The following is a 144179-nucleotide window of genomic DNA, read 5'->3' on the forward strand; positions in this document are numbered from 1 at the left end:
CCACACCTGAAGTATTTATTCTAATACCCAGCAACAGTTAGCCTTCACAGAAGGTATAACATCAATAGAAATATTGCCACCAATAATAATAGTTGTCAATAATAGCTGACAATGTCACTTGGTCTACTTGGTATTTCCGGTTTCTTATCTAATTGATAAAGTTAATTTCCTTATTAAATGAATTACTTCTGTTTCCTACGTTTCGCTACTGTTAGGTCTGTGTAGTTATTCTTTGTAAAACTGATGATACTGAATACAGATTTGTCGACCACACTGCACCAAAACATTGTTATTTCTGAAAGAAGAACAGAACAAGTTGCATGATTTTCAAATATTTAAAATATAAAAACATTTTAAACAAACTTGTGTTTTTTTTTTTTTGTTGGGGGGGGGGGTGTAAGCCAGCCAAGTCCTCATACCTCAGTGACTATAATAATGCTGAGATTAGGTAAGAAGGTTTGCCTCCTTATCTTCTTCAAACTGCCTGTAAAAAGTATGCATTACACTGTTTATTGCTGTCTGAAGTATGAGTTTTGTGCAGCCTGTGTCAAACTACTGCAGTGATCTGCAACTGCAGTATGGTCGACAAAATGACATTAAGTATAGCCACTTTTGTCAAGGTCAAGTAGATTTGTAGAAATAAGTTATGTGTTTTATAAGTTTAGTACAATTCTACAACTGTTTTTTTTCAAGTCTGCAGCTTCAAGAGAAGGCTATTCTATATCTTTATATCCATCAGTATGAAGCATCACATTATCTCATAACCTATACTCTCTATACACTCCTGTAGAACAGCTTTCTATTTTGTATCACTTCCTCTGAAAGAGGCCCCTCTCTTGGACTTCATTAGCTTCCTTAAAATAGTTGACTGCTTCTTTCATGTCCTTTCAATCCTTCCCTTCTTCCTCATTTGCATATTAAAGTACTTTATTAGCCCTTTGGATCATGCAACCACACCATTTTGTTGCATTTTTTGTGCAGTCTTCACTCTACTAATATGCCTGCAGATCCAGGGCTGTATAATAGAATGCAGTGTGCCTACTCTTCGCACGTATGTCGACAACAAATAACCAACGTCTTTCCAATGGCCATACTGAGCTTTACTTATCTGAGAGTTGGCCTTCCTCTCACATAGACTGCTCTTCTCTAAAGTATATGGTTTGATTATACAAAGGTCTCTTTATATTTTAGTACTGTTTGTATCTCATTTCTCATGATGTAGTCTACCCTTGTATTTTGATTTTTTTTTTATCTTGAATTTCTTTGCACTGAATATCAATAGTCACATATATGTTTAATGATGTAATGCTCCTTTTCATCCTATCCAGCCTACCTTCTAGAGTATTTTGTTTCAGGGTTTTGTGTCATCAGCAATGATATTTACTTTCCCTTAATGTTTTACAGTGAAACTTATATACAGCTATCTCTCTCTCTCTCTCTATATATATATATATATGTATATCTATATATACATATATATATATATATATATATATATATATATATATATATATATATATATATATATATATATACACACACACACACACACATATACATATATATATATATATATATATATATATATATTTTATATATATATATATATATATATATATATAATACATATATATATATATATATATATATATATATATATATATATATATATATATATATATATATATATATATATATATATATATATATATATATATATATATATATATATATATATATATATATATATATATATATATATATTATATATATATAATATATATATATATCTATATATATATATATATATATATATGGGATCCAGACACATGCTCGACTAGCATATGTCCGAATCACAAAACACTGAACTCACATACATGAAAGCACTTAACACTGACAAGCGTTTCCGTGTATATGTGCCTGTTTCGTAGATCAGACTACAGTGCAGGTAAGGGAAAATTCCCTTTTCCCCACTGTAGTGTGATCTCAGAGTGAGAATAATAAAGTAGGGGGACGTGGGGAGGTGCATGGGGGTGAAGCCCCCCTGCAGAAACGTAGATTTTTTTTTTTTGAACTACACATACACAGAAGTGCTTTTCGATGTTAAGCGCTTTCGTGAATGTGTGTTCAATGATTTGTGATTCGGACATATGCTAGTCAAGCATGTGTCCTTGACCCTTCTATATATATATATATATATATATATATATATATATATATATATATATGTATGTATGCATGGGTCTACTTTAATTCACTGAAAACTCATTTCACTGAATTTCAATTCACTCTCAAAAAATCGTTGAAAGCTGAAATCACTGAAAACTCATTTTACTGACTGTAAGTACTGTTGGGCAAATAAAATGTATATGCCCTTTTCCCCACTGTAGTGTGATCCTGGAGTTAGTATATATAGTTGTAGGGGGGCACAGCCCCCACATTGAGGGGGTGGGGGTATAGCCCCCCACCTACTTAGCTTTTATATTTATGAATCTCATTTCACTGAAAGCTAGCAATATAAAAACAAAAGTAGGTGGGGCTATGCCCCCCCCATGTGGAAGGCTGTGGCCCCCACCCCCCAACTATATATACTAACTCCAGGATTGCACTACAGTGGGGAAAAGGGCATATATGTTGTATTTGCCCAACAGTACTTACATTCAGTGAAATGTGATTCAGTGAAATAAGTTTTCAGTGATTTGAGCTTTCAGCGATTTGGTGTGAGTGTTTTGAAATTCAGTGAAGTCAGTTTTCAGTAAATCAAGGTAGACCCATATATATATATATATATATATATATATATATATATATATATATATATATATATATATGTGTGTGTGTGTGTGTGTGTGCACATGCATACATATAAGGTATATCTATATCTAATTTATATATATATATATATATATATATATATATATATATATATATATATATATATATGTATAGAGAGAGAGAGAGAGAGTCAAATATATATCTATATCTATCTATCATCACTTTTCGGTCACAAAACCAAAACCGAAACACTAAAGGTGGAGGAGTGTCCATATTCACCAAGGATATTCACACCTCCAGGCTAGTTGCCCAACACAATGCATTTGAAATTCTCCAGGTGCAACTGACACTAGACTAGATAAGACTGCAATCCAAATTGTAGCTTGCTACAGATCCCCCACCATACCCCTAGATTCTCACTACACCTTCCTAAACATACTGGAAAATATTAAGATACAACCAAACACCCTAATACTAGGTGATTTCAACTACCCTGTCATTAATTGAGAAAACTACTTGTGTAACAACTCCTTTTCCCAACGGTTCTTGGAATTCATAAATTCCAACACCCTGGATCAACTAATCCATTGTCCCACCAGGGGCTCCAATATCCTAGACCTGGTCATTACCAACATGGGAGATAGATGCTCCACCACCAGTGGTCACCCCCTCATTGGTCAGGTCTGACCAGAAGCAAATCACCCTTGACATCCACATCCCACCCCCACCCCCCAGTAAGGAAACCTCCTTAAAAAACTTCTCCAAAGCCAACTTCATGCTACTGAAGTCAGAAGTGACAAACGTCACAACACCCACGCAGACTGGATCTGGAAGTTCAACTGCAGAATCCTACACTAAGGCACTGTACGAGCACATCCACTCATGCATGAATTGTGCCATCCCAAATAGAACCAAGATGCTCTTCTCCTAAAAAAGGAAGCCAATATGGTGGTCCCCTGCTATAAACAAATTATACAACAGAAGTAAGAAACTGTTGCAGAAAAGAGGAAAATCCCAGGATGCAAAGAACTCCCTCCCCAGCCTCAGTAAGAAGCTGAGATCCCTCATAAAATCCTCAAAAGCTAGTTACGAAAATAAAATTGCCAAAGATTCCAAAGACAACCACAAGGCATTCTATAGTTATGTCAAGAATCTAAATGGCAATGCTCAGATCTGCTCTGAGCTACAACAGAATGGCATTAAATATACTGATCCCAAGGATATTGCCAATATCCTGGAAGATCGATTTAGTGCCAACTTCACTCCCCTCTCACCCCCTAAAGGGCCCATTTCAATACCAAAAGATTGCCAAATTCCGATAATCACAGCCACACAGGTAGAAACAGCACTCTCCAAAACTAAGAATACAGCATCCATGGGACCAGATGACATCCCAGGCTGTGTACTACATGAACTACAAAATGAACTGGCACCCAACCTAAGTGTCATGTTTCATCATAGCCTCACCTCAGGCTTCGTGACCACTGAGTGGTGCACAGCTACAGTTATCCCGCTCCACAAGGGAGGATCCACCTTGGATCCCGGGAACTACCATCCCATCAGTCTGACAAGCCTGATCTGCAAGGGCATGGAACACATTATCATGGAACTTATAAACAAAGACATTGGCAACCTCCAGACACTGGACCCCACCCAGTTTGGGTTTGTGAAGGGCTGATCTTGTCTCCTGAATCTGATTGACTTCTTCGAATCGGTCTCCAGAGCTGTGGACAAGGGTAAGGAGGTCCACACAGCCTATCTGGACTTCGCCAAGGCCTTCAACACCATCCCCCACTCTGGAATCATAGATAAACTTATTAAGCTGGGCATAAATCCCTACATCACTCGATGGGTTGCCAACTGGCTTACTGACAGAATCCAGACTGTAAAAGTAGCCTACTCCAAATCCAGCTCCAGACAAGTGACAAGTAGAGTACCTCAGGGATAAGTCCTGGGACCACTCATGTTTGGCATCTACTTCTCTGAAGTACAGGCCAACACTAAGGGACTCTGGCTAACAAAGTTTGCAGATGACTGCAAACTGGGAGCCATTACTGAATCCCCAAATGATGTGGATATTCTACAAAAGGGCCTTACAGAAACAGATGCCTGGTGCCAGAGCCATGGGCTCAAGCTTAATGCCAAGAAATGTATAGTCATCCCCTTTGGAAAAAACATGTACCCATGAACTACCACATAGGTGGCAGGACACTAAACATCGAAAGTGTGATGAGAGACTTAGGGACACAAGTGGACAGTGGTCTCACTTTCGATAACCACATCGCCACAACAGTCAGGAAATCCTTCTACGTGGCACACCTCATCACTAAGGGCTTTTCATCCAGAAAAAAGGAGGTCATTGTCCCACTGTACTCATCCCTCATTAGCCCCATTATAGAGTATAATGCCCCATTTGGTATGTACCTCACAAGACATCTGCAACAGCTGGAAAGGCCACAGAAATACCTCACTAAAAGAATCACAGGCCTAAAGCAGATGCCATATGCTGACCATCTAAAAAAACTCCAGCTATACTCTGTGGCATATCGTCTACTCAGAGGTGATCTCTGCTTAACATACAAGGCCATGTCAAACCCTGAGCTGTTGGACATGCTCCACTTAAAGAAATCCCAATCCCTCAGAGCCACACGCTCCAGGGATCTAAACCTTATCACAATGAACAAAACATGCTGGAGGGATAGGTTCCTGACCCAGAGACTCCCCATACTCTGGAATAGACTGCCCATACATATCAAGCAGAGCACCTCATTGGCCCTCTTCAAAAGGAACCTTGATGATTGGATGGGAGATAGGAAATTCACCCCAGGGATCATGTCAGTCGCCCTGCTAGGCAGGGGCCCAGAGAAGTAAATATTGTGGGAAAAAATTTCCAGGGAATTGTTATGGCTAGGCTTGCATAGGCCTTAGGGCTGATAGCCTAGTACCAACCTATGAACCTATGAACCTATAATCTATCTATCTTTCTATCTATGAATGGTCAAAGAGGATATATCATCTTGTTTGCCTGCATCTTTTGATCCTTTACAGTTCACTTACAGACTGGGGACACTATATCCCTGTCCTTAAACCATCTTGAAGACAAAAATTGCTGCATACGTGTGCTGTTGATAGACTTCAGCTCAGCCTTCAGCACTGTAATACCACAGCAGCTGTTGTCTAAACTAAGTCAACCAGACACAGAAAATACACTCTATATCTGGATCCTCAACTTTCTGGCCCCATAACATTTGAGTTGATAAGAACCAGCCATGACGCATCATCCTGAACACAGGGGTCCCACAAGGTTGCGTACTAAGTCCACTTCTCTTCACAATATTGACCCATGACTGCTGTTTCCAGTCATGAGACAAATCACATCATCAAGTTTGCCGATGATACCACCGTGATCAACCCCATCAGTAATGATGATGACGGGGACATATAGAGAGGAAGTGAACTAACTCACCAGATGGTGCTCTGACAACAATCTATCATTAAATATTGACAAAACAAAAGAAATCATTGTTGACTTCAGGAGGAAGCAAGGGTCTCACACACCCATCACCATCAGTGGTATGGCAGTGAAAAGGGTAAAAAGCACCAGATTTCTAGAGGTACATATCTCAGATGACCTAAGCTGGGTAACAAACACCTCCTACCTTGTAAATAGAGCCCAACAATGTCTCCATTTCCTCTGGAGACTACACAGAGTAAATCTCGACTGCCATATCCTCATGACCTTCTGCAGGGCCACGATTGAAATCATACTGACTAACTACCTCACAGTCTGGTATTGAAACTGCTCATACTCAGATCACAAGGCATTAGAAACGGTTGTAAAGCTGGCCAGGAAATCACAGGATCAAACCTCCAGTCCTTACAGGACCTTCACTCTTGCAGATGCTATTGCAGGATTGTGAAGCAGATAAGGGACAAGTATCATCCTGCACATGGACTGTTCCACCTCCTGTCTTCAGGGAAATAATACAGAAGCATCAGGTGTAGGACATCAAGCTTCAGGAATATAGTTTCTTTCCACAAGCAGTCAGACAGTTAAACAACTAACCTTAGCAATGTCAACACTCCCTCAGCTAGTGAGAACATCATAAGTGAAATATGTTTGTCTTTACTGTAATAGAATGAATCTGTTTATCTAAGTTATGCAATCTGAACTAATTATTGCTTACACAAGTACGTTAACTGTGAATTATGCTGTGCTGCTATCCTGTCTTAAAAATCATGGTGGGTAAGTTATCTATGTGTATATTTATATCTGTGCTGTCTAGTATTTCTTCCTTTACATACTTCCTTCACCCTCTTGTGAAAACTGTTTTCAATGTAAATGAGCCTGAAGTAAGGAAATTGCATCCATTGATGCACTGCATTTGTTGATCTGAATAACAATAAAGTTTACTTTGACTTTTATATATGTGTGCGTGCGTGTGTGTGCATGTGTGTGTATATACATGCGCCACACACATGCACACACGCACGTCCGTGCACACACACACACACACACACACACACACACACACACACACACACACACACACACACACACACACACACACACACACACACACACACACACACACACAAGCGCGCACACACGCACACACGCGCACACACACACACACACACACACACACACAGTCCCTGAAATGAGCCAGACTGTACACTAGTATTATAATTTTTCCTTCCTCACTATAAATTTAATATTTACTTCTTATTTCCTGATCTTCAGTAGTTTTTAAGAAAAGACACTTCCCTGAGGCCTAATCCAAGATTGTTTAACTTGTATATTTTTTTCAGATGCTATCAAATACCTTGTTAAAGTTAAGTTGTCACTAATATGTTGTTTAATATTTTGCTGCCCCCCCCCAAAAAAAAAATCTATTACATTTCTTTTTTTTATTTATTGGTTTGCTTGTATTTTTAAACCTGGGTGGACCCGTGATCCACAAGCCTTGTTTTCAGACACAGCCTGGAAGTACTGTCTGGTTAAGTGATTTGTTTAGTCGCACAGTAGGCAAACAGAGGCTGAGGAAATCAAATCCTGGACTTGAGGAAGCACCTGCTTGATATACCACTTCTGCTTTGTATCCTTGGTCTCTACTAACCTTAAAATAAAAATAAAATATTTAAAAATGATTTCATCTTGTTTTTTTTGTTTTCAAGAAGTGGATGTCACACTAATACAGCATAAATGGAGAGTTATGCCTTTCATTGAACATGAGCACGGAGCCTCTGCGATGTTGATTTGTGATGTCAACACATCCCAGTACATTACTGGAGCACCTCAGTGAATTTGTCCATTCTCCCTGCGGTGACGCAAACTCAGCAATCACCATACATGGTGGGGGGGTACAGAAAATAAAGCTCCAATGCAGGTAGTGTAGAGGCTTGTATGGACATTTTACCCAAAAAAGTATTTATTTTGCAATAATGAAATTCTCTGGTGTCCCTTTGATGAAACAGGACTTGATCACATCTACTATAACATCTGGAACACATTACCCTCTGGAATATAAAACTACACTTCCTATCAGAAGATCAAATATTCCTTGAAATGCTTTATTGTGGGCAATCCAGATTAATTTACAGCTGGTAGGCTGAGTTAGCAAGTGGATGAAGAAACCCACTCTCACCAAATACTGAATAGTTAATCAGCAGACTATCCTGAAGCCACACTCTTTTCATCTCCATACTATATCTCCACCCCAAACAAGTCCCTCTTTCTGATTACTTCTTCTGCTAGCAGTTCTTTTACTTTATGCTCAATGTTTAAATCCACAGGAAATGTTTATATTAATTATTTTCTAAATTTATTTTATTTATTTATTACTTTTGTTAACCTGGTAGTGTCCGACTGGGCCAAGGGCCCATTTTCAGCAGAGACCCAGGTGATTTATATATCAAAAAACAGAGTCAAATAGCAATTGTAGGTACAGTTATGAGCACTGTACATTTGAAAAAACATGTATTAGTAGCCAAAGATATATATATATATATATATATATATATATATATATATATATATATATATATATATATATATATATATATATATATATATATATATATATATATATATATATAAAATTCAACAAATAACTGAGTGGTACAGAGATGAAAAATTCTGCAAAGGGAAGATAAATAAGAATTTCAGGTAGAATGAAGAGGGGACTGGGGTTGTCAGAAGTAATAGGAGTTGTGGAATGGTTGGTGGAGCAAAAGTATGGTAAAAGTAATGGAAGTGGGAAAGGATTGGGCTGGAGAATGGTAAGAGCACAGCCAATGATTAGCAAGGTGTTCTTTTAGGAGTAGTTTGAACTGATGGTGGTTAGGGTTTTTTGCTATGGTCTCAGGAAGAGTGTTCCAGAGTTTGGCTATTTTGTGAGAATAGAGGGAGTCACCATGAAAGTTGTGGGAGTTGGAAACCTCTAGCAAAAGTTTGTTAAAAGAGCTGAGAGATCTGAGATTAGTACTAGGTTGGATTAAGTTGGAAATAGCAGGGCAATTGCTAATTTGATTGACTATTTTGTGGGCAAAGGTTAGTTGATTTAGTGCTAAAAGGTTGGGGAGCTCTAGCCAGTTTTACTGTGAGAGAGCTGAGCAGTGGTGAGATTGGTGTGGATGATTAGTGGCATATTTGGCAATCTTATTGTAACATAATTCTAGGTTGTTAAGGTGTGTCTATCGAAGGTTTGTGTATATGAGAAAACCATGCAGGAGGGAGGATAGCAGGTGTGAGCAAGCAGTGGCTAGCCTGACATTTGGAGTTAGGTATGGTTTGGCCCTGTATAGGGTGCCAAGTTTGATGTGGACTTTTTTGATTGTCAAAACAATATGTTTACCAAATTTTAGATTATGATCTATAGTAACACCTAAAAGTTTAGTGTGGTTAATCGGGACTATCTCAGTTCCATTTGAGGAGAAGATTGAAAGAGGGGACTGGGAAGGTTTGGGGTTTTTTTGTTACTGAAAACTATAATCTTAGTTTTGTTGGGGTTTAGAATGAGATGGTGTTGAGAGAGGCATTTTTCAATGTCCTGAAAAGATGTTTGCATTTTTAGTTGAAGTTCCTGGGGTGAGGCTGCAGGGCAGATAAGCATAGTATCATCGGTTTACTGTACTATAGAGGCTAGTTGAGTTGCAGAACTACGGTTGTTTGTGAATATGATAATGAGAAGATGACCAAGTATAGAACCTTGGAGTACATCCATGGAGATGGGAAGTAGAGGGGAAAGAGATTTTTTACCATTTTGTAGCCTGTTGTTGATTGGAAAGACAGCTATGGAACCAAGTTAGTGATGATGGACTGAGGCCAAAGGAAGACAGTTGGGATACGGTGTCAAAGGCTTTGGACATATCAAGAAAGATGGATGAAACAAGCTGGCCTTCATTCATGAGATGATGAATGGTGTTAGTGAAGGTTAGTATGGCAGTGCTGGTTCTATGTTTAGGTGTAAAGCCGTGTTGAGAACTGGAAAGTATATTATTACTAGGGAAATAGCTAATGAGTTGGTTGTGGATTCATTTTTCTAAGATTTTTGCAAGGGGGAGGTGGCTATGGGTCAAAAGTTAGCTAGTTTTTGGAGGGTCTGCCTTTGTGGAGGGGTATGATGTGAGATATTTTCCATAGATGTGGAACATATTGTTCTGTAATAGAGTGATTAATCAAAATAGATATGGGGTATGTAAATGAAAGAGTGGCAAGTTTTAGAAATTCATTTAGAAGTTTGTCTGCCGCAATGCAGCAGGGTTTAAGTTTAGTTAAGAGAGTCTTTATGTAATTAGTTTGTATGGGTGTAAAGGTGACAGGGTTGTGATTTTCTGGGGTAGGGGTGGGGACTGTAAGTGGCTGAGTTGGTTGACTGTCTAGTAGGGAAGTAATGGTATTAATGAAGTGGGAGTTGAATTGAGTTGAAATAGGGCCTGAGTTGTTTGAGTTGACTGGGGGTGGGGTTGGGGTATGACTTGGGTTGAGGAGATGTTTGATGGATTGTCAGAATTTTTGGGGGTTATTTTGGTGTTTCTGTTGACAGGATTGGAAGTGCAAAGCAGCAAATCCACTGTGTTGAACAAAGGGACACCACACGAGAGTTTAAATGCTTTATCTACGCAAATGCATACAGTTTAGCACTTTCGACCAAAAACAAAGGTCTTCATCAGAACACCTATTACAAGGAAAAAATACCAATATATAGTGAAATACCCAAACAATTATCCAATAAAAATTATTCAGTTAACATAATAATCCTTACCAGAATACAAGAATTAAAGTAGTATTGTTGTTGTTGTTTGTCTTTCGGCTTTTTCCTGGTAAGGGGTCTCCACAGCGGAACTCCGGTCCGCTAATGATTGGCAGTAGATGTTTACGAAATGCTGAGGTGCCAGCTAAATGCCCAACCTTCAATGAAGGCATCCCATTTACACACACATATCTTTCGAACGCTACCCAACCATGGGGAGGACATACAGACTCCACACAGAAGGCACTCCCAAGCCAAGCCGAGAATCGAACGGGAGAACTTTTTGCTGTGATGTAACAATGCTACTGCTGTACCACCGCGGAATCCACAAGAATCACACTGAAGTCATCTCTGGTAAAAAAAGCCTATACACAATAAAAATATTTGTTCATTTACATTTGTCTTGATTATACCTTCTATTTAATACAACTTTATAACTGACATTGTTCAACGCAGGGGTGTTGCAGGCATTAAAAAGTATTTGCCACTTGAATTCTTTCAAATTCAACTCACTCCCCCCAGTCCTCATTGAAGTCATTAGGTCCAAAATCAATAACTGTAAAAAAATACTTCTTGTAGTTTTTACATAATGTAGCATGTTTTGCTAAAACATTGTCCATATTTCCCATTTTTATGGCATGTAAATGTTCGTACATCCTCCTTTTTAATTGCCTACTAGTTTTTCCTATATAAAATGCAAAACAGGATGAACACTTGGCTAAATATACAACGTAAACAGATTCACAAGTAAACTTCCTCAGTACCTGCCATACCTTATTGCTTGTGTTTACTTCAAAAAAGGACCCTCTCCTATGTCCCTGCAAAAATTGCAATTGTAACATTTAAAAGTTCCCCTCATCCCCCTTCCCTATTACTGTGTTCTCTCTCTGGGACAATTTAAGTCTAAAATTCTCCAGTTGTTTCTGATAATACTTTTTTATCCCACCACTATCCACTGTGAAAGCCAAGGGCATGGAGATAGACCAATCTTGTGGGTTCTGATTACTGACATTGTGACTACATTGTACAATACCCCCTTCTGTTATACCTTTGGTAATGGCCATGGGATAACCTCTTTTTTTAAATCTCTCATTTAGCTCACCCACGTAACTGTCTAAAATGCTAAATCTGTTGTCATTCTTTTTAGCCTATTTGTCCTTTCACAATATTATGTTTAACATAAGTGGGGTGCATGCTTGAATAATGAAGTAATGTGTTGCTGGCCACATTTTTGTAACTAATCACAGAACACAAAATGTAATCCTTCTAATTTTTAAGGACTTCCAAATCCAAAAAAAGAAATACTGAGCCTATCCCAAACATGAGAACATTTTAAAAAGGAAGTACTGCTGTTCATACTATTCAGAAACCGATCCAACCCTCTTTCATCTCCCTTCCAAACAAAAAATAAATCATAAATAAAATGATAATAAAAAAAAATAATTGGTCCCTGTCTTCCAAAGTAGAGAAAATGTACCTCTCCTAGTAATGCATCACTAGGTTTCTGTAATTAGGGGCCATCTTGACTCCCATGGCCACATCTCTTTTTTTCAAAAAATATTCTCCCTCAAAGCCAAAAAATTGTTAGTTAAAGCCTGTTCAATACTCTCTAACAAAAAATTACACTCCTCTACCTCAAATTCCTTACTGTTAATTAACACATGTCCCACCCACTCCATTCCCACATTCTTCCCTTAGCCTACACCTCCTAGCATGATGTTCCTATCCTCCACCAGAGATTGTTAGAGAAGACACCAAAAGAACCTCCGACCCAGCAGGGGTGGAAACACCCAACTCTGCCTTGTCGCCATCCTATTCTCCCCTTTGCATGCATCTCCTGGTATGACGTCCATAGCCCCCACCAGAGATTATCACAAAAGTCGCCTACAGAACCACCCACTCTATAGGGATGATAACACCTATCCCATCCTGTCAGTCCGCCAGATGCCTGAGCCACTAAATGAACCCAAGTCACCTGAGACATATTCAGAGCTTTATCCCTCTGTGCCACCAGAGCATGTTTTATTTATTTTGTTTAGGTTACAGGTAGATATAGTATAATAGAAAGGCCCTTTTCAGCCACAATCATGTTATCAAATAACATAAATAATAACAATAAAAATATAAGGCAAAACCATAACATAGTATTAACCTTGTGCAGGAGTGCAATGATTTAGTACTTAATAGCTAAAGTCCAACAGTTGAATATGAAATGTGAAAGAATTATTTATTCTGCTATAGCTATTATAGATATTATCTGGACCACTGACCCTGCTTACTTTGAAAACAGAAAACATTAGAGAAAGACCTCTACTAAAGCATGTGAGACCTGTGTTATGTGATAATTTCTCTACATTTGCATTCAGACTTCTTAAGTGTCCATACTTTGAAATGATCTGAAATTATTCACAAATATAAGAATGATATTCCACAGGTTAGCACTAAGAACTAGAAGAGGCCTTGCTGCAACTTTACAATGCATATTGAAAAATTTCTGGAAAACCTACTGTAGAGGAGTTGGACTGTGGTGCCATAATGAGAGATACAAATTTTAAGATTGTCAAGCTGCCAACAGTGTCCTAAATTAAGCAGTCTGTAAATCAGGATTTCATTTAGAAATTTATTGCTGAGTTTAACGGGGAGCAAAGCAACTTTCTGTAAGGTGAGGTGATGATATTCTGTGCGGTATGAGTTAGTAATGAACTACACACTATGCTGAGTGTACTCCAAAGAATCTGCAAGTTGGTGTCAGAAGTGATTGAAACTTACACAGTACATAATTACTTGTTGGTGTAAGGACTCACTTACCCAAAACATCTTTTCAATTATTTGTTTAAGGCCTGTGCCACTTTGCAGCGAGTGCTAATTAAAGACTCTGTGCCTTGTGAATAGTATTTGTCTTTGCAGTTTGCAAAGTTCAGCACTTGCCTGAACCAAACTCCAACTACTTAAATGGCACTTCACTCTTTCAGTAAAGCTCACTGCAGTAAAGATATGGTGCTGTTACATTCCAAACAGCACTGTCTTAGTTGTGACTAAACTAGCACAAAGGACAAGCTGCAGCAATTTACTGCATAACATCAAGTCGTTTTGCATACTATAGCTGAGTACTATTTTATGACATCACTGAATGATCATGTCACCTGCATAGATAAATTTATTTATGTTCAGAGACAGAAAGAGATTGTATATATGAAAAGAGGAAACAGTAGGAGGCCAAGGACTGAACCTTGTGATACCCCTGTCTTTTTTATATAAAGGTGCAAGTAATACCATTGTACGAGTAATCTGATGTACTGACGTATACATTTTGAAGAGTTTTTGGTCCTGTGAATGCCATGCAGGCTCATTCTTTTCTCTAGAAGCAGAAACTATATGGCCCATTTATTAATCATAAGGTGAGAGCAGAATGGGAAATCGCCCTTCATTTTCCTCTTGCGTACCCGTACATGCTGAAGAGCTGGAGGAATATAACTCATCAGAAAAGGATGTGTGCAGTTGCTACTACTGCTCCTCCAACAATACCATGGAGGGGATGGTAAATTCAAATGCCACCATTGCAGTGGACTACCTCTGAATGGGAACTAAACAAAGGAAAGCTATCATGCTGTGTGCCATGGATAGGAAAGGACATAAGGGTTTAGCTTTCTGAGGTGCATGTGCTGGGAGATGTCTGCAGCATGCATCTGCATACTGAACAGAAGAGTGTTGCATTTTGGCATGATGATTTTTACTAGGATTATGTGCACACACCTCTTTTATAGAGCTAGTGTGGTCACATACCACCTGACTATGTATAGAATAACATCCACATCAGTTTGCATGTGCAGGTGCATCACTGATGGCAGGTTTCTATATCACAGTATGTATGACGCCCATTGTGACAGGTGTACCTTGCAACTACACACATCACTGGTATCTGCTCAACCTGAATCTGTGGCATCCAATGTAAGCACCTGCATGGGCGAAGGAGATAACTGAAAAACTGCTATAGATTTTGGTTCAAGGAGGCCTGCAACATCTTAAGAGTATACCTGTTGGGCATCTGGACATGTTCAGTGGCCAGTATTATCACTGCATTATTATTCCTGTTTTCTGGAGTATTCCCTGGCCCCTTATCCCATATACCTCTGTAACAATTATACAGAATAACCAGTATTGCGTCATTCATTCAGAAATGACTAACTACACCTACTGGAAGAGAGATGTGTATAGCATTCAGGGCTTAATGCACAGCCTAGCACAGGATTGACATTTGGCCAGGTCCACTGCAACTACTGCAATGCTTTCTGCAATCATATGATCTAATGTATGAGGTGGCATCTATAACTTTTTTGTGATAGCATAAGTATGCCATCTAAGACATACTGGCAGACTTTATGAATTGTAACACATAAAGTGTGCACATTGTGACCACGATAAATTAACCTTTGGAACAGGCTTCTATGTGTTTATGTGTTACACTTTCAGCTGCGTGTCACCCATATACGTTGCAAGCAGCCTACTCACAAGTGATTGATAATACCTTTTTCGGCTCATCATTTACCAAAAATAAAATTTTGAAAACTGTGAGTAAAAAAAAAAACTATAAAAACAAACAACCAAAAAAAGTATCTTGTTTTGCAGGGGGAAAGCCCTCCACATCCCCCAAAATTATATATACCAATTCACTCCACAATCATACCATAGTGGAGAAAAGGGAAAAAATCCTACTGCTGGGTCACACAGTACAATGTACAGCAATGAAACTCACCAAAGCATAACATTTTCACAATGAAGATGGCAGTCAGCAATGACTCAAGTGGCATAGCCTCAGTTTTGTAGTAGGAGAAGCTGAAATATAAATGATAAATGTGTTTACATGTATGTGTGTGTGTGTGTGTGTGTGTGTGTGTGTGTGTGTGTGTGTGTGTGTGTGTGTGTGTGTGTGTGTGAGTGTGTGCGTGTGTGCGTGTGTGTGTGTGTGTGTGTGTGTGTGTGTGTGTGTGTGTGTGTGTTTTGTTTGTGCATGCATGCATGATGTATTAGTGTGTATGTGTGATTGATCAAAGTACCTTAAACATAGTCAGTGATTTATATGGTGTAAAGCCATTATTTTCCATTCAGTTATGCATCATGTCTTTAAATAATGAAAGCCTCTGATTACTATTGAAATACTTATTAAGAAAAATATATATATATATATTTCATTTGTAGGTATTATGGCACTGTCTCTACTTACCTATAAGGTGACCAATCATGTGTATGAACCATAATCAATAATGAACTGTATTATTTATTTATTTTTATATTTGTTAACCAGGTTACTCCGACTGGGCCCAGAGTGCCCTTTTTCAGTGGAGACCCATGGAGAAAAGCTCCAGGAAAGTAATTAGTAAAAATAAGAAAAAAAAACTAACAATTCAAGTTGTAAGATACTTAACAGTAGAAAAACAGAGAAAGAGAAATATACAACAGGAATATTTAAAAGGCAAAAATGCAGTAGCAATATGTTTGACAAAGTTGGTTAGCATTAAGTTATATACAAAGAAATATATAACAATGCCTTTAAATAAAAAATATTTTCTAATATGTACTATGCAATTCAGAGTAACATCATGACATAGACATAAAAGATGTATTTAATAGCATTGGTACTAACTGCAGGAAGAGTAAAATGTGTAGACAGTTTATATAGGAAATACCAGGTAGATATGTTAATTGAGAGAATAAGAAAAATTCATTAGGTTATTTCCTGAAAAGTGCAGAGCCATTACATTGCTAAACCCAAGAAAAAATCCAAACAAACAGCTTATACACAGCCAGAGCAAGCCAGACATCATTTGCTGTAACAATGTCTCACACAGGCAAGCCAGCTGCTGATTTACAATACTGCAGCCATACTCCAATTCATCATTACCTCATACTCAAATTATATCAGCAGGTAAAAGGTAAACTGTGCTAGCAAGCAATGACTAAATTTTTAACTTGAAAAAGCACCGGTGACGCTAGCATATGTAAAAACATTCAGTGGTACCCAAATGCCTACCCATATGGTAAAATATGATGCCAGGCAGAATTATAAGGCAATATACATTGTCAAGCCTTCACAGTGTCATAGTGGTAAGTCATGTTGAGCAGTGATATCATTATGCAAATCATGTCTTTCAGCATAACTATGAAAAGGTGGAGAAATTTTGTTAAACATGGCTCCCTATCACAAAAGAAACCTGCTCAAGGCATAAACAATAAGGGAACAGCTAATACACAAATAAGGGGCATTACCCATTCGCATACCAGGAAGATTCATAGAGATGAATCTAACAGGAGCTCATTTGCATACTGAACATGTAAATAACCTTGAACTTATGCCAATAAGCAGCAAGTCACCACAAGAATAAAGAGCTGTGAGGGGAAGGGGAATTGGAATATGCAGTGCCATACATTTTAAAAGGAGGTACAATTACTAACTTCAATTAAAGAAATATTTTTAGTGTGTTTCAGTACTTCTTCTTACACAAACTACTGAAGGAGTCATTGGGGAAATTATTAATTTTGATGTGAGGGAAGTGCTTGTGTAGATGTGGATGGCATGCAAAAACTACTAAAGGGGTAATTAGGGGGAATGTTTCATTTTAGTGTCAATGAAGTGCTTATGCAGATATGGAAAAACTACAGAATGGGTCAGTGGGAGAGATGTTTCATTGTGGTTCTTGTGCATCCCACATTTTGGACAAGTTCTGGTACCCTTGATACTTGGTCAAACTACTGAAGGGATCACTGGGGGGAAATGCTTCATTATGCAGTTAATGTATACTTGGTGAAACTACTGAAAGGATTGTTTGTGGAAATGTTCCATTTTGGTGCTTGTGAATACTTGGAAAACCTACTGAAGGGATCGCTGGGAGAAATGTTTCATTTTGGTGCTTGTACGTACTTGGTCAAACTGCTGAAGCAATCACTGTGGGAAATGTTTCATTATGGACCCAACACAATTTGGTTTCATCAAGGGTGGGTCATGCCTACTCAACCTGGTGGACTACTTTGAGAAGGTCACTAAAGCAATGGAAGAGGGCAAAATGGCTCACACTGCTTACTTTGACCTGGCCAAATCATTTGACATAACACCCCATTTGGGCATTGTTGACAAACTCAAGAGCTTAGGTATAAGCCCTTATGTCACCCAGTCGATAGCCAGATGGCTCACAAACAGGACCCAGGAAATTAAAACTGAGGAGTCTACCTCTTCAAAGAAGCCAGTTACAAGTGGAGTCCCTCAGGGAAAAGTGCAGATGATTGCAAATTAGGGACAGTTATACAATTCCCAACTGGCACAAATATTTTCAAGGAAGGGCTGAACCATAGAAATAACTGGTGTCAGAGGCATGGACTAAAATTAAATGCAAAGAAATGCATGATTGTGTCCTTTGGGAAGTCATCCACCCCTGGTAACTATCATATTGACAACAACCCCCATAGAATTGACTCAGTAGTTAGGGACTGGGGGAAACACTTAGACAGTAATCTAGTCTTTGACGATCACATGTCTACACTAGTGAGGGAATCATTCTATTTTGTGCAACTTATAAATAAACATATGGCATCTGGGTCCACGAAGGTCAATGTTCCACTATATTCAGCATTCATCAGGCCTATCATTGAATACAGTGCCCCCTTTGGTATGTACCTAACCAGGCATGTTCAAGAATTGCAACCAGCAAAGAAATGTAAAAGGTTAGGCAAAGTTTGACAAATGTAAGGTTATAAGTAATGAAGAATAAAACAAAAAATTGTCAGATCCCACCTTGGTACACCTTCTGCATATCTGCAAAACAAACAGCTTCAGAATTAGTCAATCTAAAGTCTTAAACCTTGCCTGTGATATAAATAGGACCTGCTGGAGAGACAGGCATTTATCTCAGAGGCTACCCCTTATCTGAAACAGGCTCCCCATTAATTTGAAGCAGAGTTACTCCACAACTCAATTCAAGTGTAACTTGGTAACTGGATGGGTAACAGGAAATTCATCCCTGGTTTGGCAATTATGTCTCTATTGGACACAGGCAGCCTGTAAATGGTTTACCTTCCAGGCCTCTGTTTGTAAATGTTTCATCTCCCAAGCACCTGCTTGCACTTAGCAAAGGTACCAGAACTTGTCAGAAATTTGGGATGTATGGCTGGGCTTAAAATGACCCTTATGTTCATTAGCCTAGTCAACACCTAGGAACCTATGGTGTCACCGCAGTGCGTGTGCATACCTGGTCAAAGTACTGAAAGGATCGCCAGGTAAATGTTTTATTTTGTTACCTGTGTATACTTGGACATACTAGTGAACAGACTGGTGGGGCAATGTTTCATTTTAGTGCATACTTGGTGGAACTACTGAAGGAATCGCTTTGGCAAATGTTTCATTTTGGCATTTCTGCATACTTGAAGAAACTCCTGAAGGGACTGCTTAGGAAAATGTACATTTTCCCCATTCAAAGCTTTCAAGTTCCACCCCCATCCATACTCTATACTAGATTACAGACCTTGGTTTGTAAGCATTCCAACTAAACTATGTGGAAGCTTCTTTTAGAGGATATATTAATTTACAGTGTGAAATTTCAACATGTTTGTGTGTGTGTGTGTGTGTGTGTGTGTGTGTGTGTGTGTGTGTGTGTGTGTGTGTGTGTGTGTGTGTGTGTGTGTGTGTAGGGGGGGTAGGTAAGCCTTTGGCTGGTACCACAAACTGTTTTCAGCTCTGTTTATGTTATTTCCGCAGTTCAGACATATGCTAGCTTTCCCTGCTATGGACTTCTGGCAACATTCTGTGGGCACGTGCAGTAAAAGAAAATAAAGCCTGTAAGAGACACTGTTCAAAGTCAGCATTTCCTGTCTGGCGTGCTTCGCTTTACCTAAACAAAGATAATACTGTCTTTCAAAGAAAGCATTATATTATATTTGTTTAAGCAGTGTTTTTGGAAAAGATGTTAAATGAGCAAGACTGTTTTCCTTTAGTGTAGGGAATGTTAAGAGTACCAGCAACCTGCTCAACTAAAAATGATAACTGCCCTTGGCAGCAATTTGCCTTTGCTTTTTCCCAGCCCATTCTACATAGCGCTAAGAATCCCTTGTTGAACTTAATACATTTTTCATTGTTTTTTTTTTCTTGTATTAAAACTATAGCAAAACAACAAGATGTTCTTAAAGTAGAAGAAACTGTTATGCAATGAAACACTTGCATACAAATCTACAAAAAAGATCACTTGTCATTTTACAAAGACAGCATTTACATACATAGAAATATTTCAAGCATGGGAGTTAATGCCCTTCTAGCCTGCCAATATACCAAAACACTTGTTCCCATAATAAGTATCCAGGCTGTTCTTAAAAATATCTAAACTAGTACTTGCTTTAATGTAATTTGGTTGTCTGTTCCAAGCATCAGCTACTCGGTCAGAGAACCAATTAGTACATTTCTCATTCCTATAGAATCTTCTACATAGGTTGTCTGATGACTCTCTACTACTTTTTGATAACTCCAAATATTCACAGATATAGTAGTCTCTAAATGTCCTATATACCTGAATAAAATCTCCTCTTAGATATCTATGAGAGACATTGTAAAAGTTCAGATATTTTAGTCTTTCATGATAACTTAAATGTTCATATCCATGGATGTCCTTGTTATATTTCTGCTGTGCTCTTTCCAGTTTACTCATGCTTGTTTTCTTACAAGGTTTCCATATTCTTATTCAGTATTCGTGTTTCGGTCTAATGTAACTAACAAACAATAAATTCATCATTTCTGATTTCCTAGACCTTATTCATCTTTTTATATAACCTATAGTTCTATAGCTATCATTAATCAATTGGTTGATATGATCTGAAAAACTCAAAGCTGAATCTACCCATATACCCGGGTCCTTAAATGACTCTACAGTTTCAATTACTGTGTGCTGTATTTTTATTTATTTATTTATTTACATTTGTTTACCGGGAAATTCTGACTGGACACAGGTCCTTTTTCAGCTGATGCCCAGGGAGAAAAGCTTCACATCATGTACATAATAATTAGAGATACAAAGTTGCAGCAATAGTAAACAACATTACAGGTTGTTGGCTTTAATGCAATATTAATAGTCACCTTTCAATTTATGTCTCCCAAATCTCTTATGCTTTGTTTTTGAGGTATTTATCAGCATATTATTCTCATGTGGCCAATTTAGTCAAGTTATTTTGCAGAAATGCCTTATCTGTAACACATGTAATCAGTTCATCCAATTTCAGGTTGTCTACATATGGACTCTAGAACACCTCAGATGAAAAAGTTAGGTCTGAAAGATACAATCTAAACAAGTAAGGCCTAAGACAGAGCCCTGTGAGACACCCTAACTGTAACTAAGAATTTCACCTGTCCAGTGGCTCTATGATACTTGCCATTCCGATTTTGTAAGCCATGCAGCTATCAATCTTATCAAGAGTACATCGATACCTAGTTGTTCTAGTTTATTGTTCAGCATTGTGTGTATTATCCTGTCAAATGCAGACATTAAATCTATATAATTTACATCACAACACAATTTTTTATTCATAGCTGTTAATATATTGTTGTAGAGCATCATGTTTCAGGCCATAATAGATCTATTCGCAACATATGCATGCTGATATATGGTATCAAGTCCCAGCCTATTCAATTCTGACAGTAACTTTTCCAGTATTACCTTCTCAATTATTATTCCACAATATGAAAGTAGACTTAGGGGTCAATATAACTCTGGATTTGTTCTACTCCCCTTTCCCTTAAAGACAGGTTTAATAAGTGCATGTCTCTAATCTTGAGGGATCTCCCCATATTTATATGGCCTAGTAAATAATAACTACAATGGTATTGCAAGTTCTTGCTGAAGTGTTCTCAGGTCATTATTACTAACTCCATCTCCTCCCTGTGCTTTGTTTGGATCCAGTTTGCACAGTTCTTTTTCAATATAATCTAATTTGATTCCAGTATCTGGGGTTACCTGGATGTCATCAGGGCAACTTATCACTCCCTTTGTGGAGCTAAACTGTTTTGCATAAGATTTTGTAAATATATCTATAATCTGTTGTGTCTGAGAATGAATTTTAGCATCTACACACAGTTTATCAACTTGTATGTCTTTACTCCTTCCACATCTATAAAAAGGTTTCTTATTATGCTTAATATCTTTATATAAATTTTCTTCAAATTTTTCTTGAACTTGTCTCACACTATGCTTAATTTCTTTGTCCACCTTGTTTATTTCAGTTTTCAAAGTTGTAGTTTGGCCTCTCTAAAAATGTCTTATATTTTTTGTGTCTCACCTTAATTCTGTATCTTGTTCTTATGGAATATATCCCCCTAACATTGTATGCTTGGATCCTGATGTTAAACATTTTTTTTTTAATTTTTTTTGCACTCAAACAATTTCTCTTTCAAAACTTTACAGATTCCATCTGCAGTATTTTCAACACATCACTCCAGTTAGTTGTACATAGTGATTGTTCTGCCATCATATAATCTGTAATTAATATTCTGTGCATTGGTTTTGATTTCAGTTGGCTGGGTAATAGCTCCAAAACAACATTTAACTTTCTCTTAATTTGTTCTTATAGCATTATCTAATTTTTATTCTGTAATCAATGTAACCTATGACCCCAATGTGAATTTTATATCAAGCCTTTTTATACCTATTCTCTATAATCCTGGTTACTAGAAAGTATTATAAACATATTATATTTTTACTGCCTTTTTTTCTAAATACCTTTTATTTTTCCAAGTTTTTTTTTAGTTTTTATAGTCCCAGGCCATACTGCACTTCTGTATCCTGCAGCAGCACGTGTTACATCTACATAATAACTTATCTTGCTTTCTCAGGCGCGCTCTCTCTCTCTCTCTGTATATATATATATATATATATATATATATATATATATATATATATGTGTATGTGTGTGTGTGTGTGTGTATACGTATATGTAGTGCACTGCTGTGGACAAGCACCATGAACACTACACAGAGTATCCTATTGTAAACTGCTGTTATTCATAGACATGGATCATGGTAGTCAGTACCATTAAACAACAGGCACACCAGTTCATTGAATTGTATCCAGGAGGACATAATACAACAAGGTGTATTATTTATGCAGCATGAAAATAATACACACTGTAGTGGAGAAAGGTGGTTTAAAAAAGTGTGCAGCTCCCTACTATTCAGCTACACATAGTTATGTTGTCAGCAACATTATACATATGTAAGTCACCTTTCCTCAATGCATTATGCTACTCTGTTTTGCCTGAGATTGATTAATAAAGACTTTTTGATCCTAAGGCATGAGTGCAAAGCTAGAGTCATTACCATAATATGGTACTGATAGCATCTATGCTGTGGGAGCCCACAGGCACAACAAATATGGATATAGACAGAGGATAGATCTGCTTGCACCATAGGAAACTACATTTCTGGTGGGGTTATTCCTACTGTTCAAACAGAGCTTGTTGTTTTTTTTTTTCCTTTAAACGATGACAATATGTTGCCCAGATGAGTAGCATACTCACTTTACTGACTAGTGCAGCTCCATCAGAGTGTAAATGGACTCCCATAGGTTATCCCATTCTGACCAACTGGGATATCTGTGATATTGATGATGTAAAGAACATATGATCAGGGAGGGGGGATCATTTGTATTTATACTCAATATGTGGACTGCTAAAGCTACACAGTGGAGCAATATTACCTACAAAGTCTTACCCAAAGAGTGTATCAGTATTTATGAATCCCAAAGGACTTTATTGTGCCATTTTGTGACATACCAGCCCTGCTACTTGGTGCACAATGTTTATGAATAGTGTAGTAAATTACAATTTAATAGTTACATCAGCTCATTACATCATTGCCAGTTACGACTACTAACCACTTCTTCCATGTTAGTTATCTTACATTCAACTTTTCTCACCCATAATTTACACCTTTTAGTTTTCCCATTATTCACTAACTTTTAATCTCTTCTCCCACATTCTTCTCTGAGTCACTACATATTTTTATTCCTCTCATTAGTCTCAAAAAAGTTCTTCTGTCCTCCATTATACATAAATATTGTACTTAAATATGTATAAAATTCAGCATACGGTACTTTGTATACAATAGTTATCATTAGTTTTCAAAAAAATATATTATAACTTTTCACATAAAGAAATGTATATGATGTTGAACAATATAATAAATCTGAAATTATAATTATCTGGATACTAAAGTAATCATTTGTTTTTAGCTATTTTACCATTTCTGAATGTATACACCTGGGATCTGTCTGGAAATGGTCCTCTGAGATCAGTGCCTTAGGGTCTATATTAGATCACCGAATGCTTAAAAAAGTGAACGGTGATTAATTGACCCTATGTAAGCGAAAGCTTAAAATATTAAAGCAACAGAAACCCGACTTTTTTCCTAGGGAAAGAATTTGGTTGTCCGTTTCTGTCGCTTCGATATTTTCAGTGCTGTGGTGGAAAGTTACGGGTCGGGTTCAGGTAAGTGTGTGATTGTGTGGATGTGAGTGTTAGGGCAGGTTAGGTGAGTTAGGGTTAGTGCGTGGGTTAGGTATGTGTGCGATTGAGTGGACGTGAGAGTTAGGGCGGGTTAGGTGAGTTAGGGAGCGGGTGAGGTGAGTGTGCGATAGTAACAGACCTTAGGGTTAGGGTTTGGGTTAAGGTAAGTGGGTAGTTATTGGTGTGTGTATGGTTTAGTGTAGGGTTAGGTGTCAGATTTTAGGTGTATATGTGTGGATTGCTGTTTGTTTGGTGTGCTTGCGTTGTGTGTATGTGTTTTGGAACATCGCTGTTCTGACAGTTCGAGATTGTATGCTTTTGCTTACATAGGGTCGATTAATCACCATTCACTTTTTTAAGCATTCAGCGATCTAATATAGACCCATGCCTTATGTTTGCAAACAAATTCAAAATAAAATTAAAAAAAAATGCATAACTTAACAAGGCCAGAAACGTTTTTAATTTCATATAAACAGTAAGTCATTCTCCCTGTTGAGTTTGTTTCTGAAAATGCTTTCCTCATTTATTACAATTAATCTGAACCAAGTCAAGATTTGATTGTGACATCCAATATTACAACTTATTCTGCATATTACGGTAACCTCCATATTCACAAGTATATACCATAGGAGCATTATGTGGATATTTAAAATATGTACCCACAGGATATAATTAATTTGTTAAAACTTAAAAGGCTAAAGTTTTGATTTGTTGGGGAATCCCACTTTAAACATCAGCCTTCCTGAAACATAATGCCCATTTTAATCCAGTGTTTGCTAATTTAGAGAAAATCGTGCACTGGACACAATACTTTTTGGTAAATGTAATCTATTTTACTTTTTTCTATGACATTATACACTTCGTTTGATCAATAGCTTTACCATAGTGAGTATGTACAGTATTTTTCAAGTTTACCATTTACCCCACAAAAAGGCAGCTGTAATTACTTCCCATAGCTTTAATACAGTGTTAGGAGATTAATGTTTTTATACTGCCTCACTACAAATACAACCAATTAAAGCATTTACTCAGCCTTCATTCATATGCAAACTAGTCTTACATTATGAAATCACAGTGGTAAGAGAAATTCATCCAAAATGTGTTGCTGTAATATTTTGTAAAAGATGTAGGATATTTTTTTTCATTTTCACTAATTTCCATCTGCCCAGTATCTTCTTAAAGAAACAGAGCAAACATAATAAATGAATACTTCAGTACAATACTGAATTAATACTTAAAATACCCTTCTCTATACCTAACAGTAGGGAAATTCTGCCATGTTCAACTGCCGAACACTTTTTTTTTTTTTTTTTCACAAAAACTTCACATTTCATAGGTTCATAGGTTCATAGGTAGGTACTAGGCTATCAGCCTACGTAAGCCTAGCCAACAAGGTTCCCTGGCTTACGCCACCCAAGAAAGTTATTTTCCTGTGCCACTGTCGAGCAGAGACACAGAAGTGATCCCTGGGGTTTATTTCCTATTTCCCATCCACTCATCAAGATTTTTCTGGAAGAGTGCTAATGAAGAACTTTGCTTGACATAGATAGGTAGCCTGTTCCAATCATCAGCTGATAGTAGCATTTTAGCTTTTGTTTTAAGTGCTGCAGTATTCTTGCTAATACATGCAGAAGTACAATTTAAAACTGTTAAACATCTTTCAGGTAGCAAGTGTTTATCATGCCCACAAACTTCCATACATTTATCCAAACTGGTTTCCCAATAGGTGATTGAGGACCAGTTGTTTGAGTTGCAAGAAAACTAGTCAAAATCATCTTTTACATAAGCTAAAGACTTTATTTAGCTAAAGAAGATTCACTGTATGAGAGCGCTGTGCACTTTTAACACATACACACACAAACACACACACACACACACACACACACACACACACACACACACACACACACACACACTCACAATAAACAAAACTGTTCAAGATATGAATTGTCTAAAAGATTTACTAAGTTTAATGCTATTGACTGCCAGAAAAGCAATTGTTAGAAAATGGAAATCATATTCTAAACCAACTGTAACTTCATATTGTAAAGGAAAGGCAAGGAAAAATATACAAAATTACATGGATTTTATGGGAGACAATACATGCAGAAAAATGTTTAGGAGCAGGAGTGAAGTTAAAGGGAAGGTAGGAATTGAAGAATTTATGTAATGCCGGTACAAATTATGTTGTTTGTCTTTTCGGCTTTTCCCAGTTAGGGGTCGCCACAGCGGAACTCTGGTCCGCTAATGATTGGCAGTCGATTTTTATGGTGCCGAGTTGCGAGCCCGACGCCCAACCTTCAGCGAAGGCACGCCCATTCACGCATGTCTTTCTGAGACCACTTGACCACGGAGAGGACATGTAAACTTCACACAGAAGGCAGTCCAGCCGAGAATTGAACAGGAGAACCTCTTGCTATGAGGTAACAATGAAAATTGTTAAAAAGAAAAAAATATATATATATAATTAATAATGCATTAAAATAAAAAAAATATCAGTATCATTTGTTTTCTTTTCTGTGATAGTTTTATAAACAATTTAGGTGGTGGTTTATACCGCCTTTCCCCTATATTTCACATTTGGGGACATAATGTGTGATGGCTTTTTCTGATAGAATTTCAAGTCATGGATCATGTATATTACACAAAATAGCCTCATATTTCACTTCAAAACATATACATACATACATATATATATATATATATATATATATATATATATATATATATATATATATATATATATATATATATATATATATATATATATATTCTTACTTTTGAGCATCACGCCTCTGATGCATGTACTACCTTGATAGACTGATTTTGCTATATATTTTGACATTTCTAGGCACAGTAATATTTTCAAAATTATTTTTTCCCTTCTTCCCATGACTTTTAAGTATTATTACCAGCTGCCTCACTCATTCTTCTTGACTCCTGTATAATGGAAGATTCCAGAAGGAAGAGACAAGAGCTAAAAACTAAAATGTTAGTATTATCCAGAAGGCGAGTAGGTGATTTTTTTCTGGTTTTTATATTACCATTAGTCTGCACTATGATATAATATCTTCCTTGTGGTTGCCAATTAGGAGAAAAAGTAAATCCTCTCTAACTTTCTCCCAGAAACAGAGCAAAGGAACTATCTTTCATCTGTGTGCCCACCACCTAATGATATTGTGCTTAGATCCAAGCAAGTGCAACTGAGCCTAGCTGGTGCCCTAACCAACAATCCAAGCTTATGTACTCATGCCTCTCTCTCACTACCCAATCAGACAGGATGCTCTCCCTGCCTGTAGTGAAACAGCTGTACATACATAGTGGTAACAGGACTGCAGTCTTTACCTTCCTCATTCCTCCTGATTATCCAGTCACACTTTATGTTCAGATATGGTGTTCTAACAGTGTGCCACAGCTGGCAACAATTACACTAAGAACCCTCTAGTTATTTTTATGTGATAACCTTTGCAAACACAACCTAGTCATACAGTGTTTTGCTGTCACTCTCTCATCCCTTTCGGCAATGATATACATCAATGCCCTAAATCTTTTACTAAAACTTTTAGAAGTCTGTAGATTACCATAGAACAAAAACAGTATGATCTATGTGACTATGTAGAAATTCTCAGCTGGGACACTTTTATTGGAAGCTTCACTTTTCAACTTTATCAAATAATTGCATTTTTCATCTTTCAAATTTATTGGGTATCTTAGATACTGAATATAGAATATAAAATAGACACTTTTTCTGTTAAATTTACAGCACAATTGATTATATAGTAATGATCTTCTTTTAAATAGCTTTCCAAACTAGCCCTCTACATCAGCTTTCAGATGGGCCTCTTACAGAGTAGACACCTCTTTCCATACAGCAATACAAAACGTTGACTATCTATTGTTGAATAGGCACACAGCAGGCACAGTTTCAACTCCCCTCCTTATGATAGGCTTCCCTTCACTATTCCTTTGAACAGTAGATGCCCTCCACTCAGTATTTCTTAGTTAGGGGTGGAACATTTCCTACCCTTAAAACAGGCTCCTTTTACCTGCCTAATAGCAGGCTGATTTTCTTAATTTTCTCTCTTATTACAGAAGACTTTCTCCAGAGACCAAAAGCCTTTGTGTCTCTCATCCCCTACACACTCCCTCTGTTGCATTCCTTTTGGATACAGGCTGCCCCTTGCCCTTTGTAAGTGCCTTCTATCTCACACAGTGGGCTCCCACTCTCATGTTTGTTTTACATACAGGCTGCCCCTTACCCTGTGTATCTGCCTTCTCTTTCAAACAGTGGGCTCCCTCCCTCATGCTGCCTTTACATACAGGCTGCTCCTTTTCCTGTGTATGTGCCTCCCATCTCACACATTGGACTCCCTATCTCATGTTCTATCTCCATATAAGCTGCTTCTTTCCCTGTGTATTTGCCTCCCATCTCACACATTGGATTCCCTATTTCATGTTCTCTTTACATACAGGTTGCCCCTTTCCCTGTGTATGTGCCGCCCATCTCACTCACTGGACTCCCTGTCTCATGCTCTATTTACATACAAGCTGCCCCTTTCTCTATGTACACAATGGACTCCCTATCACATATTCTCTTTACATACAAGCATCCTCTTTCTCTATGTATGCACTTCCCATCATACACATTGGACTCCCTATTTCATGTTCTCTTTAAATACAAGCTGCCCCTTTCCCTGTGTATGTGCCTCCCATCAAACACATTAGACTCCCTATCTCATGTTCTATTTGCATACAAGCACCCCCTTTCTCTGCGTATGTGTCTACCATCATACACATTGAACTCCCTATCTCATGTTCTCTTGACATACAAGTTGCTCCTTTCCCTGTGTATGCACCTCCTGTCATATACACTGGACTTCTTCTCTCATGTTTCCTTTAAATACAGGCTCCTCCTTGCATCCCCTTTTGATGCAGGCTGCTCCTTCCCTTCATCTTGAGTCTGCCCTCCCTCTAGTCTCATAAAGTGCCCCACCATCCTCTGCCTTCTCTCTGATGCTGCCTGCTCCTCTTCTCACACCCAGCTAAGTCTCTTCCCCATTCCTTGTACAGATACCTTTCTATTTCTTATCATCATGCAGAGCTTGCAACTCCTGTTCCATTCTTTATTGTCTGCTTTGCTATGCTTGCATCTCATACACTGACTTTCTTCTGATGCATTCTCCTCTGACGTAGCTTGGTCCCACCTTTCCACTTACATACTTTACATCTGCACCTCTTGTGTAAATTACAGTATACCTTATTCACTACATACACTATACCAGGCTTCCTTGCTTCTACTCACATCTCACACACTTTACTTCTGATTTCATTTTCATACAGTAGCACTTCCTCTCCCACGTCACAATCTAGGCTTTCTCCAAAGTATCCTGTGCCCTTATAGCTGATCCAATCTGCAACTTCTCTTCAACAGCCATTCCACAACAGGCTGTTTTTGTCCTCTTCCCTTGCTCCCCACATAGCAGCATATCTTCCATCTAAGGCAGCAGTTGCCTTCTGTTCTCCATTGGACAGTAACATTTGTTCTACACTGTACTGTACCGTAACATTTGTTCTACACTGTACCATAACATTCAGCACCATAACATTCCACTCTAGTCCCATCCAGCTCACAGGGACTTGGTATACCTCTTAAGCTACATTTCCATTCAGTGAATTTGTTCCATCCCATGAAATGGCTTTCCCTCTGTTTTTCCTATGGAATGATCTGTGTCTTCCCAGATATTACTGTACCCACCTCTCTTATATAGAAGGCATTTCCCATCTACTTTATCTTTCACAGCATGGCCACTCCCTCCCTTTTTAAGTATATAGAATATCTCATTAAAAATTGGTGCCTTAGCCCACAGCATTCAGAATGGAATCTCATTCATATGGTAGAGATTTTCTGTTCTCTGGTGCATTTTGAAATACAAGTTTGACCCTACCAAGTTTGGATTCATCAAGGGCAGGTCCTCCTACTTAATCTGGTTGGCCTCTTTGAAAAAGTTACTAAGGCAATGGATGAGGGCAAATCAGTGCATATTACCTATCTGGACCTAGCAAAAGCAGTCAACACCATTACACACTCAGGCATTATTGATAAACTTCCAGCAAATGTTAACCCATTATAATTCACTTGATAGCAGTGGGCTCACAAATAAAACAAAGGAAGTAAGGGTGGGTGGCTTTACCTTTTCAAAAAGATTTGTCACTAGTGGAAAAGCTCAAGGTTCAGTCCTTGGACCACTTCCCTTTGGCATTTTCTCTTTGAAGGTTAAAGCTAATATTAAGGTATTGTAGCAGACCAAATCTGCAGGCGATTGCAATAATTTTGGCATCATCATAAACTCTCCAGAGGACACCATGATCCTAAAAGACAGCCTGTCCCAAACAAATAGTCACTGCCAAAACCATATACTGAAACTAAATGCCAAGAAATGTATAATCACATCCTTCAGCAGGCATGATTCCCTTTGTAACTACAGCATTGACAACACCCCCGTGAAAATTGTTCCCGTAGTTAGAACTCTGGGAACCTGTGCTGACTGCAAACTGTCCATTGATAACCATGTATCCACAATTACAAGGAAGTCCTTCTTCATTGCACAACTTACATCAAACGGTATGGTGTCCAGATCCAGTGATGTAATTGCTCCTTTCTACTGGGAACTCATTAGATTGGTTATTGAGCATAATAATAATCATCTCTCTTCTCGTTTTCATACAGAAAAGTGATAGGCAACCTCAGTTTCTTGTATAGAACCTCAACAAACCATGTATTGTTAGACTTCTTACACATTTAGTCCAATGTTATTAATAATACCAACTCAAGGGACCTCAATTTCTTTGGCAAGATTAACAGAACATGCTGTAGGGGTAGATATTTATCACAGAGAATATCACCTCTGTGGAGCAGGCTTCCAGTCCACATAAGCCAGAGGACTTCTCTTACTCTGTTCAAGTGTAACTTGGATGAATGGATGGGTAACCACAACTACACCCCTGGTTTAGCACCAATGAACCTCATGTGTAGAGGAAACATGTAAAGTACCCAACGTATACTTGTACAGCCTATCTTTGCAGATTCATTTTGCAAAATATAAAGTCTAATAATTATGACAGGAATGCAAAGCGAAACTTTTTAAGATCCTTACAGATCGATATTCTAGAACGTACCTATGAACTTATGGACTTATGAAGACGTCAACAGCAAAAACAAAATCTTTATGTCATTATTCACCATTGAGATATACCTAGATGTATCTCTGTGCCAGAAGTCAAGCACCTTCTGTGTGCTAATGGAGGGGACAATGCACCGAAGTAAGGAAACAGTGTTTTCATCTACCGGAACAAATACATGCTTTCAGAGTTAATCATTAATAAGCTCTTTCATTTAATAATTGTTTCGACTGAAGCCGCAGGTTTCTCTGCAGGGTAGTTTTCCTTAGAAATGGAAAATCTACATCCTGGAAACTGATTTACTTCTGACTGCCAGGACAATACTGGAGAAGAAGACTAAAAGGGTACAGTGTATTACATTTCTGCATGTCTCTTTCAAGGAACTCCTGAGTGTTTAAAAGCATTTGAGATTAATAATAATATGTGTAACATTATAGTCCAGTTGGTCGAGATTGTGAATGCTCCATCTCTTCTGGACTGTTTGATTTGTGATTGCAGAGTTAATATGTGGATCACAGTATGTTCAGTATCATGATCTGCTTCAAAACATGTCAATAAAACTAAATAAAAATGCTATTTTCATCATATCTTGATTTTCTATGTGCTATTACTGCAACAGAAGCACTCTGTTTCTTATTATATTTTATTTTTATACCCAAAATGGTCATCATGGGAACTGCCATACAAACATGAATTTGTTTTTCAGTCTGTTTATCCTTCTCAAAAAATGGGGATTGGTTAATTCTAATCTGACATGGCCTAGACACCATCAATGAATGCTTTTGTTTTTCCCAATTTAGTTACAGTGATAGTACTGTGAGACACTGCCTTTTCAGGCAGTCTGTGAAAGATTAGTTAATGATTCAGTTTAGATGAGTTACTCTGACTTTTATTCATTTGTACTAACTTTAAGCTTATAAAAGCCTTTCTTGGCCCACTTACAGTATTTTTCCTACAAAAGATGTGAAAAAGCTAGTATCTGTTGGCTAAATGTTCAAAGCTGTAGTTATTTTATCTTGCCATGAAGGTCTACACAAACCTGTCTGTACCATAAGAAACTTTAATTTTAATTTTTTTTCTAGACATGAACACCCTAATGAGGGTAAACATCTTGTCACGATGTTTTCTTGGAAACCTAATTTTCCCCACATTGCACCATGAGGACACATGTGCTGATTTTAATTCACCTTAGTCTTTTCAGAATACAATTTAAATCATTTTAGAATGGCAGTAGTGAGGAATAGTAAATTTCAGAATTTAGTGATCGGCTTGTTGTGACTTTTACATACTGGGTTTTTACACATTTTTTACACAAGCTGTAGTAAATCAAGTTTCTTCACATTCAGAATAAATAATTCAATACCGTTATAGTCCCAGGAGTAGGGAATGATGTAGCTATAAATGACAGTACACAATAAGAAACTGTGGATTTTTTCTTGAACAGCTTTATGTCTCTAGTACATGTGAAATAAAAGATTCATAGATATCTTGCTAAGCATGTTTTCTTTGGCAAAACCACTTAAATATGCTAGGTGAACTGATGCAAGAGCAAGGAGATAAATTGTTAAAGGAAATATCATGAGATTCCATTCGGCCCCACCACGGTATGCACTAAGTAAGCCAGCTAGATTGAAATGCCACACAGAGGGGGGGAAATGTTAACTCATTCTTTTTATTTTATTAAAACTGAGATGATCATTCCTTAAGGAGAAAAATGCACTCCAGGGAAAGAAAATATGGTGTTTAGGGCAGAGCTTCCCTTTAAAAATTCTAGTCTCTCCCTCTCATATACTCATCTTAGGGTATAGTTGTCCTTTAAAAATTCCAGACCTTCCTTCTTACGCACTTGCAAGGGCATAAAGTTGTTATCGTTACTCTGTCACTTGAACAGATAATGACAAAGAACAGCTACCTGCAGCTGCCTGTTGGTTTGATACTTTGCTTAATTTTCTAGTTGAATAAATTAAAACAGCATTCATTGAACAAAAATAAGAGTAATTGACAGTCTGTTTATTTAGTCATGCAGTGTAACTCATTTATGTTCCTTTTATAAATGTTTCTCAGCTACTAACTTTTTAGAAAACAGTATATCTTTAGCTGTTTTAACACTTTAAGCACATTACTCATCTCAGCATGACAGTTTCAGGATAAAAACATGAGAGGGACCAACAATAAAAAATATAACATTTTCATTGTCTAGCCTACGTCACGTAGTTTGAGACTGATTCCTTTATGAAAGAATGTGAGATTTATAAAGGGAATGAAAATACCTCCATTTTCTGTGGCAGTGAAACAGGTAGAAAGAATAGGTCAGCATAATGTTAATAACATTAGAGTGTGGAGTATTCCTTTAAAGAGTTCAAAGACATATTTACTGCCTTGGGCTATTTATGTGAAATTTATTATAGTCAAGCAGATCCTTGAGTGCAAACTGTAGGTCAGGCTTCAAGGAAAGATTTTGTAAATTGTAGGCTAGAACTGATGAAGAGTAGAAGTGCATGGAGAAAACTAGTGTGATTCAGAAAACAAAGACAGCATGTGGAATGGGCCAACAGTATTGTTACTGCATAAACTAAAAGAGAACTATAAAAATTGGTATAAAAATAGTGCTATCCATTTTATACAACTGAAATATTAGTGTATTTCATGCCAGGAGCAAGGTATGTTTCTAAGCTTGATAAAAAAATAAAGAGATTTCAGCAAATATAACCTGATAAGGAAAATTCCAAGATAAATACCTTTAATTCATCTTTGAGACTATATAGACCTCTACAGGCTTCCATTTAGTAATCTGTCAACACATTAAGTTTGCACATATAACTGCATAGCCTGATGATTTTTGTATTCAAAACATGAAACTTATAGCACTAGCAAAATCTCAAGAAATAGTAATAACATATTACAGTAAAAAGTCTTATAACAGTAACACTGGTGACATGACAGTAGATTACTATAGATAAATTATGTATAATCTATCCCAATTGAAACAATAGATAACCATGGTAAAAACTATAAAAATTGTGAGTTTATCCTAGTGCCATAACCATGATGATGAACTCATAACCAGTTTAAGATAAATCAGTCAGTCTGTTTCCATAGTCGAGTCATCCCAGCAAGTGTACTTAAAGCTGATGGGTCTGCCTTAACAAGTAGGGGAGCTACTGGGAAACAGTAGAGAAGGCCAATAATGATAGTCTGTTAGTGTAACAGGTCATACAATTATGCCATCTCCTCAAAAATATGTGCAGGGTATACCTTCAAACAGTAACACTATATAGTCTTCATACTGAAGCTACTTGTGCTGACCATTGTCTCTGACCTCCCAGTACTGACACAAAAATCTGAGTTAAAAACCAAAGCCAGCCCTTTGTTTCAGTCAGATGTATACCACTTAATTTCTCATACAATACTGGCACTTCTTTCCACACTACTGCAGCTCTGGGACATTGAATAAACTTAGGCTGAATCCCTGAGTTAGGATCACTGCAGTCTTTGCACTTACTTCCCCTGGATGGGGTTAGTGTCCTTAGTACATTCTTGAATCCAATAACCTCCATGCAAGGTCTTAACCTAGTGCTCGTACAAAGGTGTGTAAGGTTGTATAGATTTTCGCCATTTTACTTGTTGCATCACTGAGGAGGGGAAGGTTTGGCAGCCCATTTTAATCAGGTTTACTTTAAGAAGGTGCCATGTTTTGTCAACGTCAGAAATGAGAGAGATAGCATTCCTAAATATGTTTTGCTTTAGGTTCTGAACTGGTCTTAATCTTCTACTGATGTGATAAAAAATTGCCTAACGGCAGAATTTTCCTTTTAATTTCATCTCCTATATGTGAAGAAAAAAATCAAATATGTAAGTTGAAAATATTTTCAAATTTCTCTGGATTCTAATTTAAAGATATCCTTCAGGTAGTCCAATTTGGTAAGGTAGGGGAAGGGTCTACAATTTGGGTTAATTGCTGCAGGGTTGATATGCCCTTACTGAACCAATCTGGCCACCAAATCATAGAACCTCCTACATCTAATGCTGGATAACAGACCAGAGTGTGTAAACTCCCTAATAAATTATTACTATTGCTCCTGCTGAGATATAATAAGGCCTGGAATGTTGCAGTTAAGCAATACCATTGTTGTAGGGGTTTCAGGAGAGCAGATTTAAAACCTAGTATGGCTTGTGGGGAGTGGCTACCCAGAAGTTTGGCTTGTAGTCTTAACCAAGTGGCGGGTTAATAGCAATTACCATGAGAATGTTGTGTAGCTAGTACACCACAGTGAATTTACTAGAATTTACTATTATTGTGGAGGCCTATGCCACTGTGTGATGGTTTGCTATAAAGAACATGGTCTTCGGTTTTCTTTCTTTTAATATCCCAGATATACTTAAACATTTGCCTAGATGTTTTGTTCAATCATTGCTTTGATTGAGGATTGTCAAGTAGCTGATTATGTAATACACTTTAGGGAAGAACAACATCTTAAGTGGATGTATCCTACCTATCCATGCAAGCCACAGCCTTGTCCAGGTGTGGACCAATTTCAAGGAGGTCATCTCAGATTAGCTTCAGGTTGTAATTAATCATGTAAGCTACTGAAAAGGTGAAATGGATGCTAAGATAGCAAGGTAGGGTCTTACACTACCAAAAAGTGGGGGCAGTGAAATGAGTGAATAGTTTCTTGCAACCAGATTAGCAGGATTTTTTTCCATTTTAGCTGGATTAGCCTGCAGCCCAGAAATCTTAGTAAAGAGGTGAAACCGTGTATAAATGAATATCAAGTTATATTCAATATTCCTAGTAAGGACTAGACAGTCATCTGGAAACATCATTTTCCATGCCCCTTCCCTCAGCACTTTCCACCCATGAAATTCAGGGGCCTATGGCTAATAAGAATGGAAAGGGGATGGGGGCATCCTTATCTAGTTCCTCTTTCTAGTAAGAAGGGGGAGGTAGGGAATTACCTGCTCGAACTCTGTCCCTAGGAGTATGGAGTATGTCAGTAATAAATTCTCCTGGAAATCCCATCCAGGCCATGACTTTCCACAAAAGGTCCCAATATATTGAATAAGATGCTTTTTCAAAGTCTACTAGAATGAGATAATCCAGGATGGCTCCCATACATTGTTCTTGTAACATAGTCACTAATGCCCTGAAATGATTTGTGCTAGATCATTCCTTAATAAACCTACTTGAGGGTTGTTAACTATTTTTTAAATAATTTGCTGGATTTCTACTGCTAAACTTTTTGCATTTATTTTTACATCTAGGCTGAGAAGTGAATTGGTCTATAGCAGTTTAGGGATAATAATAATCTTTGATTTTTACATTGAAAAGAGAAGTTTGCCCTCAGTGTAATTTTATCATTGTACATGTGTGTCAAAGCATTAATTAAAGATTATTTAAGGGATTTACATACTGTTGCTGTTAAACCATCAGGGCCAGGGATTTACCTGCTGGCATAGATTTTATTACCATAAACATCACTGCTAGAGTGATGCTTTCTTTACCTTAGTTATATCTTCGGGGGACATGGTTTAAATGGATTGTGGATAACCAAATCTCAATTAGGGTCACTCTGTCTACCAATTAGGCAGGCATGGAGTAGAGTGTAGATGTTGCCAAACCTGTCAGCTATCTCCTTCAGGTCAGTAAACAACTGTTCACCTTTCTTTATAGCTAAAACTTGTTTTGCTAACAGCTTATCAGTTTTATTGTCCATGGTCCAAGATTGTAATGATGCTCTTTTCAAATATACTTCTGCTTTCACTCTTTCTACTTTTGTCAGTTGTAGTGTGGCTTCTTTTTATGTTTTTAATAGATCCTTGTTTCGAAACTTATCCTTCCTGTATGCCTCCTACTGTCTCTATATTTGACCTTCTAAGGTACACCACCTTACATTCAGTTCTGCTTGTAAAGCTGCCTTAGCTGCTGAACATAAAGCTTTTAATTTCCCTTTGCAAGCCTCTCACCAAGTGAATTAAGTCATATTAGAAAAGGGGTATAGCTGTGGTAACTCACCATTTTGTTTTGGTTTCATTTTCCTAGTGGTGTAGTGGTGTTGTAGATTGACAGGCAGACTAACTAATCAGAAGCCTGCATTTGTTTAAAAAGCATCTGCTTATGAGTAGATGAGAGTTAGAGCAGTTGGTATTATCAGCAAGGAATAGGACTGCTTGTAACATTGGTAAGACCACTTTTTATGATATAGCTACTACTGTAACTCTGAACATACACTTTAGTATTTCCCTTAAAACAGGAAGTCACAACAATTTACTTGCTGTTACTGGGTTACACTAGCTATTGTATAAGTTTTTAATGCTATCTTCTGAGCTTTGCTATTTTTACTATTAAACTCTGTGTTGGTCTTAATACTTAAGACATAAATAAAATATGCCCTAATTGGTGTTAAAGTATTGGTGTTCTTTGACTTGTGATATATTTTGTGTCTTTCGGCTTTTCTCGGTTAGGGGTCGCCACAACGGAACTCTGGTCCGCTAATGATTGGTAGTTGATTTTTACGTGCCGAGTTACCAGCCCTGATGCACAACCTTCAACAAAGGTACGCCCATTCACGCATGTCTCCACGCAGAAGATGCTGTAGCTGAGAATCGAACTGGACAGTGTAAACCATAATGGATTCACATAATTTTTGCATGTGGGAAGACCTATTTAAAAACAAATACCTCACTGAATGATGTTACTGTGGGGTCTATACCAAGTACATATCACTTGACATTATTCTCTATAGTAACTATTAAATTAAAGGATCTCTTTCATAATTTGGAGAGTCAGAAATAAAGCAATCAGCCTTAATGTAATTGTAATTATTTTTCAGTGGTAAGGACTGTTAAATGAATTTGTTAGTTTGTGCTATACTGACAGTTGTGGTGGTGCAAATTTACCTTAAAAACCCTCATCCCTAAAATCAACTAAGTCTAATAGTTCTAAAAAGGGATAAATAACATAACATGCATTATAGCCCACTCAAAAGTCTCTAAAAAGGGAAAATGATAGGAAAGAATTTGAATCCCAGCAAAAAAAACACAAATATAATAAAGCTATTAATGATGTAATATTACTTCAAACAACTATAAATACGAATACCCAAATTAGACCATTTGGATGCTGAGTCTCTTTTTAAGCACACATTCAGATACATGTGAAACTTGCAGTTCCCAGCTTTTGGATCCATCATAACAGGTTGTCTCAGATTGCAAACAGACTTTATGCGACAACCTATTCTAAGAAATAATAGAACTAAAACCTACAGTTTTGTCCAGTTTTGATTATAAAAAGTGCTGGACCCTTCCAGCTCAGGTGACATTAAGAAAACGATCAGGCTGGATGCCCTGATGGTATTACAACCTGAGATAAAGAGGCAGTAGTTAGGCTGACCAATGTAAGCATTGTCAAATCACTAGATGATGCATTGGGGATGATATACTGTTTGCACAAGTCACAACTGATTCTTACCCTGGGCAAACTTGCATTTCTTGTGCTCATATTGCCACAATGCACACAAATGATAAGAAAAATAGAAATTTTAGTAATACTGCTAATGCTGATTTGATATTTATTTCACAAAGCAGAAAATACAAAAAATGTATGGGGGCAGTACTCTAAATATACAAATATTATGCTTTCAGCTGCTTCTAACTAATCTTTTCCCAAAGAAGTGTTAGTCCTGAGTGATTCTATGGTTAGGCCTGCAAACAGAATGAGTAGCCTAAACTAGAACCGTATTACTGTGATATCAAAAACTGCTTCAAGAAGAGATGTGTACACTTTGATCTAAGTCCATGCAAAAAACAATGATCTGAGGTCAGCACCACTTAATCATATGAAGAACGCCATTCTGAAAATAATCAAAATGCTTGAAGATGTTTCTGTTAACTGTATACTAATAATACCATCTCCAAACTGGAATTCAAACTTCTAAAGCCTACATTTTCAAGTTAGTTAAAGCAACTATGCATAGTATACAACATCAAAATTATCCACTATTGGGATGACTGTAGATATGATAATTGCATATTTCCAAAGATAAACTTCAAAAAGGGATGTTTTTTGTATAAGAGAAATTTAAGGAATATTGGAAAACTTTTTTAGAAACTCCAACCCATTGTATAGAAGAACTGATACAGCTTTGAAATATTTTATTGCAATATAGAAAGTCTGGACAACAAGTTTGCTAAATTGGTCAGTATAGTTACTGAACATAACTATACAGTAACAGCGATTTTGCAATCTTGGAACCACTAGTTACCACTACAGATTCCAAATAACACAAAATATGAATGCTTCAGAGAAAACATCTGGGAGAGTAACATTATGGATTCATAACAATATTCATCTTCACATATAAATTCAATTAATGAGATAGAATGGATAATTATTCCGTTTTTTATCCTTTATCAAGTAAGTCCTTTACAACTATTCTTTGCTATGTATGCACTTAGACATTGAGATTACCTCACCTGTTTAAATCATAATTTACCAATGAAAGACATTATAGTTATGGGCAACTTCAATTAGCCTAGTATTTCTTGGGCAAATACTACTTATAAAAGAGAATTTGTCAATATCATATTACAGTGAGGACGGGACCAACTGGTCCCTAAAGGTACTAGAAGGACTAATATTCTTGATCTGGTTCTTAAACAACAATCCTTATATTACTGACACTCCTTGGACTTTCAGATCACAACTCACTGAAGTTTCAGTTAAAAATACAGATTCCTGCTATAAGAGTTCCTAAAAAAATACAATTACAAAATAATCAATTATAGGGCTTTAATAAAATCAGTGCACTCAACAGAGTGTTTATTAAATTACAAAGTAAATTGTAGATACAACATTTTGCATGATTTACTTCTTAGCAGCCTTGAATCCACAGTTACTTATAATCATAGATTACATAGTTTATATAAAAACATATTTTGTCCCTGATGGAATTGGGATCTTTGTAAAACTATACAAAGAAAAATCAAAAGATATACAAGATTTTCAAGAAACACCCAACAATAGTAAACAAGAACATTTTTAATAACATCAGCAGATCACTTAAGATGACAATTAGAATAGAGAAATAAGTTTTGAAAAAAACTTGCTAGGGATACTAATAAGAAGAAAATATTTTATAAATATAATAACAGTATCAACAAATATCCTTTAAATTGTATAACATCTTAGGGCAGTATAATATATGACCCTTTGAAGATAGCAGACCTGTTTAATCAACACTGCAGCACTGATCACTGCTAGATCTAGTTTTGACAGATTATTAGCTAATATTGTAATTCCTGACAGTTCATCTTGCCCTGTTATATCTCAGGTGATGATAGAAAGAGCTTTTAGTAAATAAAGATTGCAACTTCTAGAGGCCCCTGATGCAGTCCCCTTCATATAGTTACTAACAATGAAAAATTACTAACTACTAATATTATACCTAATATTTACCAAACTATTACAAACAGGTATTGTTCCCAGCTCATGGAAAACGTGTAACACTAATACACAAAACAGGGAATATAAGTGATGTTAACAATTATAAACCTATTAGCCTCTCTTCCACTCTGGGCAAATGTTTTGATGAATGCATTATTAAAATACTGGGGAACAATGACACAGATATTGCCATTCTGAACTCAAATAAATAATGTTTTTCAAAGAGTAGAGCTACATTGACAAGTTCATTAAGTTTTGATGACCAGATTAGTAAAGCCCCAGATTTTGGTCTCTCATGTGCAATAATTTTCTTGGAGTTAGCCAAGGCCTTTTACTCAGGCCTTATCAAGGCTATGGTCACTATATTCCTGGTAAAATGGATTATGTCTTTGTTAACTGATAGATTCCAATACTTAACAATACAGTCACAAGCTCCATCCCCCTTCTTATTCATCTTGGAGTTCCACACGGATTTGTTCTTTAGACCAACATTATTTAATATTATATTTGCCTCCATTCCTACATCTAAGACATGTTAGATAAATAAGTATCCGGAAGTAAGAGGGATTTCATAGCACAAAATGTATCAGATATCGATATTTTTTCTTATATGGGACAAACTGGTGATTGGACATACAATACAGGTACACATTTTAGCTATGACAAATGTAACATAATGGAAACGTTGCAGTTCATTCACCTACATACCTACTAGAACATTCACTAATGGAGCTTTTCCAATAGAAAGACCTGGGAATAACCATAACCACTGATCCTTCCTTTGACATGCATTCTCAACTGATAACTAATACTGCTATGTGCCAAATGGAGTACATGTTTACAATTCTTGGCACAAGAATGAGATGTGTCTTGTATTATTATATAAGACCTATATTAGGCCAGCCACAGTGTATAATAAAATACAGGTAAGTTGAATTACCTTGAAAGAGTACAAAGAGAATTCACCAAATTGATTTTAGTTCACAAAGATCACAGTTACAATAACAGATGCAAATATTATGATTTAATTACTATTCATTATTGATACATCTGTGGTAAATTAATATGTGTCTACAAAGGTATTATGACTCTAATTTACAAGCTATCTTTGACATAAAAAATACAACTGTAGTTTAACACAAAGACATCAGACTACGAAGTTTGATTTAGGTACTATGATGACAGAATCATGTCACTCTTACTTATCTCAAACATTGGTGGTGTCATGGAACAAATTATCACTTCATATTAGGGAAAGTAAGAACTTAGAATCCTTTAAGAAATGACTGGATTTGTGTGCTGGGGACCAAGTGTTTTATCCAGAAATCTTGCAGTCATCTTTACTAAATGGCCATATGGCCTTAACACTGATATACAACTTATGAATTTATAAATACCACTGTAATCTTCAACTTGCCATAACATCAAACCCTTTCTCTTCACTCAGAATCTACTGGCCACTAACCAGTCTTTACCAATATCTGAATAGTTTTACTAACCTCTCTCATCCATATATGTAGTCTTGCAACTGCTCACCACCTAACCTCTATATGTCTAATACAAACCGGTCGACAGACCACGATGCTTTGCCACAGATGGCTTGCACCTGTTGCCCCTAGGATTCCGGATACTGGCTAAGGCTCTTGCTGCCCCTATAGTGCCTTTTGTAGGCAGGGTTCAAGTAACAAATTCACCACCATAACAGGAACAGGTAAGCAAAAACTGAGGGTAATGCTACTCAATGCTAGAAGTCTAAATTTCAAAATGCACTCACTCGAGGCACTCCTTAAAATGGAGAACATCGATATCTGTGCAGTGACTGTGACCTGGTTCAAGGCTCCAGAGAGCACCCCTGCACTACCAGGCTATAACTCATACCACACTTTTCGGCCATCTAACCTGGACTGAAACACCAAAGGTGGGGGTGTGTCCATATTCATTAAGGATATCCACACCTCCAAGCTAGTTGCTCAGCATAATGCATCCGAGGTTATCCAAGTGCAACTAATTCTTGGCAAAACTGCAATCCAAATTGTAGCTTGCTACAGATCCCCCACCATGCCCCAGGATTCCCACTCCTCTTTTTTTGATGTACTGGAAAATGTTAGGGTTCAACCAAACACCCTAATAATGGGCAACTTCAACTACCCCACCATTAACTAGGAAAACTACTCATGTACTAACTCCTAAGCGTAACGCTTTCTGGAATTCATAAACTCCAATGCCCTAGATCAACTTATCCACACCCCAGGGGCAACAATATCCTAGACCTAGTCATTACTAACATGAGTGACCAGTGTTCCACACCTGAAGTAAACTCCTCTTTGGTCCGATCCGACCATAAGCTAATCACCCTTGATATCCACATCCCACCCCCCATTAAGGAAACCACAGTAAGAAATTTCTCCAAAGCCAGCTTCATGCTTCTTAAGACAGAAGTAGTGAACTTCATGACACCCATGCAGATGGACAATGCAGTTACAACTGCTGAATCCTACACAAATGCGCTCTATAAGCACCTACATGAGTGCATGGATCGTGCTATCCCAAACAGAACCAAGATGCTATCCTCCAAAAAAAGGAAGCCAATCTGGTGGTCCCCTGCCATAAACAAACTGTACAACAGAAGGAAGAAACTGTTGCAAAAGAGAGTAAAATCCCATGAGTGGAGGAGCTCCCTGGTCAGCCTCAGTAAGAAGCTGAGATCCCTTATAAGATCCTCCAAAGCTAGCTATGAAAATAAAATTGCCACTAATTCCAAGGCAACCACAAAGCATTATATAGCTATGTCAAGAATGTCAATGGCAACACCCAGATCTGCTCTGAGTTACAGCACAAAGGCATGAAAATTACAGAACCAACTGATATTGCCAACATCCTGGCAGATAGGTTCAGTGCTAACTTTACCCCCCCCCCTAAAAGGCCCATATCTATACAGGAAGAATGCAGAGTCCCTGTAATCACAACTACGCAGGTGAAAGCTGCACTCTCTAAAGCCAAAAACACAGCATCCATGGGACCGGACAACATCCCAGGCTGTGTTTTACACGAACTTCAGAATGAACTGGCTCCCCACTTAAGCACCATGTTCAATAATAGCCTTGCATCAGGCTTTGTGCCCACTGAATGGTGCACAGCAACAGTTATCCCACTCCACAAAGGGGGAGCCACCACAGATCCCAGGAACTATAGACCTATTAGCCTGATGAGCCTGTTCTGCAAAGCCATGGAACGTATCATCATGGAACTCATAAACAAAGACATTGGTAACCTCCAAACTCTGGATCCCACCCAGTTCAGGTTTGTGAAAGGCAGATCATGCCTCCTGAACCTGATTGACTTCTTTGAGGCAGTCACCAAAGCTGTAGATGAGGGTAAAGTGGTTCACACAGCATATCTTGACCTCGCCAAGGCTTTCAACACCATCCCCCATTCTGGAATTACAGCTAAACTCAATAAACTAGGCATAAATCCCTACGTCACAAGATGGGTTGCCAACTGGCTCACTGACAGAACCCACACTGTAAAAGTTGCAGACTCCAAATCTGACCTCAAACCAGTGACAAGTGGAGTACTACAGGGTTCCGTCCTGGGACCGCTCCTGTTTGGTATCTACTTCTCTGAAGTACAGGCTAACACAGAAGGCCTCTGGCTAATGAAGTTCACAGATGACTGCAAACTAGGAGCCATAGTCAAGTCCCCAAATGATGTAAACATCCTACAGAAGGGCCTCGCTGAGACAGATGCCTGGTGTCAGAGCCATGGCCTCAAGCTCAATGCCAAAAAGTGCAGTGTCATCCCCTTTGGTAAAAACTCTGTACCCATACACTACCACATAGGCAGCAATCTACTTAACACCGAATGCGTGATAAGAGACCTTGGGACCCAGGTGGACAGTAGTCTCTCCTTTGATATAGTCACATCGTCACAGTAGTCAGGAAGTCCTTCTACATGGCACACCTCATCATAAAAGGGTTCTCGTCCAGGACAAAAGAGGTCATCGTTACCCTCTACTCATCACTCATTAGACCCATTATAGAGTACAACGCCCCTTTTGGAATGTACCTCACATGACATCTACAGCAGCTGGAAAGGCCACAGAAGTACCTCACAAAGAGGATTACTGGACTCAAACAAATGCCCTACACTGACCACCTCAAAAAACTCCAGCGTTACTCCGTAGCATATCGCCTACTCAGAGGTGATCTCTGCCTAACATATAAAGCTATAACAAAACTTAAATAAGGCGTAACTCATAAACCATACAAAATAAAAAGCCAGGCCACAAACGCAGGTGCAAAATCCTTTATAAATCCACAATTAATCCACAAATGAGTACTTTCGTCTGATCACAAGACTTCTTCAGATGAAAGCACCGGTGCTACATACAACCTTATATAGCTAAACTTAATTAACACCAATAAAACATTTAAAATTTAAAAGAACATCACAATGAAATAGACTGTCTTAAAATGTGATGTAGTAAAAAAACTCATATATGAATGTATGAACATTATATAAATTGACTATAAAATGCAATAGAATACTAAATTCAGATACTTTCAGCTTTTGTCAGTAATACAGATTTTATACTTATATAATCATTAAGACCAGGTGGAATGTTTGATTTTAACCTAAGCTGCCATATAAGTTCCTTGTACAGCAAAGCATTTTTCAGGTCTCCCCCTCCCCTATCTTGGTATTTCTTAACAATATCAATAATGCCAAACTTATAACCTCCAAAGGAAGAACACAATAAGCTATGCTTAAATAAAGCACTAGTCTCTTTGTATGTCCTAATGTCATACAGATGTTCATAAATGCGGTCTTTAAATGGTCTTTCTGTTTTTCCTATAAAGAATGCACAACAATTTGTGCATACAGCCATATAGACCACCATTTTTGTTTTACAATTTCCTTTACAAAATCTAACTGTGCTTTTCAGACCGTTGTTCAACGTTATCCTTTCCTCACAATAAATGAAGGAACAAACAGTGCAACTACCACAGGTTGCAGTGCTTTTATACTGAAAGACTTCTCTATCATTCTGTTCGAACATTCTCTTAAAGATCCTTCCAACTTTATATGTGAACAAGGGTTGTTCCCCCCACTAAGTTGTATACATTCTTATTAATTTTGAATAAATTCCAATTTGATCTCAGTGTATGTGTGAATAAATCAGAAAACATATTGTATTGTGTAACACAAGCTCCATGAAAGTTTTTTTCTTTCTTTGTTGTTATCCTGTACAGTATATAAGGGATGTCCCAACAAAGCCTTATATTTGATACCCCATCCGTTACAGATCTCATCCAGAACTTCCCTAACCATGTCAGTAGGATATTCTCTTTCCATAAGACATTTGCCTAAAAATATAAATTCCCCTTTTAAGTCGTAATGGTCAGATGTCATCCTTGCAATCCTCACTGCTTGGCCCTTGATGAGACTTTTATTTTGTGTTGTAGGATGGTAACTACTATAATGGAGATAGCTGTTACACCATGTGTCCTTCCTATAAATATTGGACTTAAATCCATTACTAGTTTTAGAAATTGTAACATCCAAGCAATTAATACTTGTATCATTATGTGTATATGTAAAAGAAAGGAAGGGAGTACTAGAATTTAAATATTCCATAAACTTCTGTAGTGTATCTTGTGTTCCATTCCACAACACAAAGATATCATCTAAAAATCTCAAATATAGGCTGATGTTCTTGAAAAAATAAGAAGAGAAAACAACCTGTTTTCCCATTCTAGTAACACTAAATTTGCATACACTGGAGCACAGGCTGCACCCATTGCAATACCACAAACTTGTTGATAGTACTCCCCTTGAAAATAAATATAGTTAGAATCGAGTATAAACTCCATAAGCTCTAAAATAAGAGAAATTCTATCCTTCGATAAAGTGGAAAACTTATTTAAACTGTCACCAAAATATTTGTGACACTCATTTCTAGGAATACAGGTGAAAAGATCTTTCACGTCAATGGTAAGAAAGGTGCAGTCTGTGCTCCATAGGTTGTTGGTAATTTTACTCAAAAACTCCCATGAGTCTTTAATAAGATGTGGGGTTTGATTGACTATGTCCTTAATGTGGTGGTCTACAAACACAGCTAACAGATGAGTTTTGGAAATTTTAGCTGACACTATCGGTCTGAAGGGGGGTTCACTTACTGATTTATGCACTTTAGGCACTCCAAAAATATTAGGAATACATGGGTGTAATTGTCTCAAAAAATTATATGTTTTGTTGTCAATTCTACTCTCTAATAAGTATTCTTCCAATAAAGAATCAATTCTTCCATATGCTATATTGATTTGTTTTTTTGACACGGGGGTGTATGTAGAGCTGTCTAGTAAAATATTAGTAATGATGTTATTATACTCCTCAGTATTAAATATAACCACTCCTCCACCCTTGTCGGGTTTCATAATATGAAAATTCTTTTGCATCTGCAGTTCATATAATAAATTCCTTTCCTCTAATGTCAAATTTAAATGCCCTTTTTGCCATCTATGTTTGGCGTATGCTTCATATAGCTCTTCAGTAACTGTCTTCTCGAACAGTAAAAGAACAGGATGGAGCGGTGGATTGTATGTACTTTTCCTAGCAAGTTCTAAATGCCCATCGGTGATATTGTCTTTGTTATCTTTGTTGTAATTGTACATAATTTTTAAATTTAATTTTCTTAAATATAATTTCAAATGTATCAAAAGATTTGCAATATCACCATACTGGGATTTAACAAATTTGAAACCTTTAGAAAAAAGGCTAAAGTGTAATTTAGATAAACTACAAGATGTATAGTTAAAAATCTCGAATCCCCTGTATTCACTAAGGATGCCATAACTGCCCTCAATAGAAACTATTTCCCCTTCATCCCTGTTTTTTTCCATCCGTAGTTGGTCCCATGTGAGTTGATCAACTGTCCTGGATTTGATGGAAACCTTATTTTGCTTGCTATTGGCTCTGACCTCCTTGGCACTAAAAACTGTTCACCTTCTGCACTAAAAGAATTCAATTCATCCAAAGGTCTGTGTACAACATTTTCATCTACACTCTGTTCCTCAAAAATAGGAACCCTATCATGGACATGATTAGTATCCCGGTTATCACCCTCATGATGGGACCTATGTGAATACCCATACGTTCTATAATTAATTTTCTTGAAAGGACCTGAATATGCTTTTCCCACTTCATATTGCCTTTTATCCCTCGAAAACTTTTTTTGTTTTGTAACAAAAATACTGTGAGTCCTTTTATCTATCTTTACCAACACATTACTATACAACTGTTCATATTCAAAAAACATTAAATCATTTATAATATCTGAATTTAGTTTATTAGTGTTGGCCACCAAGGTTGCCAACAATGCTTCGTTGTATTTAACTATTCGTTCAATAAGACCTTTGCTACACTCATCAAAATAACTGTGAAAATCTTTAATAACTGCTTCTGTATACAAAATACCAAATTGATATTTATAAATCCTCAGACCCTGTGGTACAATATTGTGAACTAAATAACTTTTCAAATAAAGCTATGTCAAACCCAGAGCTGTTGGACATGCTACACTTAAAGAAATCCCAATCCCTCCGAGCTACATGCTCTAGGGACCTAAACCTTGTCACCACAATAAACAGGACATGCTGGAGGGATAGATTCCTGTCCCAGAGACTTTCTATACTCTGGAACAGGCTACCCATCTATGTCAAGCAAAGTTCTTCATTAGCACTTTTCAAGAAAAATCTTGATGACTGGATGGGAAATAGGAAATACACCCCGGGGATCACTTCTGTGTCTCTGCTCGTCAGTGGCACAGGAAAATAACTTTCTTGGGTGGTGTAAGCCAGGGAACCTTGTTGGCTAGGCTTGCATAGGCCCTTGGGCCGATAGCCTAGTACCTACCTATGAATCTATGATAGCCATATAGAATTGTCCCTGAATCTGCTTAATACCCCACCTCTAAACTACAATACAAACAATTTCTGCCCTACCGAGTTCCTTTTGTTATTTCCATTTCTCTGAATTTCTATTCACTACATACCCCACCTCTTAACTACAATGTTAACATTTCTTCCCTACCAGGATCCTTCTCTCACTTCCAATTCTTTGAATTTCTAATCAATAATCACTCTACTATCTAACTGACAAACCCACTAATATACCAAAAATACACCTCTTCAATTAACTAAATGTTCAACATCCATTAAATGCATAAATATCTTTTATACTGTAATTGTTTCCATTATTTCACAGGAGTGTAATCTAATTAGCAAATGTATGTGTGATTATTAACATAATCTACTTAATGTGTGTTCATGTACATTACTGAATGTCTGTTTAAAAATGTTTGTAATATGTTGGAGCTTTTGTCCCAAAGCCTATTCTGAAAAGAATTTCTTGAATAAAGCCAGTTAACAAACCTCGTAAACAAAATCACAATAAAATAAAAGTGCAGATTTATAATGCTTAAACAATTACAAATTATGTGATCCCTGCAAAGTAGTATATGGATACACAATGCTTCATCATCTATATAATTATAGAAAAGCTTTGTTCATGGAAACAGACTAAAAACTATTGTGGAGTATATTTAAAAAGTAATTTTACAAAATAACATTGAGATTTTACAAAGAATGTTAATGATCCAGACAATGAAATAAGTCTAGCAGGTACATCAAGTTAATTGTATGTACCATTTCAAAAAGGAGATTTGATTAGGTAAGAACTACAAGTAAATTGGTTTATTCCACAGTTGCCCATAAATAAAGAAAAACTGAAATATTTTGAAAAATGTTCTCAAAGTTATCCAGTACTGAAAATGTTTTAAGACATAACAACAAAAAGCTAGCTAGAACAAACATCTGCTGTAAAGAATAAAATACGACCTCTCTAAGTTTAATTTATTCAAATATTTTGGGTTTCTAATAGCACAATGTGAATAGACCCCGTTCCTAATTCAGGGTATAATTACATTTCATGAAATTTGTATTATTTTAGTATTTGATGTTAGATAAAAGAGCTCTTTGAAGCACCTACAGTGGGACTAGAACTGACTCCTGCAATTCATATGGAGTTACAGATATCTGTAACATATCTAAATAAAACTGTAGATTACTTTTTATTAGACCCATTGCTCCTACTACTATTGGAATTGTCTGAGTATCTTTCTTCCATATTGTTCTCATTTCTGCCTGCAAATCCTGTTACTTTATTTAATGCCCATCCTTACATGACACACTGCAATCACTAGATGCTACTTTCTCTATTTCACATGGTCTGCTATACCTTTTTTCTCGCAACTGTTTTTTGAATTGTTGGTAATGGATGATCCCATGTGATATACACTTAATCATTCTCTGTAATGCTTTGTGATTCATATTTCCCTACCCTCTGCCTTTGAGTGCATCACACCCAGCAACAGGGTGTGTGACTGATTCAAATTCTTTTTTACAGAACCTACATTTGTCTGTTTCTTCCACAATGGACTTTGTAAACCAACGTGTATGTAGTCCACTATCCTGGGCTGCCATTATTGACCTTTCAACCTTTGGTTCCAACTCAGTACATAGAAATAAGCTGTATGTAAATCTAATGTTTAGTGAAGATAATGTAATGGTGCCAAATCAGTTAAGGAAAAAAATATCGACAAGAATACATTGGTCACAGTTGGGAATTTGGAACTATTAAAAAATCACATGCAATGTGCTGTACTGGGTAGGCACATCAATGAAAACTGAGCAAAAAATAAGACCTTGTCCTGTGAGCATGTCAATATTACCCTTAATAAATACCAAGAAAACCATGGTGTAAAGTTGTAACAAATTAATTTTAGATTAGAGACTGTGTGCAAAATATATGTTAACTATTATGTAACGTTGCCAGAGACCATGAAGCTATGGATCACAACTACTAGTGTCACTAATATAAGTAAGGTTTCATTTACAAGACAAGGACAACCTGATGTAGCTGCCACAGAATGCAAATGTAGAAGTAAATATATTTTCAGACGAATAGAAATTTTAACATACGACCTCTAGTCCGCACTATTCACAGTATAACAGTCCAATCAAGCAGACTGCTCAAACAATGAAAAACCTGATGAAGAAAACTCAAAGCAGTAATAGTTACTCTTACAGAATTTATTGTAATATGCTTTTTCATGGTGTGTATCTATCAATTAATAATGTACGGATTATTCAAAGATGAAAGAGCAGATGATCTCCATCTACTTCCATATAACTGGTAAAGGTGTTTGTTCAGTACAACAGAGATGAAAAGTAACTAGTCTATACAAAATGTCTACTAAAGAACAAATTACCTGTCTTTTTAAAAAATAAATTAATAGTGTAAGAACACTGCAAAGTTTCACACAAAATCTTCCAGAAGGAGTGGTTGTAAAGAATTGCCAGCAAACAAGATGTCATGCTGTTTGAACTGAGGATAAAAAGTTACTTAGGGAAAAAACAGACATTTGATCAGGATGACTGAGTTCCAAAGAGACGGTAAGAAATATAAATATTGTATTAAAGAAGCCACTAGCCTAGAGATAGATGTGTTGAGCAGTGTCAACAAAGACCGCAAAAGACGTCTACAGAAGCATGTCCACAATGAGCAGACAATCCAGAACATTCTATTAGACAGCCTGAAGAAAATATTCCTGATACTATACCTAATATGTTAATAGAAGAAATACAGATCATGGACTTTCTTAAATATATGAAATATCATTGATTGTTGAGAAAGCCAGCAAGATAATACAGAAAACTACAATAACTGAAAAGTACTGAGATTTGCTTTGATAAAAATGTTGCTAAATATTGCACTAATAAAGTCTTCTGGCTTTGTAAATAACATAGTCTATTAAAATACAAAAGCAGGTGAATGATGAAAATATCCTTGCATATTGAAACAAAGTTGTGTTTTAATTGATATACTGAAATGCAGAGTCATAATACTTCAGTGCTATGAAGTATAGTGACATATAATGCATGCTACCAGTGTGATTGATTGAACATACTACATTACAAAGTTGGTGTGAAATTTATTAAACATTGACATTTAATATATAGAATATGTTATTAAGTAATTGATAATTTAGCCTAAAATATTTAATATGGAATGTGAACCATGTGATCTGATTTTCAGTTCTGTGGTGCATATTGGTTTTGACTACATCTCCTTAACTCATCCAAGTTTAGGTCATTAAAGCAACAAGAACATTTCTCAACTTATCCTCGTTCTGCTCACCTCTGGGTTACTCACATGGAAAACAGAAGGGCTAAATTCTGCCAAGGGAATGTAAGGCTAGGCTTCCTAAGATCCTCACAGATCTGTAACCTAATAAGTACCTATGAACCTATGTGCAGCAAAACTTTATTTATGAGCTTTGGTACACATGCATTCTTATCAGAAGTTCATGGGTTCATAGGTGTTTACTAGTGTAACAACCACAAGGGCCTTTTTAAAGGAAAACTCCATCCTAAAACTAAAAAAATCTTTTTTTTTTCATTCTGTCTTTGTTTCCTGACCTATTTTAACACCTCAAAATCACTGTATGTACTTTATATGTGATTTTAACCCGTTTTCCACAACATGACTACCAATGGGGCTTGATGTATCAATGTAATCTTGTTCTCCCTCAACACTTTCTCTTTTCATTAATGCTTTGTATGATTTATGCCAGACATAAGGAAGTAACTGTGAATTCCCATGCCACTCACATATAATGGGATTTGTGTGAGCCACTGTTATCTTTTTTTACTTTCTGTAAAAGGACTGCTTCTTTTCTGTCTCTAATCACCCTCATTTATGTTTGGCTCAGAGCTTGTTTTACACTGTACTTAGAAGTTATCCAGCTACAGCCAGAAAAGTAGCTAAACTGCTGGGCTTTGTTCAGTGTTTTCTTTTGCACTCCAAGAGGAATTGACAGTCCCCTTACCCACACTACTGCGGGTCTATATTATATGTTTGAAGTTTGAAAACTTTGAACGTTAAATAGTCAAATTTAAATGTTCAAGGTTTCAAACATTGAACATATAATAAATAAAAAATATATATACCAACTCCAAGACTACACTACAGTGCAGTAAGGAAAATTTTCCCTTTACCTGACTATAGTGCGGTCTCGGAGTTGGTATATTTAAAGAGCGGGGGGTATGGGGGTGCAGGGGGGCTTGTCCCCTTGCCTACACTTGTCAGGTAAGTTCCGTTTTTTTTTATTATATGTTCAGTGTTTGAAACTTCAAACATTTAAATCTGATTATTTAACGTTTCGAAGTTTTCAAACTTCGAACATGTAATATAGATCCCACTACTGCAGAGGTGTTAAAACTGTCACTGCACTGAGAGACCCTTGCAGAATCAATTTCTCTTTGACTATAAAAGAAAACCCTGAACAAAGGCCAGCAATTTAGCTACTTATCTGGCTGTAGCTTTCACAGCAAGTACTTCCTCAGCTATCTAAACACTGCACTAAATGCCAGACAAGAATAATTCAATTACGTGAATGAAATATTTCTTACTATCTCATTCCTCAGCTATTTAACTCCACTAACATACATTTGTGCATGGTTATTTCCTGCTGCCCTCCCTCCTTCCCATTACCAGTCTTGTAAGTGCAAATATTGTAACTACTGTGAATACAGGCATGCATTGACTGACAATTATACCTCTAATGTGGGTTTTACCATTTAATTGCACATTTAAGGTTTTTAGCTATTACTATGTTAGGAATTGACAATACATAGGGCCAGATTCATAAAGGTACTGTGATGTATACATGGCCTTGTACACATTGCAGTACATTTTTTGTATTCATGAAGCATCCTTACATAGTGCTACATGGTCCTCCAATGTGAGATGTGAAATTCCTTGAAGTGTTGGCCCTGTAGCCATGTAGAATGCTAATGAGGCATTCTGTGACAGGGGATAGGCATTTGTTAATTAACCATGTGCTTTCTCTCCAGAACCACCACCAGGAAGCCATTGAAATGTCTGAGTGATTCAAGAAAATGCTCTGCCATGAAGATCAGCATGACTATTTCCACCTATCACAGGGCTTACTGTAGAAGTGCCATAATGGCATTATCATCAAAATGGGGTTTAGGGAGTAGGGGGCCCACTGAACACCAGGGAGAATAATGTTTCAAAGTGCCATACCAGCGCCACCATTACTATTGGCACCGGGGAGGTGGGGGGTGCACACTGTACTGCGCCAGCACCAATGCTTCTACAGGGGCTGGATGAATATACTAGACATTAGGCACAGAACAGCATGACAGAGATGTGAGGGAGGCACAAGGAAGAACTGTTAAGGGCCATAACATCATCAACTGCAGTATTAGGATCAGGAGGAGGGGGAACAGGTAAACCACCAGGCAATGCATTGCTGTAATGAAATCAACATTATTAATGGAATTGAGGGATAGGAGAAGCCAATGAAAACCAGGAATGAGTCTCTAAAATATTGTAATTGCAACAACGTTATTATGGGAATGGGATGGGGGGATACACTAGACCACCTTGGAATGCACTTAAAATTCACTAAGGCATGTACAGCATGACAGGGTTGGAGGCTAAACCACCAGACACCAGAGCTTACAGTTTTAAGTGCTGTAAAGCACCAACAGTAGCACTGGGGAGGGGGCACCATTATATCACCTTTTAAATTGCTGTAATGGCACCAGCATTATAATGGGAGATTAGAGGGTGGAAGGATACAGTACACCACCATGGCCTAAGTCATATGTGCTGTAATGGTACTAAAGTTTTACAAGAATGGTGGGGACCATGTGAGAGTTGGGACAGGTACAGGGACTGTAGTGTGTGTGTGTGTGTGTGTGTGTGTGTGTGTGTGTGTGTGTGTGTGTGTGTGTGTGTGTGTGTGTGTGTCTATACTTGCTTGTGCTTGTGTACATGTGTGTGAGACAGTGATCTGAGGGGGATTCCACTGATTACATGAGCAGCAGGGTACTACTGCGACATACAGATCAGCGATGATATGCTTTGTGGTAGTACCTGAGATTCAGGAAACATGAAGATTAGCCAATAATGAGGTTTTACACTATCATGGCTAATATGCTCCAGAATCGCAAATGGACACATTGTGCTGGAATGGTCTTTCTAACATGAGCTATACGTGTTGTTCAGCTTTAATGAATTGCTGGGTCATTTTTTTTAAACATCTTTATTAAAAACTACATATTTTTTAAAACGTGGCAAGAGTGCACATAAAGTAATAAAAAAGAAAACAAGCCAAATACACTTTCATTGCTAGTTACGTGCAGTATACATGTTGTCTTTTTTAACAAATTTCATTCATTCCAACATTACATAAATTGCTCAATTCCTGCCTTTCCTTAAATGTCACTCCTTCTCCTCCTCCTCCTGAACTTTATCCAACTTTTCTAAAGATCCCACCTTCAATATACTTACTTTACAATATTTAATACTTTATTTTATGGTTCGTTTAGATTTTGATTTTTTTATTTTCTTGGCAGCCAATAGCATTAAACTCAGTAAAGCTTTACAATGTCTAGGCTATTCATACTCCATGTCCCAGCTCAGACAAATCTATTATTGAAATACCCATTATTTGGCAGGAACTGCAGTTTACTGAAAATTATGCTAATGTCAGTTAGTATGGCATACACCTGTAAAAGCTGATCAAGTCTCATGTGCTGGACTCCATTTTTCTTTTTTGTTTTTCATTAACATTTTTACACAAAATTTTGATCCATTGTGCAATCTTGAAATTTTCCTCTCCTCTCTGTGAACTGTACTTTACTGCATTGCTTTTTTGCAATAACTGAACTATACAAGATATATTTTAGTGTAAATTGTTACTTGCTCAATTGGTGATTTGTATATTTATTGGTTTGTGTTTTACTCTCCATTGTTACTCCCCCTATTACTGGCCTGAAACCACTTGGCTGTGCCTGGAAAATGGTTTACATGGATCAGTGCTGTACCTAAGTAAACAACTATAAATAAATACAATATCACCAATACCTATATCCGCTAGAATATATTTATGATGCACAAATTCCTTCCAACCTACAGTGTATTGTGGCATATAATGTATTTGGGAACTAGGCAATCTAACCACCTATTATACAATGAAACCCCATTAATATTCCAAAACATGCACGCTGATTGGCCAGCATGCCCAATGTAAATCCCACAATATACCAATGGAAAAAGGTCTGGTCGCCTGGACTTTTTTTCCGTTGGTATAAAGTGTCCAAAACATTTCTTTTTTTTAATAAGTAAAAAAAAAAAAAGAAAAAAGCGGAGCAAGGGAGACTTTCTTTTCTCCGTTGCTTCCATTTCAAAACATTGATGTACTGGATATGCACGGGAATGCAAGTCCCATATGCATGCGCAGTACATCAACACAAGGAAGCAGTATACCACCACCGGTGGAAGAACAGTAATGCGCTGTTATACAAAGACATTATTTAAGAAAAGTACGTTTTTTTTCTTAAATAATGTCATTGTATAATAGCAATAACCAACTCTGTGGTTGTGGTATATTGAAATTTACCCATGGTTGGCTTTATTTAATCCCTCAGGCTTCAACCTCATGATTAAACCACACCAACTATGGGTAAATCTTCAATATACCACACCACATCGTCAGTTATTGCTTAATTATCTACTGATAATAAGCTGCTGTCTGTATTCCAAGGTTTGATTCCCTCGTGTTTAATTTCCTGTCTGTAGGACAGTGAGCAGGTCACATACCCAGCAGGTATTCTTAGGCAGAGTTTGGAAAAGATTCATCTGTGAACCAGATGAAGAGTCAAAGGAGATGCAGTGATGAGTATCAACAGTGTAACTATATATAATTCATACTATAACATTGAATGATGTTACTCCAAAGGAACATTTAAGCAATAAACAACAAGGATCTCCAGCACAGGTTCATGCTTAGCTCCGATGGGCAGAACACATTTTTTAAAAGGAGTTACAATAAGTAATCTCAAAATCATATAGGAGAAATCCAATAAAGAACCTGGTCTTGCAGTCTACAAAATACCAAAAAATAGTGAGGAAACGCAATCAAGATTCAAGAGTCAGCTGCGCCAGAGACAGACAGAGAACAATAAAGACAAGCTCACCACTAGTACATGCCTTCTTTCCAATATCACTATATTTTCTCCATGCATTGTGCCCTACACAAAAGAAATTTCTTTTGCTACCTTGAATTATTTCAAGAAACACCTATTATTTTGCATTAAAATTTGATGATCAGTATATTCCTGCTATCCCAGATTCCACAATCCAGCCGTTTTATATTTTAACCAGCACTGATTTTACCGTATTTGTCAAATAATCCTGTATACATGAGCATCTCTAGAAATATATATATGTATATATATATATATATATATATATATATATATATATATATATATATATATATATATATATATATATCTTGCTAGAATCTCCAATTTCTTGCTTAAATTCAAATCAGATGAAGACTATACTTTTCATGGAACTTTGTGCCTCAGTGCTTCAGACCCTCAGAGAATATTGTCATAACCTTCTCAAGTCTGCAGGCAGACATCATAAACAGTTTCCACAGCAAAATGGACTATGGCACACTTGTGTAAAACCTCCAGAAATGCTTTAGAGATTCCTTAAATTCTTAGTTGTCCATGGTTGTTCTCATCTCTTAACAAGTATCAAAAATCTGCTGGGCACTGTCTGTACTCATACCTTGTTGCTAAGGCCTGGAACTCCTTACCTGTATCCATCAGGTCAATAGCCTCCCTCCCACCCTTCAAAACCATTCTGAAAGACTTCCTAGCCAAAAGCTGGCTGTGTTGGTGCTCAACGCCAGGATAACCTGTATCCCTAAATGTAAACAAATACATATTCATACCTTACATGTCTTTACTCTCCCTTATTCACTCACTTTCTTATTTCTGTCAATTTCTCCCCCTTCCCTTTCTCACGAAATATACTATAATCCTGCTTTTCTCTCACTTTGTATTTTAATTTCTGCTTTGTTTATTATTATTGTATTTATTATTATTAAATTTTTAATATTATTATTTAATTTTTATTATTATATTATATATATATATATATATATATATATATATATATATATATATATATATATATAACTGTATACAATATTTATTAGTTATTATTATTTAATTTGTATTACTATTTATGTATTATTATTATATTTATATGTATATTTCTAAACTAAGTTATACTAACTTACCTTTAATTTCTCTATAAACTGGCTAAAATTTCTCTAACTATTAAATTATTGTCATGTATCTATTCTTAACCAGTGTTGTCATATTATCTCTAATTTGGTATAATTATTTAAATTGCATTTGTTTTTGTTTTATTTTTGAAGACTATAAAATTACTGTTCTTAAAGTGTTTTGTAATATTCTGGAGCGTTTTCCCCGGTCTCTGCTGAAAATGGTCTCCTACTCAGCTGGACTTTCTCGGTAATCAAATGTCAATAAATAAGTAAAAGTAAATATTATCGGAGCCCATTGATGCAGTGTTCTTGGCCTTAGAGAGTATATTGAGGACCTGTTCCCTAGAGATATAGTTAGGTCTTTAGTCTGTTAAAGCCTTTAAAACAGTAGTAGAGGCGTGGCCAAGGATGAACACAGGATAGCAGCAGATTTCTTCAGCTCCACCAATTTCATTACACTGACAGGAATTAATTACTTAAAAAATTAATTTTTGAAGTAATTTTCTTTCTAAATACGTTTGTTTTATATAGTTCTTGAACTATATCTAAAAAAGAAAGGAAATCTTAACAATATTCCTGTCAGAAATCACTGTGGAAATTTTCCTGTCAGTTTATCAGTCTGAAATGAGTTCCAGTAAGACAAATTCTCAAGACTCCAGCATCAAGAAAGAACTTCAGTCTCTGATAATTATAGTCCAGCAACTTACTGCTAAGATGGATAAAATGGATACTAAAATAGACACCTTCATAGAAAAACTACAAAACAAATAGACCTGTTACATACAGACCTGCAACAACAGAAGAACCAGATGACAGGCATAGAAGAAGCTGTGAATGACATGGAAAATAGAATCCAAGAAGAGGAAATCAACATTGAGTTTCTGCTGAAACAAAATACACATTTACAAACAAAGCTGGATGACCTGGAAAATAGATCTAGGCGCAATAACATTAGGATTTTTGGACTGCCAGAAAATATTGAAGGTAACAATATTACTTCTTTTTAACAACTTGGCTCCCTAAAACTTTAGACTTACCAGAAGCATTCTCTTTTGGTATCGAAAGAGCACATAGATCTATAGCTAATACTAACTCTAACAAAAATATCCTAGATCAGTTATAGTTAGATTTCTATCATCTTTTGATAAAGAGATGGTTCTTAAATCTGCTTGGGCTAAAGCTCCTGTTAAGATTAATGAGACAACTGTGCGTTTTGACAATGACTATTCTTCCATGGTAATAGCTAAAAGAAAAGTTTTTCTGCTACTAATAAGGGAGCTTAAAAAGCACAGTTTAAAACATACCTTCTGTTTCCTGCCAAGCTTAAAATCTTCCTTCCTGATGGTCCTAAGGTTTTCGATGATTTAGACTCTGCTTTACTGTTTGTCAAAGAAAAAGGATTTTGGATAAAATAGAAGAAATGGAATGGGCTAGTTCTTCATTAAAGAGATTGGCAACTGAAGCTTCGTGGAAGACTTCAGAGAAGAAGAAGAGACTAAAAAACAAATGATTTGTTATATGTTTTTTTTCTCTCTCATCATTTTAGTTCATTATTAATCTTTTTGAATATAGTTCCTGCATTTCCAGAAAGCCACAAATATTTTGGAAAAGATTTAATCAAAGTTATTCTCTATGTGCAAAGAAATGTTTTGTTTCATAACCAGTCAAAATACCTGAAGATTTAATGGCAAGCTGTGATTCAATTTGTTTCTCTTTCTGAAAAGAAGTAAGGTTAGTAATTTGATACATTTTTTTATCTTTACCTTTTTTTCCTTCTCCTTTTATTATTTTCTTTGTTTAAACAATGACATTCTATTTAGATTATGTAGTGGGTAAAGGGTGGGGAGGGCAGGGAGAGAACAGTAATGAAAATATCATTAATAGAATAATAACATATTTATTCCTTGTAAAAGTTTTTATAAGTTCTTCAAATGCTATTTCTAATTATACTTTCTTGATTATACTGCTTATGCCTGTTTATAAATAATCTGTTATGCTTTAACTAATAATAATCAGAACTAAATAAGAGTAAATAATATGTTTTATTTTTAACTCTATTAATATAAACAGTAAGTAACATTCCATTGTATATACTTCTTACAGCTTTCTCTTACATTTTTTATTTCTGCCTCACTCCCTTTTATTTTCTACTCTTTTTCTTTTCTTTATTAATATATAGAAATGCTTTTGATTGTGTGGGCACAGTGAATAATAGGATTTGTATGAAAATTGAGTTGGGAGAAGAATGTTGAGTTTTATTGCTTGTTGGTAATTTTGGGCTTAATTTCACTTACATAGAGGCTGTAATGATCTGTGGAATACATTGTGAAGGTTTTGTCATGTTTAGATGCATTTACACTGCTAAATGAATGTTTGTCACTAGTTTTTAATAAGTTTCCCGCCAAAATGTTAAGAGAGACAATCTGAGATGTGGGCTGACTCATGCACAGTGTTCATGAGTTACTTCAGAAGCTTCAGCTCACAGAATTCTCACAGAGAAACTGAAAGCAGTTAGTATAACCTTTGACATAGTTATCACACTGACACACCACAGATTCAGGAAAATACTCTATTCATAAAATATGTCAGTTATAATGTTTTGTTTCATAACCAGTCAAAATATCTGAAGATTTAATGGCAAGCTGTGATTCAATTTGTTTCTCTTTCTGAAAAGAAGTAAGAGGCTGTAATGGTCTGTGGAATACATTGTGAAGGTTTTGTCATGTTTACATGCATTTACACTACTAAATGAATGTTTGGCACTAGTTTTTAATAAGTTTCCCGTCAAAATGTTAAGAGAGACAATCTGAGATGTGGGCTGTCTCATGCACAGTGTCCATGAACTACTTCAAAAGCTTCAACTCACAGAATTCTCACAGAGAAACTGAAAGCAGTTAGTATAACCTTTGACATAGTTATCACACTGACACACCACAGATTCAGGAAAAATACTCTATTCATAAAATATGCCAGTTATAATGAGTCTAAATGATGTAGTTTCTTGTAGTAAGTAAATGTCGTATTTTAGAAGGCATAGAAAATGAAACATTTATTTAAATGTTTTTGAAAATCTACTTAACAGCAGCATAATAATCTGTGTTAAAATTTGTGTTCCAAACATATACTTTACTATAACTCATTTAATTCATCTGATTGACAAGCATAAATAATCTTATAACTCTATTCTGGAAGAAATGTCATGTGATATATTTTAAAGCAGTAGGTTAGCATGATTGTAAAATCTGGTTACTAAAATGTGTTTGCTGTGCATTATTTTGTATAAAGCAGACAGATTTATTCTAGGGACAGCAAGTAGGATAGTGCTCAACAAAGACACAACTCAGTGAGATCAGATATATATATATATGTGTGTGTGTGTGTGTGTGTGTGTGTGTGTGTGTGTGTGTGTGTGTGTGTGTGTGTATGTATGTGTATGTGTGTGTGTGAGTGTGATGGCTTTTTTATATAATAATGCAAGTGTTTCTGAGAATCTGCATAACTATCCAATATGATTTATAATAATTTCTATGAATACAATATTTTACTCTATTGACAAAATGAATGTTTGCCACAAGTTTTAATAAGTTTCCCAAAATGTTAAGGGAGACAATCTGGGATGTGGGCTGTCTCATGCACAGTGTCCATGAACTACTTCAAAAGCTTCAACTCACAGAATTCTCACAGAGAAACTGAAAGCAGTTAGTATAACCTCTGACCTAGTTATCATACTGACACACCACAGATTCAGGAAAAATACTCTATTCATAAAATGTCAGTTATAATGAGTTTAAATGATGTAGTTTCTTGTAGTAAGTAAATGTCTTATTTTAGAAGGCATAGAAAATGAAACATTTATTTAAATGTTTTTGAAAATCTACTTAACAGCAGCATAATAATCTGTGTTAAAAACTTCTGTTCCAAACATATACTTTATTATAATTCATTTAATTCATCTGATTGACAAGCATAAACAATTTTATAATTCTATTCTGGAAGAAATGTCATGTGATATATTTTAAAGCAGTAGGTTAGCATGATTGTAAAATCTGGTTACTAAAATGTGTTTGCTGTGCATTATTTTCTATAAAGCAGACAGATTTATTCTAGGGACAGCAAGTAGGATAGTGCTCAACAAGGACATAACTCAGTGAGATCAGATATATATATATATATATATATATATATATATATATATATATATATATATGTGTGTGTGTGTGTGTGTGTGTGTGTGTGTATGTGTATGTGTGTGTGTATGTATGTGTGTGTGTGTCTGTGTGTATGTGTGTGATGGCTTTATTTTAATAATGCAAGTATTTCTGACAATTTCCATAACTATGCAATATGATTTATAATAATTTTATGAATACAATATTTTACTCTATTGACAATAATGAGTTTAAGTAAATGCTCATATACAAACAATTCAAGATTTTTTTTTGAAGCTGTTAATAGTATTCACATGACAGAAAATAGATGCATCTTAATATATGTAATGTCTGAATCATATTAGCCAAAGTTTTTGATTTAAATGAATGTTAGAACCTAATTTTCTCTCCTCTTGATTTCTAACATCAAGATTATTTGAATGCTATTTGAATACAAGTGTTATATATTACATAGATCTATATAGTAGTATGAACAGTTTTAAAAAAAAAAATAAAAAGTTTATTTTAGTTTATATGATGCTGTTTTACCAAATGTGTAGTTTTGTCTTGATAGATAATTGAATTGAAAACTGTTAACCTCAGTTAAATATAATTAGTATTAAATTGATAAGGTGGTAGCTGAGGTACTGCTGCTTAGGGTAGGGGGTTAACTTGAGTAGTAAATACTACTCTAAGTTGGAGTTTTCAACTCCAGGCTGGATGCAAGGTTTAATCCTTACATTATTTTAACTTGTTCATTGTTATATGTATATAGTTTTGACATCCACAATATATTTTGTACACTCATTGTCACTACAAACAAAATTGAATCCTATACAAAATCCCATAAGAGATTTAATAAATACAGCTATATTTAAAGGTACACCTAAAAGAGGAGATGTAACATTATTTATCTTGTTATTTGTTATTTCGATCATAAGATTCTTGAGTTTTAAAAATGCCAAATGACATCTTTAAAAGGAATTTCTTTAAACATTAATGGATTGAATAATCCGTGTAAAATAAGATACATTAATTTACACAAGGCCAATCTAGTCTTCCTGCAAGAAACCCATCTCTTGAATAAAGATATTGATAAACTAGCCACTAATAAGTATACAGTATTGGTTAGTTCAGAGCACACTCAGAAAAAAAGAGGAGTGGCTATTTTATGGAATAAAAGTATGCCCATTCCTAAAACCATTAAATCTTTTCAGGATGACAAAGGAATGTTTTGTATGGTTACAATACAAATTAATGGGAAGACTTACACTTTAATTAATGTATATTGGATACCTGGAATTGGTATTAATACAGTGAAACATCATATTGATAAGATCATATCATTCCCTATAGGGGATATTATTTTAGCTGGTGATTTTAATTGTATACTACATGAAAGTGATACTACCACTATAAGGAAAAGAAGAATTACATCTAATGCAAAACATTTAAATGATTTTGCTAATTCTTATCATTTGAATGATATTAATAATCAGATAGATTCAAAATCATTACCATACACATTTTTTCTAACAGATACAAAACTTATTCAAAATAGATAGGGTCTTTATTTCTAACCAGATGGTAACAGATTTAATTAATTCCAAAATCATTTCATGTCCTATATCTGATCATAACTCAATTGTTTTGAATTCATGATAAAAATACTCATAATGTTCAGATCAAAAGGATACCAGCATACTTAACTCAGCTAAAAGACTATAAAGAATATATACTTTCAGAAGTAAAACATTTTTAGACATAAATAATACTCCTGAAGTCTCCATTGTCTATGTTTGGGATGCCTTAAAATCATATCTATATGGACAAAGTATCAGATGGTATAATAATAAAAGGAAATCTTGGGATAAGGAATTGTTAGATATTCAAAGTAAATTAGACTCTTATAAACATAATAATAAAGAAAATATTATGGACAAGAAAGTTATTGAAGAAATAAACAAACTAAATGAGAAATACAAAGAAATTTTAACTCATAAAGTTAAAATAACTTTAGAGAAATATAAGTTTTGTCTTATTCAATAAGCCCCAAATACTTACATAGACTTAAAAATAAAACAAAAAGATTGAATAAACAAAACCATATCAAAGAAATCTTTTCTCTAAGGAAACAGTTGAATTTTTCTAGTATACCAGAAAAACTGGATGAATTTAGAAATCACTTTCACAAGATTAACCATAACAACATTAACATGGAACCTAAAGATAAAATAAAGGAGTTTATAACCACAAACATGAATAAAAGCTTAATAAACAACAGATTAAACTATTGGACAAGAGTATTTCATATACAGAAGTTATTACACAAATAAATAAGCTTAAATCAAACAAAGCACCGGGTAATGATGGTATTATACCAGAGATATATAAAATCCTTTCTAAAACTACATATTCATTAATACATAAGGTTTTATTTTGGCCCAAACTGAGTTAATAACCCCCCATCTTGGCAATATACATTTATTTCACCAATTTTAAAACCTAATAAAGATCCAACTAGATGTTCTTCATATCGACCCATCTCATTACTTAATGTTGATTATAAAATGTTTATGAGTATTTTTGCTGATAGATTGAAGACAATCATCCCGGCATTATAGATATAGATCAGACGGCTTCATTGTAAATAGAAATACTTTTGATAATATAAGAAGAACTTTAACATTAATTGATTTTGCAAATAGGAAAAGAAAGATTTAACACTTATTAGTCTTGATATAGGTTCAGCATTTGATTCAGTAAGTTGGGACTATCTGTTTACCTTACTGAAATGCACAAACTTCTCTGATGCATTTGTAAATTTAATTGAGCATTTATACAAAGGAACGCTGGCTTATATTAAGGTAGGAACATATGTTTCACAAAAATACCCATTCTTAAAGGTACAAAGCAAGGATGTCCACTTTCTCCACTATTATTCACTTTAGTAATGGAGCCTTTGGCTAATTTGATTAGAAACAGTACTGACATAGAGGGTTTTGAAATAGACGAAAATACAACATCAAAATTCAACTTTTGCAGATGATGTTCTAATTACATCAGCAGGATCTAATTCTTCTATGCAGTCTTTATTTGATAAAATGATGAATTTTAAAAGTATTTCTGGTTTAATATTCAATGAAGAAAAACTAAAATACTACCTATATATACACGAAAAATATTCTCATTAGTGATTTTACTAAATATGTACCCAATTCAGGTCAGATAACTTATTTAGGTATAATACTATCTAAAGATATTAAATCTATTATATATAATAACTATCATACCTGTTTTCTTAATATACAAAATCTTTTTAATACCTGGAATAATATGTTTTTTACTATGGAGGAGAGACTTACAATTATTAAAATGATAATATTCCCCAAGATTTTATACTTAATACAATCAATAATACTTTCACCTACAAAATAATTATCAAGAAACTGAACACACTAATGTTAAATTTCTTATGGGCACCTAATAGACCTAGGATTGCATTAAAGAAACATACTAATAGCTGGTCTCAAGGGGTATTTCTTTTCCAGACTTTAATTTATATATTATCTCTTCTATTATAAAAGTTATTACTTTATTAATAGATCAGTCATATATCATAAAATGGAAAGATTATTGGGAGCTAATTAGTATGCACTTCATGAAAATCTCCTTAACACATAAAAATATGATTGTAAATAACTCCATGTTGTGGTTGCTAAAGGAATTTTGTACTTCACCTATTACACCTAAACATATGGTTTGTTACCCATTAAATATTATTATTAGTTATCGTAACTTTATATTCATGCACCCTAAGTATAGGGAATGGAATTTTATTGTATTCCCTATAATGTATACTCAGGGTATGCTTATGTCATCTACTTCTGAAGGAGCTCATTTAGCTATAGATAATGATCTAAAGTACTGGTATCAGCTGATATCTGATAATAAAGTTAAAAATCTAGATTTCTTAAAACAAGAATTTGATCTAAGAGAAACTTGCTGGTTAGAGGTTCAGATCTTTAGACAACATCTCATTGATAGAATAGATCTAATGTCTATAACAGTTAAAGAATCTATTCCAAAACTGATTGATTACTTGATATTAAATTTACAGCATAAAGTTTCTGATAAAGGTAAACTTTCATATATACATAAAATTATCAGACAAGAAACTTTTACAGTGTAGATTCATACTGGAATTATTTCACCTCTATTAATGGGGACCCACCAACTCAACAAGATAAACAATATATATTGGAATCTGCTTATAGAACTACATCTTCCATTGTCTGGAGACTTTATACATGGAAATTTTTACATAGATCTTTTATACACCTTTGATGATGAATAAAATAAATAATAAAGATAATCTATGTAAGAGATGTAATGTAGAAATTAATGCTGACTGGGCTCATATGTTTTATGACTGTATGAAGTTGAAAGAATACTGGAAGTCAATTAATGAATTTTTGCAGGCTCTTTTACAGATAATGTCATTATTTCTAAGTCTCTTATATTATTCAACACACCTGTACCTCAATGTGTTAAAAGATTAAGCTTCCCTTGTTATGGTCTATCCTAGCAGTGGCCAGGAAAATAATAACTAGAAATTGGATTTCAGATACACCTCCTTCGTTCAATGAATTTAAAATGTTATGAATATAATGTGCCATATGGAAATAAGCACAATTAGAATGAGAACAACTAGAAAAACATCATATTATATTGTATGGGATAATTTACAAAATTTGTTAAAAAAATTCTAATTTCAATAGCACGGTATTTTAGTTTAATTAATTGATCTAATTGTAGTGGATGTCTTTGTAAATACTTTAGTTGTTTTGTTGAATATTATAATAATACCTATTTTTAATTACTTGTATAAAATTGTTATGATATTTCTCTTATATGTTAAAACAATAAACCTGTTTTGAAAAAAAAAAACAGTAGTAGAAAGCCTAGCTATGGAGAATGAACACAAATAACTGGCTCTGGAGGATTTGAGACAGGTAATATAAGTGAAGGAACAACACTAATCCTATACTCTGCTATCTCACTCAAATGCTATTACCACCATGCTCCTGTGCAATACTAATATCTCCTCTCCTATATAACTTTATAACTTACTTCATTATATCTCTTGTACTCTTGTAGCTTTCTGTACCGAAATGAAAGAACACTAAACTTTTTTACAGTGTTTTCCCTTCTACAGTATAAATCCATTTACTTTCTGCAAGTTTTCAGAGCTACCAGACTTATAATTGTTGATGTAAGTACTTTCCTGTATATACCTGTCTTATAATTTATTTTATTTTTTTTTTATTTTTATTTTATTTTTTTTGTGTGTGTGAAAAAGAAATGCAATTGCTGTTTTTCTGGGATCTGTCTGAAATTCTGCAGTCAACAAAGACAAATAAATAAACAGAATTGCAGTAGATACCACTATCACTTTAATGAAACTTTTGCCTTCTTTATGCAGCTTAGTAAACTGCAAGCAGTCTGAGATGCATTTTCTTTACCATGTGATTGTTTCCTATTATTATCAGATTGTTTTTTGTTTTCTTTTGACCCCTTGACCAGAATGACCATCACTTATCATTGCTATTTTTCTTACCCAGTAATCTGCAAAAAATAGAGTCCTAACAGAAACTCTCACATGGAAAAACCAAGATGGGCCCTCTTTTTTTGGGAGGGTTATTTTTCCTTACTCCCAGTGCCAGTCTAGACTGGTTGGCTTACCTCACCTTACCAGCCAGAGGCTGCAGAAGTAAGGCATTTATCCATCATCGTTATCAGGAGAGGAGATTGCATTGTCTCGAGTCAGTGTGATCCACTTCTAGAATCAGGGATTTTTTTTAAATGGCCTAGCAATTTGCCCTGAGGGAAGGGGTGAGTGATGATGCAAGTATCTGTGCATTAATATTAATGCCTATGATGCATTTAGGGCTTCCCTTTTTCAGTGCACACATGCCTCCATGACACTAATGTTACTCTCCAGCCTCTGGTAGAAAGCAAAAGCTCTTCAGTAATACCGTGAGGTATATGAGCTGAACATCGGTTGCTCAAGTTTATTGCCCCTCCTGACCCTCCAGTTTCCAAGATCATTACTTGATCCCAGTTTTTCAGTGTCTCAGACAGATGCTCTCCCTTTCTGATAATGGGCCAGCTGTTACTGGCACATTCTGTTTCATATACCATGCCTTGCACAGGTCAAATTGTAAGAAATTCAAACTATAGATCCACTTCAGAGACCAAATTAGATTTACTTCCAGGCATATTCACTCCACATATTTCCACTTTAACATCCATTTCAACTATAATGGGACTTAACCACATCTTCCCAGACTTCCTCACTATTATCCATGTAAAAAATGATATTAATGCTCATCTGTAATATCTTGGTTATGGATAAACCTCCATCATCTGATTTAGCAATCATAACCTGAGTGTCTCATTTATTACTAGTGACTTTGATCATCATCAGCTCACTGCCTCCCACCATTGACCTGCCTGAAACAGCTCTACCACAGATTCCCTTAGAAGAAATTAGGGCAATTTTTCCAATCTCTTTACCAAACTATACCTAATCAGTATGAATTCCACCTTGACTTTTCCCAGATACAGGCTATGCAGAAAGGGATTTACAAAGTCACAGAAACTACATAAACAAACAGACAAACAAACAAGCAAATAACTAAATAAATATCAGGTCCTTAGACCATGTATCTAGTACCAGCAGTTTTATTTTATCCAAGGACCTCCTGAAAGTACATCCACAAGGCATTGTTGAATCTAATGCTCAAAGAAAGGGAAGCAAAATTCTTCAAAACAACCAGAAGGCTGAGTTATATATTGGGTATATCCTATGAAATTATACAGTAGCATCTCTAGTTGGCTCCCTGTAAACATGTAAATAATTCAGTGTCAAGTGCTTGTAGGTGGACTCCACTCACCTGTTGTGTTGACAGGGTACTAAGAAAAGTGATACTCACCGATGACTTGTTATAAAGTCTGTTATTTTCTGATCAGGTAAGCAGTGTTTGCACTCAGCAATGACATAGTGACATACTTATCAACTTAGAATATGACACACCAGTTTATGCCAACCCTCAACTTGCTATTGAAGCACAAGCCATTCTCAAATTCATTGCAGCCATTTGTCATCACCCACTTGTCTTGGTATGACCACAATACTCCTACGAGAGATGTTCCAGGGCCTTCCCAATCTTTTATCCTAAAATTTGAAACACATCCTCAGTCACTGAGAAAAGACAGACTCCATGTAGTTTTTCCAAAGCTGGCTTAGGGGCTCATTGTACAATGGCGGCCTTATGCAGTTGGGTTCAACATGTCCTCTCACAATCACATCGTGACCCTCTCTGTTATAGTAACATGGGTAGCAGATGATCTTTAAAGGTTCAGTGTCATGGTTAATGTTTATTTTGGTGTTAATGTCAATGTTATTATTATTTTCTGCACAATCTTATAAACTTCTGAACTTTTATCAAAAAAAAGTTAGACTTTGCATCGTATCTGTTATTTGTGTACTATTTATTATGTAAGAGTTTATTTTAGAAAATAGGCATATGCATGCCTTATTTATATGCATGCATATGTGCAAGCATTTATACATACATGTACAAATAAACAAATAAATATTTGACCTTGTGATATGGGGATAGTCCCCACAACCTTCTAACCTTCTCCGAGACATCAAAAGGACCAGTAAGAAAAAGAATAATGCTTCATATATTCTGTGGATGACATTAATTCTTCCCACTTTCCCAATTATTTGCCTTTTTGCCTATTCATTTATTGATATTTTCATATATGTAAATTACTGGTCATTCATATGAGACAGTCATATGAGATACTAGAATGTGTAGAGAGAACGGGACCTCAGTTATCATTTATTTCATGCACCAGATCTACTCGGTGGTGCAGCGGTAGCGTTGTTGCCTCACAGCAAGAGGTTCTCCCGTTCAATTCTCGGCTGGAGTGCAGGGAGTGCCTTCTGTGAGGAGTCTACATGTCCTCCCCGTGGTTGGGTGGGCTTTCGAAAGACATGCGTAAATGGGTGTGCCTTCGTTGAAGGTTGAACGTCGAGCTGGCACCTCGGCGTTCATCAAAATCTACAGCCAATCATTAGCGGACCGGAGTTCCGCTGTGGCGACCCCTAACCAGGAAAAGCCGAAAGACAACAACAACCAGATCTACTTCTTCTATTTATTAATGTAGTCTGTTTTATTCCCCTTAGAAAAGGTGATATACAAGAGATTTAGATAAAATGCATGTTTACACTTTCCTTTCAGCTTCCTGTAAGGCATTAGATACTTAATACTCTGAGTTCCAAAATTATGAAATTTTAAGTGTGATTTAACACAAGTAACAGTGAACTTTGAAAATTGATATTACACTTTTAAGGCATTTTTCAAAGGGAGGCAAACTACTCTTACCCTTAATGTGCTGAGCTGTACCCTCTACACCCCTGCAAGTTTCAAATATATACAAACACTCACTAGTTACAGACAGAATACAAACTACATATTGGATGAATGGAAAAAAGGCATACTAGTCACAAACCTGGTGGATAGCCAGCTGGTTTACAGACAGGATCCTCAAAGTTAGAATTGGGGAGGTCCACCTCTGCAAGGAGACCAGTCACACAGGGAGTCCTTCATAGATTGGTTATGGGACAATTCCTTTGCGGTATTTACTTCTCTGAAGTCAAGGCCAATGTCAAGGGCATTTGGCTGACTAAATTTGCAGATGATTGCAAATTAGAAGCAGTCCTGGAATCCCCCCACTGACAGAAATGTTCTTCTAGAAGGGTTGATGCTTTCAAATAACTTGTGCCACAACCATGGACTATAACTAAAACCAAGAAATGCATAATAATATCCTTTGGGAAGTCATCGACCCCTGTTAGCTATCATATTGACAACATACCCCTAACAGATAACCTGGCAGTCAGGGAACTAGGGAAACACACGGACAGTAATCTAGCCTTTGACCATCATGTGTCTACATTAGTGAGGAGATCATTCTATGTTATGCAACTTATAAATGAAAGTATGATATTTAGGTCCAAGGAGATCGCTGTTCTACTGTATTTGGAATTCATGAGGCCTGTCATTGACTACAGTCCTCCCTTTGGTATGTACCTAACCAGGAACATCCAACAATTAGAACGTCCACAATGATTCTTCACTAAAAAAATGCAGGGCATAAGTAACATGTCATATGAAGACCGCTTCAAGGCCTATCTCTTTATTCTGTCTCCTACATGCTGTTGAGGGGAGATATATGCTTGGCATTCAAGGCATTGTCAGTCCCCACCCTGATGGACCTCCTGCATATCTGCAAAACAAACAGCACCAGAAATACCCATTCTGAAAACTTAAACCTTGCCTGTGATATAAATAGGACCTGCTGGAGAGATGGGTATGTTTCCCAGAGACTACCCCCTTCTCTGGCAATATGGTCCCTATCCATGTGAAGCAGAGTTTCTCGCTAACCCAATTCAAGTGTAACTTGGACAATTGGATGGGGAACCGGAAATTCATCCCTGGTTTGGCACATATGTCTCTAATGGACACAAGCAGCCTGTAAATGGTTCTTCTCCAAGGCCCCTGCTTACACTTATCAAGGGTCCCAGAACTTGTCAGAAACTTGGGATGCATGGTTAGGCTTAAAATGGCCTTTGGGGTCATTAGCATAGTACAGAACTATGAACCTATGAACAGCCAGCACACCAGTACAGCAAACTTTTTATCCTCACTATAGTGGTTTAGATAAACTAGTTTTGCTTATGCAAGCTTTATCAGATTATCTGCAGTCAGAACAAATGTGTTTTGGTGTTCCATGTGTGGCATTATGACATAAATTGCAGCAGCTGCTCAGTGATGAGGAACACAGACTATGAAGAATGGACCTGGTTAGCTAAGAAGCACCACCTATGCAAATGGACCTTTGTACTATTTTTTTGCTTTTTTGCCCCTCAACGTAACTTTGAGGGGCGGAGCATGCAAAATTGGAGAATAGCACTGGATGGCCGAATAGCCAGGTGTGGTCCTCAAAGATACATCAACTCCTGCTTTACACATTAATATACTTTAGATCTTATTCAAGCAACTGCCAAACATAGAGGATTATGATTGAATTTCTGATCATAACCAGGTAGTTATGTTTTCAAGATATGTGTGTCAAGAAATTCACCTGGAGAACAGAGCTCAAGAGTTTAATCTTGACATCCATGTTGAGAACACATAACGACCTGGGTTATGATCAGAAAGATCTGATCATAATTCATTGTTGAGCACAGAACTTTACCTTTCCCCACATACTACAAAAAATGGAGAAATAAAGGCATGGTAGACATAAATGTTTTTCTCACAGTTGCAGCATAGATATCAGCCACCTCAGAAGAGTGGTAAAAGTGTTAAACACTTCATGTTTCATTCAGGAATTTTCAAAAGCAAAACAAATGCTGAAATAAAGTCTTTAATGACTTCCCACCACTCTTGGTAGCTGCTGACAACTATTAATGGACTAGCACAAGATTAAAACCTAACAATAGTGAGGGGCGTTTACTATAGCTATTTTTTCCCCATTTTCTGAGCCTGACCATGCTACTTTCTACTGTGCAGTTTTATTATTTACAAGATGATCTATTTAGCAAATTGTTATTAACCAGTATTAATCTAATATAAATGTTATATTTTATATATTTGCCAATCTGGCCCAGGTCATGACTGAAAAAAGATCTTGGACCATTTCACTTAGCCAGATGTCAGATGTTACATATATTCAGTTCTTTCCCTATTTCTTCATTATCATAAGCAATGCACATGTTTGCCAGGGAAGAGCATTAAAACACAACTTATTTTTAAAACTGCCAACATAAAAGGAGTTATATCACAGATATCACTAAAAATGCAGCATGCATAAATTAGACTGAAATTATACCACAGAATTAAAGAAAATCAATAAACAATAGAAGCATACAGACATAAGCATCTTTGTAAAGGAACAAGCAATAAACTGACGCAAGGCTCTCAATTGTTATTCAAACTGCATATAAATGCATACAAATACTAGAGCTTTTTAACATTCCATTTCAAAGCAAGTTTTTACTTGAAAATCTAGCCCTGATCTGATAAAGTTATTTAATAATACAGAACTGTAATGCACTAATGAACATTCAGCTTTTTCAGTATTTGTCTGATATTTTGTGACAATATTTTAATTAAACTCTGGCCAAAATTGTGTACCCTTTGGTCTGAATATATTAGATAAAGCACAGAGCAGATTTCTGCTTATAATTCTGTAATGGGAGTTTTTCTTTTTTTTTAGCTATGATGTGTCACAATAGCAGTGATACAAAGTTATTTTTCTTGGTGGCATATCTGGCCATGTTAACAATATTAACAAAAGCAAACTCAAATAATGTCTAAAATTAGAATAAGTAAGTAGCTCTTGGATATTTTTCTGGCATATGATTTTTTTAAATATGTTTATTTATTTTTATCGTGTGTGTAAGTAGCTGGATTCACTTTGAATCTATATAGCAAAGCTGATATTTTCCTCTCATTTTGTGTAAGTAACTGGATTCACTTCTAATCAGTGTATTAAAAGCAATACTGTTTTCTTAACCTTTCTTTGTCTTTTGAATTTCCATCTTTGTGTTTATGTGGACATCTTTCTAATAAAAAAAATATCCTGCATCTCTACTTCTCTTACAAAGCCATGAAAACCTCTAAAAGATTCACCTGACAAAATTTTAAGCTGAGACAAGTGCCACTGCATACAATCTAGTAAGAGTTGCTGCTTAGCTATAAGAAGATTCCACCATGAAGCAAAGCTATTTAACTAGTAAAGCTATATTTACAGTTTACCAGGTTACTTGTCCACGCTACTTGTCCTATAATACTTTCAAACCCCAAACAGAGGGCTACAAAGCCAAAGGAAGGGGAATTTCAATATTTATCAAAGACATACACACCTTGAGGCTGGTCAAACAGTATGACACACAGGATACACTCCAGGTGCAGTTAACTATTGACAAGACACCTATTTAAATCATAGCTAGCTACAGACCCCCATCTATGATTCAGGAGGTCCACTCCACCTATCTGGACTTACTTGATTTCATCAAGATTCAACCCTCTACCCTGATCCTGGGCGACTTCAACTACCCAGCCATAGAGTGGAAGACCTATTCTAGCTCAAACACGAATGCCCAGATATTCCTCGACTTCATCAATGCCAGTGCATTGAATCAGCTAAATGACACCTCCACAAGAGGTGACAATATCCTGGACCTGGTACTAACCAACAAGAGTAGCCACTGTAGCACCCCTACAGTATCATTCTCCTTGGCAAGATCTGACCATAAAGCAATCAATTTTGAAGTCACCATCTCCCTTGCCCCCCCCCCCCTCCAGCGTTGAACAAAAAAACTTTTTCAAAGTTGAGTACAACCCGTTGCGAGCAGGTATAAGAAGCTTCACAGCCACCATCCCTTCAGTTTAATCAAGTACTAATGTCCAAGGCTACATCAAAAAACTATATGACCTACCTCCAACATAAAAAAACTCTTAACTAAACTTAAACCCACCAAATTAGCAGCAGACAACCTCCCAAGTGAATACCTACAAATCGCAGCTGATGCTGTGGCCTACCCAGTATCCATCTTGATTAACCGATCTCTGTCAGAAAGTTACGTTCCCACATTGTGGAAAGTCTCACATATAATTCCACTCCACAAAGGCGGACCCTCTGCAGAACTAACCAATTACCGCCCCATAGCTATTCTCTCTCCACTCTCCAAAATACTAGAGATGCATACACTCTCAGGTCTCACACTACCTCCTTACTAACAACCTCCTTTCCAGTACTCAGCATGGTTTCCGACCAAACCATAGCACCACCACTGCCTTACTCTCCTTTACTAACACTATCCTTCAGCATAAAAACAATGGCTATCTCTCCTCTGCTACTTTCCTAGACCTATCTAAAGCATTTGACATGGTCCCACACAAACAACTTATCTCTGTCCTCAATAACCTATCCTTCTCACAATCAGTCACCAACTGGTTTCAGAGTTACCTGTCTGACCGCCAACAATCCATTGTATGGCAGAATGACATATCTCCCCAACTACCTGTCTCCATAGGGGTTCCCCAAGGATCCATCCTTGGACCCCTACTTTTCTCTGTTTACACCAATAATCTAGCCTCTGCCACCAAACATGGCACACTCATCCAATACGCAGATGACTCAACCATCATCTGCTCAGCCCAGTCCCTACCCAAACTGCAAAAAAGTCACACAGGAAGCCTTTTCCTCTGTTGAAACATGGTTATCCGATGCCCAATTAATACTCAACCCAAACAAAACTAAACTACTCATCTTCCAACCCACCAAACATACTCAAAACAACTCTCACTTTAACATCACAGCAAAAGACAACACCACTATATACCCAACTGAACACACCAAATTGCTAGGAGTAGAAATAGACAATAAACTAAAATTTGACATTCACATATCCATGACCATAAAAAAGTCCACAAAAAACTAGGAGCATTATACAGAAATAAACAATTTCTCACCAAAGCAGCAAAGATTTCAATAACAAATTCCCACCTTATCTCCACCCTACTTTATGCCTCTCCAGTATATACCAACCTAAGACAATGTGATCTAAACAAGCTAGAGACCTGCTACAACAAAATTGCCAAATTCGCCACAGGGGCATCCTACCGTAGTCACCACTGTCTCTCACTTGCTGAACTGGGCTGGCTTGAACTCCCTCACCTCCTTCAGTGGTATCAACTCTCACTCGCCCACAAACTAGTAAACCATCCACTAAATGTCCCATCCCTCCAGAATGTACTCCAACCCTATCGCACCACCACACCACTAAGATCCAGCAACAAAAATCACTTGCAGATCACTAAAGCCAATAACTCTGCTGGTGAAGCACTATTCTCTTGCGCCATAGCCAAATTATGGAACTCACTCCCACCCACAATTACCTCCATTACCATCATGCACCAACTTCAAAACTTTATTAAAAGTGCACCTAAAAACATGCTGGCTATGCCCTTGCAACTCCCACTCTAATACCATCCACCCCATCCAACTACTACCTTTCTTTCACCTCCACTAACTACCTTGATGATAGCAAGCTCAGATGCTCATAAGCCTAGTACTTATTATACAGCAGAAACTTCTCATTGTTACATTTGTTAATGCCTGTTATGTACTTCACAGATAAAGATTCTAGTTGTCTACTGATGTACTATGTTCTTCATCTGTAAATATGTTGTAAGTAATTTCTATGTTAAATTGTTAATCGCTATGTAATCCAATGTAACTACTGTCTGTTTATTTTACTGTGGAGCTTTTCTCCCCAGGCCTCCGCTGAAAATGGACCCACGTCCAGTCGGACACTCCCGGTCAACAAATTTAAATAAATAAAAATAAATAAATAAATATGAGCACCTATATAGCTGCATGGACACAGCAATACCTGACAGGACAAAATCATCTTCCTCAAGGAAGAGTAAACTTGTCTGGTGGACAGCAGCAATAAGCAGACTCTATAATAAAAGGGAAAAAAAAAATTGCTGTCCAGGACCAAGAAGGAGCAGGTGCCAAGTTGGAAGCAATCTCTCCTTTGTCTGAACAAGCAAATAAGGTCACTAGTGAAATCCACTAAGGCTAACTTCGAGTCCAAATTAACCACATCCTCTAGGGACAATCACAAGGCCTTCTTCGCATACATCCACAATCTCAAAGGTAACTCCCAAATCTGCTTTGAATTCGTGGTTAAGAATACCACATACACAAATGCCATAGATATAGCCAACCTGCTGGCAGACAAGTTCAGTGAAAACTTCACCCCGCTGTTTCCCCATCAGTAAACCAGGACATCCCCAGCACCTTCCCCCCTCCCCTCATCACCAGGGAGCAGGTTATTAATGTCCTCTCAAAGACAAAAAAATATAGCCTCCATGGGAACCGACAACATCCCTGGCTGTGTCCTACATGAACTCAGGCAAGTGCTTTCAGCACCACTAGGCACCTTATTCAACCAATGCCTGTGCACCAGATTTGCCCCAGCAGAATGGAGGATAGCCACTGTCATCCCTCTGCACAAAGGTGGAGCATCCACTGACCCAGGCAATTATAGGCCTATCAGCCTAACTAGCCTGATCTGCAAGGCCGAGGAACGCACTACCATGGACCTTATAAACAAGGACATTGGCAGCCTCCAAATGCTTTATTCCACACAGTTTTGGTTTTGTCAAAGGGAGATCATGCCTGTCAGACTTGGTCATCTTCCTCAAAACAGTCATCAAAGCCGTGGATGAGGGCAAGAGAGTGCACACCACCTATCTTGACCTAGCCAAAGCCTTCGACACTACTCCCCTCTCAGGCATAATAGATAAACTCTCCCAGCTAGGCATCAACCCATATGTTACCAGATTACTGATAGAACCCACTCAGTCAAACTAGGGGAAGCCACCTGTAGTCGTAGATCCATAACAAGCAGCGTAGCCCATGGATCTGTCTTGCCGCCTCTACTGTTTGGGATATACTTTTCTGAGGTGCAAGCCAAAAACAGTGGTCTGTGGCTGACCAAGTTTGCTGATGACTGAAAGCTGGACATTGTCATAAATTCCCCTAGTGATGTGAACATCCTCCAAGAGGGCCTTAACCAAACTAATGACTGGTGCCAGAAGCATGTCCTCAAATTGAATGCCAAGAAATGCATCATTATCCCCTTTGGGTAAAATGGTGTCCTCACTAATTATCACATTAATAACAATGTACTAAGCATGCAATCAGTCAAGATGGACTTGGGCACCCAGTTTAACAGCAACCTGACTTTTGACCACCATGTTGCCTCTGTTGTACGGAAGACTTTCTACATGGCCCACCTCATAAGTAAGGGTATTTCATCCAGGAATAAGGAGGTCATAACATCCCTGTACTCATCCCTTATCAGACCCATTATGAGTACAATGCCCCCTTCAGCAAGTACCTTGCCAATTAGATGCAACATTTGGAGTGACCACAGTGGTTCCTGACCAGGAAAATTCTATGGTCTCAAACACATGTCCTATACAGATTGGCTAAAAGCCCTGTGCCTCTAATTAGTGTCATACAGACTGCTCAGAAATGACCTGAGTCTGGCATACAAGGCAATCTCAGACTCAGCCTTGATGGAGTTGCTGCATATTTGTAAGTCAAACTCCACTTGTGTAACCTGCACACAAGGTCTCAACCTGGTCTGTGACATTAATAGAACTTGTTGGTGGGATAGATTTGTGTCCCAATGACTCCTCCATCTGTGGAATAGACTTCCTCTCCATGTCAAGCAGAGTACCTCACTAGCCTTCTTTAAAAAGAACCTGGATGACTGGATGGGAAACAAAAAATATACCCCTGGGATCCCACCTGTGTCCCCACTGGACAGGGAAAACAGTTGTTGACTTTGTGGGAACATGGGAGAAATTCTTGGCTAGGCTTATAAGGGCCTCTGGGCCAATAGACTAGTATTGTCCTATGAACCTGTTAGATATGCCAATGTTCCACCATGAAGAAAGTTCTGTTATGTAAGCTGGACTTACCTAGATCACTGTTGCTGTAGCCTTTAGGCTACCTGGGTTTGTATCCTACAACCAGACAGCTTCCAAAAGCATGTACTCATCCTGAATTACAGAAAGAAATAATACTATCAAAAATGTAACTATGTACACAAGAGGGGGGTGGAGAGCGGTTGCAGCTACTGCAGCAGTGAGGAATTTGAACATCTACTGTCACAGGTAAGTGCAGCTTATACAACTGTACTGTGTTGATCATTCTCACTACTGCAGTAGCCTTTAGGCTGCATGGGTTGATCACCAAAGCCTATCAAAGCTAGGGAGAGAACAAATATAGATCCAGGATTCCCTGGAGAATGGTCCTAGACATAGAAAAAGAATCTAATTTGTAATGCTTTGTAAAAGTCTGTATATAAGATACGTAGCTGCTTCTGGAGCATTTCTGGAGTCCACCCTTTCCAATATGATATTGAAGATGCTAAGGCTCTAATAGACTGTGCCTTGATTAGTAAATCAGCCAACAGCAGAACCAATAAACAACTGTGTTTTTTCACTTCCATCTATTGTTTCTTAGACTGTGCCTTGATACTGCCTGGACTGGTTTACCAAAGTGAGAAGAAGAAAAGACAATAGGTGAGGACAACTATCTGGAAAGATGAAACAAATAGCTGATTTGCTTTTCTAAGTGACTTTGCTCAAATCAGTTTGGGCATGGAATATATGCATGGAATAACCTTTCCAGCTATGCAAATACGCCAGTGATACACCATATGCAAATAAATTTGCATGGATGGGAAGCAACTCCAGTACTGCATCAATTAAGGGACATTATGTTGAAATCAAATCCTATCCTTAAAAATCATTACTTGTTCCAATTTATTCCTGCTGGGATTCTGGTGAAAGGATTATATGCTCAAAACATATCCTCTCCTTAGCAAACCTTATTGATTCCACTGTGTTCTCCCTGAAATTCTGGTGAAGAATTTATTTATTTATATTTGTTTACTGAGGTAGTTTACTGGTCAATATTGTCCAAATTTTTTTAAACAAATGACAACATAAATGTTATTCTCCTTTCAGATTTCATGATTCCACCAATTTTCCATGCAAAATAAGCATGACATAACCATATATTGTATTAGACAACAGACTCAGATGACTGGCATTCCCAGATATAATAAAATATTGAGCTACTATGTGCAAGATATTAGATGTCTCTTGGTCCCATCCAACTCTGCCAGCACAATGGAATGGGTTGGGAAGTACTAGCTACTCCTTCTGCTTACAATGTAAGTCTGATTAGGGAATGCAAGGCTGCAAGTATATATATATATATATATATATATATATATATATATATATATATCTATATAAAATATCATAAATGGCCACATTATATTTTACCTATTTTAGGCCTGACATAAGGGGCTAAAAAATAAATTAACAAATGAAATGAAAATCTGCAAAATAGGCTGTGCTTTACATTATAGACAGTTTCATCTGATAACCCTATACCAGCTTAAAAAGTAGCATAATTGCCTACCCTTGTATTCTTAAGAAAAGAGAAAGAGACACTGTAAAATTTAAACCTTTAGAAATTACAGCCCAGATGAGACTGGAATAAAAATATTTTTACATTGAATATATATTATAAGCTGATGGTCCATTGAATGAGGAACATAAAACTATGTACTGAATAAAACCAACACCAAAAAGTAAGTACTGGTTTTACAGAAACATGTTTAGTGAAATGTTGTTGGCTAGATTTACTAGCGTACAAGCAGGTGGTTTCTGTGCAGTGGCACAACTGGCATATGCGTATATACAAATAAAGTCGACATAGTAGTACATTTACGGATTTATTTTAAGTGTGTTTAGCAGATAAATCTCATTGAGCAAAGGGTCTTTGCATAAGTATAGCCCAATGAATCATACTCCATGAGTCTAATACATAAAATGAATGAATGATGGCACTGACAGACAACAAAATACGGTATACGACACTAACTTGTTAATAACAATGACAGACGAGGGATAAAAATACATACAAAATATTACTGCATTTAACATTTTGCTTACCAAAAAGGATAGAAACACTAGGGATATCACATTGTTCAGGCTTAATTATTTCTCCATACAAATTTTATGAGGCATACAGTTATGTTATGTGGGACCACAAGTGCAGCCAATTATTTGTATTTCATACATTTAGAATAGGTTTATTAGGCTGTGCTAATAAACAAGATTACGAAAATGACAGTATATAAAGTTATTTGCCTAGAAATTAATAAATAATGACTGCTCTAGGACTTGAATAAATATTTATTACAGATTTTTTAAAAATAAAATAAAGGATTATGGCAGATTTCCAACCATGACACATTTGTTATGTGATTGAAGACCTTTTTGACAACTCATAACTAGTGGAGATAATCATACTTCTTTAAACTATGTGAAATGTTTACTACTCCAACGTTCTAAGAGTTCTGAAGAAAATAAATGTAGGAGTGTGAAGGGTTTTAGAGCTTTAGTGCTGAACAAAGACTGTTCTGTGATAACTGCTATGTGTCTGTGTTCTATCACGCTTGTGCATAGCAGCTCTGAAAGAGGCATAACAGGCTTAACTTTTTTTCCAGTTTCAGTGCATAAATGCACACCATGTGCTCCATAAATCGCTGCCATTCAAAACAATATACACTGGCGATGAATGTTTTTGTGTCTATACACTTCATCAGATCAAATCAGTTATATGTAGATCAAAAGCTTATATATTCTTTAAGTCAAGATTCCAATAATTATGCTACATTATCTACTCAATGCCTTAAAGGTCTGTCACCCAACAGTGCCTTATAACTGATCTTATTGTTGAGACATATTAAGCAGGCAGCTTGCAGAATCATCTGCCATTGATGAACTCTCCTTTTCAGTTTAGTATTCTTATAATGTCCTCTAACAGTAGGATCTCTTTTATAAATCACTTACAAGTTGAATTTTGTATGTCCAGAAATGTCTAGAAAATGTTTACACAGTGCTTAGGTTCCAATTTATTATCAATCATGCAGCTATTTTCATAAATTCTCTCTTTAGGATTCCTTATTTTCTTTCTGATCAAAAATGATAAATACTTAGTACATTGTGGCATGCAAATAACCATTCACTTTTGCATAGCATAAATCCTTAAACTGATATTTTTATGGTGTGACTGGATGCACATGTATCAGTTTTACTTACAATAAATATATGTTCATGTGTCTGAGAGTTTAATTTGTAACAGTTTTAACATCTTTTTTACAAGAGAACATTGTAATAAGGTCTTTAAATTTCTAGGGTTTTGATGTACAAAACATAGGAGGCAAATGGAACTCATGGAAATGATGAAGGAATCTAAAATTAGCAGAAATTTAACAATTCTCATTTGATGTGGGACTACAGATATAAGGAAGTGATTTACACAAACATGATGAAGAAGCCCATTCTAAAAGTATAGTGGACATACAGAAGTCATCATCCAAATGACTGATAACATATGTGTCTGAATGTTAATGCTTATTCTTATGTAGTATGTATACATTCACCAGAAGAGAGAAATTATATATTAGGTTAGTATAGAGTTAGTATTTATGGCATACCCACATAAACCATTTTATGTAATACCAGCCCAAATGTTTAGTGACATACAGTAATAACCAATACATTCCACAAAACAGCCATAACTAGTAGTAAGAAAATTTCTAAGTGTGATAATTGTGCTCATTGTAGATTCCTCTATAGTGTTACACATCTGGTCATAGACAGTTTCCCAAGATCCATTCTCTGTTTTATGAATCCAAAGACATAGTGTACATTGTCACATGTGTAACTTGTGACTGTTTTTATGTTGGGAAAACCTAGAGAGCTCCTAAGATCAGAATTTACAAACACTACTATGACATTAAAAGGAAAATTGTTGACAATGCACTTCACAAGCATATTTTAAAATGTGCTGATTTAAAAACAATGTTTTCCATTTTGGATAAAGTTGATACTTATGAAAGAGATGGGAACTGGAAAACCAATTTAGAATTTAAAGAATATGAATGGCAGATATGTTTAAATGCCATTCGATACCCAGGTTTAAATGATATAATTTCAATTACACCTTTTCTCAAAAAACAATTCTACTTTATTAGTTTTTTTATTACTTTTTATTATTTTGTAGGAGATAGTTGTTTGACACATTTGTATTTTACAACAGTTTTTATAATGATATCAATATGTATGTTTGTTGGTTGATGGTGCACCACATGATAATTGCTAAGCTATTTCAAATCCAGCAAGTTTTCTTTGGCTTATGGTTTATAAAGTCCTTTATTTACAGAGACAAAAGCACCCAACCTGTTTTTAATCAGTGCATCTATTAAACTGTTCACCAGCTTTTGAAGTCTTGTAGTGTTTTTGTTTGGTTCCTGGTTTAGTGATATAAAGCATGTGCTGCATTTGCTTTTTTAATTCAAGTTGTTGCATACAAAATATCTGGGGGTAATGAATCCCATTGTTTATGAAGATATTTTATCACTTACCTGGATCCATGATATAAAGGGATAAAACCCTAATTAGGACTCATATGGCTCCTGTTTGACTAGCATCTCAGGTATTGGAAGAAACATGCAGGAAGGATGGGATTGAGTAGTTGATACTGACCTATCCATCCTGGAGGAGAGAGGTCCACTGCAATTTAAACATCTACAAGAATGCAAGGTGTATGGCATGAAGCAAATAATGTACTAGGAGTGATTGACCTAAACAGCATATGGCAAATGTACACTGCTGTCTTGGATAATAGCCAAATCTGCCACCCTTAAATAAGTTTTATACTGTATAGCTACAGAGCAGTGTGATTTTGTCCACCTTAGGCTGATCCAAATGTCTTCCAGTACAATTCTGTCCAAAGTAATTAAAACTTAAGATTATTTTACACACAAATACATATGTAATATTTTCTGGGGAGTAGTAAATGATATCTCCAGAGTACTAACCCCCTTCCTTGTGTGTTTAAATAGAAAAATGGTAGAAAACAGAATTCCAGTTAACATTTAATCTGGTCCTGTATCTCCCAGCTGAATAGGTATACTGAATTTCTATCTATCTCAGACTTAGAGGTCCAAACACTTTCTGCATATTTCCACAAATAAAATGGAGCTCTTTCCAGAAATGCAATCCATAAGTAAGGCAAATTCTATCTTGTCAGTTGCCTTTTTTCTGCTTAAACTAGCTCAATGTAGTCTTTCATGTATGATTCAGATGTAGATGATGCACTTTCTGTTCTCAGATTCTTTTAGCTCAAGGTGGGTGTTGGCTGATACAGAAAATTAGTTTCCAAATAAGGTACATTTGAGGAATACACTTAGTTATAGTTTCAACAGCTATGCTCCCTTTTCACTGAGAGCAATGCAGTGTAAGTAATTACAAGGCTTGTCTGCTGCTAATTTAAGTTAGTAGGCCATCCCAGTGGTTTGGTGGAAGTATTGAGAATGCTCATTCAAAAAGGATAATAGAATATTCTAGTCATACCTATCAACTATTTAGTGCAAGAAATCTGGACAAAGCCCAACAAAATGGAGGACAAAGGTGCAAAAATAGGGACATATTTTAAATATTGCTCTTATAAACTTAGAAAATTGCTAGAGTAACAGGGTTTGTTTTAATATACACTTTCTGAAGGATTTGAAGTCTGAAAGTCAAATGTATGTCATTATTAAATGACTTCAGTCCTCAGATCATCCCAGTTATTTGCCAGAAAGCCACAAACTGAGCAACAAAAAAGAGAAACCGACCAAAAGTATGAGCCAAAAATCTGGACAGTTGTGAGGTAGGATTCTAGTAAACACTTTTAATTGCAAGTTGGGGTGCTACACCATGTGTGATGATTTTGCGAGTGACAGTAGAATATGATTGGCACATTCTTTGACAAGGAGTCATTTAGCATGAGTGAGGGAGGTGCAATCATGTACTAGTTTAGAAGTGAATAGGATGATCCTGTATATACAATTTAAGAGGATTTGAAGGTCCTTTTGGCATTGTGAGAAGGACCAGGTAAATAATAAGAAATTGGGCTAGGAGACTTCCCTTTCCTATAGCCTTCTGAGCTTGTCAGGTATGAAAATTGTAGCTCTTGTAGAAGTAGAACAAATGACTATTTATGCTCTTTTTTTGTGTTAGTGGTCTGGCTTTCATGCCCCATTCTCGCCAGGTCATCCAACTAGCGCCATGCCCCCCTGGACTTATTCCAGTATTTCTGGGGACAGTCCCAGATCCACATTCTACCCTCCCCTGTGCGGCAATGTGGTTTTGGTCCTTGGTGGGAGTGCAATGTGAGCTAGTGGCATAGTACCCTGCCTCCACAGCAACTCAGACAGGCCTATTACCTTCCCACTAACCACACTTCCACCAGTAATGTGTCTAACTTCTTCCATGGAATTTGTAGATAATTAACAGGCAATCAGTTTGTAGACTATATTATATGCTTAGCCAATAACCAAGCAGTCACCAGTGGTGAAAATAAAAGCTTGAACCTTGTGTCTGTGAGGTAGACATCTTAACCATTATGCTTGCCTCTGACAAGAGATGCTCACGTACTCCCCCGGATAGCCATGCTCATCCCAGTCTGCCACTTGGTGAGGCACCTAAGCCAGTAATTAAACCCAGGTTGCTTGATTCATATTTAGGGCTTTATTCCTCTATGTCACTGGAGTGGCTTTACCTCTGTTCTTGAGATATGTAATGTGAGTCACTTTAGATAGTGAATGATAATGGACGTCACGGTAATTATAATCACAGTATGTTTGTTGTGGCAGGACACAAAAGAGATATTTTCTCATCTGAGTTTACTATTAGGACCAAATGCCATGATTTTGGTTTTGGTCTATTTGAGGGAAAACTATTTTCATTTAAGCCAGCTGAGCAGGGCTTAGTGGCCTAGTGAGACAGTGAAGTGACAAAAACAAAAAAAAAAAAACAAATGCATCTTCTTTATATAGTACCTGAAGGATAACTTGGGTTTCTACAATAGAGGAAAGGAAGAGGGGAGTTTACAGGAGAGGAGTGCAGAGGACAGGAGGGGATAGGAGGAGAGAGGAGAGCTGTGGAGAGGTGATTACAGGAGAGGAACAGAGAGGAGAAGAGGAGTAGAGTGTACAGGAGAGGAGACAAGGGGATAGGAGGGGAGAGGAGGGGATGGGAGGGGAGAGGAGGGGATAGGATGGAAGAGGAGGGGATGGGAGGGGACAGATGGGGATAGGAGGGGAAAGGAAGAGAGAGGAGAGGAGATCTAGGGAGAGAAGTGTACAGGAGAGAGTGCAGAGGATGGGAGGGGATAGTAGGAGAGGAGGGGAGGAGATAGAAGGGGAGATGAGAGCTGGGAAGATTAGACTACAGGAGAAGAGTGGAGAGGAGAGAAGGAGAGGAGTGTACAGGACAGGAGAGAAGGGCATAGGAGGGGATAGGAGGGGAGAGAAGGGGATATGAGTGGACAGGTAGGGATAGGAGGAGAGAGGAAGGGAGAGGAGAGAATGAGAGGGGAGAGGAGGGGATAGAAGGGGAGAGTAGAGCATGGGAGGGGAGAGGAGGGGATAGGAGCGGAGAGTAAAGGAGAAAAGAGTTAGGAAGAAGAGAATAGAGGAGAGGAGAGGAGAAGAGGTGATAGGAGGAGAGAGAAAGAGAGAGGAGAGTTGGAGGAAGGAGTGTACAGGAGAGGAGGGGAGGGGATGGGGGGATAGGAAAAGATGGGAAGGCACAGGAGGGAAGAGGAAGGGAGAGGATAGCTGAGAAGAGGAGTGTACAGGAGAGGAGAGTGGAGGATGGGAGGTGATAAAAGTGAATGAGAGGTGATAGAAAGGGAATGGAGGGGAGTGGAGTGTACAGGAGAGGAGTGTACAGGAGAGGAGAGGAACGGCAGCCTCAGTGAACTGCTTTGCAGAAAGGAAGTTGAATTAACATGGATTTTATTGAGCACTCATTTCTGCTTTCTATGTATAAAGAAGCAGCAATGGTAGAGACCAAGACAAACTAAGTTATAGTGTTCCTGGGCACTGGAAATAACATTTTTCACTATAGGGAGTAGCTTGGCACATAGGCTGCAAAGGCCTAGCTTGTGGGGAAACATGATAGGGGATCACAGCACAAACTCTGAAGGATTCTAATATTCAGGACGTTGCTATAAGAGAAATAAAACGACAAAGAATTTGCCCAAGATGGCTGCAGTTGGTTAGTGAATGTATTGATAACAATGGGATACACACTAACCAAAGATGAAAACAACAAAAGCTGTAGGACATGAGCTCTCTGAGTTTTCAAAGCACCAAGTGTGATTTGTCTCCTAGCCATGGTTTTATTATAATTGGTAAAGAGAAAAGTGGGGGAGTTAATTTGTAGAAAGAAAGCGAAAAAGATGTGAATCATCATCACTTTACAGTGAGCTGATCGAAGGAAGGACACTCAGCAAACTCGGAGCTACAATATATAACATTAAGTATCCTGTTTTCTGTTTATTTTGTTCTTTATTTCTTTGTTGTTTATAGCACTTTGTGTACTGTGTATTTTTTCTAGCTAGTTTCACTGTGTGTGAGGTATTAACTGGAAATTGTCCACTCTTATTAAGCATCTGTTGGGTTGTTTGTTTATGATAACTTGTTGCAGTTAAACTCTTTTTTTCTAGTGGCTCCTTTAGCTGTTTAAAACTTTCATTTAAAGGCTCACTGCTGCTCTTCACCTGTGAGTAACATTTCTGCTGTTTGTTCTAAGTAGTGGGGATATTTGTAGCATTTCCATATTCAGGCTTGTATTTGGGCCTAGTGTTTGTGGAGGCTGTGTATCTGAGCACATAATTCAGGGACATCTTGTTTTAGCCAAAGCCATCAGGCATTTCAGTGAGAGAGAATTGTTTGAGGTCATTGGCTGACTGAGGTCTCCTGGACTACAGCTTAGACTAAGCACCTCATTGGTTCTTTTGAGATTTCTTTCTTAAAAGCTGTCTCAGGTTTCAACTTTCTGTTACCTAAGAAGCTCAGTTGTGAGTGTTCAGCCATTTTACAGTGAGCTGATCAAGGAAGGACACTCAGCAAACTCGAGCTACAATATATAACATTAAGTATCCTGTTTTTGTTTATTTTGTTCTTTATTTCTTTGTTGTTTATAGCACTTTGTGTACTGTGTATTTTTCTAGCTAGTTTCACTGTGTGTGAGGTATTAACTGGAAATTGTCCACTCTTATTAAGCATCTGTTGGGTTGTTTGTTTATGATAACTTGTTGCAGTTAAACTCTTTTTTCTAGTGGCTCCTTTAGCTGTTTAAAACTTTCATTTAAAGGCTCACTGCTGCTCTTCAGCTGTGAGTAACATTTCTGCTGTTTGTTCTAAGTAGTGGGGATATTTGTAGCATTTCCATATTCAGGCTTGTATTTGGGCCTAGTGTTTGTGGAGGCTGTGTGTCTGAGCACATAATTCAGGGACATCTTGTTTTAGCCAAAGCCATCAGGCATTTCAGTGAGAGAATTGTTTGAGGTCATTGGCTGACTGAGGTCTCCTGGACTACAGCTTAGACTAAGCACCTCATTGGTTCTTTTGAGATTTCTTTCTTAAAAGCTGTCTCAGGTTTCAACTTTCTGTTACCTAAGAAGCTCAGTTGTGAATGTTCAGCCATTTTACAGTGAGCTGATCGAAGGAAGGACACTCAGCAAACTCGGACTACAATATATAACATTAAGTATCCTGTTTTTTGTTTATTTTGTTCTTTATTTCTTTGTTGTTTATAGCACTTTGTGTACTGTGTATTTTTTCTAGCTAGTTTCACTGTGTGTGAGGTATTAACTGGAAATTGTCCACTCTTATTAAGCATCTGTTGGGTTGTTTGTTTATGATAACTTGTTGCAGTTAAACGCTTTTTTTCTAGTGGCTCCTTTAGCTGTTTAAAACTTTCATTTAAAGGCTCACTGCTGCTCTTCAGCTGTGAGTAACATTTCTGCTGTTTGTTTCCCACCCTTCCTCCCTGTTGGCATAGTGTTTTTATAGTTGGTGGCTTTGCAGTTGCCCGCCCATAGTGTAAATTTGATCTGGGACCTTCCTCCCAGTCTAGCGTCATTACCTCATTCTACCCAGTACAGGGAGAGCATTTGAGAAGGCCAATCAGCTTAGTTTCTGCTACTCTTTTCTCTCTTTCCTTTCTCTCTTTCAAAAAAAAAAAAAATGTATCTGCTTTTACTGTATTTGTGTTTTTTCCTACTTTATTTTGCTTTTGCGTCATCTTAAAAGTACTCAATTGTATTTATTACTGCTTGGTGTAACTCATTGTAAGCCTTTTAGTTTAAGCACCTGGGCTTCAGACCAGTTTTACATTAGGAAGGTTTGTGGTCTGCACTGTAGTGGCAGAACAGGTAGTTTACATCCTTCTAAGTTGGGAACTGCTGATTGAGGGCTCAGTGTCTGTTATTCTAAGTGTATTAATTCTGGTTTATTATTTTACATTAAGAGGGTTCGTGTTCTGCACTCTTGTGGGAGGAGAGGCTGGACTCTGTCCTTCTGAGCTGGGAATTTCTGGTTAAAGCTTATAGTGCCTGCATATTTGAACTGCTTCTTACTGAAATTGGTACACCTCGTTTGCTGTAGCATAGACTAGATCCAGGCCTGCTGAATCTAGCTTTGTTTGTATAACTTGAGCACTAATCCAGGCATTCTTTAAAGTATTCAGTTGTATTTATTACTGTTGGTAGTAACTTGATTAAAGTGTAGCTATCATTTCTAAGTCTTTTGGATTAAGCACTTGGGCTTCAGACCAGTTGTTTTACATTAGGAAGGTTTGTGGCCTGCACTGTGGTGGCAGGACAGGTAGCTTACATCCTTCTAAGTTGGGAACTGCTGATTGAGAGCTCAGTGTCTGTTATTCTAAAAGTGTATTAGTTCTGGTTTAAGCACTTGGGCTTCAGGCCAGTTATTTTACGTTAAGAAGGATTGCGGTCTGCACTCTTGTGGGAGGAGAGGCTGGACTCTGCCCTTCTGAGCAGGGAATTTCTGGTTAGAGGCTTATAGTGCCTGCATATTCTAACTGTTTCTTACTGAAATTGGTACACCTTGTTTGCTGTAGCATAGACTAGATCCAGGCCTGCTGAATCTAGCTTTATTTGTATGCTTGTTGTTTGTTTATTTCCCTGAAACGCTAATTCCACCTAAAACGTGGCCTTTTAGCACTTCTGTGGATCCCTAGTGATATCTGCATTGCTTACTGTACTTATTTCCTTGTTTCACTTGAAAGAAAATTACTGTTTGTCGTTTTTGCATTTAAGTTACCTGTAACACATTGCATTTAAATTACCTGGCACTTGCTCACTAAAGCAATTATATAAGTCAGCTCTAAAATTAAAAGCACTACACCCTCACAAACTCCCTTGAGTACCTTGTTCCCCATTGGCCCTTTTTCAATTATAAAGGATTTCCCAATACTATTCTAGCATGTCCAAAGGTCAGTTGTCAATCTCCTCCGGTCCAGCTGGTGAATCTGGGAATCTTGAGGCAATGTTACAACTGCCTCATGTACACAGACAACCCTCTCCTCCTCCCAACAAATTCCAGCACATGTGAGAGATGGAACCATATAGCCAAACTGGAGGCTAAGCTCTCTCAACTCAGTACTGGCGTAACCAGTCAGGAGGAGAAGGAAACCACACTCACTACAATTCCAGTCTCACATAGACCTACCACGACAACAAACCAAACACATAAACACACAAAAACATAAAAATCTGCCGAAGCAGCAGAGACCTCCAAAGCAGACATACTCCAAAACAAAACACATGCAACACATAGCTCACAAAGCCAGTGTGCCGAACAGTCACAGCCCTTAAGGCTAAACAACACACCTGATACACTTGTAATAGGTGACTCTATCGTCAGGCACACTGACGTCCCGCTCACCAGGCTGAACAAGGAGAAGGTCACGGTGAGCTGCCTGTCGGGCGCTAGGATCCGCCACATAACACAAGCACTCAGGTCACTCCAAGGCAAGTACAAATATGACTCAGTCATTGTCCATGCTGGTGTGAATGACATGAGACATACCTCCCTGGACTACATGAAAAGAGACATAGAGGAGCTCTCTGAGCATGTAGCCCAGGCCGGTATGACCCTGACCTTGAGTAGCATCTTACCCTCACCAAGAATGATGCCACAATATGAAGACAAGATGATCAATTTCAACAATTGGCTTAAGTGTTGGTGTCATTCAAAGGGGATCCAATGCCTGTCAGCCTGGGATGACATGCTCGACAAGGCACGATGCTTCGCTAGGGACGGCTTGCACCTGTCACCCTGGGCTTTGGATATTGGCAAAGGCTCTTGCTACCCCATAGTGCCTTTTTAGGCAAGGCTCAAAAGACAAACCCACCTCCATAGGTATCACAGGGGATAAGGAACTAAGAGTAATGCTACTCAGCGCCAGAAGTCTAAACCTCAAGGTGCAAACTCTCCTTAGCATGGAGAACATCGATATCTGTGCAGTAACAGAAACCTGGTTCAAGGCTCTGAGAGCACCCCAGCACTACCAGGTTATACCTCATACCATGCTTTTCGACCCCAAAACTTGGACCGAACCACAAAAGGAGGGGAAGTATCAATATTCGTCAAAGATACCCACACCTCCAGGTTGGTGGCACAGCACGAAGCATCAGAGACTATCCATGTGCAACTAACTGTGGGTAAAACTGTCTTCCAGTTTATAGCCTGCTACAGACCACCCTCCCAAACACAGGAACTCCACTTGGCCTTTATGAGAATACTGGAAAATATGAAGGTCTCTCCAAACACCATTATATTGGGCGACTTCAACTACCCAAACATAGACTGGGAGCATTACTCTAGCTCCAACACCCTAGCACAAAGGTTCCTAGAATTTATAAACTCAAATGCTATGGAACAACTTGTTACCACTCCCACAAGAGGGGAAAACATACTGGACCTGATCATCACCAACATGGGGACACTATGCTCCAGACCAGAAGTGTATCCCTCACTGGTAAGATCAGACCATAAACTAATCTCACTGGATATTCACATCCCGACCCCACCCCTGCCCAGAAAACCACAGTGAAAAACTTCTCTAAAGCAAATTTCACACGCCTCAAAACCGGTGCGAATCCTTCAAAGGGCCTGTGGAAAATACGGCCCAGACCGCAGAATCCTTTATAAACGCATTCTATGAACACCTTCAGGAATGCATGGATCATCACAATCCCAAATAAAACCAAGACCCAATCCTCCAAAGGCAGGCGTCCTGTCTGGTGGACCCCAGCCATAAACAAACTATACAATAGAAAGAGGAAGCTACTACATGATAGAGCAAAATCCCAAAAGGGAAGGCATCTCTGATCAGTATTAGCAAAAACTATGGGCACTCATAAAATTGTCTAAGGCCAGCTTTGAGAGAAAAATTGCACAGGACACTAAGGATAATCACAAGGCTTTCTTTAGTTATGTTAGGAACCTGGGTGGGAATTCCCAGATATGCTCAGAATTAGTCCAAAATGACAAAAAATACACCGAGCCCACAGACATTGCCAACATCCTAGCTGACAGGTTCAATGCAAACTTCCCCCCCCTCCCCACCAAAAGGGCAAATGTCTATCCCAACAAAGTGCTGCCCCCCTGACATCTCAGATGCTCAGGTAAGAGCCGCCCTCTCCAAAGCAAAAAACACAGCATCAATGGGACCAGATGGTGTCCCGGCTCGTCCTATATGAACTCCAAGAAGAGCTAAACCCAAACATAAAAGTACTGTACAATCTTAGCCTTACTACAGGATATGTCCGCAAAGAGTGGCGTGCAGCAACAGTGGTCCCTCTCCACAAAGGTGGTGCCTCAACGGAACCTGGAAACTATCGCCCCATAAGCCTGACTAGCTTGGTCTGCAAAGCTATGGAAAGGATCATCATGGACCTCATAAATAAAGATATTGGGGACCTACAGACACTGGATCCTACCCAGTTTGACTTTGTTAAGGGCAGATCCTGCCTCTTAAACCTGGTCGATTTCTTTGAAACAGTCACCAAGGCCATTGACGAGGGAAGGTGGTCCACACAGCCTACCTGGACCTAAAGCCTTCGATACAATACCCCACTCGGGCATTATAGATAAGCTCACCAGCTTAAATATAAACCCCTATGTCACTAGATGGGTTGCAAACTGGCTCAAGGACAGAACCCACATGGTTAGAATTGCTGGAGCCATGTCAGACTCCAAACCAGTTACAAGTGGCGTCCCACAAGGCTCAGTCCTAGGACCTCTCTTGTTCGGTATATATTTCTCGGTACAGGCCAACATGGAAGGACTGTGGCTGACCAAGTTCGCAGATGACTGCAAACTGGGCGCCATAATCAACTCTCCAGCCGACACAAGCATCCTCCAAAAGGGCCTCATAGAAACAGACAACTGGTGCCAGAGCCATGGCCTCAAGCTAAACGCCAAAAAGTGTATAGTCATCCCCTTTGGCAAAACAAAGTGCCCACAAATTACCACACAGGTGGTAATCCATTAAGTACAGAAGAAGTCATTAGGGACCTGGGGACCCAAGTTGATAGCAATCTCTCATTTGACAACCACGTGGCCAAAGTGGTTAGAAAAACATTTTATATAGCCCACCTAATCATGAAGGGATTCACATCTAGATCAGGGAGGTCATTGTACCTCTTTACTCATCCCTCATCAGGCCCATAATTGAGTACAATGCCCCTTTTGGGATGTACCTTACCAGACACCTGCAGCAACTGGAAAGACCCCAAAAGTACCTCACCAAGAAGATCAAAGGGCTCAAACAGATGCCATATGCTGCCCGGTTAAAGAAACTCCAGCTCTACTCAGTGGCATACCGCCTGCTCAGAGGCGATCTGTGCCTGACATATAAAGCCATGTCCAACCCGGAATTAATGGACATGCTGCACCTCAGAAAATCCAAATCCCATTGAGCTAGAGACTTGAACCTCAGCACTGAAATTAATAGGACATGCTGGAGGGACAGATTCATAACCCAGAGGCTCCCTTCACTCTGGAATAAAATCCCAGTCCAGGTTAGGCAGAGTCCCACATTGACTCTCTTCAAGAGGAATCTTGATGAGTGGATGGAAGATCGTAGGTTTACCCCGGCTATCACTTCTGTGTCACTGTTAGACAGAGGCACAGTATACTAACCTCAAAAAAAGGCATAGCAAAATTAATTTAAAATGGGTGGCGAAAGCCAAACACACTCTGGCTAGGCTTATAAATGCCCTAGGGCAGATAGCCTAGTATGAACCTATGAACCTATGAACCTAAGAAAACAGATAGATTCAATGATAAGTAAGTCAGGAGAGTTAAACTGGTTTATTTGCAGCAAAAGAAGCAGGTGTTATCCATTTTGAAAACAAACTGAGTTGTTACACTGTGGCAAAGCATGGGTAAGTAGGTACAAAATAAATTGTGTCAGCGGGGTCAAGAGTTGCATACTGCAAGCCTAGAAAGTTCGTTCCATCATGTAGCTACTGAATAATTTGAAAATATAGATTTACTGCTATAGTTTAAACTGTATATGGCAAGGGTGTGCAATGAACAACACTTTGGCTCCACACCTGCTCTCACCTTTGGTCACAGAATTTAGCAGTCACACAACTGCAAAGAGGTCTATGTGGCGAGAAAGAAACATTCTGAAAGTGCCAGTCTGGTTGGTGTGGTACTGCAAGAACTGGGAGCACACTTTTCCTCCATTCTATAAGTTGTCAGCCTCACAACCTCATGGTGTACAAGTGGCAACATGTTTTCCTGAAGCCAAGATAAATTTTCCCTGAATAACTTGCTTATTAAAGTTTGAAATATAAGTAACCCTCTATACGTATGGGAGATCTTTATTTAGTGGTTACATTCAGAAGGGAGTACTTAAGTCTTGTTGGAAGATTCATCATTCATTGAAAGAGTTTCTGAGATTGATTAAAAAGATGTTGCACAAGCAAAGTAACACTATTATACTTAGCATTCCCCATTAACCACTCCGTTTTAAAGTCTCTCTAAGTAACTCTGTTTTTTGTTATACTTTATTTTTATAGATGACTATGACTTGGGGTGAGGTGGTACTGAATGACAAGGAATTTTGGGACTGATAGTTAATGCAGTATAATTAATGTCAATGATGTGTAGATATTCATATTTTCTAACACTGCCATTTGGGGTGCAGAAATGACATCAAGGAGGTTTATCCATTATTGAACCTTAACTAAGCTATTCACTGATATGCAGAACACTGTCAGGGCTAGTGAGAGAATTACAAAACAAAGTCCATGATATTCATTGACATTCAGCACCATGGCTGAGTCATTCAGATCCCAGACAAAGTAACTGAAAGATATCCTTATCTTAACCAAGGCCACTAAAAGATATTTGTAACAGAGCTGACACTGCAAAGTAAGAAACAACAAGAAAACAGGCTGAGCGGCTGAATGATACTTCATTTCTGATGTGGAACATTTAAAGTGTGAGCGAAAACAATGTCACATATTTATAGATCTGTTTGTCTTGCTGCAATGTTTTGGTTATTTATTGATCCAGTGTGATTGCTACAATTTGTCAGTATAAAGTAGGTTACTTAAGTCATACATCACACTTCCTACACACTCTTTCAGCTGGACAAAAGACAAAGGTTTGAGGCTAGACAGAGGACATAGTTTCCAGGAACAGCAATGCGTTTTATATGTCAGTATTATGCCTTGTGTGTGATACGCTCATAGATATTATACATGATAATCACACACCTGTCTGGGTCATGACCTCTCCCCCCCTGCTTTTACTTCAGATGAAGTTTGAATGTGTTCACAAAAAAAAAAACTTATCGCAGTCATCCACATATTTGGTTATATAGCTTTATCATACAACCACATAATGAAAGTGGTACTTTTTAATGACTAAATAGTCACTTTTTCACTGGATAAACTGAAAAAAGCAACAGTGGTGTCACCCATATCTCAAGCGCTGGGTGATATTTATGATAATAGGACTTAAAACTATATTCCTTAGAACTGCAGTCCAGAATATAAAGTCCCTAGTCTTTTTTTCTTTTATGGATTCTTTTACAAGTGAAGCAAGAACTCCTTAGAGTCCTGTCATCTTTTTCATCCTCCCTCTATTATCTCTCTCTCCCCCCTCGTGCTCAGAGAATGTGAGAGAGAAAGGGAGATCAGTATGCTATTTATGTATCTGTAATTTTTATCAAATTATTTATGAGCAGCCTAAACAGGTCCTTGCAGTGAAGGGACTCTCAGTGGAATAAAGGTAATTTTAGAATAACCAAGTAAAGCTGCTGACGGCTTCTAATTACCGATCAGTAATTCTGGTCAAGGGGCTCAGTTGCTACTTTTAGTTTAACTCTTTTCTTCCCTTTACAAGCTATGGCATGCTGTCCCAGATTATGAGAGGGTTAGAGGGGTTTTTTTGAAAGGCTTTTGTAATTCAAAGGGTTAAAGAGATGCAGACCTTATCCGTCACATCTGAGTGGAGCTAACCTCCATGTAAGGTGCTCACTTATTCACTCAGGTCTGTTAAACACATACATAATGAATATAAGTCAGAGGCTGAATCAATACACAACATCCAGAGTACATCCTTTCTGTTACAGTGGAATGCTGTACTGCCTTGTGTCAGACAGGGAACATATTTATGCTGTACATTCCATTTCAGCCATGAAGCTGAGCATTCCAGGCGTTTCACTATATGGAGCTTAGATTCAGCACCAAAGACTGGCTCCTATTCTGTTTATTCTGTAAGGACTGAGGCCATGGCAGATTAACTAGTCCATAATGAATTAAGGAAGCGTGTATAACTATTTAATAACCATTTAAATAAAGTTATCCTCACATTATGACTTGTGTTATAGCAAGTAACACCTATGACTTGATAAGTGCCAAGTGTGTGCTTGAATGTATGTTTATTCATGTATGCATAAATGTATGTTTGTGCATTTTCTTTTTCACTCATTGTAAACCTTACTTAAACAGCATTCTTCCCTGGAATAAGTGACTTATTATGAAACAAGCAAATAAATAATAAAACAGAGCATTCATTCACTTTTTTCTGATACTCACTTATCTCGTTCAGAGTCACTGGGGAATCCAGAGTCTATTCATGCAGCCACTGAGAGGAAGGCAGAGTAATGATAAGACGGCCATTAGTTCAAAAATGCACATGCTGATGTGCACATGCACATGTATACAGACACTCACACACACACACTCACTCACACACACACACACACACACACACACACACACACACACACACACACACACACACACACACACACACACACACACACACACACTCTGTTTGTCTGCTGAGGTACAAGTTCCCTTGTAGCTGTGCATGTCATATGCATCGGATCCGTTCTGCTCATAGTTACATGGGAAAAACATACAATTTTGCCTACATTTAATTGCTCCTTGCTGAAGTTTCTTGTTACTGCATTTCCCTCCTTCTCACAAAAGTAACAACCTGTCTAGCTTTTCTGGGTTCTTGCATGCTCAAACTGATTGTTGCCCACAAGTCCAATCATTGTGCTCCACTTCACTCCCTTCCACTCCCGAGTCCTCAAACAACTCCCATTCACTAAATTTCTATTCACATTCTCCTCCCCATTTTGCTTACATCACAAACCAGCTTTAATGGTATGCCACAATGCATGCCCCTGACATATAAATACTGCACTGCACTGCACATTTCCTAACAACCACCCACAAATTAAATGAAACTTTCATCAATCACCACAAATAACATAACCCAGATTAACTACCTCATTCCACAACACAAAACAAATCTGACACTGCTCAAACAAATCAAACTACAAACCATATAGGTTCTAGTTACTCCTATACAAAATAAGCATAACATTAGGCTTCATCACACATACACGCACTACTACAACCCCCAGCCTTCCATTTATATCCACCATTCCCTGTGCAAACAACCTGACCAATCTGTCAAGCTCATTAACAACCAAGAACTTTCCATTCTTTGGCACAGCTCATCCACTCAACACCCAACTTGGCAACAACAGCACTGACCCCCTATATAGCCACCTTTGTGCAACTTCTTCATTACACAAGCATGCAATAATCTCCCCAGAAGATATACAAACTCAGACCCATCCTTTAAATTATACACATCAAAGCACTATTGAAACCAACCCTGGTCCACCCCAAGTCTCTTGTCTATTAACAAATGCACAAAGCATCCTAAAAACAAGACGGAGTGATAGTCTTCTAAATCTTGGGTCAAAAAGACAACCCACACTTACACCAATTTTCCCACATTATAATTACTTCCTAGATATTAGATGTGGCCCAAGAAATGCTGCTGGTAGAACCCTCCTACTCTTTAAAACTCAACTAAAAATCTAACTCCAAGTCCAAGCTAACACACTGTTTGCCCAAATGGCTACTTCAACAAAGTACACAAAAAGCAAATATAACCCTACAGATCTCAGTAGCCTTCCTCCTTCCTCCATCCACACCTGGTAAATTCCAAACACTAATTCAAAAGACAACATCCCATATATAAGGAACAAAAGCAACCACATCCACTTAGGTGACTTCAGCTTAAATATGCCGCAGTGCATCCATAGAACAGTTTCATAGAGAACAGTTTCATAGATTAGTACTAGGCTAACTTCCCCTGTGGGCCATTTTGAGCCTAGCCAATTACCCCATATGAGAATTGAACCCTGTATCTTGTGTTTGTAAGGTGAACACCTTAACTATTATGCCAACCCCCCCCCAGCATGACATCAATGAAATTCTACTCAACTTCACACTCAAACAACAACTGCAATGGCCCAGATGACACATTATCACTAACAGCCATTCCCTTGTAGATTTAATAATCACAAATGACCTCATTCTAATCTCACATATTATCATACACCCACTTCTATCAGGGACCATTGCACAATATGATTTACAATACATACCTCCACCCCCCCCCCATTAATCTTATTCAGGTGTAAGTCAGGTTTAAGCATAAGAAGCTTAAATAAGCTATCTCCATCACAGAGTGACCTTTCTTACTAAACAACCTGAGCCTTACTGCAAAACCTCTCATTAGTACTTTCAAATCCCCGCAGAATACATTTGTCTCTAAAATTTATCAACTCTTCAAAGCAAAAAACAAAAAAACGTCTCACTCCTGAATTGGAATTCCTTTTAAAATTTAGAGATGATGTATAGTAATCATAAAAATACAACTCCTCCTATAGCAAAAGGTAATAATATATCCAACTCTGAGGCCTCTCTAAACAAGCAATATAATGACACAAAAGCTAGCATATGAAAACAAAATGTCTTCAGCTAAATAACTAAAACAGTTTGGGAAAGAAGAAAAACTAACATAGGAAAGGATATTCAAAATAACTCAACAACATCAACTCCTATATTCTCTCCTCCACTTTACCCACACTATCAAACACTCACACCACTCCCCCATTCCCCCAAACTACCTCTTTATATTCCTCAATTTTATTTCAATCAAGCCAAAATAAAATAATTACAACTTCTTACGACAGCACACCAGATCTAGAGAATCTCTTTGCCTCATTCATAAACTACTGCAGGGACATCTTAGCAACCCTCCTGCATCACATCTTCAATTTCTGTCTAAAATAAAATGTCATGCCAAACATATGGAAAATGCTCATTGTTAGCCTATACTCAAAGCAATCTAATTCAGCCAAAACTTCCCAGTACATGACAATCTCTATCCTTCCCACATTAGGCAAGCTGCCTGAAAAAAGTCTCTGCATTCAACTCTTCAAAATGTGATCACCTACAACCTCTTTTCCCATAACCAGCACGGGTTCTAGTACAGTTGTAGTGCAGTTGCTCCCCTATGTACTCTGATTGATGAAATACTGCACACTATGGACAGAGCTCACTGGAGCTGTCTTTATGAACTTTGCAAAAGCCTTCAACCTTGTTGATCAATCCTCCATCACCTCCTACAAGTAGGCATACATCCTAATTTTCTACCTCGATTTCAAAACTAACTCACAGCTCACCACCTCTTTGTCAAACTTCATACCTTGATTTCCTAATTAGTTAGCCATCCAAAAGGAATACCAAAAGGCTCCATACTTGCTCCTCTATTATTTTCAATCTTTATAAAGAAACTCTCCTTGAACTGCATCATCTCATCTCTTTGTCTACATAGATGATATGGCACTATTGCACACAAACAACTCAGTACCCAGCCTCCAGACAGACCTGCAAGGAGATTTACTAGCCTTAATCCACTAGACCACCAACAAAAGCTCCTCCTCAAATCTAGCAAAACCAAAACTAGGATTGTTGGTACCAAACAGAAACCTAAAAATGAACAAAAAAAAATAAACAAAAAAAAAAAACCATAAAGCTCTAATCACAACAACACCAGGGAAGACATTACTTCTTTTAAATCCCTTAGCATTTGGCTTGACCCCTGCTTTGCTTTCTCCCTCCACTTTGACTATGCAAGGGAAAAAAATCAACTTTCTCCTATATTGGGCCAATAAGAGCTCTCCCTTTCTTGCAAAATCCACCAGAATAGCCATAATCAAAAGCACTCTACTGTCCCAAATTTAATATGGCCTATCCCTCATGGACTAAGTATATAAAAGAAACTCCATATTCATTCAAACAGTAACCAAAAAATGTAAATATATTACCTAGTTCCCTAGAGGAATCATCAACAGTGTAAAACACTGAAACAAAAATGCCTCCCTGGAAAATAAAGTGTTGATCTTCTCCTAATATCACAACTATTCAAATTCCTGTTCAAGCAGATCTTCTAGGAGGCAAATAATTAGACAACCTTCCATTTATAGTTTAAGAAACCACAATAATTCTGTCCATACATAGAGACCTGGCAAAACCAAACTACCTTGTGCAGATCACTTCATCTCTATTATGATGATATGAGCAAGTGACGGCATAGCCAGCTGGAGATTTATAAAGAATTGTTATGTCCTTTGAATATCAAACTGATTTATACAAGATGCTTGTGTTCCAAATGTATTAGAACTGTATTTCATTTGTGTATCAAACTGATTTTGTACAGATGCTTGCACTGAAAATGTATTTGTGAGCTTTGCTTGTGTTGAAATGCATCAACAGTGCACCCTGCTGAAATGAAGAGAAATGTACATGCATTATTGTGGCTAAATTTAATGTATATGTTTTAATACAGGATACTGGCACAGCAGATGCTAACTTTAAGAAAAATAAGGGAAATGTCAATGAGCAGATAAACCATTAAAAGGTACCCCACAGTACTGAATAGGATCGGAGTTGCTGCATCTGGGGAAGAGCCTTTGACCATTAGCTCAGTGAAAAGAAGGAAGGCCCTGGGCACTGCCATAACATTTGGATGTGTATTGTGGCCATCTGTGCTAACTTTCTGTCTTAGCTCCAAAGGGGGAAAACAGTGAGAACCTAGAGCAGGTGACCAGATGAGGTCATTCTACCAGCTCTCTTGGAAATTATATTTTAGATATTACAAAGAGAAATCTCAGAGTACAGAGTATTCTGTTTGGGAAGCCTAACTAGAAAGACCCTCACCCTCAGCATCTTGCCTTGCAGTAGTAAGTAACTTAAATAGGGAACTACATTCAGTCAAGAATATAGTGAAGCTTAGTTTAGATATTGTTTTTGTTTATTTATCTGAGTCTGTCATCAATGTTCTTTTCAATATTCCCTGTGATATGAACTCTGTGGTTTATGGTGAATATATATTCAGTATTCTCATGTGCTTTTATTATTTATTATTAAATATATTTAAACAATTTATTGTAGCTGATCCTTATAGAAAGTACTTAAGCTTGGAGAGTACTTATATTTATTTGGTGACACTGTGTGGGCCACTCCAGAAGGTGTAGCCATCTTGGTGAACTACTACCATTTCTATTAGCATTAATATTGCACAGCATAATTGGACACGCTATGTTAAGCACCTTAGAGTAGCTGATTGTAAAGTGTCTTATGGCAGTAATAATTACCTTATACTCTGTACATCTGTGCCAGCCTTTCCCAGGTGTGTGTGCGTGTGTGTGTGTGTGTGTGTGTGTGTGTGTGTGTGTGTGTGTGTGTGTGTGTGTGTGTGTGTGTGTGTGTGTGTGTGTGTGTGTGTGTGTGTGTGTGTGTGTGTGTGTGTGTGTGTGTGTGTGAAAAATCAAATCACTCAGTGTGTGTGTCTCAGGTACTTGGGGACAGGACACGAAGCACTGATTTCACATAGAGGGTGCTGGAGGACATGGCTTGGACACTCGGCTGAGGACCTAACCCTGCAGCTGTATCAGTGGGGAGTCTTATTGGGGATCTGGAGGGAAACATATATAGAGACATCCAGACTCCAGGCTGAGTGTGTTCCATCTGTGCTCTTAAGTGAAATTGTACTTGATGCAGAAAAGTCTGTATCTGGAAATACTGAGTGTATCCATTTGTACTCCAAGTGTATGCCCCTCTCCAGAGTCAGTGGTGAGGATTCAGGCTCCTTGATTACTGGCCCAGCATGGGGATGACACATATTAGTGGCCATTACATATTAGTAGCAGTGGTGGGCATCACATTAATTGGTTGGCAGTGGTGGGACCATCATATGCTCATACATTTTTGAGCAGTGGTGTAGATATTGAGTTCCTGCAGCCAGTAACCAGTGGTCACTAAAGAACGTATTTGTACTCTCAGGAAGCCACATAATAGACATTGAGAGTTTCATATCACAATAGTTTTATTTATGTACTTTTTTGTTAGCTTAGTTAGTTATGGAGAACAGGCAAGGATGTCAACAGAGGATTATGGCAAGCTGACAAGGAAGCAGTTGGCTGAGATGTTCCAAGCCAAAGGATTGGGCCATGTCAACCTGACTAAAGGGGGAAATTAGTGCAGCCTTAATCACAGCTACAGCAACCAAGAGGATAACCAATCTATTGATGGGGATTTGCAGCTCTCATAAACAGGTCAGTTCAAGTTTTTTCTCAGAGGACTTAAAAATCCATCTAGAGTTAAAGAGACTTAAACTGGAGTCCAAACAGATGGAATTAGAATCAGCAGAGTGAATGCTGTGTTTCGAGGCTGAAAAAAAAAGACTGAGACATATGGAAGCCAAAGAAAGTGAGATTCAGAGGCAACATGGAAAGGAAATGCTGACTCTTCACCAGGATCATGAAGGTAATGGGAAAGGAAGTAACCATACCCCAGAAGCAAAAAAAGTCAGTAAATGTTTTCCTCAGTACCAAGAAGGTGATAATTTTGATATTTTTCTTCATATGTTTGAAAGAGTATGCAAACAGTATAATGTTGACCAAGGGTTCTAGGTACAGTTCCTCAACCCTTACTCCATGGTAAAGCTGTAACTGTTGTTTCTAAATTGTCTGATATTGAGTGCTTAAATTATGAAAAAGAGAAGCACTGTTTAGTACAATATTTTAAGTTAACACCTGAAGCTTAAGGTAAACAGTTTTGTGAGTATAGATGCAAGGCAGATGAAAGTGTATATTATTATATTGCTGAACTAAGCACTTATTTTCATAGGTGCATGAGTGGGTGTCAGGCCACCAATTTTCAAGGGCTGTCAGACCTTTTGGTGAGGGAACAAGCTCTTAGCGCTTTGGCTGAGGACATGAGAATCTGGTTGGCAGACAGGGAATGCAACTCTGCAAATGAGTTGGGGGAAAAAGGGAGATCTATACCTAGCAAGCAGGGTATCACTGCACAGGAAAGGGATACCCAGTGCTGCACATGGATATAAGGGAACCCATGATGGGCAGCCTGAACCACTCCAACAGAGTCTGCCAGTAACAGGGGAAGTCACTAGTTCAGGTACACAGCCAGGATCAAGGGTTAAATGTTTTAAATGTAACCTGTGGGGCCATGTAGCATATAAATGTCCATGGAGGCAAGATGGGGAACAAAAGCGGGAGCCAGCAAGTAGGAATAACAGAATGCCAGTGGTAAGTTGTCTGGAGAAAAATGGGTACCAAACTACCAGCAGAGTTTATATCCAATCTTGGTAGATGGAAAACAGGCCACTGCCAAGACAGACACAGCCTCTGATATAATCATTGTGAAGCATGCAGTGGTGAAAGAGGAGCAGTGCTTGCTTGAGCAGTCCACTCCAGTCAGAGATTTAGGAGAGATTCCATTCAAAATGCCTTTGGCTAAGGTTCAGCTTGACTAGGAAGGTGGAAAAGGAAGCAAGCAAGTAGTTGTGTTTGAGGATATCCCTGCAGATGTCTTGCTAGGGAATGATTTTGATGATGCAGTACCTTGTGTGCAGGCAGTGACATGCAGTTAGGCTTGGAGACAGGCATGTGGGTCTGGTAGCCTGGGGGATACAGAAACAGACTGCACACCTGAAGCCAGGACTGGTGATGTGGTCACTTCAGGAAGGGAGCTACCCTGTAGCAGTGAGACTGAAGGTGAGCCACAGCTGCTTGTGGGTACTGATGTTCCCTTGGACAGAGTGACTGCAAGGGTAGAGATGAGTAGCAGAACCCAGGCTGACACTGAGGCATCACTGTCAGAGGATACCAGACTTCCTGTGGAGAGGGAGCTGGGAAGAGTTACAAAGGGAGAGTTGAGACAGGCTCAGCCCTCAGACCCTACATTACAAGGCTTGAGGGAGGTAGCTAGGGAGGCACCTGAGTGTCAAGGACAAGGGGATTCTGAATACTGGAAGGAAGCTTTGCTGTATAGAGAGTGGACCCCTAAGGGTGGGCTAGAAGGTGAGGTAATACAGAGTTGGTAGTTCCCATATCCTGCCATCTAGAACTTCTAGCCATAGCCCATGACATTCCTTTTGCAGGTCATACAGGCATAAAGCATACCAAGAGATGTATTTTGCAGAACCTTTATAGACCTGGGATTGCAAAGGATGTAACAGGGTACTACAGGACCTGTAAGCAGTGCCAAAAAGTAGGCAAGGCAAGAGACAAGGTCACAGCTCCTTTAATGCCTCTGTCTGTGATAGAGGAGCCATTTCAGAGGGTAGCTATGGATATTGTGGGTCCTCTGAGTATCCCAAGTTCCACAGGGAAGAAGTATATAGTAGTGGTAGTAGGTTATGCTTATAAATGCCCTATGGTGGTGGCTCTGACCTCCACTGAAACAGAGAAGGTGGCAAATCCTTTGGTAGAGATTTTCATCAGTGTAGGTTTCCTAAGAGAAACACTGACAGAGGTGCCAATTTCATGTCAGACCTCCTGGCTTGTCTGTGGGAGCACTGTGGGGAGAAGCAGCTAAAGACAACCCCCTACCATCCCCAGACTAATTAATGGTCTTGTGGAGAAGTTAAACACTACCCCTAAGACCATGCCACAGGCATTTGCATATCAGTTTAAGAGGGAGTGGGACAAATATTTGCCCCATCTATTGCTTGCTTACAGAGAGGTGACCCAGGAATCCACAGGTTTTTCACCCTTTGAGTTGCTGTATGGGCATAGGGTGAAAGGGCCTTTAGATTTGATTTGTGATGAGTCTGAGTTTGAGTGTAAATCTCACAAGGAATCTGTTGTGGCATATGTCCTTAACCTCAGGGCAAGACTTAGGGAGCTTCTGGGCTTGACCCAGATGAACCTGGCAGGAGCCCAACAGCAGAAAAAGGTCTGGTATGACAGGAATGCTTGAGCCAGAGAGAATAATGTGGGACAGCAGGTGATGGTTCTTATTCCTTTCAGACACGGCAGGCAGCTTGGGAGGGACCCTCCAAGGTGGTAAGGAAGGTCAGTGATGTTAACTACATAGTATAACTGCTAGGCAGGAGGCAGGGACCCAAATTGTATCATGTTAACATGATGAAGCCTTCCTGTGATAGACAGGACCTTGTGCTGAGTATTTGCAGTGGAAGGCAGGAGGAGTCTGAAGGGGATCTGGCAACTGATCTCCTCAGTGAAGCTTGGACTGACACCTCAGTGAAAGGGGTATAAATGTCCCAGTGGCTATCCCCTACCCAGGTTTGAGAAATCCAAACAGTGTTACAGGAATCTGGGGACATATTCACTGGGAAACCAGGGTGCACCTACCTGGTGCAGCACCACATGTATGCAGGGTCTGAAAGACCTAAAAAGCAAGCCCCTTACAGGGTGCCTGAGCAGTCAGAAAGACTCTGATAAAGGAGATACAGGAGATGTTGGAACTGCGAGTAATCCAGGAGTCCAGCAGTCCCTAGGCCTCCTCAGTGGTGCTGGTACCAAAGAAGGCTGGCAGCACCAGGTTCTGTGTGGACTACAGGAAACTAAATAGTCACACAGAGTCAGATTCTTTCCCCATCCCTAGGACAGATGAAGCCTTATAACAGCTGGATGGGGCTAAGTATATGACCACTACTGATCTTACCAAGAGCTACTGGCAGGTGCCCTTGACTCACAGTGCTAAAGAGAAGTCAGCCTTTGTGACTCCTTTCGGCTTCTGTGGGTTCACAAAGATGCCCTTTGAGATGAAAAATTCCCCAGCAACCTTCCAGATGCTGGTAGATTGTATCCTATCAGAAGATTGTGCCTTTGCTTACTTGGATGATATTGCCATCTACAGCCATTCCTGGCAAGAGCACCCTCAGCATGTCATCAAGATGCTGGGCAGACTGCAGAAGGCAGGGTTGATCATTAAGCCTAGTAAGTGTCAGGTGGGTATGGCAGAGGTCTCCTACCTGGGACATAGAGGGGAAGTAGTAAGATCAGGCCAGAAACTGCCAAAGTGGAAGCCATTCAGGCATGTTCTGCCCCTGTTATCAAAAAGCAGGTGAGGGCATTCTTAGGGACAGTGGGATACTATAGAACGTTTGTCCCCAATTCTAGTACCATAGCTGCACCCCTCACAGACCTGACAAGGAAAAACAGGCCAGATAAGGTAGTGTGCACCCCAGCATGTGAGCAGGCATTCCAGAAGCTTATAGGAGCTTTTGGAGGACCCCCTGTGTTAGCCAGTACAGATTACAGCAAAGAATTTGGTGTGCAGGTGGATGCTTCAGACCATGGTGTGGGGCCAGTACTTAGCCAAGTTTCCTCAGAGGGAGCAGAGCACCCAATGGTATATCTCAGCAATATACTCCAACCCAGGGAGGAATGTTATACAGCTGTAGAAAAGGAACATCTAGCCATTGTATTCAGCCTTATCTGTATGGAAGAATATTCACTGTAGTTACAGGCCACAATCCCTTAATATAGGTATATAATGCCAGCCAGCAAAATGCCAAGTTTTTAAGGTGGAGCTTAGGATTGCAGGCATATGACACCACCGTAGTGTGGTCAGCAATGCCAACGCAGATGGGGTATCAAGACAGGGAATGGGGTAACATATTCCCAGATGGCTTATTTCTCTCAAGTCACATTTTCCAAGGGTCACTTGATAAATTAGCTTGAGTCTTCAGGGGGTGGAGATGTGATGATCTGGGCAAGTGCAAGCACAGCCAGCTAAAGTTTTCTAAAGAATGATATGTACTTTGAATATCAAACTTATTTATACAAGATTCTTGTGTTCCAAATGCATTAGAACCGTATGTAATTTGTATATCAAACTGATTTTATACATATGCTTGTGCTGAAAATGTATTTCTGAGCTTTGCTTATGTTGAAATTTATCAACAGTGCACCCTGATGAAATGAAGAGAAATGTACATGTATTATTGTAGCTGAATTAAATGTATAAGTTTTAATAGGAGATATTGGCACAGCAGAGGTTAAGTTTGAGAAAAATAAGCAAAATGTAAATGAGCTATTAAACCCTTAAAAGGCACCCCCACAGTGCTGAACAGGAGCAGAGTCACTGGGTCCGGGGAAGAGCCTTTGTCCATTAGTTCAGTGAAAAGAGGTGAGACCAAAGGCACTGCCATAAACATATGGATGTGTACTGTGGCCATCGGTTCTAACTTCCTGTCTCAGCTTCAAAGGTGAATACTGTTAGAATCTAGAGTCAGGTGACCAGATGATGTCATTCTGCCAGCCCTCTTGGAAATTATATTTTAGATACTACAAAGAGAAATCTCAGAGTACACAGTATTCTGTTTGGGAAATCTGACTAGAAAGACCCTCACCCACAGCGTCTTGCTTTGCTTTAGCAAGTAACTTAACTAGGGAGCAGTATAATTCTCTTAGATTCAGTCAGGAATATAGTGAAGCTTAGTTTAGATATTGTTTTTCTGTATTTGTCTGAGTTTGTTCATCAATATTCTTTTCAATATTTCCTGTGATATGAACTCTGTGGTTTACGGTGAATATATATTCAGTATTTTCATGTGCTTTTATTATTTATTATTAAATATATTTAAAACTTTTCTTGTGGCTGATCCTTATAGAAAGTACTTAACCTTTGAGAGTGCTTATGTTTATTTGGTGACACTGTGTGGACCACTCCAGAAGGCCTAGCCATCTTGGTGAACTACTACCATTTGTATTAGTATCAATATTACACATTATAATTGGACACCCTTTGTTAAGGGTATTAGAGTAGCTGATTGTGAAGAGTCTGGTGGCAGTGATAACTATTTTATAGTCTGGGCAGAAGGGGGCACAGCAGGTACATCTGTGCCAGCCTTTCCCAAGTGTGTGTGCATGTGAAAAATGAAATTTCTCAGTGTGTGTCAGCTACTTAGGGCCGGGACACAAAGCACTGAGTTCACAGAGAGAGAGACAGATATAGAGACATCCAGACCCTGGGCTGAGTGTGGAAATTTTACTTGATGAAGAAAGGTCTGCATCTGGAAATACTGAGTGTATAAATTTGTACTCCAAGTACACATCCCTCTCCAGTGTCAGTGGTGAGGATTCAGGCTCTTTGATTACTTGCCCAGCATGGGAATGGCACATACTAGTGGCCATCACATATTGGTAGCAGTGGTAGGCATCACATCTATAATAGTTCCACAACTCTGGAAAAGTATTGGCTAATCTTATCCAAAATTTAGGACTTGGGCAAAGGCCCATATTCTGTCTTCAGCAAAATGTCATTGCCACTCATTAGCTATACTACCTAACCTGAGTAACACCTCTCTCTTTCACTTACTAGTAACATTCTGACTGTTTTGATCTTTGATAGCACCTTCAGCACATGTTCATTAGTGATAATGGGGATGCAAGGGATGTGGGTGAGGTTTGCATTAAACTTGTATGCTGGTATATTGCTGGTGCCTGTGTAAGCATTATTGGGTACTGCTCTTTACCTTCCTAATGTAACTCAAGAAGGACTTGTAGTTATCTTTAGCATCATAAGCTAGCCTGGGTTCATGGCTTGCTTTGTTAATCCTAACAGTATTTTTCAGTTCCCTTCTAATGTTTTGCATACTATCATTATGAGGAATTATGCATCTGCTGTATAATTTAAGACATTTTTTTCTCTTGTTGCAAAGTGTATTTATATTAGTGGAACACTAAGGTTTGTTTTTGAACTTTTCATTGTATTTTACTCTAGTTGGGGCTACATTTGTTTAAGTGGGCATATATTTCCTGCTGTAACAATGGAGTACATAAAACTCACCTGAAAAACTAAGGCCTCACTTTAAGTAGGTGGTACAGTGGTGTTGTGCTATACTTATTTATGCATGCTATTCATTTTATTATCCATATGTTTCTTTGTTTTTTTTTCCAGTTCCATTCTTTCTTTTAATTTAATTTATTTTCAATGCATGCTCCAACCAAGGTATAACACTCATACATTCCTTTTAATTACTCATCTCTGTTTTATTGTACCAAAATGTCTTTTGATATCAAAATGGAATGCATTATTTGTGTTCACTGGCTGACAATTAGAAGTGTGAAACCCAATCCTGTGAGTCCTTGACAATTTGAAAAATAAACTGATTCAGACAAATAACAGTAAGCTTACTGTTACACCTTAAAATGTTTGTGTGTGTGTGTGTGTGTGTGTGTGTGTGTGTGTGTGTGTGTGTGTGTGTGTGTGTGTGTGTGTGGCACCTTTGTCCTGATACTCTGCCTGCTGAGGAAAGCTGATTTTACCACATTACTTATTCTTATATCTATTAATTCTGAAATTACTGCACCTTGAAGTAAGGGGAAAATGTCAACATTGGGCTTAATATATATTCCCCCAAATTCTCATTTTCATTTCCTCTAGTTTGAAGGCTGCAATTAAGATTCACAGAATGGCATCTGTATTCAATATATTTGAAATAATTTTATTTTTCACCTAAATGCACGTTACTGTATTTACCTGACAGTATTACTACATAATGCTGCTTTATAATTCATTTACCTGATCCTATATAAAGTGTGCAATATTGGGAATATTAAATGTTAAAGTCATCTTTTTTCATTAGTGAGCAATATGCATAGAAGCATTTCTCCTTGGGAATCATCAGAAAATAGATTTTACACATCCTGGCTTCTCCACTCAGCAAAACAATGAAAAGAAAATAAATAAACTGCAAATAAAATTAAGAATCTGTTAGAAGTATAGTCTGGTGGACATAAGTGGAGTAGTGGACAGATAATAGTGTTTGCACTAAAAAAAATGTTTTTATGAACAGATGAACCTGTGATGCTACAGATAATGAATTTTTACATGCAAATAAAATAATAGATGCAGAAAACATTGCATTTGGAGTGCTGTGTGCTTCTGTTATATTTTAGACAACTATGAAAATATTTGTAAGAAGGAAATATGTGTGTATTTTTTTTCTAATTGATGTACTAGCTACCAAGGCTACACATAAAGAACACTTCTATAGCATACAAAAATGTTGACAAGACTGGCAAATGGAAGTTTTTGTACTAAGAGAAAAATTTATTTTTGCAACAAAATCACAATACTTTGGGCATATATTAGATGCATGTGATTATAAGCCAAATTCACAAACTGTTTACAGCTGATGTAAACTTCTACCCTAAAATTTTCACATGTATGGCCTTGATGTAGAAAGAAGGCTTGCACGTTTCCTTAATCTGTTTATCCAAATGCTGTTATATGTTAGCCTTGACTGGAAGAACCATTCATATTCTTAATTCTAAAAAATAAATAGTGCATGCTTTTTTACATTTCAACTATAAACTTAAAGCATGCCCAAAAAGGCAAGAAACTCCCTGTTCTAAGCCCTCCTTTTTGCTTTTCTGGATACCCTTACCTCAATGAAAAAGACTGGCTAACAATATGGAGGTTCGCATCTTAAGTATGATGAAGCTGACTACCCCATAGTAATAGTACCCCATAGTAATAGTAATAGCATATGAAAACCTGGCATAGTGCCATTGTAAATAGCAAATAGGATTGCATGCCCAACTGTGCACTGCTAGCATGTATGCTCTAATATAAAAAGGCACAATGAGGTACCCCCGAGGCATCCCTATTATCCTCTTTTCCTTATAATGTTATCTACATATGTAGTGACCCTCTCACTCTCAGAATATTATTTAAGGTATTTATTATAGTATTGCAGCACTCAGATACTGCTGTTACCATAGCTGCCAGCAAAGTTGGAAGACATCACTATGGCCAGCTGACCTATACAGACATGTATTTATACCATTCTTGAAGAAAAGTGATCTGACTGTGGAAGTTATTGCAAAATTACTCTTATCCCACATGCTGGCAGGATTTTTTCAAAGATTATGTGGTATTATAACCGTACATAGAACAAGATTTGTGAAAAGTGTAATCAAGATTCAGAAAATATCAAGGAACGAGACCTATTATTGTAGATGTGAGACGGATCCATGTAAAGGCAAAATAATATCAAATAGATACCTTCCTGTTTTTGTTTGATGAAAGCAAGACTGTTATCTGTATAAATCATGGAAACATAGGGCCACATTGAGAAGCATGGGAATATCAGAGCACCCGGACATTCTAATGCATGGCATTTACACGGATCAATAGTTGGCCAGAGCAAGGAGAGGCAGAATGATTTAAAGTTATAAAGGTAAATGAGAAGGCTGTATTCTGTTCCCATTTCTGTTTAATTTATATGCAGAAAAATAATCAGAAATGCTGGTTTGTTTGGAGAAAATTGAGGTGTGAAAATTGGAGGAAGAAAATGTGAAAAAGGGGTTGTGGATGGATGGATGGATGGATGGATGGATGGATGGATGGATGGATGGATGGATGGATACCACATTGCTAGCTTAAAGTGAAGATAATCTCAAATATCCAGTTATCAAGATTAAACAATATAGTTTCAATATAGGTTTGCACCTTAACTTGAAGAAGACAAAGATCCTGACATCTAGTAAAATCAATAAACTTATTCTAGATGGAGAAGAAATAGAAATAGAAACAGAAATAGAAATAGTAATAGAAATAGAAATAGTGGACATCTTCATTCTGTTTGGCTTAATAATCAAGCAGATAATTATAATGACAAATTTCTCTCAACAAAGCAGTCATGAATGATGCAGATAAGATCTTCAAGTGCAATGATGTGTCTTTGTGTACAAAGAGTCAACTGGTCCAAGCTATAGTATTTTTAAATAATGTCACACAGATACAAAGTTAAGATAGTGAAGAAACATGACAGAAAGAAAACATAACTTCAAATTATGATGTTGGCAAGGACTACAGTATATACCATGGGCTGTCTGAGAAACAAATAAGTCAGTACTGAAGTAATTAGCACCAAATTATTTCCTAGAAGCTCAGATCAGAAGTGTAGCTAGTAGCTTTGGTGCCCAATGTCATCCCCCAATCTGTCACCCCATCCTTTAAACAAAGATCCTATGCAGTATATCCTTAAGAACTTCACTTCTTAAATAAACGCTCTGCAGTTTATATCATATCACACATTTAGCACTAAAGTGTGATAATTCTGCCCACATCAATTTTAAACTGTTTCAAACTGTTTGCTACAATATAGCAAGCAGCTGCTATAGTTTATGCCAGCCAATGAGCACCAAATGCTTCAGTTATGCCCACAGATGCAATACCAACATTTGTAAGCTAGTATGCACTGAAAATCAATCAGCATCTGCTGATCAAGCCCCCTAGTACTTTACGACTGAGCCGTCTTCCCCCATCGCTATACCATAGCTACACTACTGGCTCAGGTGACAAGACTTGTACTTTCATACTTCAGATGTATCATGTGAAGGAAAATCACTAGAAAAAGACATTATGTTTGGCAAGGCCAAGGATCAATCTAAAAGAGGAAGACCCACAATATGATAGATTGATTCAATAACTACAGTGATAGATGCCCTCTCTCAGTAATTAGTCATCTGACTGAAGATGGAACTTTCAGGACGACTATCCATAGGGTTGCCTTTTGTTAACATGAACTTGATGACATCTAATAAAAATATCTATCCATCTATCTGTTTCTCTATCTGTCTATATTATATCATTCATGAATTGTAGTTAGCAATCTATTTGCACCCTGCTCTAGTTATACTCGGTATACCCACTATAAGTACTGTTTGGGGAACACTTTGACCTCTGTTGTTGATGCTACTAAAATTAGATATTTTTTTTCTGGGTTTAAAGTAGCTGAGAGATAACTTGATTGTAAAATTCAAAAATGTTAGTGCTGCTGATGTGTGATGTGTATTTTTTTATTTGGTCATTGCTATGAGCCAAGGGTTTGTATGGTACTCCTTTGCTAATTTGTTTGTTTATTGGGTGTGATTCGTGCCTCTGTGGACTGTAATTCAGTTGCAGTGAGTGCATTACTTACACTGTCCTTTCTACATATTATTTACTCTGTCTGTCTCAAAGAATACAAAATCATAAAATCATAATATGACTTCCCCAGCCTCATGTGCCAGTTAGAATGAGGACTGTTCAGTGTCCTCCAATGAAACAGGCAGTCCTTTAGCATGACTATCTAAATTCGCAGACAAAGAAGTGTATCATAAGGCTGTAGACTCATAGTTCCTCCTTTGGGTCATTTCTTACAACTGGACTTATTGAATCAAGATCACCATGAAATAGTAAGAAAGTCTAAGCCAAACGATATCTGTAGTGCATAGAGTGCCGTGATTATACCCAGAAGGCACACCAACCAGGGAATTGATGAAAAGATAGGCTTGTTAAGCACCTTACTGATGTCACACACCCACGTCACTGTTTTGCATGTAACAGTAGTCAGTGAGCACAGCACAGTGGCAGTAGGAGGTTGCTGAACCATCTTAAATGCTTTATTCAGACTTTATTTTTTTCCTAGTTAAAACAGTGTTTAATAGCTTTTCAATGTTCTTTTTTAGGAACCTGCTGTCTGTGTGGCAGCAGTAAGTGTGTTACAGCTTTCAACACACAAACCACTACTACACTGTTTCTTTTATCTGGGGGGAGTTAAGTTTTGTAGTACATGGCAGCAGGTAATATTCTATGCACTACAAAGAATTACGTTTAGGTCTTTGTGATAATAACCTGGAAAGTTATATATTCTCAACATGGATATTAAGATTCACCTGTCAAGCTTTGCCCTTGAGGTAAATTTCTTAATAAGCATGTCTTAAAGACATAACAGCCTTGTTATAACTGTCGATCAGTTCATAATCCTCTTTATGGTACACCGGCTTGAAAATGATGGGGAAGAAAGAAAGTAAAAGTGTGCAAAAACAGTAAACAGTAAAATGACATATCACAAACTTTTGTTGTTGGGGAGGATCGCCTGAAGAAAGTGGCCTTAGCTACATGTGTACTGTGCTTGTCCATTCCTTGGCAAAATGTTTTATTTTTCATAGAAACAAATTCAAAATGGAATCAAAGGTAAGCCGTGAATTCTTGTACTTCTCAGGCAACCACTGAAAATACTAGCACAAAGTTTTAGTATGCACTGTGTCTTAGAAATGCCGGTTTCTGATAATGGATCTTGTTTTACCTGTGTGGAATCTGAAACCTTCACTGACAGAAATGAAATTCATCATGTTACTTCAGCTCCATTTCATGCTTCATTTAATATGAGAAAAATGAAAGGTGACACTATAGAAACAAAACTGTCAAGGTTTTAGAACTAGAGAATTATACCCTGAGTAATAGCAGGTTTTTATGCTTATGTCATAAATGCTGAGATCCGTGTTTCATTTAATTCCATCAGATATGATAGCAAAATGCAGAAAAAGAAAACTAGAAGCAAGCATTAATATACTTTAACACACAGGACTGAGATGTTTTGCATATGGAGATGAAGTGTATGTGCAAAATTACAGTTATGCTATTAACTGGATGCTGCAGTCAGCATCAGAAATATTAAAGTCCCGATCAGCAAAAGCTCACCTTTAATTCCGTCCTAAATATATAATTTATCATTTTACATTTGCTTGCTGTTCATGAAGTGAACAAAGTGGTTTTTATACAAGTGTAAAGTTTTTACTGCCTTAACTAGGTTACATTGTGTCTCAGAGAACCTCTGTTCCTTTAATTTACTGGTTTCCATTCTGCCTACAACTGTTATGTTTTACTGTTTTCCCCTGTGAGTCAAAATACCTTTCTTCCTTCAATTTTACTTTTTACTTTTGTTTTTTAATCTCTTACATTATATAGATGGCAATATATTTTCCTGTTTTATACCCCCAGTCCTCCTGTAGACTGTGTACCTCAGCATATTTATATCTTAGTCAGGCTTCCTTGTGTGCCATGTTTCTGTTAGTCCAAAAATGTAAAGATATTGTTATTTCAGAAATATACTAGTATAGGTAACATTTTAGCTGAACTTTGTGTATAGGAACTATTTAGCTTATGTTTTGCTATCCCTCACTTTTGCAGAAGTAATGTAGGGATTATAATTATTTGCTTCCTATTTACCTTTGATCTTTTGATCTTTTTTTTATTCTTGCATTTAAAGCCAATAGGTACTTCATTTATGTCAGTGGTAGAGGTTTGTATTTAAGTGTAAATGTATGTACTGCCTGTAAGTGTCAGTTTAAATCAGTGATGGCAAACCTTTGACATGTGTGTCAAAGATGACACATGCCACAGCATTTTGGGTGACACATCAGCGATCACCAACACCTGAGTTACCAAAGACACTGCTTTTGCATTCATTGCTCAAGTGAAGTGCAATGAATTATTTTGTGGCTGGAGCTTTTGACACACCAAACCCAAAAGATTCACCATCACTGGTTTAAATGCTTGCTACTGAAATGTAAAGTACAATTCTGAACCCTGACACTTTCAGATGGAGACCACCATCCCAATGTAGGACAGTATCAGTAAACCTGGATCGATCCAATAACTGCATCCACAATGAAGCCAAAACCCTGAGGTCTGTACTGTTTTTTAACCATTTGTTGATACACATAATGCAAAATATACTTTCCTATAGAAATGCAGTCCATCTGAAAATGCTATCTCATACTACTCCCAAGCTCCTTAATATCTTCTTGTCTTATATAGATCTTTTCCCAGAAAGGTCAGTTGCATCTACATGGACAATAACATTACGGTTGCTGCAATGAGTAGTTAATCTAAATAGTGGTGGATAAAGTGTACTTGTTACCCTGAGTGCTTTTCTTCCCCTCTACACACACACACACACACACACACACACACACACACACACACACACACACACACACACACACACACACACACACAAATAAACGCTTGTTTTTTGGACCATGCGTCCATCTTTTAGAGTCACCTTCCTGATTTAAAATCACTGAACCGCTGTCATTATAATCCACCAATTGCTTATACTCATCAATTACAACAGCTTGACTGTGTATACCTCAAATGTCTGATTGTGGTAAAAAATGCCTACACTAAGGTATTTCAACCTGCTTTACGGAAATGTCAGAATAGTGACTATTTCACATGATCATGACAACAGGGTAAACCATTGTCATCCACAGGAGCCCCTATACTTAGCAATCATATCTCATTATTGTCTGTGTAAACCTTAGATGCTTGATTATGGCAAAATAATTATGGACCCAATTTATTTCAGGTTTATTTTATTCAAACATATAGTATCCTAAGTATTCCAACATATTTTGTATAAATGCCCACTAGTACTACAAAGCCAGACAGTCTAAACCAATTAAATAACAAGAAGGCAAATTATTTCATCCACAGGCAACCCACCCAGCAGCAATAGTCACATATACTTCATCTGTCGGTGATAGAAATAATACCCCTCGACCTTTTAAAACAACAATCCAGAAAAAGCCAAAAATAATGAGGGGCAAAGGGACAGACTTTACATATTGTTGTTATATACTTAAACAGTTGCTAAAATGAAAGTTTTTTGTAATGGCATGCATTTTCTGAAGAACATGAGTTCTGAAACTCAAATGTTTGTCATTATATAATGACTGCAATCTACAATTACATAAAGGAAAAATACAAATTTTATGAACTACAAACCAAACATCTGAGAGAAAATCTGGGACATTGGGAATCTCAGCATCATTTCAGAGCCATGTGATTTCAAATTTGTTTTACAACAGCACTAGCCATTCCATAAGTATTCCACCTTATTCCACACAAATGCACATTCATCCAATGGAGTCAGATGGTTAACTAAGCAAACAATAAGAAGATAAGTTAGTTTAATACACACACAGCCTCTACCTCCACCCAACAGTTGCAGCCATGTTTTTATATACACCTCATCTGACTATCAAATAATACCTCTCACCCACTTAACATAAGTATCAAAGAAAAAAGCCAAACAATAATGATGGACAAAGGCACAAAATCAGAGACAAATTTTAAATGTTGCACTTATATACTCCAAAAGTTGCTACAATAACAATTTTTACATTGGCATGTGTTTTCTGAAGCATATCAAGTCTGAAACAGAAATGTTTCTCATTATTTTATGAATGCAATCCTCAGCTATTTGACAGAAAACAATACATTTTATGAGATGCACACAAAAATCTGAGACATTATATGAGATGCAGCCAAAAATATGAGGCAAAGACAGTTGCATTTTGCAAAATCAGATACTGTTTCAACTTAGTTTCACATAAACAGTACACAGACAGTAAATATTCCAACTTATTTTATACCAATGCACATTAGTTCTGTAAATTAAGACAGTAAGCTAGGCAAACAAAAGGTAACTTGCAGATCAAAAATATTAGGAAATACAAAGACATTTAAAAAATCAGGGACTGTTTTAAGTTTCACACAGAAATTGTCCAGAGAATATTTATTACAATTTATTATGCACAAATACACACTAGCACTTAATGTTAGAAAGTAAGCAGAACAGATGAAGAGGGCAAGTTGCTTTCTTACACACCATTCCCTGGTCTGGCTGTGTGCATGTTAAATAAGAGCAAATATTACAATTTATTTTACACAATTGCACACTATCATGTAACTGACAAATTTCAAATTGAGCAAATGAAAAGAACAACACATCCTGCACCCCCACGCTGGCTACCTGCCAGCATATTAAAAAAAAGAAAGAAAAAAAAAACAAAAGAAACAACAAGAAGAGATATTCCAATTTATTTTACAAAATAGCCCATAAAGACAGAATTAAAACTAAGCAACTAAAGGAGGGCAAGTTGCATTCATCCACAGAATACTCCCCATCTGCAAAACAAACAAAAAAATCCCCAAATATTCCTGTTTTATTTCATATTCACACTGGCAACAAAAGAGCAAATATTCAAATTTATTTCAAACAAATGTGCCCAAGCTCTTAATGCCTAACATTAGATATAGCAAATGAAGAAATCAAGTAGCGTTCATCCACAGCATGCATCCCACCCCCAAGCTGACTGCCTGACAGCATATTGAAAAAGAGCAGATATTCAGATATTCTAATTTACTTTAGACAAATACACAACAGCAGAATTTAAACTCAGCAAATGAAGGAGGTCAAGTCACTTTCATCCACAGTATGCTCTTCATCTGCAAAAAAAGCAAATATTTCAGTTTAATTTCAAATAGTTCAATGAATAAACTAAGAAATGCAAACTAGCAATAAAAGAGTAAATATTCCAATTTATTTCTCAGAATTGTGCACTAGCCATGAATGTAAAACTTTAAACTGAGCCAATGAAGATGGCAAGTTACTTTCATTCACAGCACAGCTAGCCCCATGTGGTTGCCTGGCAGCAAATTAAAACATGTAAATACTCCAGTTTGTCATACAAATGTACACTAGCCCTTAATGCCAGAGTGTAAGCTTAGCAAATGAAGGGAACTTTCATCCATAGCACAGCTAGCCACACTAAAAATGATTAAACATTCCAACAGATGTCACAAAAATGCAGAGTAACCTTAATGCCAGAATTTAAAATGAGCACATGAGTCTACACAGATGAAAGTATATAAAATTGTATACAGTGAAAAATAATTTTATCCAGTGTCTTTTTTCTTTAGATTTTTAGAATTCTGCACTGTAAGTCATGTTCCATTACTTGATGATGTTGACAGAGTGTCCATCTCATTTCCTTATCTAGTGATGCTGAAATTTGTTGGAAACCATTCAAACTGTCACACTACTGCACTTTTGATCCTCCAGCATACAGTTTCTAACTTTGTACAACTTTTCACATACAGGCTTTCTTTTTGACTTACCGTCTTTCACCATCTCCTCACCTGATTACTTGACTGGCTGAATTGATTACTTGACCCTGCCATGTGAAGCTATGCTGCATGCCACAAAATTGCAGTTTATGGCAAGGAGTCTTGAGGAAATGGGGGCAATCATTATCCTTTCAACCTTTCACAAAAATGAATAGAGTGATTGAGAGGTGGATGACCCCCCAATGCATGCTTTAAAGTGCTCATAATCACAATGCATGCTGACATTTAGACAACAGTGCTGTTTAGCAGCCAGCAAGCTATAAGACCCAAGCACCCAGCTGAAACATCCTTATTATAATCTGCCACTGAATCCAGACGTCATTACATTTGTTTTTGCCCCTCCTTGTCACAGCAGTAAGCATGCATACTATTTTCTTTTTGTCTGCTACACACAGATTTGCTTGCATAATAATGAATCTTCTAGAATTAGTTGCTTCATTTCTCTATGGGGTATGTTTTGACCCTCCAGTGATTCCCTTCTAAGATGTCTCTTAATAATGTTGTTAGTCTCTACTGGTGATGTATTTTTCAAATGATCACATAAACCAGAATGGAATTATGACTGAAAAGAGAGTACCAGAAGGCTTTATATATTTACCATATGTGTCATACTCTTGAAACACCACTGCAGTCTTAATGTTCCTTGCCCTTGGCAACCTCTATGGCAGTACTGGTAAACTAACTAGACCATAAAGGAGAGGGGCAGTCTCTTACATGACAATTAACAATGCCCCTGTGGTGAGCTACCTCATTTCTTGTTCTAGTATGATCCCTGAAGATGGGTTCAAAACTACATCTCTCAGAAGGCATCTCTGAAAATCTTTGTCCACAACTTTACACCATAAAACTCTCATTATCACTTGCATTATCTCATCCCTGTAGCTTGGCTAGATTATTTATCACAGCTGTCTGATGTTATATTAGAGGAAAGTAAGACATGAATCCTGGGGTGATGTTCAATATCCACAGACATATTTAAGATGTGTTTAATACACTTTCTCTCTGTGTCTTATTCTTATAAAATTGGACTCCAATGTTATTGATTTGTATTTTAAAATTACAACCAATGCCAATACTTATGCAATTTTCTTGCACTAATTTATAGTAAAACAGTTCTTCCACCTGAATAAATATAAGATCACTGTTAATAGTAAATAACATAGTATGTGCATAGTATGTATGTGCAGGCATGTGAAGAAATGGGAGTAGATTTCTTGTGAATATTATTTCTTCAGAAAAAATCTCAATGGTTTGTCTTTACCTATGTAAATGTTTCAAATCTATACCATCTAAGAAATACTACAAATATTTTAATTGTGCTATTTTATGGCAAAGGAATCGTTCTGCCTGACTGGATGATTCTATTGTGCTTAAAATGGAAGTAGCATAACACATGGGTGATAGATATGGTATATATGTTTGGAGAAGGGGCAAATTTTATTTTAAAATGACCACTATCACAGTGCATTGATAATGTAGTTTTAAGCAGTTTGGGTATATTTCTGTCAAAGTACTTATTTTACAACTTTTCTCTGTCTCTCAAGGTTTAATACGTAATCTACGCACTTTCTTCTGTTTGTTTATTTCAGTTTAAACATATAGAATGCTGCCTAATAGAATATATGACATGAATCAGCAGTCTTTTCACTTAAATTAGCAGAATGCACTTCACTGACAGTAAAGGCTCTCTATATCTTGGAGACACAGGTAGATGGTAGGGTGGCAGGAAGAAAATATTCACTTGATACTACATGATAGAGCAAAATCCCAAAAAGGGAAGGCATCTCTGATCAGTATTAGCAAAAAACTATGGGCACTTATAAAATCGTCTAAGGCCAGCTTCGAGAGAAAAATTGCACAGGACACTAAGGATAATCACAAGGCTTTCTTTAGTTATGTTAGGAACCTGGGTGGGAATTCCCAGATATGCTCAGAATTAGTCCAAAATGACAAAAAATACACCGAACCCACAGACATTGTCAACATCCTAGCTGACAGGTTCAGCACAAACTTCTGCCCCCCCCTCCCCACCAAAAGGACAAATATTTATCCCAGCAGAGTGCTGCCCCCCTGACATCTCAGATGCTCAGGTAAGAGCCGCCTCTCCAAAGCAAAAAACACAGCATCAATGGGACCAGACAGTGTCCCGGGCTACGTCCTACATGAACTCCAAGAAGAGCTAAACCCAAACATAAAACTACTGTTCAATCTCAGCCTTACTACAGGATATGTACCCAAAGAGTGGCGTACAGCAACAGTGGTCCCTCTCCACAAAGGTGGTGCCTCAACGGATCCTGGAAACTATCGCCCCATAAGCCTGACTAGCTTGGTCTGCAAAGCTATGGAAAGGATCATCAAGGAACTCATAAATAAAGATATTGGGGACCTACAGGCACTGGATCCTACCCAGTTCGGCTTTGTTAAGGGCAGATCCTGCCTCTTAAACATGGTCGATATTCTTTGAAACAGTCACCAAGGCCATTGACGAGGGGAAGGTGGTCCACACAGCCTACCTGGACCTTGCAAAAGCCTTCGATACAATACCCCACTCGGGCATTATAGATAAGCTCACCAGCTTAAATATAAACCCCTATGTCACTAGATGGGTTGCAAACTGGCTCAAGGACAGAACCCACATGGTTAGAATTGCTGGAGCCATGTCAGACTCCAAACCAGTTACAAGTGGCATCCCACAAGGCTCAGTCCTGGGACCTCTCTTGTTCGGTATATATTTCTTGGAGGTACAGGCCAACACGGAAGGACTTTGGCTGACCAAGTTCACAGATGACTGCAAACTGGGCACCATAATCGACTCTCCAGCTGACACAAGCATCCTCCAAAAGAGCCTCATAGAAACAGACAACTGGTGCCAGAGCCATGGCCTCAAGCTAAATGCCAAAATTGTATAGTCATCCCCTTTGGCAAAAACAAAGTGCCCACAAATTACCACATAGGTGGTAATCCATTAAGTACAGAAGAAGTAATTAGGGACCTGGGGACCCACGCTGATAGCAATCTTTCATTTGACAACCACGTGGCCAAAGTGGTTAAAAAAACATTTTATATAACCCACCTAATCATGAAGGGATTCACATCTAGATCAGGGGAGGTCATCATGCCTCTTTACTCATCCCTCATTAGGCCCATAATTGAGTACAATGCCCCTTTTAGGATGTACCTTACCAGACACCTGCAGCAACTGGAAAGACCCCAAAAGTACCTCACCAAGAGGATCAAAGGGCTCAAACAGATGCCATATGCTGCCTGGTTAAAGAAACTCCAGCTCTACTCAGTGGCATACCGCCTGCTCAGAGGCGATCTGTGCCTGATGTATAAAGCCATGTCAAACCCGGAATTAATGGACATGCTGCACCTCAGAAAATCCAAATCCCATCGAGCTACGTGCTCGAGAGACTTGAACCTCAGCACTGAAATAAATAGGACATGATGGAGGGACAGATTCATAACCCAGAGGCTCCCTTCACTCTGGAATAAAATCCCAGTCCAGGTTAGGCAGAGTCCCTCATTGACTCTCTTCAAGAGGAATCTTGATGAGTGGATGGGAGATCGTAGGTTTACCCTGGGTATCACTTCTGTGTCACTGTTAGACAGAGGCACAGTATACTAACCTCAAAAAAGGGCATAGCAAAATTAATTTAAAATGGGTGGCAAAAGTCAAACACACTCTGGCTAGGCTTATAAATGCCCTAGGGCAGATAGCCTAGTATGAACCTATAAACCTATGAACCTATGATGCCAAGTAAAATAAACAGGATGATCAGTCAAGTACTAAAATACGGAAAAAGCACTTGTATGGGTGTTGTGAAATGCTTAACACTTATGCAAAGCTCTAATTATCAAAAGCTGAAGATGTTTTTTATCGTGTTTACTTAATCTCAGTGTGGATACAGTTGCTTGTTATACATATATCAAATAGATGTTTTTGCGCTTATCTGAGATAAAAGTCTAACCATATTCTGTGCCATAAATTAAAAAAAATGGAATGCGGTAATTAGCTCTTCACAAAAATCGTTAAACATTTCTGAATGCTGCCCCTCAGAGTTTCCACTAGTTTGTATTTTCATACACAAAAAGTCTACTTATCAGAGAAAAAATTGTTTCCTTGTCCAGTTCTTACTTGGAAAATGTTTTAGAACTTGCTAAAAGCTTTATTTGTTGCATAAAAAAATTTTATCTTACCAATGGAATAAAATTCTAATGGAAAAGGGCAGAAATGTGAGGAAAACCAGGGAAGTTTCGCAAATATGTGGATATCTGACACATTTGGTTATCTAATCCACACTTGTCAAAAGTTTGCAGTTTTGTAGAAAGTTTCTTTTTTTTGTAGTATACCTCATAACATCTGTTGTATACCATCTATGGTGATCTACACTTGGATGAACTCCAGGGCATCATCCTGTTTAACCAACCTAGAGTATATTTGAACCTCTGGTTGGAGAGTGCGCTATCTGGTCAAGGGTGTTTGTGTCCAGGAGCATTGTGCCTGCAAGTTGGGGGCAATGTGTGTTTCAAGTCTAGGGGCAGTTGAAGCACCAGCTACACAGATACCGCCAGGACTACCGGAAAAAGTGATTTTACATCAGAGAGATTCTTTGAGGGGTAGATCATGAGGATGCAGAGAAGGTAACTCAGAGAAGCAGAAGTTCAGTGACCCACAAACAAAAAACAAAATGAATCGGACAAAGTAAATTGTAATGATGTTATTAATGTGTCAGTATTAGAGCTGGCACCTACTGATATTTCGGTTTTAAAAAAAGGACTGAAATTTATAACATCGAATACAGATTGTATCACTGATACAGAAACTGACTTGAAAATGTTTACACAAGGTGTGCATTTAAAACTTATTTTTAATGACAATAATGTGCAATTGGCTACTAGTAACTATAAGAAATCAAGTACATTTGTACCTAATAGCTTTCCTGTAGTGGCAGCTTTTGAAGCCATTTGTGAGAAAGAATTGCATGAGTTGTATCAGAACAAACCAAAAAAGAATTATTATAATTTGACTATTAATGAACATCAAGCCATAATTAGACTTCAGAATAATGAAAGTATAGTAATTAAACAAGCAGATAAGGGTGGGTGAATTGTGGTAATGAATTTGTTCAATTATAATGATAGTATGAATGAATTTCTTTCTGATATGACAACTTTTGTGAAATTAAGAATAACTGATGCAAAGAAATATATTGCTGCAGTAACTATGGTAATTTATGAGCTTCAACTTAATGGTGATATCTTGGCTAAATTATATAACTATCTGACTGTACCCTCACCTCTTATTTCTATATTGTATGTTTTGCCTAAAGTTCATAAGAGTTTAACTAAACCTCCAATGAGACCTATTATTTCTGGGAGATAGTGGGTGACAGAACCCATTTCTTTATATTTAAAGGCATTCTTAGGTAAATTTATGAACAAAGTACAAAGTTACATAAAAGATGCTGGAGATTTTTTGCTAAAATTGTATAGTTGGTTTGAGAAACAAGCTGAAAGGGAATTTTATATGGTAATAGATATAAATTCCCTTTTTACTGTCATACCGAATGAGTATGGTTTGGAAGCTATAAGGAACTTTCTGTGCTCTGATACAAATCTTTCCAATAGGGATGTTTGTCAGTTATTGGAAACAGTCCTTATGAATAATTTGTTTTTGTTTAATGATCAACTGTACTTGCAAAAATCAGGTGTGGCAATGAGAACTTCCATAGCCAACTGTTATGCAAATTTAGTACTTAATGTTTCGGAGAAGGATTTTATATATAACAATGCTGCCCCTTATTATGATAAATCCTTTTTTTATACATGTTTTGTTGATGACATGTTTCTTATTTGGTAAGGTTGTGAGGACCTGTTAAAGCATTTTGTAGAATATCTTAATTCTTCGACTGATTTTTTAAGTTTAAAATTACTTTTTCTAAGAAATCAGTATAATTCTGTGATGTTAGGATAGAGAAAAATGAGGAAGGTTTAGCTTCTAGTATATATAAGAAAAGTGTTCATGCAAATTGATATGTGTATAAGAACAGTATTTACACACCAGACGTATTTAATGGTGTGATTAGGAGTCAAATGTTAAGAGTAAGTAGGCTGAACACAAATGAGGAAAAATTTAGATATCAAATGAAAGAAATGGCTGAAGAGTTTAAAGAAAGGGGGTATGATCAGAGCTTAATAGATAAAACCTTGCAAAGTACTTCCGAAATAGCAAATCAAAACCACAAAAATCTAAAGGTATTACTGCTCAATGCTAGGAGCCTAAACAAAAAACTCTCCACTCCCTGGAAGCCTTCTTTACCCTAGAGAATACTGATGTCTGTGCGGTCTCAGAAAAGTGGTTTAAAGACACAGAGAGCACACCAACAGTGCAGGGTTATAATGCCTTCCATACATTTAGACCAGCTACTTCACAGGCAGGGACTAAAGGTGGAGATGTTTCTATTTACATCAAAAATAAATATACGTCAAGGCTGGTCAAACAGGACAATGCACTTGAGCTGCTCCATGTTCAAATCACCATAGGTAAAATCTAGTACCACTTCCTTGCAAGCTATAGGTCCCCCCTATGACCCAGGAAACCCATACCATGTATTTGAACTTATTAGAACCACTAGCCATCCAACCGAATACCATAGTCATGGCTGACTTTAATAACCCCACTATTAACTGGGAATCCTATACGACATCAAACATACATGCACAGAGATTCCTGGGTTTTGTAAACACAAACTGCCTGGACAAGATAGTCAATACACCAGCATGGGGTGCAACCATACTGGATATGGTCCTTGCTAATATGGGAGAGTGCTGCACACCTCCTACTGTAATGCCTTCCTGGTATGGTCAGACCACAAAATGATCTCCTTTGAATTCAAAATAAAACCTGGACCCCCAGCTAAACAGGGAATATTCAGGAACTATTCTAAGGCTAACGTCCTGCTATTAAGAGAGAACCTGGCAAAATTTCAAGACCCTATAAACCCTGAGAACACTTCTGCTTGTGCAAAACTCTTCACAGAAACCTTGTACAAGCATGTTGATAGCTTCATAGAGGCAGCTGTACCTACCAGGAAGAAGTACAGAACTAACTCAAAAAACAGGCCACCCTGATGGAATCATAAAACCAATCAGATGTATAACAGGAGGAAGAAAATCATGGCAAAAATTAGGAGGTGCAGCAACCAGCAGGATAAAAGCACTCTTATTAAACTAAACAAGCAACTCAGAGGACAAATAAATTCTACCAAAGCGAAATTTGAGGTAAGTTTGGCCTCCCAGGCCAAGGACAACCACAAAGCATTCTTTAGCTATGTCTACAACCTCAAAGGCAATACACAGTTGTGTGCAGAGCTCATTGTAAATGGAGCCACCTATACTGAGCCAGAAGATATACATAGCAAACCTACTTTCTGATAAATTCAGCTCCAACTTTACTCATCTCTCCCCTCAACCTTCTCTCAGGAACTATCATCAAATATAACTCCCCCTACTATCACTAGGGAACAGGTCCTTAATGCTCTCTCTAAGACCAAGAACACTGCATCAGTGAGCCCAGACAATATCCCAGGATGCCTTCTAAATAGCATGAAACATGACCTATCAGGGCCTCTGGAATTACTATTTAATTGTAGCCTCCAAACAGGCTTCATGCCTCATGAATGGATAAAGGCAACAGTCATCCCTCTGCACAAAGGTGGGCCATCTACAGACCTTGGAAATACAGACACATAAGTCTCACTAGTCTTATATGTAAAGCCATGGAAAGAATTATTATGGAGATGATCACTAGAGATATTGTAAACCTCTAGACACTGGACCCAACCCAGATGATTTTTCGTAAAGGGGAGATCATGCCTACTCAACTTGGTGGACTTCTTTGAGAAGGTCATCAAAGCAATAGATAAGGAACAAATCATTCACACTGCCTACTTTGAGCTGGCCAAGGCATTTGACACAATACCCCACTCGGGCATTGTTGACAAACTCAGGATGTTAGTTACAAACCTGTATGTCACCCAGTGGATATCCAACTGGCTCACAGACAGGACCCAGGAAGTTAGAATTTGGGAGTCCACCTCTACAAAGAGCCCAGTCACAAGTGGAGTCCCTCAGGGATCAGTCCTTGGACCGCTCCTTTTTGGCATTTACTTGTCAGATATCAAGGCCAATGTCAGTGGTATCCAGCTTACTAAATTTGCAGATGAAAATTAAGCTGACTAAATTTGTAAATTAGGAGCTGTCATTGAATCTCACACTGACACAAATGTTCTCCAGGAGGGGCTGACACAGACAAACAACTGATGTCAGAGTCATGGTTTAAAGCTAAATGCCAAGAAATGCATAATAGTATCCTTTGGGAAGTCATCCATCCCTGGTAACTATCATATTGACAACACACCCCTTTTTGCTGACCCAGTAGTCAGGGACATAGGAACACACATAGATAGTAATCTAGCCTTTGATCATCACGTGTCTACAGCTGTGAGGAAATCATTCTATGTTGTGCAACATATCAACAAAGGTATGGCATCTAAGTCCATGGAAGTCATTGTTCCACTGTATTCAGTATTAATCAGACCTATCATTGAGTACAATGCTCCCTTTGGTATGTACCTAACCAAGCATATCCAACAAATGGAATGCCCACAGAGGTTCTTTACTAAAAGAACACAGGGTGCAAGTAATATGTCCTACGCAGACCACCTCAAGGCCCTATCCCTGTATTCTGTCTCGTACAAGCTTTTGAGGGGATACCTATGCCTGCCATACAGGGAATTGTCAGACTCCACTCTGATGCACCTCCTGCATATCCACAAACAAACAACACCAAAATTACCCATTTTAAAGACTTAAACCTCGCCTGTGATATAAATCTCCCCATCTCTGGAACAGGCTCCACATCCATGTGAAGCAGAGTTCCTCCTTAATCCAGTTCAAGTGCCATGTTGATAATTGGATGGCAAACCAGAAATTTATCCCTGGTTTGGCACCAATGTCTCTGATGCAAACAGGTAACCTTTAAATGGTTCATCTCCCAGGCCCTAGCTTGTAAATGGTTCATCTCCCAGGCCCATGCTTACATTAATCGAGGGTATCAGAACTCATCAGAGATATGGGATGCATGGCTAGGCTTAAAATGGCCCTTGTGGTCATTAGCCTAGTAAACACCTATGAACCTATGTAATTTTACATTGATCTGATGTAGAAAAAACATACTTTGGTAGGAACGAACATGCTTTAGAAAGACAAAAGCCAACCATGTAATAGATGAGAGAAGTTAAGATATGTGACTATGTATAAAAACAGAACATCAGGAGTGAGGGAAGTGATATCTAAAAACTAGCATAATTTAACAGCATTGTCAGGTATAGAGCGGGTTATTGATAATATGTGATGCTTTCTATATAGGTAAATCTACTAGGAGTCTGAAAGATCGTATTACAGAACATCATTCAGACATGCATAGGCAGGTTCATACAAATGCATTAGCAAAACATGTATTAGACTTTGATACAAGTTATGACTAAATTTAGAGTTATGGATGTAATTATAAAAAGTCTCAGAGGGGGTAATATAAATAATATTATAGAAACAAGAGAGTATGAGTTGATAGTTAGGTATTCCACAGAAAATATCCAGGAATTAATGCTGCTATTTGTCTGAAACCTATTTTGGTAAAGAAACAGGTGCAATATAAATAATGAAGAAATGTTTGTAAATGAATTATTGTTATTTCATTTTAATGAGCTTTTATTTTTGCTGAAAGATTATACGTTGTATGATACAAGTTTTCATGTGACGAGGTTGTGTCATGTGATTTGAAGGTGTTATTTAAGTGGATTAAAATTAATTGTAGATGTTGCACTGAAGAAGTGCTAAGCCCCAAAGGTTTGCTTTTTGTGTTTTACATTTATTATTTTATTAAATTATGTTTCAGACATTCCTTGGTCTGAGTTTTGTTTTGATTTGATTTTTACTTCTTCCTGATGCCAAGTTAACCACTATTCTGTTATTTTTGGCTGTGTAGTTGAAGTCTCTCATGAATAGGTTATTTGGCAAGATGGTAAGTGTCTCTAGCAGGTCTAGGTATGAGTTATGGGATTGTGGCACAGATGGTGACCTATAGCTTGCTAGAGTATGGTAAGGGGCTTTATCTATGGTGATTTCATATGACAGACTCCAGAACCTCATCCTGTTTAACCAACCCAGAGGGGTATGTGTTGCTAATATAGATATAGATATAGAGAACTTTACTTTTATTCACTGTCTGTCTGGCTGATGGTGTAAATGTGTGGAAAGCACTGAAGCCTTGTTCTATTGAAGTACTTTGTGCAGCTTTAAACCTGGTCTTAGTAATGGCATAGAGATCTATATTCTACAGCATGCAGAGAACTTTTAGGGTGTAGAGTTTCTTGTTAAGGCTCATAACACTGAGCAGTAACACCATTAGGCTCTTTTGGGTTTTATTTGCTAATGCTGGTAGTTTTGTCAAATTGGCATTGCCTAAAAAAGTCTCTAAGGAGGTAGATAAAGTTTTAACCAATATCTGTTAGCCCGGAGGGATAAGTGCAGACCATCTGTCGCAAAGCAATGTGGTCTATTAATCATGTTCTCCCATGCTGACCAAAATCAAAGCCCCCAGGAATGACACCAGAAACTAAGCCAATTGTTAAAGTCAATCATGTTTTATTCATATTGTGGTATCATCCTTGGTGAAGGTGGAAATGCTGCTCAGTGCAAGGTACATATCTGTCTGAAAGACATATTCAGAGAGATCCATAATGTGTCTCTTCATATAGCCCAGTGGGCTACATCTCAGATCATTTACACCTACATGGACTGTGATAGAATCATACTAACACCTGTGGTACTTTGCCTTGAGTGCATGTGTAACTTGGTGGATCCTGGCTCCAGATAAACAACGACATGTTATCTTCTTCTTGTGCAGTCTGGTGAGTGGGTGATCTGTGCATCATACAGTGGAGACCCTATGACAAGTATTTGCATGCATTGTGGGCTTCATTTTGGGGTCCATTTGGATGTAGGCATATGTGAAGTGTTTGGCGTTGCTTTTGGTGTGTGCCTTACAGAATGCTGAGGATTGGTGTTGTCATTTGTAGGCTTGTTTCCTCTGACATAAAGATACTCGTATCAGTTTGATAAAACTAGTGGTTTGAAGATTTCTGATTATGAAAAATGTGCACTAATACTGTTTTAATTAATCATTCCTGTTGTTCCTTTATTTAAGTTATAAGGGCTGCAGTTCATGCATCCATGCAGAAGCTCTGTAAAGCTCTGTAACAAAGTGAGTGTGCTTGAAAGTTATTTCTGCGAATTAACAAATAATAAAAATGAAAATGTAAGTGCTGATTATAGAATGATTCATTACAATAGCCAGGTTAATCATGCCATACATATCAATTATATTGTTCCACAAAAAGAACAGTAATTTGAGTAAAACAAAGCAAGACAAGCAAACATATTCCATGAAGCAAATTCCCCACGCCCTTCATATAAATTACATCTCTTGCCTTCCATTATGTTACTGAATGCCGAAAAGAATTTGCATCTCAAAAACAAACACTGGAAAAGAAATTACTTTTTTGAAAGTACAGCTCAGTTGATCAGGCTTTTTCAGTTTGTGCTGAGGTAAGTAGTACTGTTTCTACCATAGCTTTCATTGAATCAGGGACAAATCCTGAAATAATCAAGGACAATCTGGGACACTTTTAAAATATTTGCACTATTAACATGAGGCATGTGAATTATTACACATTTTCTGAAGTAAAAGATGCCCGTCATAAGTACTGTCTTTATCACTCCAATAGAACTCAGGAAGTTTGCACTGTAACTTCCAATGGGTGGAGCCTAAGCGTTTTGACAGAATCAAATTATGTCCTCACATTTCAAACAAATGGTCATATCTCTGGAACCATAGGGATTATGAAAGAAGTGTAAATGGCAAACTCTTCTGCAGAAACTATTTCTATAATGGTAGTATTCTTTAGGTTCTAGGTCTTAAACTGAATTTTATAAATCACAGTAAACACAGTAACTATTACATTTGTAATATTTTGTAAACAACTTAATATTTTTATCTCAGCAACCACTTAAGTTACACACATACTGTCGGCAGAATTTTATTCATCTAGCTGAGAGCTTTCATATAAGACTAAGGATAGGGTTGCCACCTTTTCAAATCCCCAAAGTGGGACATTTTTACTACAAACGTCAGATTTGCAGGCCAAAACATACCCACGGCCAGTGCAAATGACAGAACTTCACTTTGTTGCCTACATAAAAGCTTTTTCTTGTAACATTTTAGTTGCTTATTCTGTTTCTTATAACATTTAGGTGTTTCAGATACAGAATAACTGTTTTATGCAACTATTACATAAAATATAGGAAATAATTTTGCCCTAAAATCTTAGGACATTTGCCATTTTTACAATTTTTTTGCAGGACACAACTGCCCAAAGAGGGACTGTCCCTCGTAAAGTGGGACAGGTGGTAACCCTAGCTAAGGAATTCTGTTTGTGTTACTTGTTTTTCTGAGATATTTAAAAAAATGTGAAAATTATAAATACATAAATTAATATCATGATCATGAAAACAACAGTTAATATCTCTCTACCTGCACTACACAAAGGCCAAATATTAATGTGGATGAGTTTGTGGAAGCTTTAAAATGAAATATTTTAAAACCTTGTACATAGCATGGTTTTGAAATTATTGATGAAAATATGAACAAGCAATATCTGATGCCTTGAGGAGTCAGTAAGAGTTAACTGCACATGCACCTGGAGGCGTCATTTGGATGTAATGAGTTAAAGTGAAATGCACCACATTTTCTTCAAAAGTGAGCAGTTTTGGGAGAGATTAACAGGGACAGAACTAAAATCTGACTGAAAATCAGGGACAGTTGAGAGGTATGCTTTTACAACTCTCATGTAAAGGTGAGTATGTGTAGCCTATGGACTCAGATTAGCATGTATATCAGAAGTCATCTGTAATGCTATTATCTATTAGATAAAATGGACTAAGTCAATGTAAACTTAGTAGTTATGTTTGAGTGTGGGGGAGCTGCCCATTCATTTGTTCTGTACCTATATGGAGAAAGGCAGATTGGACATACTACAACATAAAAACACAAATGCATGAATAATGTGGAAAGATAAGTTGATCACCAGCATGGACATTTTTTGTCTGAGTAACTGCTTCTTTCAGATGGCTGTTAGGGATACAGAAATGTTAAGAGTCGGTCTGTAAGAGTTGTCCCATAATTCACAGGACAGACATTGTCTGTCTCACTGGCTGCTAGCAGAAGGAAGTCTAGTCAGTCTGCCATGCCTGGATAGTTGTGGTAGGGAGTTATGAGTGGAATATAGACAGGTCCTATTACATACATTGACCTTCACATTTATACATGAGTCTTTATGCCATTCTGTTTATAGAGATAACTTCATAAAATTTCAGTGAGAACTTGTAGCTAGTAAGCAGAAAACATATTACTAAAAATAATATAAGGTAGAGAAGTGCAGAGTTATGTCACGACACTGGGACAAGGCTGACACCTTCCCCTAGTCATTGCAAAAGAGGGAAAAACTCTATTAAAGAGGCACTCAGTGGAATAGATTATAGACGGACTGTGATAAAGAAAAGACGGACGTACAGATCTAGAAAGAGGCAGATGGACAGGCAGAAAAACAAAAGTAGACAGAAACAGGCAGTATCTACATATTTATAAACTAAAGACACAGAGCAGAAAAAAGGATGATAGATGAAATAGCTGTGAAATTAATAGATAGACAAAATACACATGAAGTGCTATCTTCTATGTCTCTTAATGTTGGATTGACCTTGTCAGGAAAAGAATCACATTTCTATCTCTCAGAATAATAGCACACAAACAAGAGGTGACACTTAATTTGGGAGCCTGGAGAAATTTAAACAAATATTGTACAGAAGGAGTTGAACAGACAGTCGTGTTGCCTCTTCAGACTTCACTAAAGGGACATCTGCAGAACTATCCAAATTCCAAATGTCAGTTTCAAATCATATGAGCATCAAAATAGCCTCTTTTAAACTAGTTACCATATAAAGGATTTTGCAATGACCCTGAAGCACAGCTGGTGCTATCAGTCTAATTTAGAAATGGTTTCATTTTACGTCTTTTGTTTCTCAGGAACATTTTCAATAACATACTGATAATAAGAGGCTCACTCTCAAGAAAAGTCTCACACTATAAAACTGTGTCCCCTCCCATATACATACAATCATTCCACTTTGTATATCACTAAGATTACATATAAATAAATAACCACAGTAACCTGAGACCAATCTCTGGTTAAGTGACTGATCCAAACTCACACAATAGGCAGATGGAGGCTGATGGAATCAAACCTAGGACTGCTAGGGTGCTACATATATCTCTTGCAGCAAACTGTCTTAAACTTCTGTACTGGTCTGGAAGACAGAATGCCCACAATGATGGCTGCAATGGTGAAAGCTTCCTGACCCCCAGCCCTTCATGTGCTATGTGAAAATGTTCTCTTTACACAGTGGGATTCACAGTTCTGAATTGTATCATTCTGGCTAGAATATCTTTCATTGTATAAGACTTGACTGGACTGTCATTTACTGCATAACATCTCTTAGCTGCTGTCTTGCATATTATTGCACACCCTCTGAACCCTACCACATGGCAGCCATTGTGCAGGCATGTGCATACACACACAAACACACACACACACACACACACACACACACACACACACACACACACACACACACACACACACACATGCACATATCTGACAAAATTATTTTTTTAATTTATTTACTTTTTTTGAACTGGATAAATTACTAAGCATAGGTGCCTCTTTTCAGGGGGTGCCTGGAAAGGCTGTTTCGTTAAGTGACTTTCTCAGTCACACAACAGATAAACGGAAATCAAGGGAGTAAACATCAGAACTACAGAGAAAAAGTTATTAGCACATCACACTCTTAATCCTCTGCTAATCTAACTGGCCATTTCTATTGCACATATTATTGAGACAATGCAAATTGTAAACTGGGATTCATTCCTGCCAGCTTCAAGCAGAGCAGGGCAATGTCTCAAACATTACAGCTTAATGTGGAAATTATGCCCACACCTTCTGGTGGCATTTTAACTTCTGTGAATATCAGTTAATAAAGTTAGCACTTCTCCTTAGAAGTACATTTAAAAGGGAAACAGCAAAAACAAAGTGCAGCTCCTTCAGAATGACATAAAATAAATATCCATGATCAAACAAAGACAGTTCCATGTTACAAAATCTGGCTGTCAATTACTGAGCATATAAGCAGCCATAACAATTTAACAACTGTAGATTTAAAAAGCAACTCCAGATAAATTCTATTTTGTGAAAATGAACAAGCTTAATGAAAACATTTCAACAGGCTCCTAGACTTCATTCAAAACAGAAGAGATTTTGTCCCATAATGACCACTTTGCCAAAGTATGGCCTCCCCTACCAATAATTCAAAGTCAGCAATACACTCCATTACTATTTTTAAGTCAGTGATTGTCAGAAGAGTAGATTGTTTCCTTTTATGGTTTATACATTTTTCTGACACTAACATTGTTAAGTATAGTAAATCTTCTGACACTCAAAGAAGGGATTTCTAAGATCCAGAATCTAGTAGAAACAATGCAGATGTTATAGTAACCAGACCAGGCCTTAAACTGTTACAAATAGTTTGCTTGAAGTCTCTCAATTTGGAGAAGCCACCCAAAATATGAAGCTAGTCCTAACAATCTGTCATGAAAATGTCAGTATGCATTCAAAGCTCCAGCAAACTTTCTTACTAATCTGGGTGGAGTGTAGAAATATTTAAACTGGCATTGCAATCTGAAAAATAGAGCTTTTTACAGCTTATTACAAATCTTGGAGCTGAGATGAGGACCAATCAGTTGAAGGGGTCAACAGCTTCATTTAAATATTTTTCCAACATTGCTCTGTACCAGTTGTTCCCTGGGTAACAACCACAACTTATATGCTTGAATTATAGTACAGCTTGACTACTAACAATTAAGTAAATATTTTGGAAGAATCATTGATCTGATAGCCCATCCCCCAAGGTGAACCCATCAAAAAAGATATTTAAACTACCAAACATTTGTCAAAAAGAGATTTTTCCAACTAGTATGATTACAAAGTGCAATGGTCCCATAAGGCAACCTAGTTATACTGGCCTTGGCATAGAACTCAAGAATCAACAAGCCTATCCTCCCTGTATAAAGGGAAATGGAAGGTATTGCCATTGTACTCCTGGTTTATTATCAGCCCAGAGGAATTTGAGCATGCACATCCTGATTTTAACATGGAATTGAATGGGAAGGGATGACTGGAATACCCTGAAATGCTTAGATTACCAAAGGACGGACTTACCAAGATATTGCTTGAATGTCCTGCATCATGTCCAAAAGTAAGAGTTGAGCTTCTGAAAGATTTGAGAGCAAGCAGAAGCAATTGTGGCATCCATAGAGTGATATATAGGACTTTCCAGATAAATAATCTGATTGTTAACCCAAGAGGTTGTCAGTATGCAGACAGATTTTGTAAGATGAATCACCGAATCTATAGCCCTGAATTGGGGATTGTCTCAATTCCTCTGCCAAGAGAAATGATATTAGATGCACTGTATCCAAATTTTATCTTGGGAGTTGAGCCTGTGTAAATGGCTGATGACATCTGTTCAGTCTGACCTGGAAAGCCAAAGGCCGGAAAAACCTTAGACAAAAAAAATACAGTCCACCCTATCTAATGCCTTTTAAGTTTTCAGTCTAGTTACTAATAGGGGTCTTTAGAAATTGTAGCAGTCTCAATGAGTAAGGTAGTTTTCTCTAAATTTCCTGACAAGGTTATACGAAGGACAAAACCTGCTTGTCAATGTATCAGAGAAGGGAGAAAACACAAGAACCTGCTTGCTGTTATAATCATGAATAACATATAATCATGTCTCTGTATTAACATTGGTCTGTAAGAGGACACCAGGGTAGGATCTTGCTCGGTTTTAAAATAACCACATTTATGGCCTCTTTCCAATACTTTGGGGTTTGTTCTGACCTCAGTAGCTGGTTAGATAACAACTTGAAGTTGCAGGCGTATAGCTCCCACTTCCACTTTAAATTTCTAGTGCACTCCAAACTGATCCAGGGATTTTTACCCAATGCTTGTTTATTGATTACCTTATCTGCCTTATTTTTTCATTAATCTGGGATAAAACCACATAAAGGGACTCTTGTGAGACCCAAAGAAGCCACAGAGATTTCAGATACTCTCTGGGCTCCCTTGGGAATCATTTACATTTTAACACCTTGAAAAAAATTAGACAAAAGCCTGTAAGTTCTACGAAAGGACCATCTATCTTTTGGAAGTAATTGTGTTTTGAAAAAGGGTAACCATTTGCTGTACCTCCTGCTGCCATAATCTCATCTCAAACCATCACTGATTACTGGAAGTACTTGCAAAAGTGTTCAGTTATTGTTTGACTCAGGCCTGCTTTATTTTATAAGAAAGTAAAGAATCCAATTCTTTCTTGGCCATCTCCAAGTTTTTCCAATATCAGGGATCAGTCTCTGAGCCTGGTGCTGATAAAATAACAACTGAAGAAGACTGAGCGCTGCACAAGTTGCACCTTTATCCTTACCAATATGACATTTTAAAAAACCCTTAGACCTTGTTTGACCTGCTTCCAGATCATAAGGTATGCATCCACTGAAACTGCCAGCAGCCGTTTCAGAGATTCAAACAATAGAGTGAATTGTACCTCAAACTCAGGACCCTTGTGAAATTAAAGATGACCTTCCAAACTTATTCCACAGGTACATCTCCCCCAGTTCAACAAAATACTCAATGGGGCATGATTGGAAATTCAAATAGGAAGATTCTTTGTGTCAGTCTTCACATATCCATGCTTCTTTGAAATCAGCAGTTTTATGTATCCTTAAAAATAATGAAATCTCAAGAAATAGTATAAATATCAAACAGCAGTTTTAATAATCTCTGAACATCTGTCATACTATACAGGTTAAGTGGTTTTAGAAAGTAGGCTTGCAACCAATGGCATAGTTCTCTCCTGATTCCTGAAGATTCTTTATCTACAAGAAAAGTACGATTCTGGTCCAGTGCACAAACAAAGTGACATTTAGGAATGAATATACATCCCCAAGTAAGCTGTAAGCTTTCAGAATGGCCCATCTAACGACCTTTTTGATCATGGAATATCATTCATCTCAGTACACCAACTTATCCAACAGCTTAGGTTCATAGGTTTGTACTAGGCTATCTGCCCTAGGGCATTTATAAGCCTAGCCAGAGTGTGTGTGGCTTTCACCACCCCTTAGGATGAGAATACTACACCCATTTAGGGTTTAGTTTACTGTGCCTCTGTCTAGTAGTGACACAGAGATGACCCCCGGGGTAAACCTATGATCTCCCATCCACTCGTCAAGATTTCTCTTGAATAGAGTTAGTGAGGGGCTCTGCCTGACATGGATAGGAATTCTGTTCCAGAGTGTAGGGAGCCTCTGGGTCCTGAATCTGTCCCTCCAGCATGTCCTATTTATTTCTGTGTTGAGGTTTAAGTCTCTTGCTCTCGTGGCTCTGATGGATTTGGATTTTCTGAGGTGGAGCATGTCCATTAATTCCGGATTGGACATGGCCTTGTACGTCAGTCACAGATCACCTCTGAGTAGGCGGTATGCGACTGAATAGAGCTGGAGGTTTTTCAGTCGGGCAGCATATGACATATGTTTAAGACCCTTTATCCTCTTGGTGAGGAACTTTTGGGGTCTTTCCAGCTGCTGCAGGTGTCGGGTAAGATACATCCCAAATGGGGCATTGTACTCAATCATTGGCCTGATTAGAGAAGAGTACAGGGGCACAATGACCTCTCTTGATCTAGATGTGAAACCCTTCATGATAAGGTGGGCAATATAGAAGGTCTTCCTAACCATTTTGGCAATGTGAGTGTCAAATGAGAAGTTACTGTCAACCTGGGTCCCTAGGTCCCTGATTACCTCTTCCATACTTAATGGATTACCACCTATGTGGCAATTTGTGTGTACCTTGTTTTTCCCAAAGGGTATGACTATACATTTTTTGGCATTCAGCTTAAGGCCATGGCTCTGGCACCAATTATCCATTTCTATGAGGCCTCTCTGAAGGATGTTTGTGTCTGCTGGAGTATCAATTATGGCACCCAGTTTGCAGTCATCTGCGAACTTTGTCAGCCACAATCCTCCTATGTTTGCCTGTACCTCGGAAAAATAAATGCCGAACAAGAGGGGTCCCAGGACTGAGCCCTGTGGGACACTGCTTGTGACTGGTTTAGAGTCTGACATAGCTCCAGCAACTCTGACCCTGTTGGTTCTGTCCTTGAGCTAGTTTGCAACCCATCTTGTGACATATGGGTTTACATTTAAGCTGGTGAGTTTGTCTATGATGCCCGAGTGGGGTATTGTGTCAAAGGCTTTTGCAAGGTCAAGGTAGGCTGTGTGAACTGCCTTACCCTCATCAATGGCCTTTGTGACTGTTTCAAAAAAGTCGACCAAGTTCAAAAGGCAGGATCTGCACTTGACAAAGCCAAATTGGGTAGGATCCAATGTCTGTAGGTCCCCAATGTATTTGTTTATGAGTTCCATAATGATCCTCTCCATAGCTTTGCAGACCAGGCTTGTCAAGCTTATGGGGAGGTAATTTCCAGGGTCCATAGAAGCACCGCCTTTGTGAAGTGGGACCACTGTTGCCGTACGCTACTCTTTGGGTACGTATCCTGTAGTAAGGCTAAGATTAAACAGCAGCCTTGTGTGTGGGTTTAGTTCCTCTTGGAGTTCATGTAGCACACAGCCCGGGACACCGTCTGGTCCCATTGATGCTGTGTTTTTAGCTTTAGAGAGGGCGGCTCTCACCTGGGCATCTGAGATGTTAGGGAGGCTACACTCTGCTGGGATGGTTATTTCTCCTTTTGGGGGGGGAGGAGAAATTTGCACTGAACCTGTCTGCCAGAATGTTGGCAATGTCAGTGGGTTCAGTGTATTTTGTGTCATTTTGGACTAACTCTGAGCATATCTGTGAGTTTCCACCCAGGTTTCTAACATAGCTAAAGAAGGCCTTGTGATTGTCTTTTGTGTCTTTTGCGATTTTTCTCTCAAAGTTGGCCTTGGATGATTTTATGAGTGATCGTAGTTTTTTGCTAGTACTGATCAGAGTGGTGTACTGAGATGAATGATATTCCATGATCAAAAAGGTCATTAGATGGGCCATGCTGAAAGCTTACAGCTTACTTGGGGATGTATATTCATTCCTAAATGTCACTCTGATCAGCCGAAAGGGAGCGGCCCTATACACCCTATACACCAGATTATTACCCATTCTTCTTCTTCTGCCAGTGGAGCATAAAGATTCAAACTTAGTGTGATGCATCAGCTTACAAAGAGGCAACTGTTCCATGGAATTTAGATTTCTTTTAACAACAAAGGTCTATGACTATTTACTGATGTAAACACCTTTGTTTGCTTAGCCTAATTAAGGGGTCTATATTATAAGATTGACGGTTGAAAACAGTGAACAACATATGGTCAACACCATATGGTCGATGTCTTCAAACGTCGACCTTATAAAAAGACAAAAGAAAAAAAAAAGAAAAAAGTACCCTAATGGGTTTAAGCAGGGGGGCAAGCCCCCTTGCATCCCCCCTACTTAAATATACCAACTCTGAGACCACACTACATTGCAGTAAACAGAAATCTCCCCTTACGGAGATTTCCATTTACACGCTCAAGATTCTGAGCGTTCAATATTCTCATGCTGACAATGTCAGATTCGACATTGTCGGCTTTTGAGAATATAATATAGACCCTGATTAAGGAGCCTATTAACATTCTAAGAAAAAAATGCTAACTTATGATATGAACCCAAACCCCAAACTATTACTAACTTGTACATACATCCCTTGCTCAGTCTAAGAGAGCCAACACATTTACAACTCATATTGATATAGCTTTTAAGCCAATTCCAACAAAAATGCTTAAGGACTATATTATTCTCCAGTGCTATAACAAAGGCAGACTTTATTTTCATCACCATCCTGCAATGAAAAAAAAAAAAAAAAAAAAACTTAGGACAAACAGTGCAGATACCAGAGATGTAGGCTCAGCAGCAATAAATGAAACATGGAGACACCACATCACATTTGGAAGACCTACTAATAAGGCTTCTTTTTCCTCATATTCTTGAGGATTCTGATGGCTACTTGAGAATTATCCAGCTAGATCCTAAGTTTTCAGAATATATCCTTGTTTGCCTGTTTGGAACCTGCTTCAGAAGTCACTAGATGTCCAAAAGGTAAGTACTTCCAACAACTTCACAAACTGCTATCAACGCTTAAGGGCATGAATACATCAACTAAAGAAATTACCCCATGCATCGGATCTGCATCAGTGATTCGATCTGATCATGTTTAGCTGTTCCACCACCATCTTGCCCATCATTTTTTCAAACTATTTCAGGCTCCTTAAAGCAATAGATTTGTAATACATCCCTTCATCCAACACCTACTACCATCCATTTAGCTATTTCCAACGTTTCACTGTACATTAAGAAATAGCTATTTCTGCAAGTCTAAGTTTAAACTCTCTTGTCCAAGCTGCTGACATTGCCCTGTTTTCAGCTTCAGTTATATTTTCTATGCCTGCATTCTAGCTATGTGCTAATATGTTTTTTGTACCCTTATTTCCACCAAGAAATGTATGTCCAGTTATCTCATATTTGTCACTCTCTAAATATTAAATGTCTCTTACCCATTTTTGCAACCAGCTTCTGTACATTCCTGACCAGGCTTATATATGTCTCCTGTAAAACCTATGTAAATGTGCATGGTATCTCCAGTAGGGTTTCCAAAGTGCTCGGCATACTGTAGTAATGTCTCTGACTACAGAGTCTGACTTCTTATTTCTTGAGTCTCTGTCACATTTGACTTGGCTTTAGCTGTGCCATACATATGATGGAATGTAGAGGTGGGAAACAACCTCATATCTTTCTCATTTTCTGTTTTACTTAACTCAGTCTCCTGCTTGTGCTTAGTATTTCAGTTACTGCCCCCAAAATTTTTGTCCTCTTGCTTTAAACCCCAAGATCTACTCAGGTCATAGTAAAGATTAATGCCCCCACTAACTCGCATCAGTGAAGGCAAACTGATTTTCAGCTCACAGATTTAGTTCTTCAAGCTATAACAGCATGAAACCACTCTAGCCTAAGGAGCACACCCAGTGACAACTTACTTGCTATTTCTTTGTCTGTAGGTATTCCCTCCTTACCAACAGCCTGTACTTCCTCTTTACCAAATCAGTTCCATAGACCCCATCCTATATTGTCTAACTTCTCATGTAAGCCTCTTGTGTGGCTGTATGTTAAATGTTTTGATGAAGTCCATATGTGTCATACCCAGTGGGTGCCTTTTTTCCATTTCTGCTCACATCTAGTTGAAACACTGAATCAAACTGAACTAGTTCATCATGAGGCTTGTCACCTGCTGTTATTCAGCCCACTAAGATTCAAGAGCTATCAGCTGGGAGCCTGGTGAGAATGCCAGAGAAAAGATGTAATCATATCACCAAATCTGCTTTGTTATATGTTTTAGACACAGAGGAAGTACACCTATAATCTGATAACCATCAAAATGTTCCAAAATACAAGTACCTAAGTTTCAACCTTGACCCACCTCTTTCCTTCAAATTCCAAAAGAAATAATAGCAGATATGGCTGGCACAGAATTAAGAGCCATTACTCATCAGTTAGCCACATTAACTTGCAAGTCAGAATTTCCTTAGCATTCCCGGTTGGAATATGCCCTCTCCACTGTTACCTGAACTCATCTCACATTACGCACAGAGTTTAAAACACCATAAGCAGTATCCATCCATTTGTCCATTTCACCCATAGAAATGACCATCACTGCACCTTCCCTGAACAAACAAACTGGTTACCAGTGACTACTTGTTCCACGTTACTGCTCTCCGTATTCACACTTAAACTTTTGTATGAAAAGTACTGCCAGTAATGCAGTTAGGACAGTGAGAAGCATTTGTAAGGTGGTTTGATTTGACACTTAAGAGCTCAATGTGAGTTTCTGATCAGGCATGAGTTCAGTAATAGCATACATGTATGGAGTCACAATATATAATGCTACAGTTAAACAGTTAGAGAATGACCCTTTTTGGTCATCAGCATTGCTGGACTTTTTTTTTGGTCATCAACTTTGGGTGGAAGGGGCACCACTCTGGGGATTGCTCAGGGGGTGCCAGTTGACCTAACTATGACTCTAAGTACTGTCCCTGTCTGAAAAACAACTTAGAAATAAAAAAACTCCCATTGGTACCTTTGACGTTAGGAAGACAGCACACTTACATTCCACAGAACCTCCTTTCTGCCTTGCTGTTGGAGAAAAGAACTTTAGTAACACTGTTCCAGCCGTCTCCCACATGATCCAACAAAAATAACGGATTGCACTAATTTTAGATTAAAATCTTAAAACTTACCTAAAGGAGAAATAAAGCTGAAACCATTTAATTTGCAAAGTAAAAAACTCTTTCCTTCATAGCTGCAACTTTACCTATGCAAACTGATGGATGCTATCACTCAAATGAAAGCAAATGCAAATATGCACATAGTATTTTTTTCTTTCTTTCTTTCTTATATAAACTGTAAACAGTACTTTGTAACTAGTAAGCAAAAGTTGCTAGTTACTAAGATTTCTTAGATTTCTTAGATAACAGAATTGTCAGTAGTACATTCATGCATCTATTTGGTTTTGTTTTGCAATACTTTGCCCACCATTTTATGTCAAGCCATCAGATCAGGCCAACTGATTGTTTACTTGTGACGTTATAAAAAAAACTCTACACATTATATTATGATCTTCTATTTAGCAGTTTGCATCTTTCATTTGGTATCACTCTGTTTCTGACACACATTATGCTTGGTTTGTGGCTGTAAAGGGTCTGAGGGCCAGTTGACCTACCCAGCTAAACAAAATAAATACACAAATAACTAAAATAACTAAAATATCTAACAATATGACCTTGACATATATTATTCTTAATTGGGTTGCAAAACCAGTTGACCTACCCAGCTAAACAAAATAAATACACAAATAACTAAAATATCTAACAGTATGACCTTGACATATATTATTCTTAATTGGGTTGCAAAGGATCTCCCATGTGTGTTTTAAGAAGGTTATGGCATTCCATGCCTCTGGGATGGGGGGGGGGGGGCAGGTTCAATGTATAAAAGATTCAGCAAATGGATTTGGTGAAATTTGCTTTCATATGTTCAGTTGTCAAGTGTATGACCTACTAGTCTTCAAAAACTTGATTGCCATTATTTTAGATTAATATTTGTCTTGTTCCTCCATGCATAACA

Source organism: Protopterus annectens, chromosome 12.part0, assembly GCF_019279795.1.
Source record: "Protopterus annectens isolate FY-2018-M chromosome 12.part0, PAN1.0, whole genome shotgun sequence".
Lineage (NCBI taxonomy): Eukaryota > Metazoa > Chordata > Ceratodontiformes > Protopteridae > Protopterus > Protopterus annectens.